This window comes from Epinephelus lanceolatus, chromosome 22 (genome assembly GCF_041903045.1).
Source record: "Epinephelus lanceolatus isolate andai-2023 chromosome 22, ASM4190304v1, whole genome shotgun sequence".
Classification (NCBI taxonomy): domain Eukaryota; kingdom Metazoa; phylum Chordata; class Actinopteri; order Perciformes; family Serranidae; genus Epinephelus; species Epinephelus lanceolatus.
Window position 1 is genome coordinate 35,124,621 of NC_135755.1, and position 125,260 is coordinate 35,249,880.

General features: G+C 43.2%; 4 protein-coding genes across 4 annotated transcripts; all 4 read right to left on the reverse strand.

The window, feature by feature from the left end:
- Nucleotides 1-1,825: 1,825 nt before the first annotated feature.
- On the reverse strand, nt 1,826-19,150 carry LOC117272748 (uncharacterized). Its single transcript, XM_033651792.2, has 12 exons — nt 17,267-19,150; nt 17,043-17,158; nt 13,637-13,701; nt 13,493-13,538; nt 13,348-13,403; nt 13,091-13,212; nt 11,527-11,589; nt 11,226-11,397; nt 8,234-8,398; nt 6,747-6,835; nt 2,972-3,254; nt 1,826-2,611 (listed from the first exon to the last, which is right to left on the reverse strand). The coding sequence occupies exons 1-12, from the start codon at nt 18,972-18,974 to the stop codon at nt 2,572-2,574; spliced, it is 2,925 nt and encodes a 974-aa protein (XP_033507683.2). The 5' UTR covers nt 18,975-19,150; the 3' UTR covers nt 1,826-2,571.
- Nucleotides 19,151-19,663: 513 nt separating this feature from the next.
- Nucleotides 19,664-62,059, reverse strand: LOC144459688 (uncharacterized). The gene is made up of 10 exons (XM_078164133.1): nt 57,984-62,059; nt 54,361-54,490; nt 52,713-53,962; nt 49,002-50,867; nt 44,356-44,485; nt 40,689-44,014; nt 31,662-36,104; nt 27,902-31,613; nt 22,101-25,153; nt 19,664-19,687 (listed from the first exon to the last, which is right to left on the reverse strand). The coding sequence occupies exons 1-10, from the start codon at nt 61,755-61,757 to the stop codon at nt 19,664-19,666; spliced, it is 21,708 nt and encodes a 7,235-aa protein (XP_078020259.1). The 5' UTR covers nt 61,758-62,059.
- A 3,629-nt stretch (nt 62,060-65,688) lies between these two features.
- LOC144459689 (uncharacterized) lies at nt 65,689-76,062 on the reverse strand. Its single transcript, XM_078164134.1, has 3 exons — nt 75,813-76,062; nt 67,042-69,109; nt 65,689-65,701 (listed from the first exon to the last, which is right to left on the reverse strand). Exons 1-3 carry the CDS (start codon nt 75,886-75,888, stop codon nt 65,689-65,691), a joined length of 2,157 nt encoding a protein of 718 aa, XP_078020260.1. The 5' UTR covers nt 75,889-76,062.
- Nucleotides 76,063-81,709: 5,647 nt separating this feature from the next.
- LOC144459816 (uncharacterized) lies at nt 81,710-103,336 on the reverse strand. The gene is made up of 12 exons (XM_078164501.1): nt 102,466-103,336; nt 102,222-102,337; nt 99,830-99,894; nt 99,631-99,676; nt 99,496-99,551; nt 98,528-98,649; nt 98,242-98,301; nt 94,495-94,666; nt 89,708-89,869; nt 88,221-88,315; nt 83,246-83,496; nt 81,710-83,139 (listed from the first exon to the last, which is right to left on the reverse strand). The coding sequence occupies exons 1-12, from the start codon at nt 103,223-103,225 to the stop codon at nt 83,095-83,097; spliced, it is 1,950 nt and encodes a 649-aa protein (XP_078020627.1). The 5' UTR covers nt 103,226-103,336; the 3' UTR covers nt 81,710-83,094.
- Nucleotides 103,337-125,260: the final 21,924 nt, after the last annotated feature.

Genomic DNA, 125,260 nt, shown 5'->3' on the forward strand with positions numbered 1-125,260 from the left:
CCCGGTTACTCAAGATAATCCACAGACCTTGTTGTTAGCAATTTCATGTGGGAACTATCATCTGTCTACTGAGCTACACCTGCTAACTGTGTCACTCAGTGGTGTGTGGTAGTTAGGACGGGCCCCAGTGCACGTTATTAATATGGGTTCTAGTTCAAAATTTTGCATCTAAACTAGCTATGTCTTGATATTGGACAACATTAATCAATTTAATCAATCAATCAATCAATCAATCAATCAATCAATTTTATTTATAAAGCCCAATATCACAAATCACAATTTGCCTCACAGGGCTTTACAGCATACGACATCCCTCTGTCCTTTGGACCCTCACAGCGGATAAGGAAAAACTCCCCCAAAAAAACCCTTTAACGGGGGAAAAAACCCCTTTAACGGGACATACATATTACCCAGCAATCATCAGTGCAAATCTGTGTATGACAAAAATACCAAATAAATAGTAGTACAGTATGAATTCAATGACATATTCATTTATATGTTGTTTGTGGTTTTATAGTTTCTGTAAACTAAAAATATAATTTTACTGTGGAATGGATTGCTACTGAATCTTTCACAAAAAAAAGAAAAAAGAAACCATGATGGAGATGAGCTTGCATTTATGATAGCATACATAGCGGTTAGCCCCAATTTTGCCAGTCTGACTCTCTATACTCATCCTCTCCCTATGGGCACCCCTGTCCCTGTCCCATGGGCCCCAGCACAACCACACTGCCTGCACTGTCCAAATTTATGCCACTGGTGTCACTGCACAGAAGGAAGTGTGCATCTATTGCTAGCTTACCTCGCACCACTGAGCCAGCTAATGTCACAGTTCAGCCAAAGAGGGTGCAACTCATAATGTGACTCAGTAGTGTGTATGGCCCCCAAGTGCCTGTATGCACCTGTATACTTTATTGTCCTGTTTGGGACAATAAAGTTTATCTTATCTTAACTTATCTGACAATTTCTGGGCATGCTCCTGATGATCATGTTCACCAATAGCCTGCTGAAGGTCATTTTATAGGGCTCTGGCAGTGCTCCTCCTGTTCCTCCTCACACAAAGGAGCAGATACTGGTCCTGCTGCTGGGTTGATGCCCTTCTACGGCCCTGTCCAGCTCTCCTCATGTGACAGCTGGTTTCTTGGTACCTCCTCCATGTCCTTGAGACTGTGCTGGGAGACACAGCAAACCTTGTGACCTCACGTATAAATGTGTCACCTTGGAAGAGATTGACTACCTGTGCAACCAGATTAGGCTGCAGGTATGCTACCAGTAGTGACAAGGACACTGGCAGAACACAAAACTAAAGAAGAATCAGTCAGGAAGGATAAGGAGAGAGCAACTGTGGCCACCACGTGTAAAACCATTCCTTTTTTGAGGGTTGTCTTGCCTTTGCTGCTCCATTGCACCTGTTGTCACTTAAATATGCACAACTGATACACAATCACCTGTGCTTCATAAATAGACAAAATGATATCAATGAAGTTTAAATGACTTGGTGTTAAACTGTGCCCATTAAGTGTTCCCTTAATTTGGTAGATTGATAAAAAAAACAGATTTGTTTGATTTGGGGTTGAACTGTGCCTTTAAGGAAAAGTCGAGCTTTTGAGTCATGCATATCTTTGCTTAACCATAATCAGACAAGCAAATTACCCTCAGTTTGATTCTGTGTGTCCAGTACAGAGGTGACTACAGACTGGAAGACAGTCAAAGGAACTTGTATTGCCTAAGATGCAAAACCATCATTAACATCAACAACTGTAAATTTTGTGACATGTCATTAAACATTATCATGTCATCTGAAGCAAAGAAATTCACAGAGCCATTTCAGTAATGAACTTTTTTTTTATTCAGGCTACGTGGTGCATAAAGCATTAAAGCTCAAACAATATTGATTTGCAAAATTATATAAATAAAACCAATTCCTAGTTCAGTAGTGCATTGTTCTGGCAGTCAGCCATTTTATAAAGTGACCCAGTGTCAAAATCAAATGTTTTTATACCAACAATTGGCCAAATAACTGTGTGTAGTGTGAAAGGAGTTGCTTGTAGCGACGAACCAACAGTGAATTATTACCAACTCTGCCATTCTGATTTTGTGATACTGTAGTTCCATTTACTCCTACATCCTTTAATCCACTGTGGTTCTGTCAAGACATGTCAACATGCACAGTACTACTCTCCCTGTTACTACAGTCAGTCAATAGTTACTGAACAGTCATTATCATACATTAAAACAACAATTTGTCACTGTATCAGGACAGCAGCATGGAGAACTTGAAATTCAAGTCCTTCCTTTATGTAAAAAGAGAAAGTATTTTCACTATATAATCACAAAATCATAAATATACTGTATGTAGTGCATTTTGATCACTAACACTTACCCTGCTGCCATTTTACAAAACAAACAAATAAATAAATAAATCAAACAGTGTTGTTGACACCTAAAAGCAGCTGGTATAAATAATTTAAATTATATCATAAAGAGAAAGCACCAAAAACAGGTTTGACAGAAGAGCTGAGACTTCATCCATAGTGATGCAGAGTCAAGGCTCAGCTTTCATTGCACATCTTAGGGGTCCCAGGATATCCTAATCTGGGGCCTGCTTATCCTGCTTAGACAGAAAAAGAGAGAAAGAAAGAAAAAGAGAAAAAAGAGAGAAGATGTAAAAAGAAAGAAAGAAAGAAAGAAAGAAAGAAAAAAAATAAAGAAGATAGAAAAAGAAAGAGTGATAGAAAGAAGAAAAATGAAAAAAGAAAAAGAAAAGAGAGAGAAAGAAAGAAAGAGTAGAAGAATGCAGGAAAAAATAAGAAAAGGGAAGTAAAAATAATAGAGAAAGAAAGACAGGGAGACAGAAAAAGAAAGAAAAAGAAAGTGAAAGAGACAAAAAAAAAGCAAACATGACATATCAGAACTAAAGAAAGAAAGCTAAGTTATCAGTTACAGAATAAGACTGTGGCTGTGTACTGACCGGCTGAGGTCTCTCAGAGGGGGAGACAGGCTGTCAGACTGTGGATGCTCAACAGTAGAAAATGAGAGAGTATTAGTAGTCAGAGTATTGTGTTGGCGTGGTGTTACTGGTAGGTGGTACTCTGTGTCCAGCCCATGAATATTTGCCGATGAGCTCAACTGTCTGTCATCAGTATCCAAATGTCCAGTGAGAATATCGACAGGTGCAGGTTGTCTGTAACCTTCTAGTTCCTCTCTGTGGACAGCTGCTTCTTCATGTGCGTAAGCAAGGTTGTTGAAATCTCCTAAAGAAGTACAAGAGTATGGGGTTATTGGACAATCACATGGGTTCACCAGTTCACATCGTCCACCAGTTGGAAGATCGGCAGTTCAATCCTTGGCTCCTCCAGTTTGCATGTCGAAGTATCCTTGGGCAAAATACTAAACCCCAAATTGTTCCTAATGGCTGCTGATGGTTACATTGGTGTGTCTGTGTGTGTGAATGGTTACCGAGTAGAGGGTGGCACCCTGCATGGTAGATGCGGCCACCAATGTGGGTGTGAAGATGACATGTAGTGTAAAAGTGCTTTCGAGTGGTCAGAAGACTAGAAAGGTACTATACAAGCCCAGTCTATTTACCATTAATCATTAATTGATTGACATTAGCTGCGTCACTATCCTGCCTCATGATGACTGCTCATTGCCCAGCTGACATATAAAATCTAATCACATTGGTAAAACACGTGCCAATGTATGCAATGTGACAGGTGGTGAGAATTACCACAGACTTTGCAGTTTGCCCTCAGCTTGATGAAGGGTTTTAAAATCATAAAACCAAACCAACACAAATAATAAAACACTCCACTCCTATCAGTGTTGTTTCAAGCAGCGGCAGGTTGCTGTTTCTCATAAAATGTTGTCATATACTCATTGTCCACTACCTGCTCAACAGCAGACAGATACAGTTAGAGACTAGCTGGTAAATACAGCAGAGCATTTAGTGGCTGAAGAGACATATTTTTCTCAGGGTAGATGGAGACCAAACCAGAGCTTAAAGAAGTTAAATACTGAACTTACATTCATCAGGTAGACACGAACAAGTGGAGGATAATATTGCTCTGTGTCTGCCCAAAGTGTAAATAAGTAGCTATTTGCTAACGCAATGACTTTAGAAGGCAATAGCATATGAATGTTGTGTTTACAGCATGTTCCACTGGCGCCATCTGACTGCAAAAAAAAAAAACCAAAAATCTATTGATGCAGCTTTACAATATCATACTGTGCCCACCCATGAAATGTTCGGAAATGTTCTCCCACTTAACTGCGTTTTCAATGACCAGCTGAAATGCTTTTTGGATAGTCTGTGCACCATATTTACTTTTTTCCAACCCTTAGCACCTGTAAAAATGCAAAAGGAAACCTTTTAAACCACTTTGTCGGCTTTTCTTTATAGTATGAGAGCTTTCCAAATGAACTTCAGAGCCTTAAGGAACAGGTCACCCTAAATACAAAAAAACAAATTGGTCCTCTTACCTATAGTGTTTTTTATCAGTTTAGATAGTTTTGGTGTGAGTTGCCAAGTGTTGGAGATAGCAGCCATAGAGATGTCTGCCTTCTCTCCAATATAATGGAACTAGATGGAACTCAGCTTGTGGTGCTCAAAGAAAAAAAAAAACGTTTGAAAAAGTCAGCAGCAATGTTTCTTTCCAGAAAACATGACCTGGTTACTCAAGATAATCCGCAGACCTTGTTGTGAGCAGTTTCATGAAGGAACTATTTTCTTCCAAGGAACTACATCCGCCAACTGTATCAACGCGCAGAAGGAAGTGTGCATCTATTCATGGACAAGGGGCTTGTGCTTGTGACAGCACAGTCCTATTTACTGAAGTAGTCAATAACATTTTTATTGCATAAGAATCTTCTGAGAAGTTGTTTTAAGTTCTAAAACCAGCTGCCGGCGATTTAACCAGTTGCAGATGACACCATCAGCTGGCTCGAATTCACACTGCTGCAACTTTTCTCTGAAATGTTCTGAAACAGTTTTGTCTCATTGCGAATCATTGGTCTTAAATTGGGCTTAAGGGGAGGAGTTGAAGTCTTTGTTTACAATTTATTTTCAACATTGAGTGTAGTCCTTAAGTGCCTCATCCACTGAACACCACAGGATGGAGACTAACACTGCAGGTACTACACTGCCCCTCTGGACTAAAGCAATCATTTCACAGCAGTAACATTACAAATTAGCATAGTTTGTTCATGAAAATTCAGTTATTGATTTGTGGACAGGATAGCTATTGTTGTTGTTAAACATAGTGTCAAATTACATTTACTGTTTGTCAACTGTCTGCAATGTTATTGGCTTTGAATCTTGCTAGCATAACCTTAGCTTTCTGGCTAATAGTTGAGCCAAAGGGTTTTATGAGCCAAGCAGACGAGAAATATCTCCTGTTGCTAAGTCGTATCTGAGCTTTGTCCTATTTAATGAAGTAGTCAGTAACATTTTCATTGGATGAGAGCCTTCTGAGAAGTTCATTTGTTTAAATTGTATTTTAAATGATTGTAGGTTGTCTTTAACCATTTAGTGCACAATGATTGTTCCAAGTAGTAGGTAAACCTTCAGGTGTTACCAGGGAAACTGAATTATTATTGTGAAATATTTTAGATTTTGACTGTGAAAAGTATGAAAATATAAACAAATATTCTTTTAATTTCTTTGGTAAGTGACCATAGTATAAGTGGGATAATGCCCTTCCAAGTGTCCATTATCAGTTTTTAGAGGACTTGCGAGTTCAGACAGTTCATGCCTCCACATCAGCCATTAAAAACTGATAATGGACACCTCATCGGGCTAAATCCCTTACTTACTTTGTCTCTCATTTTTCCTCGTACCTGTAGTGCTATTTATCTAGATTGTTTTGGTGTGAGTTGTTCAGTGTTGGAGAAATCGTCTATGAAGATGTCTGATTGCTCTCCAATATAATGGCACTAGATGGCATCCAGCTTGTGGTGCTCAAAGCGTAAAAAAAATACATTTGAAAAACTCAGCAGCAATGTTTATTTTCAGAAATCAATCTGATATTTGAGATAATCCACAGACCTTGTTGTGAGCTGTTTTATGTAGAAACTGTTTTCTTTCTACTGAACTACACCCACCAACTGTGTCACCACACAGAAGGAAGGGTGCATCTACTCAAGGATGAGGGGCTCATGACAGCGTGAGATGTAAACATCAATGGCGTCCTCCTCGGCTGAGCTGTAATGTTAGATAGCTCAGTGGTGCTAGGTGAGCCAGCAATAGATGCACACTTCCTTCTGCGCAGTGATTTGGTAGGTGGGTGTAGTGGTGGGCCTGTTGGAGTGAAGGCAGACACCTCTGTGGCTGATATCTCCAACACTCACCAGCTCACACTGAAACAATGTAAACTAAAAATAGCAGGTAAGAAGAAAAATATGTATATTTGATTTCGGGGTGAACTGTTCCTTTGAGTCCTTCCTCTGCACAGTCACAGAGGACAAGGAAGCATAAAACATATTCAAATCCAGAGCCAGCAGCAAGTCAGTGTGACATGATGTAAATTTTCTTATTTCAAACAAAACATTTTGTTTGTTATCATATTTTGCGTGTGTTGTATTTCTGAGTTTGCAACAGCTAAAGTGCCTAAAACAGACCCTGCCTCACTTAAGACATGAAATACACAACTGTAACACTGCAACATCCAGAACGCAGGAAAAAGAACTGGTTTGTGTGTGTGTGTGTGTGTGTGTGTGTGTGTGTGTGTGTGTGATAAATAAATTACCTGTACTGTCAATGTCACTGTTGGATCTGGACCACTCAAAGTCCTCATTCAGCCACTGGTTCACCAGTTGCTCTTGAATGTCCCTTCTCCTGTAGACACACCAAAGCAGGTTTCATCATATCTTTACAGAAGAAACATTCATAATGTGGTATTCAAAATATGAATAAAATTGAAAATACCTAAACAAATAAAAGCCAATACTCATATTACGAAATGTTTTTATCATATAAGTGACACAATGCCAAAAATACATGATACATGAAAGACACATGATTTTTCAACACATTTTCAATCCGACCTTGTCACATATCGACATTTGGTCATGGACTTTGCATGTCAAGAAAGAACGTGTAAGGTACCCTACACCGTTTGGACTAATCCGATGTTTGTAAAGTCTATAAACACAATGAACAAACATTACTATTTCTGTGTGCACGTTTAGCTGGGCTAAACGTTAGCTGTTAGCCGTTAGCAGTGTCTGCAGGTAATGACTCATTAAACGGTCCGTGAAAAAAAATATCTTTTCCAGCGGATATCTTAGTTACAACATGACTGAGCTAGCAAAGCAGTTTTGTGTTGCTATGTGTGTTATTTATTCAGTTTTAGGAAATGACGATGTCTAGAAAGCATCAGTGGCTGCAGCTGACAGGGACAGCTAACACTAGCAGCAAAGGTAACAGGACGTCATCTGGTAAAAGCCTCCCGTTGTCGGATACGACATGAAACTACTCCAGTTAGCTCAATCATGTTGTAAAAGACATCCGCTGGAAAAAATATTTTCTTCACGGATGAGCACACGTTTGATAAAACGGAGTTAAATCTCTCGGCATCCATTTTCAAGCTTTCTGTGTGTTTGTTTCCTTGCGGACGAGAAAAGGAGGAGCGCACATTTCCGAGAAGGCGTGTCCTTTTCAAAAATGCAAGAGGCGTTGCTTTGTTGCCGGCCGTTTTCGCTGGTGTGTTAAACACACTTTAGAAAGGAGTGTCCCCAGACTATCAGAAGGTGGAGATCTCTGATTGTCTGGTGGCGAGACTACAAAGCCATAGCAGACTGAGGAGGCTGATGATGACGACAGTTCTGCTAAACCTAGCATGACTTCCCAATAACCATTTTTTTTAATGTTCAGTGTTATTTATAACTTGATTATTTCTAAGAAATCTGCACATGTCAACTCCTACCATGGCACTAAAACTCTTGGTCATGGGCTGATGATGTAGGAAGTGAGAATGTCAAAGATGATGGCATTGGATGTACATAAACACTGCCATTAAACTTAATTTGGGGTTAAGCAAATATGTCCACACATTCTTGTCTAAGATATTGTTTGTATAAAGTTTAAATAATTTTGTTTAAAATGGACTACAATATATAATTATTTTTTATGTTTTAGTTTAGTTAACTGAGCTGAAGTAAACTAGAGTTCAGAAGCATTCTGTCACATCTTTGTATGCTGAAAAACTGCCAGTAATATCCATGTACATCTTACCTCTTGCTTTGCCTTTGTTTGTTCCTCAGTAAGAAAGCAGTCAAGACTCCCACTATCAGTAACAGACAAGCAAGGGTCACGCTTATCCCTGCATAGAAAGGAGTCCTGTGTATGGGGAGGCTGCAGTCATCATTCAAGTACCACGTCTCTTCCACATTTAGACACCTGAATCAGGAGGAAGAACAAGGTTAAATTACAGATACTATGAGACAGCAACAAGCAGTGCTTGTTTTCACTCACACTGAGCCTTGTTTGATCTGTCAGTCTAAGGGATCCATAAAACAGGGCCGTATGACAAATAAACCTGGAATTGGTGACACAGGATATGTTATGTATATGTATGTATGTCGCTTTTAGGAAATTTACAGAAATCTTTGGTGATTTAAAATGACGTCAATGTCCAAAAATGTTTAAGGTTTCAATAATGAGGCTAATTTAACCTTCAAATGTTTAATGGCACGGTGACTCTGATGTTTGACTTTTGCCCTTGTGTTTCAGAATTATGCTGTACATTGCCAAGCAGCAACCTTCAGGGCTGAAAAATGAGGCCAAAGCAGAAGTGCCAAAAACTGCATTTCCTCTAATGTCCACTTGAGACTGGCTAAAGAAGAGAGTCAATCCCCATAGACCCCCATGGTAAAATGTCCAACTTTACAGCAGAAATAAACATGTTTACAGCCTGGTACAAAAAATGGTTTTGGTCTCTACAGATAATTTCAGCATTGATTACAAATACGGGAGTTGAACCTGTTTAAATGTTATTAAGGCTTAAAGTTATGCATAATTAAGGGCGAGGCCACTTTGAGTCAGGTGGGTGCCATCGTCTTTTTCAGTCTGATTTCAGTCAGTGAAAGTTAGTTGTAATGTTTTGGTTGCCTAAAAAAGTTGTGTTCAGCATTTGGTTGTACTGAAAGACTCTCTAAGGGGCTGTACACATTTTACATTTTTTGCACCCTCAAATTCATTGTTTTCAATGGATACGCATGGCAGGCATGCTCAAATGCCAGAGCGATGCTGTAACAGCGCGCATGCGTTCACAAGCACTTACTTTTCAGAGCACAACAGCTGTGACCTGCGAGTTCAAATTTTGGAACACAGCGTGCACCACATGTCATGTGACGAGGACCTACCAATCACAACCGGTACATATCCTTCCCTTACTCTGTAAATATCAGTCTGTGGTAAATATGGAGAAGAAGTTGATCATTTTAGTGCAGTGCTACCCAGAGCTTTACATCTGTCCCACAGACAATAATTTTGGCCTAGTACACACCCACAAAACAACACCTGGAAGACGATCAGCTCTACACTCAGGATTTATAGTAAATCGGCTATGGTACTGTTCTGATTATGGTCGCTTAGCAGCCTCAGACGCAACCTGCCTCCATGCCCTTGAAAGTTGGAGTAGAGTTGGCACAGAGTAGCATCCAGTGCCTGACCTTGCGTTTTCCAGGCGGTCAAAGATGCAGCGTGGGCGATGCTCAGTTTTAGTGGTAAGTATTTTGTTTTGATGGTTTTAAGCCTGTTTTTTTTCCAGCGAAAATTAGTTAACATAGTTAACTATAGGTATTGTCTTATGTTAACTAATTTTATACAACAGTTATTTCTGACTGAGTAATTTGATTGGACGAGAGGCATTCCGTGAGTGCTGATATAGAGTACAACATCACTGGGACATGTAACAGTAAAATCACTCCGCTCACAGGTGTTATAAATAGCCTATAAATACAACCGTTAATTAACCAACTGTCACAATCGCTACACTGACGCAAACTGACACTATAACTATACACTATATATTGAATTATCAAAGATCATCTGATGAGGTACTGATGAGGTCGTGCCAACATCCAGGTTTGTCAACGTTTCATCAGCTGAACTGGACGAAGTTACACAGTGGCAGGTCAATGTAAATACAAAGCAGCTTGTGAGTTCAACAGACTGGGGGAACTGTTTTTTTCGTGGAGCTGCATAACATACTTAAATAATTTATTTCATCACCTTTTGTTAACATTTCCTTACTCAGCATTGCTGTTTAAGCTGTTGTTGAACTGTTGTATAAAAGCAATATCACATGAGAGGGAGTGATGTTGTACTGTATATCGTCACGGCTGTAATTGTCTTCGGTCGAATGACCGAATCACAGCTGTGACGATATACAGTACAACGTCACTCCCTCTCGTGTGATATTGCTTAAATATACTTAAAAAATGTTAACATACACTTCTATATGCCATATTAACTATGGCTACATGTCACAGATAACCATAACTTTATAGACCTATGCACCGGGCTCACCAAGCTAGCAGCTAGCGTTATGGTTAGCTCCACCCTCTCGTTCAAATATGGGGTGCGTTCAGAAATATTCACGCCGAGTGCTGGAGCACACTCTGGCACACACTGGATGGTTTGTAAATTCGGCGAGCTGTCGCAATGTACCGTTATCCAGACCACCACATGCTCGGAGTGGCAGAGCGCACTCTTGGCACTTTGTCTGGGGAAATGGAGCAGCAGAGCGCAGAGGGGCGTGAATGTGTGATTAACGTAACTTTTCGTTAATTCATGTAGAAATAGAATGCTCTTCGAACAACTACACTCTCATTAAAGTGTAGAGCATCAGATTGGATTTATGAACGCACCCATGGTCACTTCTGGCTCCAAAAATCCAGATGGCGATGGCTAAAATGCTGATCCCAAAGTCCACAAACCAAAAGGAGATGTCATGGTGGCTACACCCATCATTTTATGCAGTCTATGTACATTGAGGGCCATAATCTAAAGCATTACAGAAATTTTAGTAAGAATATCATGCAGAAACTATAAAAGTAAGGGGGACAGAAATGGAAATCTACATACAAACAAAGACTACAAGCAACTATGTGAACAATCCTGCTCACATCAATGCTGCCCATCTGAGTTCACACTGTTAAAAGCAAGTCTGTCATGATGTTCACCAGAAATACTTATCAAACTGACAGCATAGTCAACTTACTCGCACAGAGGTCCAATAGTTTTGTACACTAAGCAGATTCCCCTGTTGTAGCATCTTTTATGATGTGAATGTTGATTGTGGCATACAGTCACACATGTCAGTTTCCCATCAATAGGCACAAGTTGGTAGTATTTAGCAACTTCTGGATCTTTGACAAACTGCTCACAGACCGCTGGTGCATGACAGGAGAAGGAAGACAAAGACATGAAGAATTAAATCAGCATTATGTTAATTCCAGTTGGTCATTCATACACTCAGTGGTACATCTCAAAACAAAAACAAATAACGTGGTAATACTAACATCCCAAATCAGCCTCTGTTGTAGTCACTGTGGGTGGAGTGGTGGTGTTGAAATCCGGACACTCTGAAAGTTCACAGGATAAAATATTACATTGCCATATCCATAGTATAAACAGCATGTTGTTTGTTGTAAACATAAACATAAACTGACAATTTTTTATCCCGTTTCTTGATAATCAAATCTTTTTAGCCTATTGGATGGACTGCAATAAAAATTAGTTAGATTCATCCCCAGAGGATGAATCCTAAAGACTTTGGTTATCTCTTTACTTTTTATCTAGCACCACCAGAGGCCTGTACTATGAAACAGGATTTGGAATTAGTGAGGTAACTTCAAGGTTAACTCAGGGTTTTCAGTACTACAAAGCTGGTTCTCTTTTTACTGGAATAAATCACCATGGTAACAGCTAACTGGCTCTGGAGCATGTTATCTTCAGAATATCAGATCACAGCCTGTCAACAGCCTGATCACTGACCAATGAGATCACAGAAGAAAAGAGTATCCATGGACAGAAGTCCGGAATGTCAGGTAAAATAGAATAGCCTATACATTGTCAACAATAGAATCATTTCATTTTTCCGGGGCTCTGTTTCCACTGGTTTTGATAGAGCTTCTAGCAAACACAGAGATTGTTTACACACTAAGCACATGGTTTTAGCAGGATTTTAACTGATGCAATTTTTTTTTTAGTCAGCAATAATAGAGTTGCTATTTTACACTTTGATTCAATTACTGTAGCTCAAAATAACAGGAGACATCTACATGATGAGCACTAGGAAAAAAAGATAAATTTTTGTTGAAAAAAATGATCCACACACTGTCAGTTGGCTCCAATTATTATAAATGAAACATTTGGGTCAAATTGATCTCATCAGTCATTAACCATAGGCTACTTTTCCACCCTTTACTTTGGTAGCAGAAACAGCCTGGCATTACTTTAAGGTGTTTTATATGACATATTCAGAGTAGTTCCATTGTTATCAAACTAAAAAGCGAAAATACTCTAAACTAATGACACGTATAGCTAAGTGATACCTACACGTGATGTAAGTCTTGGCTGACGGTGAATTTTTGGATAGTATTTTCAATATTTCTACATTTTCCATTATAGGATTACAGAGTATCCAGAGTACCCAGAGTTGACTGCACTAACTGATAACCAGCTTTGTGGTACCGGTTATCCAGACAGCCAATGTGACAGTTTAGTCAAGGCCAGATAATGAAAAATGTCCTGGGTAAGTTGAACTGGTTTCATAGTACATGCCTCATGTCAAAGTCTTCACATGTGCAGTGAAATATCTCAACAACTTCTAAAAGGGTTGGCGCCAACTTTGATAGACATTCAGTTACCAGACGAGGTATCCTAATGATTTTGGTCACACCCTGACTTTTCCTTGAGTACCACTAGCATTTATGGTTTTTAGTGAAATATATAACAAATGACAACAATGGTTTACTATGACCATACATCTTCACAGACTGTTGTTATCTGAATGAAAATAGATCTGATCTTATTTCATATTTTGCTAACAATGCATAGATGATTATGAATTTTCTGTCTTACCTCCTGTGCAGCTGTCAAGGCCTTCAACAGCCTCGACAATTGCTTCAACATCTTCCCAATATAGTTTTTCAGCACTAGCATTATTTGGAATCCCCAGAACCACATCATGTGTGACATTAACACTAAGGCAGAAAGAATTTCATACATGTCAGTTTCAGTGAGGAAGTCTCAAGAAATTCTGACAATTTTAACAACATATTCATTTATTTATTTATTGCAAAAGAAAAATCTTACTCTCTTTACTCTTCTCAGATTACCTTTCTGTTCTTGGTGTGATACTGTGGAAAGCCATGGCTTTGTCCCATAACTGCCTCTGAAATATAGATAACGAAAATAATGAGCGCTTTGCACCTCTCATCTCTGACTTAATGCGCTGTTGGCAAAGTGTTTGAATTGCTTTACCTCATCCACAGGGTTACGTAAGAATCTGACCAAAGGGGCTCCACGGCTAAGAAAAAAAAGCAGGGAGTCACTCTTAAATTAAATTGCATCTGTGCCTTTAAGACACCTTCAATTATAAATATTTTGTTTACAAAAGTATATTACCTGACACTAATTACCACCACTTCTTTGAAGTTTGTGATCTTCTTTGCTAGGTAATATTTCTCCATCTGAAAAGAATGACAAAATAAAATTAAAAAAAAGTCTTCACAGTACTACCATGGGTAATATGAAAAATTGTTGTCAGGGTAATTAAATGTTTTTTAGAGATAAGATAGCTGAAAGCACAAAGAGTGATATATAGACACAGAATGTGAGGTGCCTCCTAAATGTGATGTTTTGCCCCCCCACAGTATAACCATCTGTTTTTGGCTGCTTGTGTTAAATAAATGTCAGGCTAGTGATAATTATTTTATAAGCAACAGATGGGTTGTGTCACAGCCTGTTCTGTGATTAGCATGATGGTATTTCTTCATCTGTTGACCCCAGGGCTGCCTCGTTGTTATGTGAGAGGCCTAGGGGGCGGCAGTAGCTCAGTCCATAGGGACTTGGGTTGGGAACCAGAGGGTCGTCTGTGCGAGTCCCCGTCCGGACCAAAATATGGAGCGTGGACTGGTGGCTGGAGAGGTGCCAGTTCACCTCTTGGGCATTGCCGAGGTGCCCTTGAGCAAGGCACCGAACCCCCCAACCGCTCGGGGCGCCTCACCAAGGGCAGCCCCCTCACTCTGACATCTCTCCAATTTGTGCATGTATGGGTCCTGTTTGTGCATGTGTGTGTCTTTCGGACCTGTGTGTAATTGATAAGCAAGAGTGAAAACATTGAATTTCTCCTCAGGGGGATTAATAAAGGAAATAAACTTAAACTTATAAACTTAAACTTAGGTTTGCAGCTCTGGGTGTTAGACATGCTTGATTGCAATAGTTTGGTATCAGTTTAAACTTCCTGATTGGGGTATTCAATAGGGACAGTACTTCACAGTGACACACATTGCTTGTACCTATTATTTAACATATACCCTCCAGCCGGTAAGAAAGGACTGGACTGTGGTATTAAATGAACTACCACTGTCAACTATAAGCTTAGTGCACTGGATTGGAGAGTGCTCTCTCCAGTCTTAACATAATGTGTGATCCTTTTTATTGTGCAAGGGGCAAAATGCAACATGTCGCAATATACAAAAGATGCACAGAGGTCATTGTCTCTTAAAAAATACAGACTAAACTTTGAGGCAAGGCTTGCTAAAAAAAAATAGTCTCTTAAAAAGATTTACAATGCACATATCCCCTATTCATATTGCTTTAAAGATTTGGTATGTAACTTAAACAAAATCCTTGTTATAAGGGGCACTGCTCTCTGATCGGAGCTGTGCGGTCTCAGCTACAGCACAGTATTGAATGCCCTTTGGCATTTGCCTCTCGATCCCTCACCTCAGCTGAACAAAAGCTCTTAGTGGGGGAGCAATATGCACTGATGTGTGTTTGGGCATGTGAGTGGTGGCACATGTATGTGTATGGACAGCACTTTACACTGTGGACGGACCACCAGGCCCTCACAGCCCTGCTTGCTACAACTGGGTCAGGGTACAAACTACTGCGGAGCCACTGCTGGTCAGAGAGGCTCCAGCAATACAATTTTACCACGCTGTTTACTCCTGGCCGAGAGACAGTAGGGGGGGACCTGCTCTCTCGAGCTACTCTTGAACCCCACACACAACCTTGGCCTGGACGGGACGGAACCAGAGCTTATCCATATGATCCACACTCCCCCACAGGCCATAGTCTCCACCAGGTCCTTCAGCTCAAGTCAGCACAGGACCCCATGCTCTTCCATCTCCACACTTTTATCCAGGAGGGATGGCCCTCAGAAGTCCAAGAGAAGCTGTAGCCTTTCCAATGAGTCAAGGATGATCTCTCTTGCTGGAATGATGTCTGTGTGTCCAAGGGACTCTGCACGGTCATCCCGAGCACCCTGAAAGTGCGCATTATGTCTATGGCACAGGAAAGTCACCTGGGCATCGTGAAGGTGATGCAATGCAGCAGAGACTAAGTGTGGTGGCCAGGCATTTATAGCTATATAGAGGCCATGGTAAAAGACTGCAAAACCTGTATTGTCAGTGGGAAGACTGGCCCACAGCTGCCCCCATGTCTGCCGGTGTGGGTGGCCACTGCAGGAACACATCCAGGTGGACATCTGTTGGGAGGTCCATGGCGCTCCACAGCATCAGTGTTTCCTGGTGGTAGCCTATGACCTCCATTCGATGTGGCCAGCGGTGGTTGCGACAGGGTCTGTTACAGTGGTCACAGACTTCCCTGCTACTCTGTTTGTTTGATGGGGCATCTCTGAAATCGTCACCATGGATAACGGTCCACAGTTTGTCTCTGCTGAGTTCGTGGCCCTTGTGGAGAAAAGGGGAAGTAACCACATCTGCATAGCCCTCTACCGCCTGGAGGCAAATTAGAGTGTAGAGAGGTTCGCGCAGACACTGAAAAATGGTGTCCTAACACACCTGGAGGATGGTCCTCCTTTTTCCAGCTGCATTGCTCTGCACCCTGCTGCAGTACCAGGCAACACCACACTCCACCACTGGCAGCTCCCCAGCCATTTTAATGAAGGAGCGTGAGCTGCAACTTATTCTGGATCAGCTGCATCCACCTGCAATTGTGGCAGCAGCACCCCAAAAAAGTAAGGTAAGGTCACAGAGCAAATGAATCAGCAGTTTCACTGAAGACGGAGGGCAAAACCACGCCGCTTTGCGGTGCTGAACCAGAGGTCTGGGTCAGGCCAAGGTACTGCAAAGACTATGTCACACTATCTCAGACTATGTCTGACTTTCTCAACCAGTGTTCAGAGCATAGTCTCTCATGTGGCACAATATTCCACATGGCTATGCTGGTAATTGGCTGCCTACTCAGATTACTTACTTAGGTTGCAAGTTTAAATGCAGGTATGACTTGTTGTCATGTTGTTTCCCATGAATAAATAAATTTAAAAAAGATAAAGTTAACGCTAAGCTGAAGCTGCGATCCAAAAGTTATAGAACATAACGGCTATGTTAGCTGGCAAGCAAGTTGTCCACGTTAGCAAACAATCTAAGGTCAGCTAGGTATTGCTCTGGCTGAAACCAAGGTAATACAGGGTGCTAAGTGAAGGCCTGTCTTTGCCCTACCACAGCGATAAAATGTATATAACAAAAACACAGCATGTGTGGACTCATGTTGTGGTGGGTGCTGGCAATTTGTTGATGTTGGCAGACTCCATTTCTTAGCTAACATTATCTACTGTTGCACACAATGAGCACTGTAATGGAGCTAAAGAGAGGCAAGGCATGGGAACAAGCATAAAATCACAACTGTAAGATTTTCTGAGAAAAATTCTGCCTGAGTCCTTTATAGGGATCAGCCCCTGAGCAGAGTTACATTACAACCTGTTCACCCATTGGCAATATAAAACAATTAATGCATAGTTATATTCAGTACCAGTGAAAAAACATGCTTTATCCATTTATCTTACCTGGTTGGTGAAGTTTCCAACAAATTCTTTGTATTCACGTGAAGTTTCATCGTCATATTTTACATTGTATTCCTGGTCAATGACCAAATTAACCACTACCTTTCGGTTGAAGGTAACTGTGAAGAGAAACAAGTGTTAATTTGACTATGAAAGGGCAAAAAAATAAATGAATAAATAAATGATCCAAGGTTTTCAAATGACACTTTGTTAGCAATCTGTTTTACCTGGCTCAACATCAACTTCAACGAACTGGCAAACAGTTCCAGTGAGCCCAGTAGGACATGTGCAGTTGTAGCCATTGTAAGTTCCTCCATTCTGACATTGTAATGGCTCTCGTGTGGAAATTGTTGGTCCACTGCTTGGCTGAGGTGAAGGAGTTGTAGGTGGTTTAGTTGTGGCTGTAGTTGGTGGCTGCGAAGTTGGGTTAGAAGACGGTGTGTTTGGTTGCACTGGTGTTACTACAGTTGATCCTGATTGAGGGGTTGAGTATGTGCCACCAGTTTGCTCAGAAGTTAACTGTGTTGTACCAGTCTGATCAGGGAAAGGGGTGGCATGACTTTGCCCAGTTGTTACCACAGTTGTACTAGATAGATAGCTTGTTGACGTGCCATCTGTGGGGTTACTTGATGTGGTTAATTCAGTGGTTGAGACAAAAGTCGCATTAGGAAACACAGTTGATAAGACTGACACTGTTGTTCCATTTTGAACAGAAGTTGCAGGGGGATTACTGGATGCAGTGGATAGAATTGCAGCCGTTGGATCAGTTTGGTCGGTTGTTGAAGAGGCATCACTGGACTCAGCTGTGGACAATCGATGTGTTGTATAAGTTTGATCAGTTGTAGAGGTGCAATCAGTTTGAAGAGTTGTCACCTCCGATTGAACAGATTGATCAGTTGTGTAGAGGCTTTCAGTTGACCCACTTGATACCTCAGTTGTTCCAGATTCATCGGAGGTGGAATCACTTTGCCCAGTTGTTAACTGAGTTGTGCCAGAAAGATGAGATGTGGATATGCTATGAGTGGGTTGACTTGTTACAGTTGACTCAGTTGTTGAGATGTAGTCAGTGGAAGACGTTGCATCAGTAAACGCAGTTGATAAAATTGACACTGTTGTTCCAGTTTGACCAGAACTTGCAGGAGGATTGCTGGATGTAGTCGTTAAAACTGCAGCAGTTGCGTAAGTTTGATCAGTTGTAGAGGTGCCATCAGTTTGCACAGTCGTTACCTTGGTTTTATCAGATTGGTGGGTTGTGTAGGTGAATTCAGTTGGCCCACTTGTCACCTCAGTTGTTCCAGATTTATCAGTTGTGTAGGTGCCTTCAGCTGGCCCACTTGTCACCTCAGTTGTTCCAGATTTATCAGTTGTGTTGGTGCCTTCAGTTGACCCACTTGTTACCTGAGTCGTGCCAGTCTCATCAGTGGTTGAGGTGCCATCAGTTTTCCCAGTTGTTACCTCAGTTGTACCAGATAGATCAGATGTGGATGTGCCATCAGTGGGTTGACTCGTTACAGTTGACTCAGTGGTTTTGATGGAGTCAGTGGAAGAAGTTGCATCAGTGTACTCAGTGGATAAGGTTGGGACTGTCGTGCCAGTTTGGTCAGATGTTGCAGTGGGATTAGTGGACTCAGTCGTTGACACTGCAGCAGTTGGATCAGGTTGGTCGGTTGTTGAAGAGGCATCAGTGGACCTAACTGTGGACGACTGATGTGTTGTATGAGTTTGATCAGTTGTAGAGGTGCCATCAGTTTGCACAGTCGTTACCTCTGTTTTATCGGTTGTGTAGGTGAATTCAGTTGGCCCACTTGTCACCTCAGTTGTTCCAGATTTATCAGTTGTGTCGGTGCTTTCAGTTCTCACACTTGTTAGCTGAGTCGTGCCAGATTTATCAGTTGTGTTGGTGCCTTCAGTTGACCCGCTTGTTACCTGAGTCATGCCAGTCTCATCAGTGGTTGCGGTGCCATCAGTTTTCCCAGTTGTTAGCTCAGTTGTACCAGATAGATCAGATGTGGATGTGCCATCAGTGGGTTGACTCGTTACAGTTGACTCAGTGGTTTTGATGGAGACCGTTGTGCCAGTTTGGTCAGATGTTGCAGTGGGATTAGTGGACTCAGTCGTTGACACTGCAGCGGTTTGAATAGTTTGGTCGGTTGTTGAAGAGGCATCAGTGGACTCAACTGTGGACGATTGATATGTTGTATAAGTTTGATCAGTTGTAGAGGTGCCATCAGTTTGCACAGTCGTTACCTCGGTTTTATCGGTTGTGTAGGTGAATTCAGTTGGCCCACTTGTCACCTCAGTTGTTCCAGATTTATCAGTTGTGTCGGTGCCTTCAGTTGACCCACTTGTTACCTGAGTCGTGCCAGTCTCATCAGTGGTTGAGGTGCCATCAGTTTTCCCAGTTGTTACCTCAGTTGTACCAGAAAGGTCAGATGTGGATGTGCCATCAGTGGGTTGACTCGTTACAGCTGACTCAGTGGTTTTGATGGAGTCAGTGGAAGAAGTTGCATCAGTGTACTCAGTGGATAAGGTTGGGACCGTCGTGCCAGTTTGGTCAGATGTTGCAGTGGGATTAGTGGACTCAGTCGTTGACACTGCAGCAGTTGGATCAGTTTGGTCAGTTGTTAAAGAGGCTCCAGTGGACCCAACTGTGGACGATTGATGTGTTGTATGAGTTTGATCAGTTGTAGAGGTGCCATCAGTTTGCACAGTCGTTACCTCGGTTTTATCAGTTGTGTAGGTGAATTCAGTTGACCCACTTGTTACCTGAGTCGTGCCAATCTCATCAGTGGTTGAGGTGCCATCAGTTTTTCCAGTTGTTACCTCAGTTGTTCCAGATAGATCAGATGTGGATGTGCCATCAGTGGGTTGACTCGTTACAGTTGACTCAGTGGTTTTGATGGAGTCAGTGGAAGAAGCTGCTTCAGTGTACTCAGTGGATAAGGTTGGGACTTTTGTGCCAGTTTGGTCAGATGTTGCAGTGGGATTAGTGGACTCAGTCGTTGACACTGCAGCGGTTTGAATAGTTTGGTCGGTTGTTGAAGAGGCATCAGTGGACTCAACTGTGGACGATTGATATGTTGTATAAGTTTGATCAGTTGTAGAGGTGCCATCAGTTTGCACAGTCGTTACCCCGGTTTTATCGGTTGTGTAGGTGAATTCAGTTGGCCCACTTGTCACCTCAGTTGTTCCAGATTTATCAGTTGTGTCGGTGCCTTCAGTTGACCCACTTGTTACCTGAGTCGTGCCAGTCTCATCAGTGGTTGAGGTGCCATCAGTTTTCCCAGTTGTTACCTCAGTTGTACCAGATAGATCAGATGTGGATGTGCCATCAGTGGGTTGACTCGTCACAGCTGACTCAGTGGTTTTGATGGAGTCAGTGGAAGAAGTTGCATCAGTGTACTCAGTGGATAAGGTTGGGACCGTCGTGCCAGTTTGGTCAGATGTTGCAGTGGGATTAGTGGACTCAGTCGGTGACACTGCAGCAGTTGGATCAGTTTGGTCGGTTGTTAAAGAGGCATCAGTGGACTCAACTGTGGACGACTGATGTGTTGTATAAATTTGATCAGTTGTAGAGGTGCCATCAGTTTGCACAGTCGTTACCTCGGTTTTACCAGTTGTGTAGGTGCCTTCAGTTGGCCCACTTGTCACCTCAGTTGTTCCAGATTTATCAGTTGTGTAGGTGCCTTCAGTTGGCCCACTTGTCACCTCAGTTGTTCCAGATTTATCAGTTGTGTCGGTGCTTTCAGTTCTCACACTTGTTACCTGAGTCGTGCCAGATTTATGAGTTGTGTCGGTGCCTTCAGTTGACCCACTTGTTACCTGAGTCGTGCCAGTCTCATCAGTGGTTGAGGTGCCATCAGTTTTCCCAGTTGTTACCTCAGTTGTACCAGATAGATCAGATGTGGATGTGCCATCAGTGGGTTGACTCGTTACAGTTGACTCAGTGGTTTTGATGGAGTCAGTGGAAGAAGCTGCTTCAGTGTACTCAGTGGATAAGGTTGGGACTGTTGTGCCAGTTTGGTCAGATGTTGCAGTGGGATTAGTGGACTCAGTCGTTGATACTGCAGCGGTTTGAATAGTTTGGTCGGTTGTTGAAGAGGCATCAGTGGACTCAACTGTGGACGATTGATGTGTCGTATAAGTTTGATCAGTTGTAGAGGTGCCATCAGTTTGCACAGTCGTTACCTCGGTTTTATCGGTTGTGTAGGTGAATTCAGTTGGCCCACTTGTCACCTCAGTTGTTCCAGATTTATCAGTTGTGTAGGTGCCTTCAGTTGGCCCACTTGTCACCTCAGTTGTTCCAGATTTATCAGTTGTGTCGGTGCCTTCAGTTGACCCACTTGTTACCTGAGTCATGCCAGTCTCATCAGTGGTTGAGGTGCCATCAGTTTTCCCAGTTGTTACCTCAGTTGTACCAGATAGATCAGATGTGGATGTGCCATCAGTGGGTTGACTCGTTACAGTTGACTCAGTGGTTTTGATGGAGTCAGTGGAAGAAGTTGCATCAGTGTACTCAGTGGATAAGGTTGGAACCGTCGTGCCAGGTTGGTCAGATGTTGCAGTGGGATTAGTGGACTCAGTCGTTGACACTGCAGCAGTTGGATCAGTTTGGTCGGTTGTTGAAGAGGCATCAGTGGACTCAACTGTGGACGATTGATATGTTGTATAAGTTTGATCAGTTGTAGAGATGCCATCAGTTTGCACAGTCGTTACCTCGGTTTTATCGGTTGTGTAGGTGAATTCAGTTGACCCACTTGTTACCTGAGTCGTGCCAATCTCATCAGTGGTTGAGGTGCCATCAGTTTTTCCAGTTGTTACCTCAGTTGTACCAGATAGATCAGATGTGGATGTGCCATCAGTGGGTTGACTCGTTACAGTTGACTCAGTGGTTTTGATGGAGTCAGTGGAAGAAGCTGCTTCAGTGTACTCAGTGGATAAGGTTGGGACTGTTGTGCCAGTTTGGTCAGATGTTGCAGTGGGATTAGTGGACTCAGTCGTTGACACTGCAGCGGTTTGAATAGTTTGGTCGGTTGTTGAAGAGGCATCAGTGGACTCAACTGTGGACGATTGATATGTTGTATAAGTTTGATCAGTTGTAGAGGTGCCATCAGTTTGCACAGTCGTTACCTCGGTTTTATCGGTTGTGTAGGTGAATTCAGTTGGCCCACTTGTCACCTCAGTTGTTCCAGATTTATCAGTTGTGTCGGTGCCTTCAGTTGACCCACTTGTTACCTGAGTCGTGCCAGTCTCATCAGTGGTTGAGGTGCCATCAGTTTTCCCAGTTGTTGCCTCAGTTGTACCAGATAGATCAGATGTGGATGTGCCATCAGTGGGTTGACTCGTTACAGCTGACTCAGTGGTTTTGATGGAGTCAGTGGAAGAAGTTGCATCAGTGTACTCAGTGGATAAGGTTGGGACCGTCGTGCCAGTTTGGTCAGATGTTGCAGTGGGATTAGTGGACTCAGTCGTTGACACTGCAGCAGTTGGATCAGTTTGGTCGGTTGTTGAAGAGGCATCAGTGGACCCAACTGTGGACGATTGATGTGTTGTATGAGTTTGATCAGTTGTAGAGGTGCCATCAGTTTGCACAGTCGTTACCTCGGTTTTATCGGTTGTGTAGGTGAATTCAGTTGGCCCACTTGTCACCTCAGTTGTTCCAGATTTATCAGTTGTGTAGGTGCCTTCAGTTGGCCCACTTGTCACCTCAGTTGTTCCAGATTTATCAGTTGTGTCGGTGCCTTCAGTTGACCCACTTGTTACCTGAGTCGTGCCAGTCTCATCAGTGGGTGAGGTGCCATCAGTTTTCCCAGTTGTTAGCTCAGTTGTACCAGATAGATCAGATGTGGATGTGCCATCAGTGGGTTGACTCGTTACAGTTGACTCAGTGGTTTTGATGGAGTCAGTGGAAGAAGTTGCATCAGTGTACTCAGTGGATAAGGTTGGGACTGTTGTGCCAGTTTGGTCAGATGTTGCAGTGGGATTAGTGGACTCAGTCGTTGACACTGCAGCGGTTTGAATACTTCGGTCGGTTGTTGAAGAGGCATCAGTGGACTCAACTGTGGACGATTGATGTGTTGTATAAGTTTGATCAGTTGTAGAGGTGCCATCAGTTTGCACAGTCGTTACCTCGGTTTTATCGGTTGTGTAGGTGAATTCAGTTGGCCCACTTGTCACCTCAGTTGTTCCAGATTTATCAGTTGTGTAGGTGCCTTCAGTTGGCCCACTTGTCACCTCAGTTGTTCCAGATTTATCAGTTGTGTCGGTGCCTTCAGTTGACCCACTTGTTACCTGAGTCGTGCCAGTCTCATCAGTGGTTGAGGTGCCATCAGTTTTCCCAGTTGTTACCTCAGTTGTACCAGATAGATCAGATGTGGATGTGCCATCAGTGGGTTGACTCGTTACAGTTGACTCAGTGGTTTTGATGGAGTCAGTGGAAGAAGTTGCATCAGTGTACTCAGTGGATAAGGTTGGGACCGTCGTGCCAGTTTGGTCAGATGTTGCAGTGGGATTAGTGGACTCAGTCGTTGACACTGCAGCAGTTGGATCAGTTTGGTCGGTTGTTGTAGAGGCATCAGTGGACTCAACTGTGGACGACTGATGTGTTGTATAAATTTGATCAGTTGTAGAGGTGCCATCAGTTTGCGCAGTCGTTACCTCGGTTTTACCAGTTGTGTAGGTGCCTTCAGTTGGCCCACTTGTCACCTCAGTTGTTCCAGATTTATCAGTTGTGTCGGTGCCTTCAGTTGACCCACTTGTTACCTGAGTCGTGCCAGTCTCATCAGTGGTTGAGGTGCCATCAGTTTTCCCAGTTGTTACCTCAGTTGTACCAGATAGATCAGATGTGGATGTGCCATCAGTGGGTTGACTCGTTACAGTTGACTCAGTGGTTTTGATGGAGTCAGTGGAAGAAGTTGCATCAGTGTACTCAGTGGATAAGGTTGGGACCGTCGTACCAGTTTGGTCAGATGTTGCAGTGGGATTAGTGGACTCAGTCGTTGACACTGCAGCGGTTTGAATAGTTTGGTCAGTTGTTGAAGAGGCATCAGTGGACTCAACTGTGGACGATTGATACGTTGTATAAGTTTGATCAGTTGTAGAGGTGCCATCAGTTTGCACAGTCGTTACCTCGGTGTTATCGGTTGTGTAGGTGAATTCAGTTGGCCCACTTGTCACCTCAGTTGTTCCAGATTTATCAGTTGTGTCGGTGCCTTCAGTTGACCCACTTGTTACCTGAGTCGTGCCAGTCTCATCAGTGGTTGAGGTGCCATGAGTTTTCCCAGTTGTTACCTCAGTTGTACCAGATAGATCAGATGTGGATGTGCCATCAGTGGGTTGACTCGTTACAGCTGACTCAGAGGTTCTGATGGAGTCAGTGGAAGAAGTTGCATCAGTGTACTCAGTGGATAAGGTTGGGACCGTCGTGCCAGTTTGGTCAGATTTTGCAGTTGGATTAGTGGACTCAGTCGTTGACACTGCAGCAGTTTGAATAGTTCGGTCGGTTGTTGAAGAGGCATCAGTGGACTCAACTGTGGACGATTGATGTGTTGTATAAGTTTGATCAGTTGTAGAGGTGCCATCAGTTTGCACAGTCGTTACCTCGGTTTTATCGGTTGTGTAGGTGAATTCAGTTGGCCCACTTGTCACCTCAGTTGTTCCAGATTTATCAGTTGTGTAGGTGCCTTCAGTTGGCCCACTTGTCACCTCAGTTGTTCCAGATTTATCAGTTGTGTAGGTGCCTTCAGTTGGCCCACTTGTCACCTCAGTTGTTCCAGATTTATCAGTTGTGTCGGGGCCTTCAGTTGACCCACTTGTTACCTGAGTCGTGCCAGTCTCATCAGTGGTTGAGGTGCCATCAGTTTTTCCAGTTGTTACCTCAGTTGTACCAGATAGATCAGATGTGGATGTGCCATCAGTGGGTTGACTCGTTACCGTTGACTCAGTGGTTTTGATGGAGTCAGTGGAAGAAGCTGCTTCAGTGTAGTCAGTGGATAAGGTTGGGACTGTTGTGCCAGTTTGGTCAGATGTTGCAGTGGGATTAGTGGACTCAGTCGTTGACACTGCAGCGGTTTGAATAGTTTGGTCGGTTGTTGAAGAGGCATCAGTGGACTCAACTGTGGACGATTGATATGTTGTATAAGTTTGATCAGTTGTAGAGGTGCCATCAGTTTGCACAGTCGTTACCTCGGTTTTATCGGTTGTGTAGGTGAATTCAGTTGACCCACTTGTTACCTGAGTCGTGCCAGTCTCATCAGTGGTTGAGGTGCCATCAGTTTTTCCAGTTGTTACCTCAGTTGTACCAGATAGATCAGATGTGGATGTGCCATCAGTGGGTTGACTCGTTACAGTTGACTCAGTGGTTTTGATGGAGTCAGTGGAAGAAGCTGCTTCAGTGTACTCAGTGGATAAGGTTGGGACTGTTGTGCCAGTTTGGTCAGATGTTGCAGTGGGATTAGTGGACTCAGTCGTTGACACTGCAGCGGTTTGAATAGTTTGGTCGGTTGTTGAAGAGGCATCAGTGGACTCAACTGTGGACGATTGATATGTTGTATAAGTTTGATCAGTTGTAGAGGTGCCATCAGTTTGCACAGTCGTTACCTCGGTTTTATCGGTTGTGTAGGTGAATTCAGTTGGCCCACTTGTCACCTCAGTTGTTCCAGATTTATCAGTTGTGTCGGTGCCTTCAGTTGACCCACTTGTTACCTGAGTCGTGCCAGTCTCATCAGTGGTTGAGGTGCCATCAGTTTTCCCAGTTGTTACCTCAGTTGTACCAGAAAGGTCAGATGTGGATGTGCCATCAGTGGGTTGACTCGTTACAGCTGACTCAGTGGTTTTGATGGAGTCAGTGGAAGAAGTTGCATCAGTGTACTCAGTGGATAAGGTTGGGACCGTCGTGCCAGTTTGGTCAGATGTTGCAGTGGGATTAGTGGACTCAGTCGTTGACACTGCAGCAGTTGGATCAGTTTGGTCGGTTGTTGAAGAGGCATCAGTGGACCCAACTGTGGACGATTGATGTGTTGTATGAGTTTGATCAGTTGTAGAGGTGCCATCAGTTTGCACAGTCGTTACCTCGGTTTTATCGGTTGTGTAGGTGAATTCAGTTGGCCCACTTGTCACCTCAGTTGTTCCAGATTTATCAGTTGTGTAGGTGCCTTCAGTTGGCCCACTTGTCACCTCAGTTGTTCCAGATTTATCAGTTGTGTCGGTGCCTTCAGTTGACCCACTTGTTACCTGAGTCGTGCCAGTATCATCAGTGGTTGCGGTGCCATCAGTTTTCCCAGTTGTTAGCTCAGTTGTACCAGATAGATCAGATGTGGATGTGCCATCAGTGGGTTGACTCGTTACAGTTGACTCAGTGGTTTTGATGGAGACCGTTGTGCCAGTTTGGTCAGATGTTGCAGTGGGATTAGTGGACTCAGTCGTTGACACTGCAGCGGTTTGAATAGTTTGGTCGGTTGTTGAAGAGGCATCAGTGGACTCAACTGTGGACGATTGATATGTTGTATAAGTTTGATCAGTTGTAGAGGTGCCATCAGTTTGCACAGTCGTTACCTCGGTTTTATCGGTTGTGTAGGTGAATTCAGTTGGCCCACTTGTCACCTCAGTTGTTCCAGATTTATCAGTTGTGTCGGTGCCTTCAGTTGACCCGCTTGTTACCTGAGTCGTGCCAGTCTCATCAGTGGTTGAGGTGCCATCAGTTTTCCCAGTTGTTACCTCAGTTGTACCAGAAAGGTCAGATGTGGATGTGCCATCAGTGGGTGGACTCGTTACAGCTGACTCAGTGGTTTTGATGGAGTCAGTGGAAGAAGTTGCATCAGTGTACTCAGTGGATAAGGTTGGGACCGTCGTGCCAGTTTGGTCAGATGTTGCAGTGGGATTAGTGGACTCAGTCGTTGACACTTCAGCAGTTGGATCAGTTTGGTCGGTTGTTGAAGAGGCATCAGTGGACCCAACTGTGGACGATTGATGTGTTGTATGAGTTTGATCAGTTGTAGAGGTGCCATCAGTTTGCACAGTCGTTACCTCGGTTTTATCGGTTGTGTAGGTGAATTCAGTTGGCCCACTTGTCACCTCAGTTGTTCCAGATTTATCAGTTGTGTAGGTGCCTTCAGTTGGCCCACTTGTCACCTCAGTTGTTCCAGATTTATCAGTTGTGTCGGTGCCTTCAGTTGACCCACTTGTTACCTGAGTCGTGCCAGTCTCATCAGTGGTTGGGGTGCCATCAGTTTTCCCAGTTGTTAGCTCAGTTGTACCAGATAGATCAGATGTGGATGTGCCATCAGTGGGTTGACTCGTTACAGTTGACTCAGTGGTTTTGATGGAGACCGTTGTGCCAGTTTGGTCAGATGTTGCAGTGGGATTAGTGGACTCAGTCGTTGACACTGCAGCGGTTTGAATAGTTTGGTCGGTTGTTGAAGAGGCATCAGTGGACTCAACTGTGGACGATTGATATGTTGTATAAGTTTGATCAGTTGTAGAGGTGCCATCAGTTTGCACAGTCGTTACCTCGGTTTTATCGGTTGTGTAGGTGAATTCCGTTGGCCCACTTGTCACCTCAGTTGTTCCAGATTTATCAGTTGTGTCGGTGCTTTCAGTTCTCACACTTGTTACCTGAGTCGTGCCAGATTTATGAGTTGTGTCGGTGCCTTCAGTTGACCCACTTGTTACCTGAGTCGTGCCAGTCTCATCAGTGGTTGAGGTGCCATCAGTTTTCCCAGTTGTTACCTCAGTTGTACCAGATAGATCAGATGTGGATGTGTCATCAGTGGGTTGACTCGTTACAGCTGACTCAGTGGTTTTGATGGAGTCAGTGGAAGAAGTTGCATCAGTGTACTCAGTGGATAAGGTTGGGACCGTCGTGCCAGTTTGGTCAGATGTTGCAGTGGGATTAGTGGACTCAGTCGTTGACACTGCAGCAGTTGGATCAATTTGGTCGGTTGTTGAAGAGGCATCAGTGGACCCAACTGTGGACGATTGATGTGTTGTATGAGTTTGATCAGTTGTAGAGGTGCCATCAGTTTGCACAGTCGTTACCTCGGTTTTATCGGTTGTGTAGGTGAATTCAGTTGGCCCACTTGTCACCTCAGTTGTTCCAGATTTATCAGTTGTGTAGGTGCCTTCAGTTGGCCCACTTGTCACCTCAGTTGTTCCAGATTTATCAGTTGTGTCGGTGCCTTCAGTTGACCCACTTGTTACCTGAGTCGTGCCAGTCTCATCAGTGGTTGCGGTACCATCAGTTTTCCCAGTTGTTAGCTCAGTTGTACCAGATAGATCAGATGTGGATGTGCCATCAGTGGGTTGACTCGTTACAGTTGACTCAGTGGTTTTGATGGAGACCGTTGTGCCAGTTTGGTCAGATGTTGCAGTGGGATTAGTGGACTCAGTCGTTGACACTGCAGCGGTTTGAATAGTTTGGTCGGTTGTTGAAGAGGCATCAGTGGACTCAACTGTGGACGATTGATATGTTGTATAAGTTTGATCAGTTGTAGAGGTGCCATCAGTTTGCACAGTCGTTACCTCGGTTTTATCGGTTGTGTAGGTGAATTCAGTTGGCCCACTTGTCACCTCAGTTGTTCCAGATTTATCAGTTGTGTCGGTGCCTTCAGTTGACCCGCTTGTTACCTGAGTCGTGCCAGTCTCATCAGTGGTTGAGGTGCCATCAGTTTTCCCAGTTGTTACCTCAGTTGTACCAGAAAGGTCAGATGTGGATGTGCCATCAGTGGGTTGACTCGTTACAGCTGACTCAGTGGTTTTGATGGAGTCAGTGGAAGAAGTTGCATCAGTGTACTCAGTGGATAAGGTTGGGACCGTCGTGCCAGTTTGGTCAGATGTTGCAGTGGGATTAGTGGACTCAGTCGTTGACACTGCAGCAGTTGGATCAGTTTGGTCGGTTGTTGAAGAGGCATCAGTGGACCCAACTGTGGACGATTGATGTGTTGTATGAGTTTGATCAGTTGTAGAGGTGCCATCAGTTTGCACAGTCGTTACCTCGGTTTTATCGGTTGTGTAGGTGAATTCAGTTGGCCCACTTGTCACCTCAGTTGTTCCAGATTTATCAGTTGTGTAGGTGCCTTCAGTTGGCCCACTTGTCACCTCAGTTGTTCCAGATTTATCAGTTGTGTCGGTGCCTTCAGTTGACCCACTTGTTACCTGAGTCGTGCCAGTCTCATCAGTGGTTGGGGTGCCATCAGTTTTCCCAGTTGTTAGCTCAGTTGTACCAGATAGATCAGATGTGGATGTGCCATCAGTGGGTTGACTCGTTACAGTTGACTCAGTGGTTTTGATGGAGACCGTTGTGCCAGTTTGGTCAGATGTTGCAGTGGGATTAGTGGACTCAGTCGTTGACACTGCAGCGGTTTGAATAGTTTGGTCGGTTGTTGAAGAGGCATCAGTGGACTCAACTGTGGACGATTGATATGTTGTATAAGTTTGATCAGTTGTAGAGGTGCCATCAGTTTGCACAGTCGTTACCTCGGTTTTATCGGTTGTGTAGGTGAATTCCGTTGGCCCACTTGTCACCTCAGTTGTTCCAGATTTATCAGTTGTGTCGGTGCTTTCAGTTCTCACACTTGTTACCTGAGTCGTGCCAGATTTATGAGTTGTGTCGGTGCCTTCAGTTGACCCACTTGTTACCTGAGTCGTGCCAGTCTCATCAGTGGTTGAGGTGCCATCAGTTTTCCCAGTTGTTACCTCAGTTGTACCAGATAGATCAGATGTGGATGTGCCATCAGTGGGTTGACTCGTTACAGTTGACTCAGTGGTTTTGATGGAATCAGTGGAAGAAGCTGCTTCAGTGTACTCACTGGATGAGGTTGGGACTGTTGTGCCAGTTTGGTCAGATGTTGCAGTGGGATTAGTGGACTCAGTCGTTGACACTGCAGCGGTTTGAATAGTTTGGTCGGTTGTTGAAGAGGCATCAGTGGACTTAACTGTGGACGATTGATATGTTTTATAAGTTTGATCAGTTGTAGAGGTGCCATCAGTTTGCACAGTCGTTACCTCGGTTTTATCGGTTGTGTAGGTGAATTCAGTTGGCCCACTTGTCACCTCAGTTGTTCCAGATTTATCAGTTGTGTCGGTGCCTTCAGTTGACCCACTTGTTACCTGAGTCGTGCCAGTCTCATCAGTGGTTGCGGTGCCATCAGTTTTCCCAGTTGTTACCTCAGTTGTACCAGATAGATCAGATGTGGATGTGTCATCAGTGGGTTGACTCGTTACAGCTGACTCAGTGGTTTTGATGGAGTCAGTGGAAGAAGTTGCATCAGTGTACTCAGTGGATAAGGTTGGGACCGTCGTGCCAGTTTGGTCAGATGTTGCAGTGGGATTAGTGGACTCAGTCGTTGACACTGCAGCAGTTGGATCAGTTTGGTCGGTTGTTGAAGAGGCATCAGTGGACCCAACTGTGGACGATTGATGTGTTGTATGAGTTTGATCAGTTGTAGAGGTGCCATCAGTTTGCACAGTCGTTACCTCGGTTTTATCGGTTGTGTAGGTGAATTCAGTTGGCCCACTTGTCACCTCAGTTGTTCCAGATTTATCAGTTGTGTAGGTGCCTTCAGTTGGCCCACTTGTCACCTCAGTTGTTCCAGATTTATCAGTTGTGTCGGTGCCTTCAGTTGACCCACTTGTTACCTGAGTCGTGCCAGTATCATCAGTGGTTGCGGTGCCATCAGTTTTCCCAGTTGTTAGCTCAGTTGTACCAGATAGATCAGATGTGGATGTGCCATCAGTGGGTTGACTCGTTACAGTTGACTCAGTGGTTTTGATGGAGTCAGTGGAAGAAGTTGCATCAGTGTACTCAGTGGATAAGGTTGGGACTGTTGTGCCAGTTTGGTCAGATGTTGCAGTGGGATTAGTGGACTCAGTCGTTGACACTGCAGCGGTTTGAATACTTCGGTCGGTTGTTGAAGAGGCATCAGTGGACTCAACTGTGGACGATTGATGTGTTGTATAAGTTTGATCAGTTGTAGAGGTGCCATCAGTTTGCACAGTCGTTACCTCGGTTTTATCGGTTGTGTAGGTGAATTCAGTTGGCCCACTTGTCACCTCAGTTGTTCCAGATTTATCAGTTGTGTAGGTGCCTTCAGTTGGCCCACTTGTCACCTCAGTTGTTCCAGATTTATCAGTTGTGTCGGTGCCTTCAGTTGACCCACTTGTTACCTGAGTCGTGCCAGTCTCATCAGTGGTTGAGGTGCCATCAGTTTTCCCAGTTGTTACCTCAGTTGTACCAGATAGATCAGATGTGGATGTGCCATCAGTGGGTTGACTCGTTACAGTTGACTCAGTGGTTTTGATGGAGTCAGTGGAAGAAGTTGCATCAGTGTACTCAGTGGATAAGGTTGGGACCGTCGTGCCAGTTTGGTCAGATGTTGCAGTGGGATTAGTGGACTCAGTCGTTGACACTGCAGCAGTTGGATCAGTTTGGTCGGTTGTTGTAGAGGCATCAGTGGACTCAACTGTGGACGACTGATGTGTTGTATAAATTTGATCAGTTGTAGAGGTGCCATCAGTTTGCGCAGTCGTTACCTCGGTTTTACCAGTTGTGTAGGTGCCTTCAGTTGGCCCACTTGTCACCTCAGTTGTTCCAGATTTATCAGTTGTGTCGGTGCCTTCAGTTGACCCACTTGTTACCTGAGTCGTGCCAGTCTCATCAGTGGTTGAGGTGCCATCAGTTTTCCCAGTTGTTACCTCAGTTGTACCAGATAGATCAGATGTGGATGTGCCATCAGTGGGTTGACTCGTTACAGTTGACTCAGTGGTTTTGATGGAGTCAGTGGAAGAAGTTGCATCAGTGTACTCAGTGGATAAGGTTGGGACCGTCGTACCAGTTTGGTCAGATGTTGCAGTGGGATTAGTGGACTCAGTCGTTGACAGTGCAGCGGTTTGAATAGTTTGGTCAGTTGTTGAAGAGGCATCAGTGGACTCAACTGTGGACGATTGATACGTTGTATAAGTTTGATCAGTTGTAGAGGTGCCATCAGTTTGCACAGTCGTTACCTCGGTGTTATCGGTTGTGTAGGTGAATTCAGTTGGCCCACTTGTCACCTCAGTTGTTCCAGATTTATCAGTTGTGTCGGTGCCTTCAGTTGACCCACTTGTTACCTGAGTCGTGCCAGTCTCATCAGTGGTTGAGGTGCCATCAGTTTTCCCAGTTGTTACCTCAGTTGTACCAGATAGATCAGATGTGGATGTGCCATCAGTGGGTTGACTCGTTACAGCTGACTCAGAGGTTCTGATGGAGTCAGTGGAAGAAGTTGCATCAGTGTACTCAGTGGATAAGGTTGGGACCGTCGTGCCAGTTTGGTCAGATTTTGCAGTTGGATTAGTGGACTCAGTCGTTGACACTGCAGCAGTTTGAATAGTTCGGTCGGTTGTTGAAGAGGCATCAGTGGACTCAACTGTGGACGATTGATGTGTTGTATAAGTTTGATCAGTTGTAGAGGTGCCATCAGTTTGCACAGTCGTTACCTCGGTTTTATCGGTTGTGTAGGTGAATTCAGTTGGCCCACTTGTCACCTCAGTTGTTCCAGATTTATCAGTTGTGTAGGTGCCTTCAGTTGGCCCACTTGTCACCTCAGTTGTTCCAGATTTATCAGTTGTGTAGGTGCCTTCAGTTGGCCCACTTGTCACCTCAGTTGTTCCAGATTTATCAGTTGTGTCGGGGCCTTCAGTTGACCCACTTGTTACCTGAGTCGTGCCAGTCTCATCAGTGGTTGAGGTGCCATCAGTTTTTCCAGTTGTTACCTCAGTTGTACCAGATAGATCAGATGTGGATGTGCCATCAGTGGGTTGACTCGTTACCGTTGACTCAGTGGTTTTGATGGAGTCAGTGGAAGAAGCTGCTTCAGTGTAGTCAGTGGATAAGGTTGGGACTGTTGTGCCAGTTTGGTCAGATGTTGCAGTGGGATTAGTGGACTCAGTCGTTGACACTGCAGCGGTTTGAATAGTTTGGTCGGTTGTTGAAGAGGCATCAGTGGACTCAACTGTGGACGATTGATATGTTGTATAAGTTTGATCAGTTGTAGAGGTGCCATCAGTTTGCACAGTCGTTACCTCGGTTTTATCGGTTGTGTAGGTGAATTCAGTTGACCCACTTGTTACCTGAGTCGTGCCAATCTCATCAGTGGTTGAGGTGCCATCAGTTTTTCCAGTTGTTACCTCAGTTGTACCAGATAGATCAGATGTGGATGTGCCATCAGTGGGTTGACTCGTTACAGTTGACTCAGTGGTTTTGATGGAGTCAGTGGAAGAAGCTGCTTCAGTGTACTCAGTGGATAAGGTTGGGACTGTTGTGCCAGTTTGGTCAGATGTTGCAGTGGGATTAGTGGACTCAGTCGTTGACACTGCAGCGGTTTGAATAGTTTGGTCGGTTGTTGAAGAGGCATCAGTGGACTCAACTGTGGACGATTGATATGTTGTATAAGTTTGATCAGTTGTAGAGGTGCCATCAGTTTGCACAGTCGTTACCTCGGTTTTATCGGTTGTGTAGGTGAATTCAGTTGGCCCACTTGTCACCTCAGTTGTTCCAGATTTATCAGTTGTGTCGGTGCCTTCAGTTGACCCACTTGTTACCTGAGTCGTGCCAGTCTCATCAGTGGTTGAGGTGCCATCAGTTTTCCCAGTTGTTACCTCAGTTGTACCAGAAAGGTCAGATGTGGATGTGCCATCAGTGGGTTGACTCGTTACAGCTGACTCAGTGGTTTTGATGGAGTCAGTGGAAGAAGTTGCATCAGTGTACTCAGTGGATAAGGTTGGGACCGTCGTGCCAGTTTGGTCAGATGTTGCAGTGGGATTAGTGGACTCAGTCGTTGACACTGCAGCAGTTGGATCAGTTTGGTCGGTTGTTGAAGAGGCATCAGTGGACCCAACTGTGGACGATTGATGTGTTGTATGAGTTTGATCAGTTGTAGAGGTGCCATCAGTTTGCACAGTCGTTACCTCGGTTTTATCGGTTGTGTAGGTGAATTCAGTTGGCCCACTTGTCACCTCAGTTGTTCCAGATTTATCAGTTGTGTAGGTGCCTTCAGTTGGCCCACTTGTCACCTCAGTTGTTCCAGATTTATCAGTTGTGTCGGTGCCTTCAGTTGACCCACTTGTTACCTGAGTCGTGCCAGTATCATCAGTGGTTGCGGTGCCATCAGTTTTCCCAGTTGTTAGCTCAGTTGTACCAGATAGATCAGATGTGGATGTGCCATCAGTGGGTTGACTCGTTACAGTTGACTCAGTGGTTTTGATGGAGACCGTTGTGCCAGTTTGGTCAGATGTTGCAGTGGGATTAGTGGACTCAGTCGTTGACACTGCAGCGGTTTGAATAGTTTGGTCGGTTGTTGAAGAGGCATCAGTGGACTCAACTGTGGACGATTGATATGTTGTATAAGTTTGATCAGTTGTAGAGGTGCCATCAGTTTGCACAGTCGTTACCTCGGTTTTATCGGTTGTGTAGGTGAATTCAGTTGGCCCACTTGTCACCTCAGTTGTTCCAGATTTATCAGTTGTGTCGGTGCCTTCAGTTGACCCGCTTGTTACCTGAGTCGTGCCAGTCTCATCAGTGGTTGAGGTGCCATCAGTTTTCCCAGTTGTTACCTCAGTTGTACCAGAAAGGTCAGATGTGGATGTGCCATCAGTGGGTTGACTCGTTACAGCTGACTCAGTGGTTTTGATGGAGTCAGTGGAAGAAGTTGCATCAGTGTACTCAGTGGATAAGGTTGGGACCGTCGTGCCAGTTTGGTCAGATGTTGCAGTGGGATTAGTGGACTCAGTCGTTGACACTTCAGCAGTTGGATCAGTTTGGTCGGTTGTTGAAGAGGCATCAGTGGACCCAACTGTGGACGATTGATGTGTTGTATGAGTTTGATCAGTTGTAGAGGTGCCATCAGTTTGCACAGTCGTTACCTCGGTTTTATCGGTTGTGTAGGTGAATTCAGTTGGCCCACTTGTCACCTCAGTTGTTCCAGATTTATCAGTTGTGTAGGTGCCTTCAGTTGGCCCACTTGTCACCTCAGTTGTTCCAGATTTATCAGTTGTGTCGGTGCCTTCAGTTGACCCACTTGTTACCTGAGTCGTGCCAGTCTCATCAGTGGTTGGGGTGCCATCAGTTTTCCCAGTTGTTAGCTCAGTTGTACCAGATAGATCAGATGTGGATGTGCCATCAGTGGGTTGACTCGTTACAGTTGACTCAGTGGTTTTGATGGAGACCGTTGTGCCAGTTTGGTCAGATGTTGCAGTGGGATTAGTGGACTCAGTCGTTGACACTGCAGCGGTTTGAATAGTTTGGTCGGTTGTTGAAGAGGCATCAGTGGACTCAACTGTGGACGATTGATATGTTGTATAAGTTTGATCAGTTGTAGAGGTGCCATCAGTTTGCACAGTCGTTACCTCGGTTTTATCGGTTGTGTAGGTGAATTCCGTTGGCCCACTTGTCACCTCAGTTGTTCCAGATTTATCAGTTGTGTCGGTGCTTTCAGTTCTCACACTTGTTACCTGAGTCGTGCCAGATTTATGAGTTGTGTCGGTGCCTTCAGTTGACCCACTTGTTACCTGAGTCGTGCCAGTCTCATCAGTGGTTGAGGTGCCATCAGTTTTCCCAGTTGTTACCTCAGTTGTACCAGATAGATCAGATGTGGATGTGTCATCAGTGGGTTGACTCGTTACAGCTGACTCAGTGGTTTTGATGGAGTCAGTGGAAGAAGTTGCATCAGTGTACTCAGTGGATAAGGTTGGGACCGTCGTGCCAGTTTGGTCAGATGTTGCAGTGGGATTAGTGGACTCAGTCGTTGACACTGCAGCAGTTGGATCAATTTGGTCGGTTGTTGAAGAGGCATCAGTGGACCCAACTGTGGACGATTGATGTGTTGTATGAGTTTGATCAGTTGTAGAGGTGCCATCAGTTTGCACAGTCGTTACCTCGGTTTTATCGGTTGTGTAGGTGAATTCAGTTTGCCCACTTGTCACCTCAGTTGTTCCAGATTTATCAGTTGTGTCGGTGCCTTCAGTTGACCCACTTGTTACCTGAGTCGTGCCAGTCTCATCAGTGGTTGAGGTGCCATCAGTTTTCCCAGTTGTTACCTCAGTTGTACCAGATAGATCAGATGTGGATGTGCCATCAGTGGGTTGACTCGTTACAGCTGACTCAGTGGTTTTGATGGAGTCAGTGGAAGAAGTTGCATCAGTGTACTCAGTGGATAAGGTTGGGACCGTCGTGCCAGTTTGGTCAGATGTTGCAGTGGGATTAGTGGACTCAGTCGTTGACACTGCAGCAGTTGGATCAGTTTGGTCGGTTGTTGAAGAGGCATCAGTGGACCCAACTGTGGACGATTGATGTGTTGTATGAGTTTGATCAGTTGTAGAGGTGCCATCAGTTTGCACAGTCGTTACCTCGGTTTTATCGGTTGTGTAGGTGAATTCAGTTGGCCCACTTGTCACCTCAGTTGTTCCAGATTTATCAGTTGTGTAGGTGCCTTCAGTTGGCCCACTTGTCACCTCAGTTGTTCCAGATTTATCAGTTGTGTCGGTGCCTTCAGTTGACCCACTTGTTATCTGAGTCGTGCCAGTCTCATCAGTGGTTGCGGTGCCATCAGTTTTCCCAGTTGTTAGCTCAGTTGTACCAGATAGATCAGATGTGGATGTGCCATCAGTGGGTTGACTCGTTACAGTTGACTCAGTGGTTTTGATGGAGACCGTTGTGCCAGTTTGGTCAGATGTTGCAGTGGGATTAGTGGACTCAGTCGTTGACACTGCAGCGGTTTGAATAGTTTGGTCGGTTGTTGAAGAGGCATCAGTGGACTCAACTGTGGACGATTGATATGTTGTATAAGTTTGATCAGTTGTAGAGGTGCCATCAGTTTGCACAGTCGTTACCTCGGTTTTATCGGTTGTGTAGGTGAATTCAGTTGGCCCACTTGTCACCTCAGTTGTTCCAGATTTATCAGTTGTGTCGGTGCCTTCAGTTGACCCACTTGTTACCTGAGTCGTGCCAGTCTCATCAGTGGTTGAGGTGCCATCAGTTTTCCCAGTTGTTACCTCAGTTGTACCAGAAAGGTCAGATGTGGATGTGCCATCAGTGGGTTGACTCGTTACAGCTGACTCAGTGGTTTTGATGGAGTCAGTGGAAGAAGTTGCATCAGTGTACTCAGTGGATAAGGTTGGGACCGTCGTGCCAGTTTGGTCAGATGTTGCAGTGGGATTAGTGGACTCAGTCGTTGACACTGCAGCAGTTGGATCAGTTTGGTCGGTTGTTGAAGAGGCATCAGTGGACCCAACTGTGGACGATTGATGTGTTGTATGAGTTTGATCAGTTGTAGAGGTGCCATCAGTTTGCACAGTCGTTACCTCGGTTTTATCGGTTGTGTAGGTGAATTCAGTTGGCCCACTTGTCACCTCAGTTGTTCCAGATTTATCAGTTGTGTAGGTGCCTTCAGTTGGCCCACTTGTCACCTCAGTTGTTCCAGATTTATCAGTTGTGTCGGTGCCTTCAGTTGACCCACTTGTTACCTGAGTCGTGCCAGTATCATCAGTGGTTGCGGTGCCATCAGTTTTCCCAGTTGTTAGCTCAGTTGTACCAGATAGATCAGATGTGGATGTGCCATCAGTGGGTTGACTCGTTACAGTTGACTCAGTGGTTTTGATGGAGACCGTTGTGCCAGTTTGGTCAGATGTTGCAGTGGGATTAGTGGACTCAGTCGTTGACACTGCAGCGGTTTGAATAGTTTGGTCGGTTGTTGAAGAGGCATCAGTGGACTCAACTGTGGACGATTGATATGTTGTATAAGTTTGATCAGTTGTAGAGGTGCCATCAGTTTGCACAGTCGTTACCTCGGTTTTATCGGTTGTGTAGGTGAATTCAGTTGGCCCACTTGTCACCTCAGTTGTTCCAGATTTATCAGTTGTGTCGGTGCCTTCAGTTGACCCGCTTGTTACCTGAGTCGTGCCAGTCTCATCAGTGGTTGAGGTGCCATCAGTTTTCCCAGTTGTTACCTCAGTTGTACCAGAAAGGTCAGATGTGGATGTGCCATCAGTGGGTTGACTCGTTACAGCTGACTCAGTGGTTTTGATGGAGTCAGTGGAAGAAGTTGCATCAGTGTACTCAGTGGATAAGGTTGGGACCGTCGTGCCAGTTTGGTCAGATGTTGCAGTGGGATTAGTGGACTCAGTCGTTGACACTTCAGCAGTTGGATCAGTTTGGTCGGTTGTTGAAGAGGCATCAGTGGACCCAACTGTGGACGATTGATGTGTTGTATGAGTTTGATCAGTTGTAGAGGTGCCATCAGTTTGCACAGTCGTTACCTCGGTTTTATCGGTTGTGTAGGTGAATTCAGTTGGCCCACTTGTCACCTCAGTTGTTCCAGATTTATCAGTTGTGTAGGTGCCTTCAGTTGGCCCACTTGTCACCTCAGTTGTTCCAGATTTATCAGTTGTGTCGGTGCCTTCAGTTGACCCACTTGTTACCTGAGTCGTGCCAGTCTCATCAGTGGTTGGGGTGCCATCAGTTTTCCCAGTTGTTAGCTCAGTTGTACCAGATAGATCAGATGTGGATGTGCCATCAGTGGGTTGACTCGTTACAGTTGACTCAGTGGTTTTGATGGAGACCGTTGTGCCAGTTTGGTCAGATGTTGCAGTGGGATTAGTGGACTCAGTCGTTGACACTGCAGCGGTTTGAATAGTTTGGTCGGTTGTTGAAGAGGCATCAGTGGACTCAACTGTGGACGATTGATATGTTGTATAAGTTTGATCAGTTGTAGAGGTGCCATCAGTTTGCACAGTCGTTACCTCGGTTTTATCGGTTGTGTAGGTGAATTCCGTTGGCCCACTTGTCACCTCAGTTGTTCCAGATTTATCAGTTGTGTCGGTGCTTTCAGTTCTCACACTTGTTACCTGAGTCGTGCCAGATTTATGAGTTGTGTCGGTGCCTTCAGTTGACCCACTTGTTACCTGAGTCGTGCCAGTCTCATCAGTGGTTGAGGTGCCATCAGTTTTCCCAGTTGTTACCTCAGTTGTACCAGATAGATCAGATGTGGATGTGTCATCAGTGGGTTGACTCGTTACAGCTGACTCAGTGGTTTTGATGGAGTCAGTGGAATAAGTTGCATCAGTGTACTCAGTGGATAAGGTTGGGACCGTCGTGCCAGTTTGGTCAGATGTTGCAGTGGGATTAGTGGACTCAGTCGTTGACACTGCAGCAGTTGGATCAATTTGGTCGGTTGTTGAAGAGGCATCAGTGGACCCAACTGTGGACGATTGATGTGTTGTATGAGTTTGATCAGTTGTAGAGGTGCCATCAGTTTGCACAGTCGTTACCTCGGTTTTATCGGTTGTGTAGGTGAATTCAGTTTGCCCACTTGTCACCTCAGTTGTTCCAGATTTATCAGTTGTGTCGGTGCCTTCAGTTGACCCACTTGTTACCTGAGTCGTGCCAGTCTCATCAGTGGTTGAGGTGCCATCAGTTTTCCCAGTTGTTACCTCAGTTGTACCAGATAGATCAGATGTGGATGTGCCATCAGTGGGTTGACTCGTTACAGCTGACTCAGTGGTTTTGATGGAGTCAGTGGAAGAAGTTGCATCAGTGTACTCAGTGGATAAGGTTGGGACCGTCGTGCCAGTTTGGTCAGATGTTGCAGTGGGATTAGTGGACTCAGTCGTTGACACTGCAGCAGTTGGATCAGTTTGGTCGGTTGTTGAAGAGGCATCAGTGGACCCAACTGTGGACGATTGATGTGTTGTATGAGTTTGATCAGTTGTAGAGGTGCCATCAGTTTGCACAGTCGTCACCTCGGTTTTATCGGTTGTGTAGGTGAATTCAGTTGGCCCACTTGTCACCTCAGTTGTTCCAGATTTATCAGTTGTGTAGGTGCCTTCAGTTGGCCCACTTGTCACCTCAGTTGTTCCAGATTTATCAGTTGTGTCGGTGCCTTCAGTTGACCCACTTGTTATCTGAGTCGTGCCAGTCTCATCAGTGGTTGCGGTGCCATCAGTTTTCCCAGTTGTTAGCTCAGTTGTACCAGATAGATCAGATGTGGATGTGCCATCAGTGGGTTGACTCGTTACAGTTGACTCAGTGGTTTTGATGGAGACCGTTGTGCCAGTTTGGTCAGATGTTGCAGTGGGATTAGTGGACTCAGTCGTTGACACTGCAGCGGTTTGAATAGTTTGGTCGGTTGTTGAAGAGGCATCAGTGGACTCAACTGTGGACGATTGATATGTTGTATAAGTTTGATCAGTTGTAGAGGTGCCATCAGTTTGCACAGTCGTTACCTCGGTTTTATCGGTTGTGTAGGTGAATTCAGTTGGCCCACTTGTCACCTCAGTTGTTCCAGATTTATCAGTTGTGTCGGTGCCTTCAGTTGACCCACTTGTTACCTGAGTCGTGCCAGTCTCATCAGTGGTTGAGGTGCCATCAGTTTTCCCAGTTGTTACCTCAGTTGTACCAGATAGATCAGATGTGGATGTGCCATCAGTGGGTTGACTCGTTACAGCTGACTCAGTGGTTTTGATGGAGTCAGTGGAAGAAGTTGCATCAGTGTACTCAGTGGATAAGGTTGGGACCGTCGTGCCAGTTTGGTCAGATGTTGCAGTGGGATTAGTGGACTCAGTCGTTGACACTGCAGCAGTTGGATCAGTTTGGTCCGTTGTTGAAGAGGCATCAGTGGACCCAACTGTGGACGATTGATGTGTTGTATGAGTTTGATCAGTTGTAGAGGTGCCATCAGTTTGCACAGTCGTTACCTCGGTTTTATCGGTTGTGTAGGTGAATTCAGTTGGCCCACTTGTCACCTCAGTTGTTCCAGATTTATCAGTTGTGTAGGTGCCTTCAGTTGGCCCACTTGTCACCTCAGTTGTTCCAGATTTATCAGTTGTGTCGGTGCCTTCAGTTGACCCACTTGTTACCTGAGTCGTGCCAGTCTCATCAGTGGTTGCGGTGCCATCAGTTTTCCCAGTTGTTAGCTCAGTTGTACCAGATAGATCAGATGTGGATGTGCCATCAGTGGGTTGACTCGTTACAGTTGACTCAGTGGTTTTGATGGAGACCGTTGTGCCAGTTTGGTCAGATGTTGCAGTGGGATTAGTGGACTCAACTGTGGACGATTGATATGTTGTATAAGTTTGATCAGTTGTAGAGGTGCCATCAGTTTGCACAGTCGTTACCTCGGTTTTATCGGTTGTGTAGGTGAATTCCGTTGGCCCACTTGTCACCTCAGTTGTTCCAGATTTATCAGTTGTGTCAGTGCTTTCAGTTCTCACACTTGTTACCTGAGTAGTGCCAGATTTATGAGTTGTGTCAGTGTCTTCAGTTGACCCACTTGTTACCTGAGTCGTGCCAGTCTCATCAGTGGTTGAGGTGCCATCAGTTTTCCCAGTTGTTACCTCAGTTGTACCAGATAGATCAGATGTGGATGTGCCATCAGTGGGTTGACTCGTTACAGTTGACTCAGTGGTTTTGATGGAGTCAGTGGAAGAAGCTGCTTCAGTGTACTCACTGGATGAGGTTGGGACTGTTGTGCCAGTTTGGTCAGATGTTGCAGTGGGATTAGTGGACTCAGTCGTTGACACTGCAGCGGTTTGAATATTTTGGTCGGTTGTTGAAGAGGCATCAGTGGACTTAACTGTGGACGATTGATATGTTTTATAAGTTTGATCAGTTGTAGAGGTGCCATCAGTTTGCACAGTCGTTACCTCGGTTTTATCGGTTGTGTAGGTGAATTCAGTTGGCCCACTTGTCACCTCAGTTGTTCCAGATTTATCAGTTGTGTCGGTGCCTTCAGTTGACCCACTTGTTACCTGAGTCGTGCCAGTCTCATCAGTGGTTGCGGTGCCATCAGTTTTCCCAGTTGTTACCTCAGTTGTACCAGATAGATCAGATGTGGATGTGTCATCAGTGGGTTGACTCGTTACAGCTGACTCAGTGGTTTTGATGGAGTCAGTGGAAGAAGTTGCATCAGTGTACTCAGTGGATAAGGTTGGGACCGTCGTGCCAGTTTGGTCAGATGTTGCAGTGGGATTAGTGGACTCAGTCGTTGACACTGCAGCAGTTGGATCAGTTTGGTCGGTTGTTGAAGAGGCATCAGTGGACCCAACTGTGGACGATTGATGTGTTGTATGAGTTTGATCAGTTGTAGAGGTGCCATCAGTTTGCACAGTCGTTACCTCGGTTTTATCGGTTGTGTAGGTGAATTCAGTTGGCCCACTTGTCACCTCAGTTGTTCCAGATTTATCAGTTGTGTCGGTGCCTTCAGTTGACCCACTTGTTACCTGAGTCGTGCCAGTCTCATCAGTGGTTGCGGTACCATCAGTTTTCCCAGTTGTTAGCTCAGTTGTACCAGATAGATCAGATGTGGATGTGCCATCAGTGGGTTGACTCGTTACAGTTGACTCAGTGGTTTTGATGGAGACCGTTGTGCCAGTTTGGTCAGATGTTGCGGTGGGATTAGTGGACTCAGTCGTTGACACTGCAGCGGTTTGAATAGTTTGGTCGGTTGTTGAAGAGGCATCAGTGGACTCAACTGTGGACGATCGATATGTTGTATAAGTTTGATCAGTTGTAGAGGTGCCATCAGTTTGCACAGTCGTTACCTCGGTTTTATCGGTTGTGTAGGTGAATTCCGTTGGCCCACTTGTCACCTCAGTTGTTCCAGATTTATCAGTTGTGTCGGTGCTTTCAGTTCTCACACTTGTTACCTGAGTCGTGCCAGATTTATGAGTTGTGTCGGTGCCTTCAGTTGACCCACTTGTTACCTGAGTCATGCCAGTCTCATCAGTGGTTGAGGTGCCATCAGTTTTCCCAGTTGTTACCTCAGTTGTACCAGATAGATCAGATGTGGATGTGCCATCAGTGGGTTGACTCGTTACAGTTGACTCAGTGGTTTTGATGGAGTCAGTGGAAGAAGCTGCTTCAGTGTACTCAGTGGATAAGGTTGGGACTGTTGTGCCAGTTTGGTCAGATGTTGCAGTGGGATTAGTGGACTCAGTCGTTGACACTGCAGTGGTTTGAATAGTTTGGTCGGTTGTTGAAGAGGCATCAGTGGACTCAACTGTGGACGATTGATATGTTGTATAAGTTTGATCAGTTGTAGAGGTGCCATCAGTTTGCACAGTCGTTACCTCGGTTTTATCGGTTGTGTAGGTGAATTCAGTTTGCCCACTTGTCACCTCAGTTGTTCCAGATTTATCAGTTGTGTCGGTGCCTTCAGTTGACCCACTTGTTACCTGAGTCGTGCCAGTCTCATCAGTGGTTGAGGTGCCATCAGTTTTCCCAGTTGTTACCTCAGTTGTACCAGATAGATCAGATGTGGATGTGCCATCAGTGGGTTGACTCGTTACAGCTGACTCAGTGGTTTTGATGGAGTCAGTGGAAGAAGTTGCATCAGTGTACTCAGTGGATAAGGTTGGGACCGTCGTGCCAGTTTGGTCAGATGTTGCAGTGGGATTAGTGGACTCAGTCGTTGACACTGCAGCAGTTGGATCAGTTTGGTCGGTTGTTGAAGAGGCATCAGTGGACCCAACTGTGGACGATTGATGTGTTGTATGAGTTTGATCAGTTGTAGAGGTGCCATCAGTTTGCACAGTCGTTACCTCGGTTTTATCGGTTGTGTAGGTGAATTCAGTTGGCCCACTTGTCACCTCAGTTGTTCCAGATTTATCAGTTGTGTAGGTGCCTTCAGTTGGCCCACTTGTCACCTCAGTTGTTCCAGATTTATCAGTTGTGTCGGTGCCTTCAGTTGACCCACTTGTTACCTGAGTCGTGCCAGTCTCATCAGTGGTTGCGGTGCCATCAGTTTTCCCAGTTGTTAGCTCAGTTGTACCAGATAGATCAGATGTGGATGTGCCATCAGTGGGTTGACTCGTTACAGTTGACTCAGTGGTTTTGATGGAGACCGTTGTGCCAGTTTGGTCAGATGTTGCAGTGGGATTAGTGGACTCAGTCGTTGACACTGCAGCGGTTTGAATAGTTTGGTCGGTTGTTGAAGAGGCATCAGTGGACTCAACTGTGGACGATTGATATGTTGTATAAGTTTGATCAGTTGTAGAGGTGCCATCAGTTTGCACAGTCGTTACCTCGGTTTTATCGGTTGTGTAGGTGAATTCAGTTGGCCCACTTGTCACCTCAGTTGTTCCAGATTTATCAGTTGTGTCGGTGCCTTCAGTTGACCCACTTGTTACCTGAGTCGTGCCAGTCTCATCAGTGGTTGAGGTGCCATCAGTTTTCCCAGTTGTTACCTCAGTTGTACCAGATAGATCAGATGTGGATGTGCCATCAGTGGGTTGACTCGTTACAGCTGACTCAGTGGTTTTGATGGAGTCAGTGGAAGAAGTTGCATCAGTGTACTCAGTGGATAAGGTTGGGACCGTCGTGCCAGTTTGGTCAGATGTTGCAGTGGGATTAGTGGACTCAGTCGTTGACACTGCAGCAGTTGGATCAGTTTGGTCGGTTGTTGAAGAGGCATCAGTGGACCCAACTGTGGACGATTGATGTGTTGTATGAGTTTGATCAGTTGTAGAGGTGCCATCAGTTTGCACAGTCGTTACCTCGGTTTTATCGGTTGTGTAGGTGAATTCAGTTGGCCCACTTGTCACCTCAGTTGTTCCAGATTTATCAGTTGTGTAGGTGCCTTCAGTTGGTCCACTTGTCACCTCAGTTGTTCCAGATTTATCAGTTGTGTCGGTGCCTTCAGTTGACCCACTTGTTACCTGAGTCGTGCCAGTCTCATCAGTGGTTGCGGTGCCATCAGTTTTCCCAGTTGTTAGCTCAGTTGTACCAGATAGATCAGATGTGGATGTGCCATCAGTGGGTTGACTCGTTACAGTTGACTCAGTGGTTTTGATGGAGACCGTTGTGCCAGTTTGGTCAGATGTTGCAGTGGGATTAGTGGACTCAGTCGTTGACACTGCAGCGGTTTGAATAGTTTGGTCGGTTGTTGAAGAGGCATCAGTGGACTCAACTGTGGACGATTGATATGTTGTATAAGTTTGATCAGTTGTAGAGGTGCCATCAGTTTGCACAGTCGTTACCTCGGTTTTATCGGTTGTGTAGGTGAATTCCGTTGGCCCACTTGTCACCTCAGTTGTTCCAGATTTATCAGTTGTGTCAGTGCTTTCAGTTCTCACACTTGTTACCTGAGTAGTGCCAGATTTATGAGTTGTGTCGGTGTCTTCAGTTGACCCACTTGTTACCTGAGTCGTGCCAGTCTCATCAGTGGTTGAGGTGCCATCAGTTTTCCCAGTTGTTACCTCAGTTGTACCAGATAGATCAGATGTGGATGTGCCATCAGTGGGTTGACTCGTTACAGTTGACTCAGTGGTTTTGATGGAGTCAGTGGAAGAAGCTGCTTCAGTGTACTCACTGGATGAGGTTGGGACTGTTGTGCCAGTTTGGTCAGATGTTGCAGTGGGATTAGTGGACTCAGTCGTTGACACTGCAGCGGTTTGAATAGTTTGGTCGGTTGTTGAAGAGGCATCAGTGGACTCAACTGTGGACGATTGATATGTTTTATAAGTTTGATCAGTTGTAGAGGTGCCATCAGTTTGCACAGTCGTTACCTCGGTTTTATCGGTTGTGTAGGTGAATTCAGTTGGCCCACTTGTCACCTCAGTTGTTCCAGATTTATCAGTTGTGTCGGTGCCTTCAGTTGACCCACTTGTTACCTGAGTCGTGCCAGTCTCATCAGTGGTTGCGGTGCCATCAGTTTTCCCAGTTGTTACCTCAGTTGTACCAGATAGATCAGATGTGGATGTGTCATCAGTGGGTTGACTCGTTACAGCTGACTCAGTGGTTTTGATGGAGTCAGTGGAAGAAGTTGCATCAGTGTACTCAGTGGATAAGGTTGGGACCGTCGTGCCAGTTTGGTCAGATGTTGCAGTGGGATTAGTGGACTCAGTCGTTGACACTGCAGCAGTTGGATCAGTTTGGTCGGTTGTTGAAGAGGCATCAGTGGACCCAACTGTGGACGATTGATGTGTTGTATGAGTTTGATCAGTTGTAGAGGTGCCATCAGTTTGCACAGTCGTTACCTCGGTTTTATCGGTTGTGTAGGTGAATTCAGTTGGCCCACTTGTCACCTCAGTTGTTCCAGATTTATCAGTTGTGTAGGTGCCTTCAGTTGGCCCACTTGTCACCTCAGTTGTTCCAGATTTATCAGTTGTGTCGGTGCCTTCAGTTGACCCACTTGTTACCTGAGTCGTGCCAGTCTCATCAGTGGTTGCGGTGCCATCAGTTTTCCCAGTTGTTAGCTCAGTTGTACCAGATAGATCAGATGTGGATGTGCCATCAGTGGGTTGACTCGTTACAGTTGACTCAGTGGTTTTGATGGAGACCGTTGTGCCAGTTTGGTCAGATGTTGCAGTGGGATTAGTGGACTCAGTCGTTGACACTGCAGCGGTTTGAATAGTTTGGTCGGTTGTTGAAGAGGCATCAGTGGACTCAACTGTGGACGATTGATATGTTGTATAAGTTTGATCAGTTGTAGAGGTGCCATCAGTTTGCACAGTCGTTACCTCGGTTTTATCGGTTGTGTAGGTGAATTCCGTTGGCCCACTTGTCACCTCAGTTGTTCCAGATTTATCAGTTGTGTCGGTGCTTTCAGTTCTCACACTTATTACCTGAGTCGTGCCAGATTTATGAGTTGTGTCGGTGCCTTCAGTTGACCCACTTGTTACCTGAGTCGTGCCAGTCTCATCAGTGGTTGAGGTGCCATCAGTTTTCCCAGTTGTTACCTCAGTTGTACCAGATAGATCAGATGTGGATGTGCCATCAGTGGGTTGACTCGTTACAGCTGACTCAGTGGTTTTGATGGAGTCAGTGGAAGAAGTTGCATCAGTGTACTCAGTGGATAAGGTTGGGACCGTCGTGCCAGGTTGGTCAGATGTTGCAGTGGGATTAGTGGACTCAGTCGTTGACACTGCAGCGGTTTGAATAGTTTGGTCGGTTGTTGAAGAGGCATCAGTGGACTCAACTGTGGACGATTGATATGTTGTATAAGTTTGATCAGTTGTAGAGGTGCCATCAGTTTGCACAGTCGTTACCACGGTTTTATCGGTTGTGTAGGTGAATTCAGTTGGCCCACTTGTCACCTCAGTTGTTCCAGATTTATCAGTTGTGTCGGTGCCTTCAGTTGACCCACTTGTTACCTGAGTCGTGCCAGTCTCATCAGTGGTTGAGGTGCCATCAGTTTTCCCAGTTGTTGCCTCAGTTGTACCAGATAGATCAGATGTGGATGTGCCATCAGTGGGTTGACTCGTTACAGCTGACTCAGTGGTTTTGATGGAGTCAGTGGAAGAAGTTGCATCAGTGTACTCAGTGGATAAGGTTGGGACCGTCGTGCCAGTTTGGTCAGATGTTGCAGTGGGATTAGTGGACTCAGTCGTTGACACTGCAGCAGTTGGATCAGTTTGGTCGGTTGTTGAAGAGGCATCAGTGGACCCAACTGTGGACGATTGATGTGTTGTATGAGTTTGATCAGTTGTAGAGGTGCCATCAGTTTGCACAGTCGTTACCTCGGTTTTATCGGTTGTGTAGGTGAATTCAGTTGGCCCACTTGTCACCTCAGTTGTTCCAGATTTATCAGTTGTGTAGGTGCCTTCAGTTGGCCCACTTGTCACCTCAGTTGTTCCAGATTTATCAGTTGTGTCGGTGCCTTCAGTTGACCCACTTGTTACCTGAGTCGTGGCAGTCTCATCAGTGGTTGCGGTGCCATCAGTTTTCCCAGTTGTTAGCTCAGTTGTACCAGATAGATCAGATGTGGATGTGCCATCAGTGGGTTGACTCGTTACAGTTGACTCAGTGGTTTTGATGGAGACCGTTGTGCCAGTTTGGTCAGATGTTGCAGTGGGATTAGTGGACTCAGTCGTTGACACTGCAGCGGTTTGAATAGTTTGGTCGGTTGTTGAAGAGGCATCAGTGGACTCAACTGTGGACGAATGATATGTTGTATAAGTTTGATCAGTTGTAGAGGTGCCATCAGTTTGCACAGTCGTTACCTCGGTTTTATCGGTTGTGTAGGTGAATTCAGTTGGCCCACTTGTCACCTCAGTTGTTCCAGATTTATCAGTTGTGTCGGTGCTTTCAGTTCTCACACTTGTTACCTGAGTCGTGCCAGTCTCATCAGTGGTTGAGGTGCCATCAGTTTTCCCAGTTGTTACCTCAGTTGTACCAGATAGATCAGATGTGGATGTGCCATCAGTGGGTTGACTCGTTACAGTTGACTCAGTGGTTTTGATGGAGTCAGTGGAAGAAGCTGCTTCAGTGTACTCAGTGGATAAGGTTGGGACTGTTGTGCCAGTTTGGTCAGATGTTGCAGTGGGATTAGTGGACTCAGTCGTTGATACTGCAGTGGTTTGAATAGTTTGGTCGGTTGTTGAAGAGGCATCAGTGGACTCAACTGTGGACGATTGATGTGTCGTATAAGTTTGATCAGTTGTAGAGGTGCCATCAGTTTGCACAGTCGTTACCTCGGTTTTATCGGTTGTGTAGGTGAATTCAGTTCGCCCACTTGTTACCTCAGTTGTTCCAGATTTATCAGTTGTGTAGGTGCCTTCAGTTGGCCCACTTGTCACCTCAGTTGTTCCAGATTTATCAGTTGTGTCGGTGCCTTCAGTTGACCCACTTGTTACCTGAGTCGTGCCAGTCTCATCAGTGGTTGAGGTGCCATCAGTTTTCCCAGTTGTTACCTCAGTTGTACCAGATAGATCAGATGTGGATGTGCCATCAGTGGGTTGACTCGTTACAGCTGACTCAGTGGTTTTGATGGAGTCAGTGGAAGAAGTTGCATCAGTGTACTCAGTGGATAAGGTTGGGACCGTCGTGCCAGTTTGGTCAGATGTTGCAGTGGGATTAGTGGACTCAGTCGTTGACACTGCAGCAGTTGGATCAGTTTGGTCGGTTGTTAAAGACGCATCAGTGGACCCAACTGTGGACGATTGATGTGTTGTATGAGTTTGATCAGTTGTAGAGGTGCCATCAGTTTGCACAGTCGTTACCTCGGTTTTATCGGTTGTGTAGGTGAATTCAGTTGGCCCACTTGTCACCTCAGTTGTTCCAGATTTATCAGTTGTGTAGGTGCCTTCAGTTGGTCCACTTGTCACCTCAGTTGTTCCAGATTTATCAGTTGTGTCGGTGCCTTCAGTTGACCCACTTGTTACCTGAGTCGTGCCAGTCTCATCAGTGGTTGAGGTGCCATCAGTTTTCCCAGTTGTTACCTCAGTTGTACCAGATAGATCAGATGTGGATGTGCCATCAGTGGGTTGACTTGTTACAGTTGACTCAGTGGTTTTGATGGAGTCAGTGGAAGAAGCTGCTTCAGTGTACTCAGTGGATAAGGTTGGGACTGTTGTGCCAGTTTGGTCAGATGTTGCAGTGGGATTAGTGGACTCAGTCGTTGATACTGCAGCGGTTTGAATAGTTTGGTCGGTTGTTGAAGAGGCATCAGTGGACTCAACTGTGGACGATTGATATGTTGTATAAGTTTGATCAGTTGTAGAGGTGCCATCAGTTTTCACAGTCGTTACCTCGGTTTTATCGGTTGTGTAGGTGAATTCAGTTGGCCCACTTGTCACCTCAGTTGTTCCAGATTTATCAGTTGTGTCGGTGCTTTCAGTTCTCACACTTGTTAGCTGAGTCGTGCCAGATTTATCAGTTGTGTTGGTGCCTTCAGTTGACCCGCTTGTTACCTGAGTCGTGCCAGTCTCATCAGTGGTTGAGGTGCCATCAGTTTTCCCAGTTGTTACCTCAGTTGTACCAGATAGATCAGATGTGGATGTGCCATCAGTGGGTTGACTCGTTACAGCTGACTCAGTGGTTTTGATGGAGTCAGTGGAAGAAGTTGCATCAGTGTACTCAGTGGATAAGGTTGGGACCGTCGTGCCAGTTTGGTCAGATGTTGCAGTGGGATTAGTGGACTCAGTCGTTGACACTGCAGCAGTTGGATCAGTTTGGTCGGTTGTTGAAGAGGCATCAGTGGACCCAACTGTGGACGATTGATGTGTTGTATGAGTTTGATCAGTTGTAGAGGTGCCATCAGTTTGCACAGTCGTTACCTCGGTTTTATCGGTTGTGTAGGTGAATTCAGTTGGCCCACTTGTCACCTCAGTTGTTCCAGATTTATCAGTTGTGTAGGTGCCTTCAGTTGGCCCACTTGTCACCTCAGTTGTTCCAGATTTATCAGTTGTGTCGGTGCCTTCAGTTGACCCACTTGTTACCTGAGTCGTGCCAGTCTCATCAGTGGTTGCGGTGCCATCAGTTTTCCCAGTTGTTAGCTCAGTTGTACCAGATAGATCAGATGTGGATGTGCCATCAGTGGGTTGACTCGTTACAGTTGACTCAGTGGTTTTGATGGAGACCGTTGTGCCAGTTTGGTCAGATGTTGCAGTGGGATTAGTGGACTCAGTCGTTGACACTGCAGCGGTTTGAATAGTTTGGTCGGTTGTTGAAGAGGCATCAGTGGACTCAACTGTGGACGATTGATATGTTGTATAAGTTTGATCAGTTGTAGAGGTGCCATCAGTTTGCACAGTCGTTACCTCGGTTTTATCGGTTGTGTAGGTGAATTCAGTTGGCCCACTTGTCACCTCAGTTGTTCCAGATTTATCAGTTGTGTCGGTGCTTTCAGTTCTCACACTTGTTACCTGAGTCGTGCCAGATTTATGAGTTGTGTCGGTGCCTTCAGTTGACCCACTTGTTACCTGAGTCGTGCCAGTCTCATCAGTGGTTGAGGTGCCATCAGTTTTCCCAGTTGTTACCTCAGTTGTACCAGATAGATCAGATGTGGATGTGCCATCAGTGGGTTGACTCGTTACAGCTGACTCAGTGGTTTTGATGGAGTCAGTGGAAGAAGTTGCATCAGTGTACTCAGTGGTTTTGATGGAGACCGTTGTGCCAGTTTGGTCAGATGTTGCAGTGGGATTAGTGGACTCAGTCGTTGACACTGCAGCGGTTTGAATAGTTTGGTCGGTTGTTGAAGAGGCATCAGTGGACTCAACTGTGGACGATTGATATGTTGTATAAGTTTGATCAGTTGTAGAGGTGCCATCAGTTTGCACAGTCGTTACCTCGGTTTTATCGGTTGTGTAGGTGAATTCCGTTGGCCCACTTGTCACCTCAGTTGTTCCAGATTTATCAGTTGTGTCAGTGCTTTCAGTTCTCACACTTGTTACCTGAGTAGTGCCAGATTTATGAGTTGTGTCGGTGTCTTCAGTTGACCCACTTGTTACCTGAGTCGTGCCAGTCTCATCAGTGGTTGAGGTGCCATCAGTTTTCCCAGTTGTTACCTCAGTTGTACCAGATAGATCAGATGTGGATGTGCCATCAGTGGGTTGACTCGTTACAGTTGACTCAGTGGTTTTGATGGAGTCAGTGGAAGAAGCTGCTTCAGTGTACTCACTGGATGAGGTTGGGACTGTTGTGCCAGTTTGGTCAGATGTTGCAGTGGGATTAGTGGACTCAGTCGTTGACACTGCAGCGGTTTGAATAGTTTGGTCGGTTGTTGAAGAGGCATCAGTGGACTCAACTGTGGACGATTGATATGTTTTATAAGTTTGATCAGTTGTAGAGGTGCCATCAGTTTGCACAGTCGTTACCTCGGTTTTATCGGTTGTGTAGGTGAATTCAGTTGGCCCACTTGTCACCTCAGTTGTTCCAGATTTATCAGTTGTGTCGGTGCCTTCAGTTGACCCACTTGTTACCTGAGTCGTGCCAGTCTCATCAGTGGTTGCGGTGCCATCAGTTTTCCCAGTTGTTACCTCAGTTGTACCAGATAGATCAGATGTGGATGTGTCATCAGTGGGTTGACTCGTTACAGCTGACTCAGTGGTTTTGATGGAGTCAGTGGAAGAAGTTGCATCAGTGTACTCAGTGGATAAGGTTGGGACCATCGTGCCAGTTTGGTCAGATGTTGCAGTGGGATTAGTGGACTCAGTCGTTGACACTGCAGCAGTTGGATCAGTTTGGTCAGTTGTTGAAGAGGCATCAGTGGACCCAACTGTGGACGATTGATGTGTTGTATGAGTTTGATCAGTTGTAGAGGTGCCATCAGTTTGCACAGTCGTTACCTCGGTTTTATCGGTTGTGTAGGTGAATTCAGTTGGCCCACTTGTCACCTCAGTTGTTCCAGATTTATCAGTTGTGTAGGTGCCTTCAGTTGGCCCACTTGTCACCTCAGTTGTTCCAGATTTATCAGTTGTGTCGGTGCCTTCAGTTGACCCACTTGTTACCTGAGTCGTGCCAGTCTCATCAGTGGTTGGGGTGCCATCAGTTTTCCCAGTTGTTAGCTCAGTTGTACCAGATAGATCAGATGTGGATGTGCCATCAGTGGGTTGACTCGTTACAGTTGACTCAGTGGTTTTGATGGAGACCGTTGTGCCAGTTTGGTCAGATGTTGCAGTGGGATTAGTGGACTCAGTCGTTGACACTGCAGCGGTTTGAATAGTTTGGTCGGTTGTTGAAGAGGCATCAGTGGACTCAACTGTGGACGATTGATATGTTGTATAAGTTTGATCAGTTGTAGAGGTGCCATCAGTTTGCACAGTCGTTACCTCGGTTTTATCGGTTGTGTAGGTGAATTCCGTTGGCCCACTTGTCACCTCAGTTGTTCCAGATTTATCAGTTGTGTCGGTGCTTTCAGTTCTCACACTTGTTACCTGAGTCGTGCCAGATTTATGAGTTGTGTCGGTGCCTTCAGTTGACCCAGTTGTTACCTGAGTCGTGCCAGTCTCATCAGTGGTTGAGGTGCCATCAGTTTTCCCAGTTGTTACCTCAGTTGTACCAGATAGATCAGATGTGGATGTGCCATCAGTGGGTTGACTCGTTACAGCTGACTCAGTGGTTTTGATGGAGTCAGTGGAAGAAGTTGCATCAGTGTACTCAGTGGATAAGGTTGGGACCGTCGTGCCAGGTTGGTCAGATGTTGCAGTGGGATTAGTGGACTCAGTCGTTGACACTGCAGCGGTTTGAATAGTTTGGTCGGTTGTTGAAGAGGCATCAGTGGACTCAACTGTGGACGATTGATATGTTGTATAAGTTTGATCAGTTGTAGAGGTGCCATCAGTTTGCACAGTCGTTACCACGGTTTTATCGGTTGTGTAGGTGAATTCAGTTGGCCCACTTGTCACCTCAGTTGTTCCAGATTTATCAGTTGTGTCGGTGCCTTCAGTTGACCCACTTGTTACCTGAGTCGTGCCAGTCTCATCAGTGGTTGAGGTGCCATCAGTTTTCCCAGTTGTTGCCTCAGTTGTACCAGATAGATCAGATGTGGATGTGCCATCAGTGGGTTGACTCGTTACAGCTGACTCAGTGGTTTTGATGGAGTCAGTGGAAGAAGTTGCATCAGTGTACTCAGTGGATAAGGTTGGGACCGTCGTGCCAGTTTGGTCAGATGTTGCAGTGGGATTAGTGGACTCAGTCGTTGACACTGCAGCAGTTGGATCAGTTTGGTCGGTTGTTGAAGAGGCATCAGTGGACCCAACTGTGGACGATTGATGTGTTGTATGAGTTTGATCAGTTGTAGAGGTGCCATCAGTTTGCACAGTCGTTACCTCGGTTTTATCGGTTGTGTAGGTGAATTCAGTTGGCCCACTTGTCACCTCAGTTGTTCCAGATTTATCAGTTGTGTAGGTGCCTTCAGTTGGCCCACTTGTCACCTCAGTTGTTCCAGATTTATCATTTGTTTCGGTGCCTTTAGTTGACCCACTTGTTACCTGAGTCGTGCCAGTCTCATCAGTGGTTGCGGTGCCATCAGTTTTCCCAGTTGTTAGCTCAGTTGTACCAGATAGATCAGATGTGGATGTGCCATCAGTGGGTTGACTCGTTACAGTTGACTCAGTGGTTTTGATGGAGACCGTTGTGCCAGTTTGGTCAGATGTTGCAGTGGGATTAGTGGACTCAGTCGTTGACACTGCAGCGGTTTGAATAGTTTGGTCGGTTGTTGAAGAGGCATCAGTGGACTCAACTGTGGACGATTGATATGTTGTATAAGTTTGATCAGTTGTAGAGGTGCCATCAGTTTGCACAGTCGTTACCTCGGTTTTATCGGTTGTGTAGGTGAATTCCGTTGGCCCACTTGTCACCTCAGTTGTTCCAGATTTATCAGTTGTGTCGGTGCTTTCAGTTCTCACACTTATTACCTGAGTCGTGCCAGATTTATGAGTTGTGTCGGTGCCTTCAGTTGACCCACTTGTTACCTGAGTCGTGCCAGTCTCATCAGTGGTTGAGGTGCCATCAGTTTTCCCAGTTGTTGCCTCAGTTGTACCAGATAGATCAGATGTGGATGTGCCATCAGTGGGTTGACTCGTTACAGCTGACTCAGTGGTTTTGATGGAGTCAGTGGAAGAAGTTGCATCAGTGTACTCAGTGGATAAGGTTGGGACCGTCGTGCCAGTTTGGTCAGATGTTGCAGTGGGATTAGTGGACTCAGTCGTTGACACTGCAGCAGTTGGATCAGTTTGGTCGGTTGTTGAAGAGGCATCAGTGGACCCAACTGTGGACGATTGATGTGTTGTATGAGTTTGATCAGTTGTAGAGGTGCCATCAGTTTGCACAGTCGTTACCTCGGTTTTATCGGTTGTGTAGGTGAATTCAGTTGGCCCACTTGTCACCTCAGTTGTTCCAGATTTATCAGTTGTGTAGGTGCCTTCAGTTGGCCCACTTGTCACCTCAGTTGTTCCAGATTTATCAGTTGTGTCGGTGCCTTCAGTTGACCCACTTGTTACCTGAGTCGTGCCAGTCTCATCAGTGGTTGCGGTGCCATCAGTTTTCCCAGTTGTTAGCTCAGTTGTACCAGATAGATCAGATGTGGATGTGCCATCAGTGGGTTGACTCGTTACAGTTGACTCAGTGGTTTTGATGGAGACCGTTGTGCCAGTTTGGTCAGATGTTGCAGTGGGATTAGTGGACTCAGTCGTTGACACTGCAGCGGTTTGAATAGTTTGGTCGGTTGTTGAAGAGGCATCAGTGGACTCAACTGTGGACGAATGATATGTTGTATAAGTTTGATCAGTTGTAGAGGTGCCATCAGTTTGCACAGTCGTTACCTCGGTTTTATCGGTTGTGTAGGTGAATTCAGTTGGCCCACTTGTCACCTCAGTTGTTCCAGATTTATCAGTTGTGTCGGTGCTTTCAGTTCTCACACTTGTTACCTGAGTCGTGCCAGTCTCATCAGTGGTTGAGGTGCCATCAGTTTTCCCAGTTGTTACCTCAGTTGTACCAGATAGATCAGATGTGGATGTGCCATCAGTGGGTTGACTCGTTACAGTTGACTCAGTGGTTTTGATGGAGTCAGTGGAAGAAGCTGCTTCAGTGTACTCAGTGGATAAGGTTGGGACTGTTGTGCCAGTTTGGTCAGATGTTGCAGTGGGATTAGTGGACTCAGTCGTTGATACTGCAGCGGTTTGAATAGTTTGGTCGGTTGTTGAAGAGGCATCAGTGGACTCAACTGTGGACGATTGATGTGTCGTATAAGTTTGATCAGTTGTAGAGGTGCCATCAGTTTGCACAGTCGTTACCTCGGTTTTATCGGTTGTGTAGGTGAATTCAGTTGGCCCACTTCTTACCTCAGTTGTTCCAGATTTATCAGTTGTGTAGGTGCCTTCAGTTGGCCCACTTGTCACCTCAGTTGTTCCAGATTTATCAGTTGTGTCGGTGCCTTCAGTTGACCCACTTGTTACCTGAGTCGTGCCAGTCTCATCAGTGGTTGAGGTGCCATCAGTTTTCCCAGTTGTTACCTCAGTTGTACCAGATAGATCAGATGTGGATGTGCCATCAGTGGGTTGACTCGTTACAGTTGACTCAGTGGTTTTGATGGAGTCAGTGGAAGAAGTTGCATCAGTGTACTCAGTGGATAAGTTTGGGACCGTCGTACCAGTTTGGTCAGATGTTGCAGTGGGATTAGTGGACTCAGTCGTTGACACTGCAGCGGTTTGAATAGTTTGGTCAGTTGTTGAAGAGGCATCAGTGGACTCAACTGTGGACGATTGATACGTTGTATAAGTTTGATCAGTTGTAGAGGTGCCATCAGTTTGCACAGTCGTTACCTCGGTGTTATCGGTTGTGTAGGTGAATTCAGTTGGCCCACTTGTCACCTCAGTTGTTCCAGATTTATCAGTTGTGTCGGTGCCTTCAGTTGACCCACTTGTTACCTGAGTCATGCCAGTCTCATCAGTGGTTGAGGTGCCATCAGTTTTCCCAGTTGTTACCTCAGTTGTACCAGATAGATCAGATGTGGATGTGCCATCAGTGGGTTGACTCGTTACAGCTGACTCAGTGGTTCTGATGGAGTCAGTGGAAGAAGTTGCATCAGTGTACTCAGTGGATAAGGTTGGGACCGTCGTGCCAGTTTGGTCAGATTTTGCAGTTGGATTAGTGGACTCAGTCGTTGACACTGCAGCAGTTTGAATAGTTCGGTCGGTTGTTGAAGAGGCATCAGTGGACTCAACTGTGGACGATTGATGTGTTGTATAAGTTTGATCAGTTGTAGAGGTGCCATCAGTTTGCACAGTCGTTACCTCGGTTTTATCGGTTGTGTAGGTGAATTCAGTTGGCCCACTTGTCACCTCAGTTGTTCCAGATTTATCAGTTGTGTAGGTGCCTTCAGTTGGCCCACTTGTCACCTCAGTTGTTCCAGATTTATCAGTTGTGTAGGTGCCTTCAGTTGGCCCACTTGTCACCTCAGTTGTTCCAGATTTATCAGTTGTGTCGGTGCCTTCAGTTGACCCACTTGTTACCTGAGTCGTGCCAATCTCATCAGTGGTTGAGGTGCCATCAGTTTTTCCAGTTGTTACCTCAGTTGTACCAGATAGATCAGATGTGGATGTGCCATCAGTGGGTTGACTCGTTACCGTTGACTCAGTGGTTTTGATGGAGTCAGTGGAAGAAGCTGCTTCAGTGTAGTCAGTGGATAAGGTTGGGACTGTTGTGCCAGTTTGGTCAGATGTTGCAGTGGGATTAGTGGACTCAGTCGTTGACACTGCAGCGGTTTGAATAGTTTGGTCGGTTGTTGAAGAGGCATCAGTGGACTCAACTGTGGACGATTGATATGTTTTATAAGTTTGATCAGTTGTAGAGGTGCCATCAGTTTGCACAGTCGTTACCTCGGTTTTATCGGTTGTGTAGGTGAATTCAGTTGGCCCACTTGTCACCTCAGTTGTTCCAGATTTATCAGTTGTGTCAGTGCCTTCAGTTGACCCACTTGTTACCTGAGTCGTGCCAGTCTCATCAGTGGTTGCGGTGCCATCAGTTTTCTCAGTTGTTACCTCAGTTGTACCAGATAGATCAGATGTGGATGTGTCATCAGTGGGTTGACTCGTTACAGCTGACTCAGTGGTTTTGATGGAGTCAGTGGAAGAAGTTGCATCAGTGTACTCAGTGGATAAGGTTGGGACCGTCGTGCCAGTTTGGTCAGATGTTGCAGTGGGATTAGTGGACTCAGTCGTTGACACTGCAGCAGTTGGATCAGTTTGGTCGGTTGTTGAAGAGGCATCAGTGGACCCAACTGTGGACGATTGATGTGTTGTATGAGTTTGATCAGTTGTAGAGGTGCCATCAGTTTGCACAGTCGTTACCTCGGTTTTATCGGTTGTGTAGGTGAATTCAGTTGGCCCACTTGTCACCTCAGTTGTTCCAGATTTATCAGTTGTGTAGGTGCCTTCAGTTGGCCCACTTGTCACCTCAGTTGTTCCAGATTTATCAGTTGTGTCGGTGCCTTCAGTTGACCCACTTGTTACCTGAGTCGTGCCAGTCTCATCAGTGGTTGCGGTGCCATCAGTTTTCCCAGTTGTTAGCTCAGTTGTACCAGATAGATCAGATGTGGATGTGCCATCAGTGGGTTGACTCGTTACAGTTGACTCAGTGGTTTTGATGGAGACCGTTGTGCCAGTTTGGTCAGATGTTGCAGTGGGATTAGTGGACTCAGTCGTTGACACTGCAGCGGTTTGAATAGTTTGGTCGGTTGTTGAAGAGGCATCAGTGGACTCAACTGTGGACGATTGATATGTTGTATAAGTTTGATCAGTTGTAGAGGTGCCATCAGTTTGCACAGTCGTTACCTCGGTTTTATCGGTTGTGTAGGTGAATTCCGTTGGCCCACTTGTCACCTCAGTTGTTCCAGATTTATCAGTTGTGTCGGTGCTTTCAGTTCTCACACTTGTTACCTGAGTCGTGCCAGATTTATGAGTTGTGTCGGTGCCTTCAGTTGACCCACTTGTTACCTGAGTCGTGCCAGTCTCATCAGTGGTTGAGGTGCCATCAGTTTTCCCAGTTGTTACCTCAGTTGTACCAGATAGATCAGATGTGGATGTGCCATCAGTGGGTTGACTCGTTACAGCTGACTCAGTGGTTTTGATGGAGTCAGTGGAAGAAGTTGCATCAGTGTACTCAGTGGATAAGGTTGGGACCGTCGTGCCAGGTTGGTCAGATGTTGCAGTGGGATTAGTGGACTCAGTCGTTGACACTGCAGCGGTTTGAATAGTTTGGTCGGTTGTTGAAGAGGCATCAGTGGACTCAACTGTGGACGATTGATATGTTGTATAAATTTGATCAGTTGTAGAGGTGCCATCAGTTTGCACAGTCGTTACCTCGGTTTTATCGGTTGTGTAGGTGAATTCAGTTGACCCACTTGTTACCTGAGTCGTGCCAATCTCATCAGTGGTTGAGGTGCCATCAGTTTTTCCAGTTGTTACCTCAGTTGTACCAGATAGATCAGATGTGGATGTGCCATCAGTGGGTTGACTCGTTACAGTTGACTCAGTGGTTTTGATGGAGTCAGTGGAAGAAGCTGCTTCAGTGTACTCAGTGGATAAGGTTGGGACTGTTGTGCCAGTTTGGTCAGATGTTGCAGTGGGATTAGTGGACTCAGTCGTTGACACTGCAGCGGTTTGAATAGTTTGGTCGGTTGTTGAAGAGGCATCAGTGGACTCAACTGTGGACGATTGATATGTTGTATAAGTTTGATCAGTTGTAGAGGTGCCATCAGTTTGCACAGTCGTTACCTCGGTTTTATCGGTTGTGTAGGTGAATTCAGTTGGCCCACTTGTCACCTCAGTTGTTCCAGATTTATCAGTTGTGTAGGTGCCTTCAGTTGGCCCACTTGTCACCTCAGTTGTTCCAGATTTATCAGTTGTGTCGGTGCCTTCAGTTGACCCACTTGTTACCTGAGTCGTGCCAGTCTCATCAGTGGTTGAGGTGCCATCAGTTTTCCCAGTTGTTACCTCAGTTGTACCAGATAGATCAGATGTGGATGTGCCATCAGTGGGTTGACTCGTTACAGCTGACTCAGTGGTTTTGATGGAGTCAGTGGAAGAAGTTGCATCAGTGTACTCAGTGGATAAGGTTGGGACCGTCGTGCCAGGTTGGTCAGATGTTGCAGTGGGATTAGTGGACTCAGTCATTGACACTGCAGCGGTTTGAATAGTTTGGTCGGTTGTTGAAGAGGCATCAGTGGACTCAACTGTGGACGATTGATATGTTGTATAAGTTTGATCAGTTGTAGAGGTGCCATCAGTTTGCACAGTCGTTACCTCGGTTTTATCGGTTGTGTAGGTGAATTCAGTTGACCCACTTGTTACCTGAGTCGTGCCAATCTCATCAGTGGTTGAGGTGCCATCAGTTTTTCCAGTTGTTACCTCAGTTGTACCAGATAGATCAGATGTGGATGTGCCATCAGTGGGTTGACTCGTTACAGTTGACTCAGTGGTTTTGATGGAGTCAGTGGAAGAAGCTGCTTCAGTGTACTCAGTGGATAAGGTTGAGACTGTTGTGCCAGTTTGGTCAGATGTTGCAGTGGGATTAGTGGACTCAGTCGTTGACACTGCAGCGGTTTGAATAGTTTGGTCGGTTATTGAAGAGGCATCAGTGGACTCAACTGTGGACGATTGATATGTTGTATAAGTTTGATCAGTTGTAGAGGTGCCATCAGTTTGCACAGTCGTTACCTCGGTTTTATCGGTTGTGTAGGTGAATTCAGTTGGCCCACTTGTCACCTCAGTTGTTCCAGATTTATCAGTTGTGTCGGTGCCTTCAGTTGACCCACTTGTTACCTGAGTCGTGCCAGTCTCATCAGTGGTTGCGGTGCCATCAGTTTTCCCAGTTGTTACCTCAGTTGTACCAGATAGATCAGATGTGGATGTGCCATCAGTGGGTTGACTCGTTACAGTTGACTCAGTGGTTTTGATGGAGTCAGTGGAAGAAGTTGCATCAGTGTACTCAGTGGATAAGGTTGGGACCGTTGTGCCAGTTTGGTCAGATGTTGCAGTGGGATTAGTGGACTCAGTCGTTGACACTGCAGCGGTTTGAATAGTTTGGTCGGTTGTTGAAGAGGCATCAGTGGACTCAACTGTGGACGATTGATATGTTGTATAAGTTTGATCAGTTGTAGAGGTGCCATCAGTTTGCACAGTCGTTACCTCGGTTTTATCGGTTGTGTAGGTGAATTCCGTTGGCCCACTTGTCACCTCAGTTGTTCCAGATTTATCAGTTGTGTCGGTGCTTTCAGTTCTCACACTTGTTACCTGAGTCGTGCCAGATTTATGAGTTGTGTCTGTGCCTTCAGTTGACCCACTTGTTACCTGAGTCGTGGCAGTCTCATCAGTGGTTGAGGTGCCATCAGTTTTCCCAGTTGTTACCTCAGTTGTACCAGATAGATCAGATGTGGATGTGCCATCAGTGGGTTGACTCGTTACAGTTGACTCAGTGGTTTTGATGGAGTCAGTGGAAGAAGCTGCTTCAGTGTACTCAGTGGATAAGGTTGGGACTGTTGTGCCAGTTTGGTCAGATGTTGCACTGGGATTAGTGGACTCAGTCGTTGATACTGCGGCGGTTTGAATAGTTTGGTCGGTTGTTGAAGAGGCATCAGTGGACTCAACTGTGGACGATTGATGTGTCGTATAAGTTTGATCAGTTGTAGAGGTGCCATCAGTTTGCACAGTCGTTACCTCGGTTTTATCGGTTGTGTAGGTGAATTCAGTTGGCCCACTTGTCACCTCAGTTGTTCCAGATTTATCAGTTGTGTCGGTGCCTTCAGTTGACCCACTTGTTACCTGAGTCGTGCCAGTCTTATCAGTGGTTGAGGTGTCATCAGTTTTCCCAGTTGTTACCTCAGTTGTACCAGATAGATCAGATGTGGATGTGCCATCAGTGGGTTGACTCGTTACAGTTGACTCAGTGGTTTTGATGGAGTCAGTGGAAGAAGTTGCATCAGTGTACTCAGTGGATAAGGTTGGGACTGTTGTGCCAGTTTGGTCAGATGTTGCAGTGGGATTAGTGGACTCAGTCGTTGACACTGCAGCGGTTTGAATAGTTCGGTCGGTTGTTGAAGAGGCATCAGTGGACTCAACTGTGGACGATTGATGTGTTGTATAAGTTTGATCAGTTGTAGAGGTGCCATCAGTTTGCACAGTCGTTACCTCGGTTTTATCGGTTGTGTAGGTGAATTCAGTTGGCCCACTTGTCACATCAGTTGTTCCAGATTTATCAGTTGTGTAGGTGCCTTCAGTTGGCCCACTTGTCACCTCAGTTGTTCCAGATTTATCAGTTGTGTCGGTGCCTTCAGTTGACCCACTTGTTACCTGAGTCGTGCCAGTCTCATCAGTGGTTGAGGTGCCATCAGTTTTCCCAGTTGTTACCTCAGTTGTACCAGATAGATCAGATGTGGATGTGCCATCAGTGGGTTGACTCGTTACAGTTGACTCAGTGGTTTTGATGGAGTCAGTGGAAGAATTTGCATCAGTGTACTCAGTGGATAAGGTTGGGACCATCGTGCCAGTTTGGTCAGATGTTGCAGTGGGATTAGTGGACTCAGTCGTTGACACTGCAGCAGTTGGATCAGTTTGGTCGGTTGTTAAAGAGGCATCAGTGGACTCAACTGTGGACGACTGATGTGTTGTATAAATTTGATCAGTTGTAGAGGTGCCATCAGTTTGCACAGTCGTTACCTCGGTTTTACCAGTTGTGTAGGTGCCTTCAGTTGGCCCACTTGTCACCTCAGTTGTTCCAGATTTATCAGTTGTGTCGGTGCCTTCAGTTGACCCACTTGTTACCTGAGTCGTGCCAGTCTCATCAGTGGTTGAGGTGCCATCAGTTTTCCCAGTTGTTACCTCAGTTGTACCAGATAGATCAGATGTGGATGTGCCATCAGTGGGTTGACTTGTTACAGTTGACTCAGTGGTTTTGATGGAGTCAGTGGAAGAAGCTGCTTCAGTGTACTCAGTGGATAAGGTTGGGACTGTTGTGCCAGTTTGGTCAGATGTTGCAGTGGGATTAGTGGACTCAGTCGTTGATACTGCAGCGGTTTGAATAGTTTGGTCGGTTGTTGAAGAGGCATCAGTGGACTCAACTGTGGACGATTGATGTGTCGTATAAGTTTGATCAGTTGTAGAGGTGCCATCAGTTTGCACAGTCGTTACCTCGGTTTTATCGGTTGTGTAGGTGAATTCAGTTGGCCCACTTGTTACCTCAGTTGTTCCAGATTTATCAGTTGTGTAGGTGCCTTCAGTTGGCCCACTTGTCACCTCAGTTGTTCCAGATTTATCAGTTGTGTCGGTGCCTTCAGTTGACCCACTTGTTACCTGAGTCGTGCCAGTCTCATCAGTGGTTGAGGTGCCATCAGTTTTCCCAGTTGTTACCTCAGTTGTACCAGATAGATCAGATGTGGATGTGCCATCAGTGGGTTGACTCGTTACAGCTGACTCAGTGGTTTTGATGGAGTCAGTGGAAGAAGTTGCATCAGTGTACTCAGTGGATAAGGTTGGGACCGTCGTGCCAGGTTGGTCAGATGTTGCAGTGGGATTAGTGGACTCAGTCATTGACACTGCAGCAGTTGGATCAGTTTGGTCGGTTGTTAAAGAGGCATCAGTGGACCCAACTGTGGACGATTGATGTGTTGTATGAGTTTGATCAGTTGTAGAGGTGCCATCAGTTTGCACAGTCGTTACCTCAGTTTTATCAGTTGTGTAGGTGAATTCAGTTGACCCACTTGTTACCTGAGTCGTGCCAATCTCATCAGTGGTTGAGGTGCCATCAGTTTTTCCAGTTGTTACCTCAGTTGTACCAGATAGATCAGATGTGGATGTGCCATCAGTGGGTTGACTCGTTACAGTTGACTCAGTGGTTTTGATGGAGTCAGTGGAAGAAGCTGCTTCAGTGTACTCACTGGATGAGGTTGGGACTGTTGTGCCAGTTTGGTCAGAAGTTGCAGTTGGATTAGTGGACTCAGTCGTTGACACTGCAGCAGTTGGATCAGTTTGGTCGGTTGTTGAAGAGGCATCAGTGGACCCAACTGTGGACGATTGATGTGTTGTATGAGTTTGATCAGTTGTAGAGGTGCCATCAGTTTGCACAGTCGTTACCTCGGTTTTATCGGTTGTGTAGGTGAATTCAGTTGGCCCACTTGTCACCTCAGTTGTTCCAGATTTATCAGTTGTGTAGGTGCCTTCAGTTGGCCCACTTGTCACCTCAGTTGTTCCAGATTTATCAGTTGTGTCGGTGCCTTCAGTTGACCCACTTGTTACCTGAGCCGTGCCAGTCTCATCAGTGGTTGCGGTGCCATCAGTTTTCCCAGTTGTTAGCTCAGTTGTACCAGATAGATCAGATGTGGATGTGCCATCAGTGGGTTGACTCGTTACAGTTGACTCAGTGGTTTTGATGGAGACCGTTGTGCCAGTTTGGTCAGATGTTGCAGTGGGATTAGTGGACTCAGTCGTTGACACTGCAGCGGTTTGAATAGTTTGGTCGGTTGTTGAAGAGGCATCAGTGGACTCAACTGTGGACGACTGATGTGTTGTATAAATTTGATCAGTTGTAGAGGTGCCATCAGTTTGCACAGTCGTTACCTCGGTTTTACCAGTTGTGTAGGTGCCTTCAGTTGGCCCACTTGTCACCTCAGTTGTTCCAGATTTATCAGTTGTGTCGGTGCCATCAGTTTTTCCAGTTGTTACCTCAGTTGTACCAGATAGATCAGATGTGGATGTGCCATCAGTGGGTTGACTCGTTACAGTTGACTCAGTGGTTTTGATGGAGTCAGTGGAAGAAGCTGTTTCAGTGTACTCAGTGGATAAGGTTGGGACTGTTGTGCCAGTTTGGTCAGATGTTGCAGTGGGATTAGTGGACTCAGTCGTTGACACTGCAGCGGTTTGAATAGTTCGGTCGGTTGTTGAAGAGGCATCAGTGGACTCAACTGTGGACGATTGATGTGTTGTATGAGTTTGATCAGTTGTAGAGGTGCCATCAGTTTGCACAGTCGTTACCTCGGTTTTATCGGTTGTGTAGGTGAATTCAGTTGGCCCACTTGTCACCTCAGTTGTTCCAGATTTATCAGTTGTGTAGGCGCCTTCAGTTGGCCCACTTGTCACCTCAGTTGTTCCAGATTTATCAGTTGTGTCGGTGCCTTCAGTTGACCCACTTGTTACCTGAGTCGTGCCAGTCTCATCAGTGGTTGAGGTGCCATCAGTTTTCCCAGTTTTTACCTCAGTTGTACCAGATAGATCAGATGTGGATGTGCCATCAGTGGGTTGACTCGTTACAGCTGACTCAGTGGTTTTGATGGAGTCAGTGGAAGAAGTTGCATCAGTGTACTCAGTGGATAAGGTTGGGACCGTCGTGCCAGTTTGGTCAGATGTTGCAGTGGGATTAGTGGACTCAGTCGTTGACACTGCAGCAGTTGGATCAGTTTGGTCGGTTGTTGAAGAGGCATCAGTGGACCCAACTGTGGACGATTGATGTGTTGTATGAGTTTGATCAGTTGTAGAGGTGCCATCAGTTTGCACAGTCGTTACCTCGGTTTTATCGGTTGTGTAGGTGAATTCCGTTGGCCCACTTGTCACCTCAGTTGTTCCAGATTTATCAGTTGTGTCGGTGCTTTCAGTTCTCACACTTGTTACCTGAGTCGTGCCAGATTTATGAGTTGTGTCGGTGCCTTCAGTTGACCCACTTGTTACCTGAGTCGTGCCAGTCTCATCAGTGGTTGAGGTGCCATCAGTTTTCCCAGTTTTTACCTCAGTTGTACCAGATAGATCAGATGTGGATGTGCCATCAGTGGGTTGACTCGTTACAGTTGACTCAGTGGTTTTGATGGAGTCAGTGGAAGAAGCTGCTTCAGTGTACTCAGTGGATAAGGTTGGGACTGTTGTGCCAGTTTGGTCAGATGTTGCAGTGGGATTAGTGGACTCAGTCGTTGACACTGCAGCGGTTTGAATAGTTTGGTCGGTTGTTGAAGAGGCATCAGTGGACTCAACTGTGGACGATTGATATGTTGTATAAGTTTGATCAGTTGTAGAGGTGCCATCAGTTTGCACAGTCGTTACCTCGGTTTTATCGGTTGTGTAGGTGAATTCAGTTGGCCCACTTGTCACCTCAGTTGTTCCAGATTTATCAGTTGTGTCGGTGCCTTCAGTTGACCCACTTGTTACCTGAGTCGTGCCAGTCTTATCAGTGGTTGAGGTGTCATCAGTTTTCCCAGTTGTTACCTCAGTTGTACCAGATAGATCAGATGTGGATGTGCCATCAGTGGGTTGACTCGTTACAGCTGACTCAGTGGTTTTGATGGAGTCAGTGGAAGAAGTTGCATCAGTGTACTCAGTGGATAAGGTTGGGACCGTCGTGCCAGTTTGGTCAGATGTTGCAGTGGGATTAGTGGACTCAGTCGTTGACACTGCAGCAGTTGGATCAGTTTGGTCGGTTGTTGAAGAGGCATCAGTGGACCCAACTGTGGACGATTGATGTGTTGTATGAGTTTGATCAGTTGTAGAGGTGCCATCAGTTTGCACAGTCGTTACCTCGGTTTTATCGGTTGTGTAGGTGAATTCCGTTGGCCCACTTGTCACCTCAGTTGTTCCAGATTTATCAGTTGTGTCGGTGCTTTCAGTTCTCACACTTGTTACCTGAGTCGTGCCAGATTTATGAGTTGTGTCGGTGCCTTCAGTTGACCCACTTGTTACCTGAGTCGTGCCAGTCTCATCAGTGGTTGAGGTGCCATCAGTTTTCCCAGTTGTTACCTCAGTTGTACCAGATAGATCAGATGTGGATGTGCCATCAGTGGGTTGACTCGTTACAGTTGACTCAGTGGTTTTGATGGAGTCAGTGGAAGAAGCTGCTTCAGTGTACTCAGTGGATAAGGTTGGGACTGTTGTGCCAGTTTGGTCAGATGTTGCAGTGGGATTAGTGGACTCAGTCGTTGATACTGCAGCGGTTTGAATAGTTTGGTCGGTTGTTGAAGAGGCATCAGTGGACTCAACTGTGGACGATTGATGTGTTGTATAAGTTTGATCAGTTGTAGAGGTGCCATCAGTTTGCACAGTCGTTACCTCGGTTTTATCGGTTGTGTAGGTGAATTCAGTTGGCCCACTTGTCACCTCAGTTGTTCCAGATTTATCAGTTGTGTAGGTGCCTTCAGTTGGCCCACTTGTCACCTCAGTTGTTCCAGATTTATCAGTTGTGTCGGTGCCTTCAGTTGACCCACTTGTTACCTGAGTCGTGCCAGTCTCATCAGTGGTTGAGGTGCCATCAGTTTTCCCAGTTGTTACCTCAGTTGTACCAGATAGATCAGATGTGGATGTGCCATCAGTGGGTTGACTCGTTACAGTTGACTCAGTGGTTTTGATGGAGTCAGTGGAAGAAGTTGCATCAGTGTACTCAGTGGATAAGGTTGGGACCGTCGTGCCAGTTTGGTCAGATGTTGCAGTGGGATTAGTGGACTCAGTCGTTGACACTGCAGCAGTTGGATCAGTTTGGTCGGTTGTTAAAGAGGCATCAGTGGACTCAACTGTGGACGACTGATGTGTTGTATAAATTTGATCAGTTGTAGAGGTGCCATCAGTTTGCACAGTCGTTACCTCGGTTTTACCAGTTGTGTAGGTGCCTTCAGTTGGCCCACTTGTCACCTCAGTTGTTCCAGATTTATCAGTTGTGTCGGTGCCATCAGTTTTTCCAGTTGTTACCTCAGTTGTACCAGATAGATCAGATGTGGATGTGCCATCAGTGGGTTGACTCGTTACAGTTGACTCAGTGGTTTTGATGGAGTCAGTGGAAGAAGCTGCTTCAGTGTACTCAGTGGATAAGGTTGGGACCGTCGTGCCAGTTTGGTCAGATGTTGCACTGGGATTAGTGGACTCAGTCGTTGACACTGCAGCAGTTGGATCAGTTTGGTCGGTTGTTGAAGAGGCATCAGTGGACCCAACTGTGGACGATTGATGTGTTGTATGAGTTTGATCAGTTGTAGAGGTGCCATCAGTTTGCACAGTCGTTACCTCGGTTTTATCGGTTGTGTAGGTGAATTCAGTTGGCCCACTTGTCACCTCAGTTGTTCCAGATTTATCAGTTGTGTAGGTGCCTTCAGTTGGCCCACTTGTCACCTCAGTTGTTCCAGATTTATCAGTTGTGTCGGTGCCTTCAGTTGACCCACTTGTTACCTGAGTCGTGCCAGTCTCATCAGTGGTTGAGGTGCCATCAGTTTTCCCAGTTGTTACCTCAGTTGTACCAGATAGATCAGATGTGGATGTGCCATCAGTGGGTTGACTCGTTACAGTTGACTCAGTGGTTTTGATGGAGTCAGTGGAAGAAGTTGCATCAGTGTACTCCGTGGATAAGGTTGGGACTGTTGTGCCAGTTTGGTCAGATGTTGCAGTGGGATTAGTGGACTCAGTCGTTGACACTGCAGCGGTTTGAATAGTTCGGTCGGTTGTTGAAGAGGCATCAGTGGACTCAACTGTGGACGATTGATGTGTTGTATAAGTTTGATCAGTTGTAGAGGTGCCATCAGTTTGCACAGTCGTTACCTCGGTTTTATCGGTTGTGTAGGTGAATTCAGTTGGCCCACTTGTCACCTCAGTTGTTCCAGATTTATCAGTTGTGTCGGTGCCTTCAGTTGGCCCACTTGTCACCTCAGTTGTTCCAGATTTATCAGTTGTGTCGGTGCCTTCAGTTGACCCACTTGTTACCTGAGTCGTGCCAGTCTCATCAGTGGTTGAGGTGCCATCAGTTTTCCCAGTTGTTACCTCAGTTGTACCAGATAGATCAGATGTGGATGTGCCATCAGTGGGTTGACTCGTTACAGTTGACTCAGTGGTTTTGATGGAGACAGTGGAAGAAGTTGCATCAGTGTACTCAGTGGATAAGGTTGGGACTGTTGTGCCAGTTTGGTCAGATGTTGCAGTGGGATTAGTGGACTCAGTCGTTGACACTGCAGCGGTTTGAATAGTTTGGTCGGTTGTTAAAGAGGCATCAGTGGACCCAACTGTGGACGATTGATATGTTGTATAAGTTTGATCAGTTGTAGAGGTGCCATCAGTTTGCACAGTCGTTACCTCGGTTTTATCGGTTGTGTAGGTGAATTCAGTTGGTCCACTTGTCACCTCAGTTGTTCCAGATTTATCAGTTGTGTCGGTGCCTTCAGTTGACCCACTTGTTACCTGAGTCGTGCCAGTCTCATCAGTGGTTGAGGTGCCATCAGTTTTCCCAGTTGTTACCTCAGTTGTACCAGATTTATCATTTGTGGATGTGCCATCAGTGGGTTGACTTGTTACAGCTGACTGAGTGGTTGTAATGGAGTCAGTGGAAGAAGTTGCATCAGTGTGCTCAGTGGATAAGGTTGGGACCTTCGTCCCATTTTGGTGAGACAGTGCTGTGGGATTAGTGGAATTAATTAGTGGACTTTTCATCTCGGTGTTATCGGATTGATGGGTTGTGTGGGCGAATTCAGTTGGCCCGTTTGTTACCTCACTTGTTCCAGTTTGATTAGTTGTGTGTCTTACATCATATTGCAAAAGTGTTACCCCGGTTTTAGGAGCTTTCAATAGTTCACGAGTCGTATCATTTTGGTATCTTGGTAAAGATGTGTGATTGGACTCATTTACTGATGATTTATTTAATGCAGTGTTATCTTTGTAGATAGTTGTTAACAATAAATTACTTATCTTTGTGATTGGGTTGAAATCAGAAATGGTATTAGTTAAAACTGTGAATATCGATGTTGTGTTTGGAATGATGCTAGTTTCTGAATTTGTATCATCTTGGATTTTCTTCGAGGCTTTCTGTAGAGATGGATCAGTTGGATCTTCTTTGTTGTGAGATACGTCAGTCAAAAATCTTGGATTAGCGTTTGGCCATTTATCTTCACCTGCAACATGATTTAACACACACACAAAAAATATATAAATAATATAAAATGGCATACATGCACAAAGAATGTACTTTTCCCAGAGTTCATGCATACATAATATATTGTTGAGTTTTTGATTTGTAATTCTGGTGTAAAGCAGTGTTGTATTTGTGTTTCACCGTATTTCTTCTCTATCTTCTATTAAAGTTGTATTTCACAAAAGTTGGAATGAAGTGCTTCCTATTTCTGAATCTGTAGTTGTAAGAATGTAGTGCTGATCGACATGTGGCTTAGATTATTCTGAATGTTTTCTTTGATTTATCCACTTTACTGCTTATTGCTGCTCATATTCAGACCTGGTAAAGAGGTACATTGATGTCCTCTGACACTGATGGAATCACCAGCTGCTTCTTTTACCTGCCTCATTAAGATATCCTGTGTATGAGACTTTTTTTATACAGTATTCTTAGTTCTTTTCTTTGATTTACCCTTCTTTAAAACAACAAAAGTCACAATAAATATAAAACCTACATAATTGTCATAGTTAACTGAAACTGATTTATTTGATTAATACACTTTCATTTTACTAACTACCGAACTCTTGCAAAAACTATGTAACATCTAAGACCTTCAGCATGCTAGCTTGGAACTATGCCTACCACTAACATTAGCTAATTAGAATATTTGCATTTTCTAAAGAAAATGTGTGTGAGAGCTGGTAGCCACTGCTTTTGCTTCCAGTTGGGGCTGATGTCAGCTCCAAGCTGCTGCTAACAGCATTTTTTAAAAATCTGTTAGAGCCACCGACAGATGATATTGTATGAAATGCTACAGACTTGTTCAGCATCCCCATCCGTACAACTTTGCTGAGTTTGGTCACTATCGAATATTATATTAAAACAAAGAGCAGTTATTAAGTAGTATGTTGGTGTTTTACTAATGGCCACAAGGTGAGGCTATTGATGCAATTGTTAAACGTGTCATGCATGAGGAGAATTTACAGAGTTTTATTTTATTTAAGTCAAGAGAATTGTAAAAGATGTGTTTCAATGTTACTGTAGTGGCCTTCAGTTTGTAGAACTGTATGAAATTTTACACAATTGTGCAATGTGGCTGTATAAATAACATCCCCAAATTTGGCTGCAATCCAATCAAGCATGGAAGAGTTGTGGCTTGTTTAGTGCATTAGGCCACACCTTCAAAGGTCTGGTAACCAATTGCGCACATACGATAAGTGATACCCAAATCAAACGTATGACTTTTGTTCGGGGTCACCTAATATGGTATGTATCAGGTTGATGAAGATTAGATGTAATATGTGCCAAATAATCAAAAAAGTCAAATTCCCATCACCTAAGGATCACAATATTCAATTTATGGTTCATCAGTTACTCTTATGAACATTAAACAATTAAGGATTCACCACATGGTGGCGCTATTGGTACCATGTTTAAATATGTTAAGCATTTCAAGTCCATGAAGTATGAATATGTAACCCTACATTCTTGTTCAGTAGTGTTCTGCAGTCCTTCTGACTTATGGGTGATGAGCAGGCTACAGTTTCTCTTGTTTTATCTTCTTTAATTTACACCAAAATACAGCAAGACTGCATTTCATCCAGCTTCTCTCTAACTAAACTGCAGAACATGTTACCCCGACTCTGCTACTCCAACACCTGTCCTCTGCAAACCAATGGTAGGTAGGCACTTACTCTCAGTTGAGGCTAAGGGTACATAAAATAGCAACTTAAATATATATATATAAAATAACGTTTCAAGTGCCATGAATGACAAAGGAATAATAACTGAATGTAATGATACAAATTTATTCTATGAGTCCAAAATAACATAAAATTATTCCTGCTAAAATATTCATATTCCCACAGGACTCTGTAACAACACAAATACTTTAGCAAATGCAGTTCTTAAGATTTCAGATTTCATACAACATGACAAATGGTACAGAATGATTGATTGAAACATCCAAAAACTAAATAAATAATAATGATATGATTATTGATATGGTGATGATATGATATGATTAATGGTATGATTCTTACTAACAGTTAATATATTCAGATTTGTAGACTGTTGTATGGAGGAGGAATATAGACCACATAAAATTCTGCTATGGTAAACATAGATACATGACTTATTATCTATTATGTTAACATGCATTTACAATGCATTGTGTATCTTAACTCTTCATATACCACTGCTTTCTCCGTGGACCTACACATCAATATATAACGCACTTGGTACCCTTTTGTGTCAGTTTTGGATGTTCTGGGACAGCATGTTAATTTTTGATTGTTACATGCATACAGTTTCTTCAAATAAACTTAAAATGTACGCAAAACACCTGGGGCTGTATTCACAAAGCTTTCTAGTGCTAAGAGTTGCTCCTAGTGACGACATAAGAAAATTCTTAGAATTGTGACGTTTTCTGAGAATTTCCCCTTAAAGTTAAGACTAGGTCCTTGTAAAGATAAAAGTTATTCACAAAGCATTTTAGACCTTAAAAGAGCTCCTAAGAGCTCCTGAAAAACTGTTCGGAGCAGGGAGGAGGACTTTTAAGAGGCTTAAAAGTTTCCTAAGCAGAGGAGAAAATGGTGGAAACACAAAGAGGTTGGACAAATGGTCTCTAAACACAAAATGACAGTTAGTAAATGAAATGCTACAGATGAGATTGTGCAGGGATAATGTTTGTGGTCGATCTCATTTGGGATTTGCACACATTTCCCACCTAACACAATAACTCTATAACGCCAGAAATAAGATTATCACAATACTAAGATATTTGAAAAAATGGAAAAATGCAACAGTGGTGACTTTTGTCTGTCTCAACCTTCCATCAGCAGAGTGATCACACTAACAATGATAACACTGTCAAACTCATATTGTGATGCAGCTCATTTCATTTCCACTGGGTGTCCACACCTTGCACGATCAGAAAAGGGCATGTCTGTGACAACCAGTCACATCTGTTAAAAGAAAGCACCCCACCTAGCAACAGGGTCAACCACACCTCCACAGTAAGGTAAAAGTTTCTGTCCCTTACTTTCTTAAATCACTCTTAAGTTAGGACTCCTTACTAAAAGTTTTTAGTTTAAATTAGGAGCTCTCTGAGAGTACTCTCAGAATGTTTGTGAATATGACCCCTGATTTTTAGGTTTAGTCCTAAAGGTTTAGTGGTCAGAGGTCAAAGGTCAAGGTCAGTATAACCTCACAAAATATGTTTTTGGCCATAACTCAAGAATTCATATCCCAATTATGACAAAACACACAAATGAATGAAGTAATGAAAAATTCTAGTTTTCTGTTAAATTTAGAATATAATTTGATTCAGTATACACCACACTGCTTCTGATTGTATTCATCCACATCATATTATTCAAGAGGACAAAAGTAAACAGAGGCAGTGCAACTGCAGACTGTTGATTGCTGATTCAAAAAACATACACCTCAACCTTACCCTCAGCCTGAAACCAACTTGGCAGCAAACTCTGAGACCAAAGTTTCTCCCACAAAGGTAATTATGTCCAATTTTAAATGTGCCATGGAAACAGGCAGCAGTAAACAGGCAGTGGTAAATTACCAGAGGGCTTGCTGAGATAAGATTGTTTTCCCCACTGATGACCAGGGATGCTGACTGTACAGTCTTGCCCAGCAGGTTCTAAACTCTCCAAAAACCTCTTTTCAAGTAGGCATAATTTGATTTTTGTACCACAAATGTAAATGGTTATTCTCTCACCTGACAAAATCTTAAAACTTTATTTGATGATTCAGGAACAGAAGTAAAGCAAAGTTGAAGTTACTAAGTTTTAAGTTAGGAAATGGACAATCTACACCCCAAGGATGAAGGTCAAAATAAATATTCTGTCATGGCACTACCAGCCACACAACCACCAATACGACATGCATATACTGTATGTACACAGACGCTCAATTAATAATTTAAGATTTATTCCAGTCTATTTTAATCATTTTAGTAAAAAATAATATAGGCCCATTCTGAGTCACTGAATGCAGTTATATGGACATGAGACACGTTAATAAGACTTATCCCGGTTCTGATCATATTTAGGATATGGTGTTCACGTGAGCACAAAGAAATCAGGTTATTCATATTCCCTGTATACATCCCAGTACTCCAGCTAGCATTTTTAGGTTTCTCAAAAATGGAATATGGTATTTACATGTTCAAACACATAAGACACTCCAAAATCCTGATCATAAATGGGTTATTTATGTCCATGTAGCTATACTCACTGTTACCCCTTTTCTACCAACATGGAACTGGTTTCGTTCAGGTTTCCACACCTAACTTTGAACCACTGAGAGCATTTCGACCAAAAATAAATTGGTCCAGAACCCAGTTAACAACAAGGAGTTAAAACTCTTCTGCAGCTTTAATCATGTTACTAATGTTAACCATTAACTTATTTACTGACTCCTCTTCATCCCCTGTGGGACAAAAGGCTCCAGTGAGATCTGTCTATCACATTTTGTCCCAGTAGCAACATGCTGCTCCTCTCCTCATGACAGTTGCATCTTGTGCAGTAGACATACCGGCTACCAGGGCCGTTTCTAGCTTTACTGGGGCCCTATGCAAAATCTTGTTTTGTACCCCCATCACTAATGAATACACAGCAAATCTGCATATTACGTATGCACATGAGACCATGAACAATGTATCTTAATTTAACTTAGCAGCATTATTAACATCAAAATCAAAACGAAGTCTGATGCTGGCCCCTGTCATAAAACACACTCGTCTGCTGGGCTGCACCAGGTCTCCACCCTGTCAACCCTGCAGTCCCTGACCATATCTAGTCACGCTTTTTATAGCTATTTCTAAAAAAAAAAAATCCTCATCAAAAAGGGGTTGTATTATTAATTAACTAAAAAACATTTTTATCAACAAGTGCTGTTTTTTCATTATTTTGCATTGGCCTGCACCCTAAAAAGTATTACAATGGAAAATCACTTGTACTTTGAGTAATTTGTTAACCAGGCACTTTTTTTTTTAACTTTTACTTCAGTAGGTTTCTCAAATGGTAATTTATACTTTAACTTAAGTTGATTTTTATGGGAATAATTGTACCTTTACTTGAGTATAGATTTTTAGTACTCTACCCACCACTGCTGATACTATATCTGATACACATACTCTTTAGACTTCATTTTTTAGTACACTCCGTCACTACTCAAACATATTGACATTTGCAGACTTAAAGCAAATCAATTCAAAATGGGGAAGAGATGACAAAACACTAACAACATATTATATAACAAAAAAAGACCAAAACTTACATACCAGCTCTTTTGAAACCACCCCAAATCTGTTGCTAATACTAATGAATGAACCTTTGCATCATCTTCTCATATCTCCCCTTCATTTATTTTAACCAAACTGCTTAGATGCGGAACAAAGAAATGCACTGAATGAGCCTTGCAAGTCAAAATAGATGCTGCTTTTCACATCAATTGTATTACTCTCAGAAGCATCAACTTTCTTATTATTTACATCCTCACATAAATTGTCAGAGGCAGGTTTATGTTGAGATTTACATGTCAAATTGAATTTTTAGGCATGGCCACGGGGCCATAGAGGTTATGTCATCTGTATGTTTTCTAGGAATTTTGGAAACTGAAGTTCACATGCAGTAATTTCAAGTTACACACAGGGTTCCCACGGTCATGAAATTCTTTAAAAAGTTATGAAATTAAAAAAGAAATTGTTTGGAATTTACAGAATGTTTTGAATAAGTTTGAATTGTTTTGGCTAATGTTAAAATGTGTTAAGAAAATCTGTAAATCTGTCAAGTAGCAAGTTAATCGAGGCTTTCACACTGAGATTTGAGGCAAGATATGTGAATATCTAGTGACAGTGTCTGCTGATAACATTAACGTGAGCTTGAGTGGGAAACGCTCGTTTAACGGGGGGGAATCATACAAACTTGTCAAAATTCTAATAAAAAATACATCTGTGGGCTCTTACATGACTGCATCACTAATTAGGTCACCTAATTTAAATTATAAAGTCATGGAAATGGAGTAAAATACAGTATAATGAAAGGTTATGGAAAAGTTTTGAAAATTCATTGGTAAAAATGTGAATGAACCCTGTACACATAGGCTACATTTTAAAAAGGACAGATATCAATCATAATTAGACTTTAGAACCCCTAAGCTGGCACTTCTAAGATCAAGAAAAATAAAGAAATACATGAACACACAGAAATTCGACTATTAGCAGAAGACACCCCTGGAAAAGTCATGTCATCTGTCTTTAAACAAATAAAGAATTGTTGAAAAAAGAACTTGAGTAGACTTGAGTATTTCTGAACTCTTGGATTTGGCCCTTCTTATGAGTGCAAGTCATTATCAGTTTTTAGAAACATATTTTGCTGTGAAAAATATAGAAGCTGATATAAAAAACGCTGAAAACCTGGAAATAATTATATCAATATTAAATTATTAAAAACTTGGCTCACTGTATATAATTTGGTTTTGTAACTGTATCTTTTTACCTACCTCATTAGTATTTGTGATTTCTGTCATTTCTTTGCTGTAACTCTGAAGTTTCCCTCTTTACTAAAATATAATAATTACTAAAATACTCTGTCTTACGTGAAAGTACAAATTCATGGATTCTACCACAAGGAACACAAGTAGGGGTAAAGCTAAATAATTTTAATAAAGTTTATATATCTTACCATTTGCAGTTCTGTCAGCAGAGCATGAGCAGGTGAGTGTAATAAAGATGATCATTAAACTTGAAGAAATCGCCATCACCACATTACATCCCAGTCAGCCAAATCTCACTAGTCTGTGTCAGTGCTGAATAACTGAAATTTTTCAAACACATAACAAATAATACACATATCGGCATACACTTAAAAAAAAGCCTGACGTTGGTGGATAAGCTCTGCCACCTGTTCGCTGCATGCAGGAGTGAAGAAAATATTACTGACAGAAGGACTGTCCAAGATAAGGACCAGCAGCACACTATTAAACCTTTTGACCTGGACTCAGGTTTATTACACATACACACCTTTCTCTCGAGCTCCTCCATCTCCCGATGATTGTTTTACACTCCTATTACCAGTGGCGGTGAATGCCATCAGCCTTTGACTCTGCTAGTTAACAGCTAAAGCAGTGGTTACCATAGTGGCTGTCAAGGCACCCTGGGGTGCATGGAAGGTGGGCCAAAGGGCCAGTTACATTGACCATGTCATTCTTCATTTTTGTGCATTTTTTAATTACATTTCACCACAGTAAAATAGACATTAAACTGACCTTAACTTCATATTATGTTATGAATTAAGCAACTAAACAATAAATATATGCTAAAAATGAAAACCCCACTAAGCCTGCATGTTAAGCAGTTAAGAAGTCCAATTTTGGGTAGGTCAGAGATATCTGTAATGGTGATTCAAGTTGACGGATGAGGAGTAGAAGTGTTTATCTTCCGTTCCCATTTCTTTAAACTCTCTTTTTCAAAGTCCATATTTACCTCTCTGACTTTTTTGGGCATCATTGCGAATCTCCGAGCTCCAAATGTCATCTAAACCTGCAAAGCAGAGCGAAAGGGACCCAGTGTCTGGGGAGGATGCAGCCACTAGCAGTGTTAGCATGGCTGCGCTAACCAGCTTGCTAGAGAGCCACAAGGCGTATGTATCCTCAGAATTTAAGAAGACCATCTCTGTCCTTGAGTCCAAGATTGACCTGGTGCAAGCGACCCCACGGGAAGTGCATCACATTGTTGGAGGCTAACACAGACTCGGTCAGTGAACAGCTGCATTCTCTATGAGCTATGTGTGTGGAGTTAGCCTCTAGCAGCGCTAAGCTCAAGGCCAAAGCAGCAGACCTGGAGGCCTGTAGCTGCCGCAACTATATCCTCATCACTGGACTCCCAAAGTCAATCGAGGGCCCTCAACCAACCACCTTCTTCTCCGCACTGCTACACCAGCTTCTGGGCAAACAATCTTACCCTCTTCCCCTGAAATGGACTGGGCTCACAGGTCGTTGACAGCAAGGTGAGAAACCGAGGCCTGTTATTGTCCGGTTCCACAACTTCCAAACTAAGGAAAAAGTAATCCACGAGGCTGAGAAGAGAAGAGTGGATTTACAGTACCAGGGTAAACCCATTGCTTTATATAAGAACTACATACCTGAAATTATGGAACAGTGGGCTCCATACCGGGAGGTCATGACGGGACTTAAAAGTCCCATTTTAATCATTATTTTAGTATGTTCATAGTGGCTGAGCAGGTCAAGTGATATCACAGTCTGAATAATGATTCAGTTATTGCTCCACAATAAAAAGCTCAAAGATGTATGTTTATCAGAGTTTTGCAATTGCTCTACATTTGATAAATCAGACTTACTGTATGATGACACACAGAGCCCAGGTTAAATATACTGTAAAAGATGCACAGGTATTACTATCAACCACTTCCTCACAAAGGTTCAAAAGTTTATAGGGGGGTTTTCTAAGTTAAGGTGAAACAACATGTTGACAAATGAAAGGTGCATTGCTCCTAGTTTTACAAGGTAGAGTTAAGTTTTATTAAATTATAAACCAAAGCCAGATAACATTATTTCAGTTAGGTTTCATTTTCTACTGTTGAATTGTAAAAAGTCTAAACATAAAAAAGGAAGTCTGATAAGGGAGACGATAAATGAGTTCCTTGAAAAAACCACTGATGTTGTACAGTAGTCATAATGAAAAAAAAGGTATAAACAAAACAATAAACCTATGTTGCTGACATCAACAATTCAGGGACATGGACACAGCAGGTAGGGGCTGTTAGTACACCAGCAAGAAACTGGAAAATGATAAAATCTTATTTTGTCTGGGAATCCTTATCTTTATAAACCTGTAACAGGCCTCTTCAATTGAGCACACTTGCCACCAAGGGTGGAGCTGAATCCAGTATTCGGCAAAGCATAGTGGGTTATTATCAATATTAATTTTGTAAAATGTGTTTTCAGGGAAGAAAAAAAATGTTAGTGTTCTTCGTGACTGTGAGGATGGTGGGTAGGCCAGGGCTTTTTAGTAGGAGTACTGTAGCAACTGAACTAAACATTTTAGGAGCACAAGTAGAAAATTTAGGGGCTAACCTTAAATCATCCTATTCACATTGTTGGCCATTTTAACTGTATCATTAACTGTATGTAGTCTGACTGGTAGTCAGTGGGATGTGGGGATTCTTAAAATAATATCTGTACAGATGTGAAGCCCTGACTATATCTGACTGATCTTTAATGAAAGCTCTTGTTTTTTTTTCCTCTGAAAATATTAAACTTATAGTCAGACACAATTTATTTAGCCTATGTAGTTGAGGGGACAGGAGAAGTTCATGTTAAATGGAGGTTAAACCATGAACATAAATTACAGATCGCCTGTAAAGCATTTAAATTAAATTATAAAATATATATCTATCATAATCAAAACAATTGGAGAGTGAGAACAAACTGATATAAGAGTTTGGATTCATTTGGATTCATCCCAAATGTCTGGACTTGCAGACCCGTGGATTTTGCGGGCGCATTAGGGAGTACTTAAGACTCCAAATCCATTTTGATTTATTCAGCCAGTCCACAAGGGGCCTCAAGTGGACTTTCTGCAGACTTCCAGAGAGTCCGCTTGGGGTGCAGACTTCATTTTTAATAACCAACATATCATTGCAATACACACGTGACGTTCTGGGTTTTTGAACTGCCAGAAAACAAACCCTATCAATGTGTAAAATAGTTATTGATGGTTAGGACTATTAAAATGCTACCTTAATTGTGTAGGCCAGAAATAATATTCAACCACATCATGATACAGGGATATGTATAAGTCTAGGCTGTAGAGCGACTGAAAATGCATTTTATTATTGGCTACACTGTGAAATATATATATATATATATGTATATATATTTTAGACCGAGATGCTCATTGCCACACATGTGGGCAGCACTTACACAGCATGTGTGCTGGCCTTAAAAATGACTGTGTAGATCTGAAATTAGACAGTTTCACTGTGTGCTGCACCAGGTATAGGTATATTGTCTTGTTTATGGCTTTGTACTGTCTGCAGCACAATATAGTTAATAGTTTAGTTAATATTTCTGTTAACATCCATAGGCGTCTTACTTATTTTATGACCTATGCATGCCGTGTAACGTGTGCATCTGTGTTACATTTTAATTAGTACCTTGCAATCAGATTTACTGGACCACAGAGGGTTTGTCATTTGTTAAGATCTAAACTGGACATGTGAAAGCTTTTCCTCTGGGTCTTGCCATCAGAAATGGTGGGCGAGACCACATGTTCTTTGCTGATTAAACAAAGGACAGTCATTTGGCACTCATCTCCACAGGATGCCTTATTTGTCACACCTCAGAGAGAGTCCAGCTCATGGACCCAATATTCAAACTTTATTGGGCAATACTGTCGCAGTGACATATGACACTGTGATGTCACCAGGCCAACAAATCTCAGCTTCTTGGGCTGAATCCAAATGTCCGCACTTCACTGCACTCACAGACTCGCAGACTTTGCAGGCGTGTTCACAGGAAGTCTGGGAGTGCTTAGGGCTGTCCAAATCTACAATTCATCCAGTCCACAAGGGGTCTCAAGTGGATTTTCTGCAGACCTCCAGAGAGTCTGCTTGGGGTGCTGACTTCAGTAGATGTCACTGATTTAATAACCCACAGTTCCTTGCAAAATGGATGTGACCTTGTGGGTTTTTGAACTGCCGAAAAGAAAAAAAAAACAAAAAGTATAATTGTGTAAAATAGTTATTGATAGTTAGGTCCATTACATTTTTTCTTGAATTTTGTAGGCAAGAAAAAATATTCAACCACATCATGATACAGAGATCAATCAATCAATCAATTTTATTTATAAAGCCCAATATCACAAATCACAATTTGCCTCACAGGGCTTTACAGCATACAACATCCCTCTGTCCTTATGACCCTCGCAGCGGATAAGGAAAAACTGTATGTATATGTATAGGCTGTAGAAGGACTGAAAAGGCATTTCATTATTATGGCTTATCAGGCTGTGCAGTGAAAAAGGCAAAAAAAAAAAACAACAAAAGAAGGTTTCTAATGTAAGTCTGACGTAAGTAAATACCCAATTTATTGAGTTATAGTCCTGTCCTTATTTACAAACATTTCTGTTTTTGAATGTGTGTAGCCTGTGATATAGAAATGAATGAATACATTTTTGCTCAGTCACAAAAAAGGCTTTACATATATCTTGTTATCTGCAGGAACAGATTAATAGGCACTATTCATCATTTTATACTCTATTTTTTTTGTCTCTTTCTCCTGTTTCTTTTTTGTTGCATTTTACTATTTATGCAACCTGGTTACGATCCACCATCGCAGAAGGCGAATACTTACGTAATTCTTCCCCTGGTCTTAAGATTTTGTTCAGAAGTGTAATTAACTGCCTAACATTTTCCCCCTTTCTGAAATAGTGCCCCGTGAGGTGATTTAATGTAAATTAAGTCACATTATTTAAAGCTATGGTCTATGTTTAGAAAGACGATGAGAAAGATTTGAAAAAAGCCTTCCCCCCCACACACACCCCTCCCTCTGTGCTCCATGATCCCTCCCCTTTGAGCTCGTGTCCCCCTCCCCTCGGAGCCTCCTAACGTCACATAAACACACTGATGTGACAATGTGTAAACATGATAGCAATTTTAGCTTACAATGCTAAAAATAAGGCTAACATCTCCGTCGAACAAGTAAATAAGTGTCGACAATATTGCAGACAAAAAATGTTTGATGCCGTCTAACCACACAAAAAACTAACGGCAGCTTTCATAGTCATAAGCCAGCACTGGCATACAGTTATCTATGTCACAATATCCACAATAAAAACATTGTTTTTCCTGTCCAACAAAAACTCCACTGTATTAGCATCACTTTTCAGGCCCAGATCTTGCTGGAGCTTTCTCCATCGGTCAAAGGATGACCCGATGTTTACTCTGCTTTGAGCCCTCAATTTGTCCCATTTCCTCTTCGTTTCTGCCTTTTCAGAGGCAGACTTGCGCTTCCTTTTGGCCTTTGCCGGTGGGGCAAGCAGAGGCCGCTTGTTGCTGTCGTTCTCTTTATTTTCCATATTGAAACTCGTGTAGCTGAATCGCTCAGGGCCTTACAAACCACTCGTACTTTCAAATGCGGAGGGGGGTTGGGATGAGGCGGGACATGGAGAAGAGGAGTGTCAAAATGGAGCGAGGGGATTGAACAGAAGGTAAGAGTGAGAGAGTGCAAATCTGAGCAAGGAGTAACTCCCATGCGGACTGGGTGGCTGTGATTGGTCAATTTCTTTGCAGGCCTGCAGCTGCCAGAGAGAATGGATTTTTCTGGTTCCTTTTGCTCTTCACATTGCGTAGCTAGCACTATTGGGCCATAACCACCATCTAAATGATGTTAATAATAATGATCAATCTTTCTAAACATAGACCATAGCTTTAACAACATCAGTCATTATTATTGATAAGTATCAATTATTTCTGACAGCCATTTTGGTATTTTGAACCATGAGCTCCCAATAATTTGGCACCTGTTACGAGGTCAAGTCCCAACACAATGTATGTCCTGTATATTCTTTGCTAACATCAATGTTCTCTTTTGTTATTTCTATGCACATATATAAACTGTATCAATAACTCTTTTGTTTTGAGCTTATATTTTTTTTTACATGACTATAGATAAAATATGAACCTTTTGGCTATTTCTGGTGCACTTAGCAGCAATATTAATGTGAAATGTGCCTGTTGAATAAACCAATAAATAAATAAATGAAACCAAAATGACTCACTCACACTCCTCACTGTTTTTCCTGATGTCTGTAACTTTATTTACATGAAGTGCTTTTAAAGCATTAAGGTTAAAACTTAAAAGTGCAAAATCACCATATTTTCAATTCTCTGTGCCTCACAGTGCACTTTCTTCTACCTCAGATCTTAATCGTTTCAAACAAAACTGATCCGTAGTTTAGTTGGTAGTGAACAGCCCATTTATAAATGCCGTCCCAAAGCCAGACTCTATGGGTAAAACAACACCCCCAACCACCAGTTCTCCAATCAGGACTTGTCTACCTAAATATGTGGTGGATCTACAATATATAAGAAGGCAAGCTACGGTGACTAACCTTTAGCTGGTCAGGATCACTGTGGCTTGGTCGATGTTATGTCATGACAGGGCATTCATTCATTGGGTTCCACCCACTAGAATTACAATATTGTAACCTTTGTTACAGCCACATACTGATGGTACAGTGTTTATATTGGTGATGTGTGTTGTTGATGTGACATCTTTAGAAACTGACGGTCACTGACATGTTTGTGGCCTAGTAATTTAATCCACCTTAATAATGGCCCACTAGCTATTGAACTAAAACACCCAATTAAAATGCCTCTGACAGGCAAACCTAAATTTGAAGTCTCCAGTGGGGTTTTGAAGTTGTGTTTTTTTTAAAGGGAGCAAGTGTCTCCTTAATTCTCTGCCTGGGGCACCGGTGGCTTAGTGGATAGAGAAGGCGCCCCATGTACAAGGCTGTTGCCGCAGAGGCCTGGGTTCAACTCCAGCCCGTGGCCCTTTGCTGCATGTCACTCCCTCTCTCTCTCTCCCCCTTTCACACTTGTCTGTCCTATCAATTAAAGGCTAAAATGCCTTATTGACGTAATGTCAACAAAGCTGATCCTTAGAAGCTTTATAAAGTTGCATTTATGACAGGACCATTCAATAGACTCATAAATAGTGATTGTACGTTGGCTTGCTATCAGTTTAAGAAATCAATAAATAAAGCATAAATAGCTTAAATGAAGGTGTACAAGACTAACGTATAATACCTGCTGGATTTTAGATGTTTATAAAGAAGTTTTTATTAGGCAGCAAAAAGACAAACAAGTAGTCGTCATTCATCAAGAATAAGTTTAGCAAGCAAGCTGAGCCTCAGTCAGTTTTCAGTTTTCAGTGCTCAGCTCAGGCATCCCAGGAGGTTTTGATCTGAGGTCTGTTGATTTGCATCTGTGGAAAGAAAGAGACAAATGAAGAACTAGCTAAATGGAAAAAAAACCCAACGTGTTTAAAACAACACCAATCAGCCTCTGTGTTTCAGTAGATGTGCACTGACCAGGTTGGATGAGAAGTCTTTGTGGGGTAGGCTGGAAGGCTGTGAGAATCCAGCATTAGAAAATGGATTATTGTGTGTTTGTGCCATTTGCGATGGTGGGTATATGCTCGCTGATGGGCTGGACTGTCTGCTGTCAGTATCCAAAGATGGTCCAGTGAGGTGGTAGACGGGTGCAGGAAGCCTATAAACACCTTGCTCCTCTCTGTGGACGGCTGATTCTTCATGTGTGAAAGAATGGTTCCTGTAATCTCCTTAAAATAGGACAAGGAGACATTGGAGGAAAAAGGAATTAAAGGTCCCATATTATCAGGTTCATACTTGTATTTCAGGCTCCTACTAGAACATGTTTACATGCTTAAATGTTAAAAAAAAAATCATTATTTTTCTCATACTGTCTGCCTGAGTATACCTGTATTCACCCTTTGTCTGGATGATCCGTTTTAGCCCCTGTCTCTTTAAAGCTATAGTTGGTAATGCTGGAGAGCTAGCAAGATTTGAAAGCGGCACCTCCTCTAAGCTCCACCCCCTCCTCCCCCTCCCGTCAGTGCTCCGTCCAAAGCCACGGCTCCACAAACTTGAACGCGCATCCTGCAGTAGAAGTCAGCAGGGCGGAGGAGAGCCGAGTAAAATAATAAATCCCCCCGAAGCAAACAAATAATTACCTGTCCAGCAGAAAGACAGCAACCTCTGCATCACCTTCAGCTCCACCATTCAAAAGCTGCACTGATGTTGACTCTGGTTTGTCCTCTCGCTTTATCCAAAGCCTTTTTCGTTGCAGCCTTTTCTGCCTCCGGCTTTCTTTTCTCAGCCTGTTTAGCGGGGCGAGCTGTTACAAGTAACGCTAGAAGTGGTACTTTTGGCTGCATTTTCTCTGCCATTGTTCAGCAAACTCCTGCTAACTCGGTATTTCTGCTGAGGAGTGTGCTGAATATTTCCGGCAACGGTGACACATGATGAGTGCATGCAGGGAGGAGGGAGGGAAGGACGGAGGGGGGCTAGGGCAGGACAAGACATGAAGGCATCTGATTGGTTCTTTCCATTCGCACCGAGAGGCAGGGATTGGGAGTTTTTACAGGCCTGCAGCTGCCACAGAGGTCGGATTTTTTTCGTTCCTTTTTCTGAACACATTATGTATTGACTACTCTCAGGATAGAAGGACCATTTCACCCAGTATAACAAGAAGTGTTTCTGAACAGGATTACCAACTATAGCTTTAAGTCCAATCTGGTCTGATTGGTCACTGTTTTAAGCCTAGTTCACATTACAAGATTTTCACCGCGATTTTGAGGTCGCAGAGGATCTTGAGAGCCACCTTGGGTTGGAGGTGAGTCGGCGGATAGTCTGCCACGACGAGTCCTCATGTGTGAACAAGCCTACGAGCAAGTTGCCCCCATCTGTGACTGGGACTGGATATCTGGCATGCTAGAAAACTGGAGAAGACTGACACTAACTCGGCTTCTTCTCCGGAGCCTTTGTGCTCCACTGTCTCTCAGATTAACTCATACCGCAGCGGTGCCTGGACAGCGTGACGTGTGTGGTTGTGCTGCTGCCGTGGTCCTGCCAGATGCCTCCTGCTGCTGCTGCCATCATTAGTCATTAGTCATACTTCTACTGTTATTATACACATATGACTATTGTCACACAAGTATACTGTCAGATATTAATATATACTTTCAACATATTGTACCACAGTAGCCAGAACTATAACTATAATATTATTACTTTCATTAATGTTGTTGTAAGCTACTGTCATTACCTGCATCTCTCTCTCTCTCTCTCTCTCTCTCTGTCTCATTGTGTCATATGGATTACTGTTAATTTATTATGCTGATCTGTTCTGTACGACATCTATTGCACGTCTGTCCGTCCTGGAAGAGGGATCCCTCCTCAGTTGCTCTTCCTGAGGTTTCTACCGTTTTTTTTCCCCGTTAAAGGGTTTTTTTGGGGAGTTTTTCCTTATCCGCTGTGAGGGTCTTAAGGACAGAGGGATGTCGTATGCTGTAAAGCCCTGTGAGGCAAATTGTGATTTGTGATATTGGGCTTTATAAATAAAATTGAATTGAATTGAATTGAATTGAATTGACACACAACTGACAAAGAGCATCAGCCAACGAGAGGCGGGATACGTCCCACATCAGCACGCAGGAGGACGGAAGAAATGTGAGGACAAGCCGCAGGGTTGCCACTTGCCAGGTCTGCTTATTAGCCACAACTTTGGGCTTGTTTCTAAAGTGGAGTTGCTTTTTTGGGCTTGCTCTCTAAATGTCACCTTTATCTATATATATATCCGTCTAATAAGTTATTTAAACGCATGATAGTCGCTTCTTTTGGGCTTGTTTCCATAGCCCTGGTTGCTTGTTTCTCTCCCAAGGCAACACTGGCAACACTGACAAGCCGGCAAGCAACAACAACAATGGAAGCATTCACAGGATCACAGGGAGTGCGTTGCGTTTGGACCCAGGATAATTAAGAATATCCATGCCTTTATGATGTATCCTCTCCAAGTTTGGTGAGGTCACTGCATTATCTGGGGCTCTGTCGGCGAGGGCTTGGTGGAGAAATCTTGTGGTGTGTACATACAGGTCGTAACGCAGCTGGTGAGACTCCCGCTGACAGAAACACACGTTGTCAGGTATGAACACTCAAAAGATTACGATAGTCTCAAAATCAGGGTGAAAATCGTGTAGTGAACTAGGCTTTAGGGTCTTCCACATTTGCGATCCTGGTGTCTCTGCAGCGTCATTGCAGCCGAAGAAATTACTGTAATGACACTGTAGCAGCACTTTTATCTTTATAAACTGAATCACCAAGATATCGTGCTAACACTTAGCAGTAGACAACTTGCAATTGTTTTGAATAGTGGAGATATGTTAAATCAGCAAACATGTTTATTTCTGTTGTTGTTTTAAGCTGTAACTGTAACGATTAAAGATATATAGTGAAACACAGTGGTCTGGTCTATCTTACATTTCTGCTGTGCTTTATGTACTATGTTGCTTTGCTAGTGTCTTTGACAAACCAAATCTACTGGTACGGACGCTAAGCAATGTACTGCTGTGGACAGAAGCCGCAGCAAAATGTATTTTAGCCACATAAAGAGACTCCACCGAAAAAAAATCTATATCAGTTTAAGTATATGCTATATTTGAAATATTTTCACTGCTTTACCTTACACAGTAACTGATCGAGGCAGCAGTAGACCAGCAACTCCTGTGTTCTAAAATGACTATTTTTGTCAGTGGAGCATGGTGGCTTTGAGATAAGTGCTTCAGTTCCCCATTGGAAATCGCTGATGGCCAGGTAAGTGGTGAAAATATTCTAAATATAGTGTACACTTAAACTGATACTGATTTTTTCAGTCTGGCCTTTTTATTTATTCATTTTCCCTAATGGCTTACCCTGTTGGGGGCGTCGGGGGGCTGAAGCCTATCCCAGCTGACACTGGGCAAGAGGCGGGGTACACTTTGAACTGGTTGCCAGACTATCATGGGGCTGACACATAGAGACAGAAAACCATTCACACCTATGGCCAATTTAGAGTCACCAGTTAACCTAACCTGCATGTCTTTGGACTGTGGGAGGAAGCCAGAGAGCCCAAAGAAAAACCCACGCTGACACAGGGAGAACATGTAAACTCAGCACAGAAGGACTCCCCTACCCCCAGGTTCAAACCTTCCACCCCAGGTAAGAATCAGGAACCCTTTTGCAGTGAGACGACAATGCTAACCACTTTACCACCGTGTTGTTGGCCTTTTTTAAGTGGCTATAAACTAACCAACTGAGGCAGTGTTTGCTCAGTGCCATTTCATTTTATTTTTTAAGTTACTGTAAAAAAAAAAAAACATTGTTTTTTAGTCTATAGAGGGTCTCTCCAAAATTGTGTTGCTAGGCAACAGTTTGGGTCTATATTGACTTCCTGTCAGCTGATGTCATTTACATACACTGCAGAAACAACAAAGGGACCTGTTTAAGATAAGATAAGATAAGATAAGATGAACTTTATTGTCCCACAAGTGGGAAATTTGCCCTGGGCTTGTTCACCCATGCTGCAGCCACAAAAAGCATTCTATTCCATAAGAACATACATAGAGACATCTTACAACAGACAATCAGAAGCTAGGAAAAGTGCCTCACACATGTGTGATCACAAAGGATCACAAAGAAATAAAATAGAAAAGAATGTAATGTAATTTAAGCATTTAAGTTTCAAGTTTGAAACAGTCTATATAACAAATTAATATAACAGTATAAACAACAGTCACTTTCTGGTAGAAAACTGGCAGTTGATTTCAGTTGTGGAGGTATGTAAAATTGGTGATCTTGTTGATTTTTGTTGTCATTTTCAGCTGTAACATTTAAAAGTATGTAAAAGTTTGTCATCTGGAGTTGAAGGCGACGGTGCATAGCCTTTCACCTAGGTGAGACACATGCCAAGCTGCAGACCACTGCAGACGACTGTTCGAAACCAATAAATAACAACACCAGTTGTCATTTGGCAACCCTTCGTGGTGTTTCCACCAGTGTTTCTTACCAAACCTGGGTGTTTTTTTTTATAGAGCCTCTGTTTTTGTATGGACACATCTTGGCACTTCCAAGCAGGATTTGTGGCATCAAATGTTGGTGTGTGTGTTTTTTTTAAAATCAAACCTGTAATGTTTCAACATATCTGCTACAAAAAAAAGTACAAATGTAAGATATTCATGCGATGCAGAGACATTCAATGGCAACATTTTTTCTAGCGATTGGGTTGCTCTTTTCAGAGGACAATGAGATGTGGCTGAAAGCACCAGAAAAGCTAGAAAGTATAAAATAATGTTAATAAGTACAGTAAATAACACTTGTAAAAATATGGGGAGTTAAGAAGGGCCTGGCAAATTTTACCTTGTAGACACAAACATGAAATACAAATACAAAATTTTACTACTGCAGCAAAATACAAAATGAAGCATGTGTGTTTAATGTATTACAAACTTACCAGCATTATATGTGTCATTGGACCGGTTGGATCTGGACCACTCAAAGTCCTCAGTCAGCCACTGATTCACCTGCTGCTCTTTAAGGTCTCTTCCCCTGCAAACACAGATGAAATGGTACCATTGCAGCTTTTATTACAAAAAATGTGCAGAAAATGTACTTAACCATTATCTTTTTTTCCAGCTGAGAAAGAGCTTTGGACTGTGGTTACAATACTGGCTACAGTATTCTGCACCATAAGATTTTCAGGCATGAAATTGAAACAAGTTTAATTTACTAATATACCAACACTGGGGTTGATATTTAAGTAATTGATTATAACCTTATGGCTCAGATGGAAATTTAATGTATGTACATATATTAAATTTTCTTTTATGTATGCTCATAGGAATTAAAATGTACAAACTATGTATGAATGTATCAGAAATTGGAACAATTTCACATATTGAGCCATTTGTATCTTAAAAATGAAAATGAAAAACATAAATAAGCATAGAATTTTTGTATATATGTTGTTCTCACAAACCTGCATATATAAATTAAATATATATTGTTAACATACAAAATATAGCCGCAATATATAATGCCATGTAAAAATTCATCATATTAATATTTTTTCATATTTACATATGTAACATATGCTTACATTGTAGACATATATGTTATGTACATATATATGTCCATCCTCAACCTATGTTGTTATTGTATACATAAATATAAAAGACAGACAAGTATTTTTTAATTAATTAAATTAAATTAAATTAAATTAAATAAAACATAAATAAGCACACAGAAGCTTATATGTTACTTAAAAAACTTAAATTTAAAAATTGTATATGTATTGTTAACATATAAGGTAGCAACATATGATACCATATTGAAATTCATCATATTTTTGATTTTTTATGTACATAAACAAATTTATTGTAGATATTTTATATATGTTACAAAGGTATAGCGTATTTATCTTCATATAGCCACAGGATGTATGTATATGATAATAATACGCCACTTTACAGATATATATATATATATATATATATATATATATATATATATATATATATATATATATATATATATAATTGAATTTCCCCTTGGGGATTAATAAAGTATATAAAATAAAGTATATAAAATTAAAAAAAAAAATGGCATCACTTGATATAGGGGCACATATGTCATATATTACATTTCTGTATGGGGCAACAAGAAATACAAGGTTCTAAAATTTATTTGTAGAACATTAGATAAAAAAAAATATGCATCGAAGAAGAAAAATATAAAGTATTATCACATTACGAAACATTATTCCTATTATTGCCTATTAGCATGTTCCTATTGTTTAAACACCATGCACAGTTCATACATTCATTTTAAGTACTAATGTTTGCCTGCTTTGAAAAACAGCATGCTCATGTAAAGCAGAATCATCAACCTCATGTGAAAAAATGTTTGACAAACAACCAGTAATGCCAGTGTACAGCTTACATTGTTTCCTTGTGTTTGTTAATTAGCAGGTATGCAGTTAAAGCTCCCACAGTGACCAACAGCCAAGCGAGGGTCAAACTTAACCCTACATAGAAAGCAGTCCTCTGTATAGGGAAGCTACAGTCATTGCCCAAGTACCAGGTGGAATCAACGTTTTGGCAGCTAAAACAGAGAAGGAAGAAGTTAAACAGTGAACAGCTGCTTTAGACAATTCAAATAAAGCAGCATAAAAAAACACCATTAACCCTTGTAATAACAAGCCTGTCAACATGTAGAATATAAAGCCCTGGAATTCTCTAAAGAATTAAAATGACCCTTTGTGTTGCATTACATATGCAACACAAAGTTACGTAGGTTAGGTTTAGGAGAGTAAAGTTACGTAAGTTACTAAGTTAAGTTAAGTTTCTTCGGTTAAGTTTAGGAAAAGAAATATGGTTTGGTGATGTCATGTTACATACTTAATGTTAAGTTACGTACTTAACGTAAAATCATGTAGGTTAGGTTTAGGCAAGTAAAGTTACTCAGGTTAGGTTCATGATAGTGAAGTTTCATAGGTTGGGTTTAGGAAAAGAAACATGGTTGCGTACACAACACAAAATTACGTAGGTTATGGTTAGCAAAGAAAAGATAGATTAGGTTTAGAAGGAGAAACATGGTTCAGAGTTGTCACATAAGTTACTTAATTTAAATTTACATAGGTTAGGTTTAGGCTAGAGCTTAGATTGGGCCCAAAAAATCCAGCCCGACCCGGCCCGAGCCCGTACACGTTATGTCCGGACCGACCCTGGCCCGTCCAATTAACTGTAATTATGGGCCCGAGCCCGATTTAAACCCGACATTTTTCAATAAGTTGGCTGTTATAATTTAGAGTATTAAACCACAATTCTTGTTATTTGAATGACAGAAATATAAGATCTTAATGAATGGCACAACACGGAAGCATGATTATGTAATAAAACAGGTGTTTATTTTAGGATCCAGGTGGTGAAGGGCTGTGCGCGGACAATGTTGCAACATTGTAACTAAGTTTGTTGTAACTTTATGTGTCATACAAAGTGTGGTTTAATTTTATTTTTTATAATACTGTAGCGCCTGCCAGGACGTGTGGAAAGGATGACGCAGTTATTCGGCAATTAAACCACCGTTTATTACTGAACAGTACAGGTTACTGTTGGCCGTAACCACGCCAAAACAACCAACAAACAACAACTTAGCTGTAACTCCATCTGTGCACTCCTGCTCTCTCCTCCAGCTCGCTCATACACACACCAGCACGCGCACTCACACAGCCCTCCTCATCCCCGTCACACTCGCACCCCGCACCTTATTCAATCCCGAACATGCCATTAACTCACAGAACATTGACATTATAACAGAACATTTACTGCAGGGTCACTACAATACATAGTCTATAACATTATCAAATCATAGCTTTAAAAAAAAAACAAAAAAAAAAAACGTCATATCTGACCGGGCCCGGACTGGACCCGTCAGAGGGAGGGGGGCCGAGCCCGCGGGCCCAAGCCGGGTCGGGCCGGGCTCGGGTTCAGGCAGAGAATCTAAGCTCTAGTTTAGACGAGTAAAGTTACAAAGGTCAGATTTAGGAAAGGTCTGTAGGTTAGGTTAAGGAAAAGAAACATGGTGACGATGTTCCTTAACTTGGTTTCCACCGCACCAACCTGCCTCCTAATGCAGACTTCTGTGCTCTGTACAGCCCCTTTCTTTACTCTTGTCAGTGCATTGTTTTTGTGATCGCAGTCTGATTATGTGTGTTATATACGAATTTTTGTGCATTACTTTAAATAGGTATATCTGCTAACAGTACGAGTAAAGCCTGCTTTATTATTTAAAAAAAAATGAAGAGCAAACGTAATAACAGCCCACAAACGTAATAAACCACAAACGTATTACAAATCTGCAGCTTTGAATGTAATAATCCCGCAAATGTAATAAATTTCCCACAAACGTAATAGCAGCTGTCTACTACAAATGTAACACACAATTTTCCGCAAATGTAATAGCTATTACATTAGCAGGAAATTATTACATATGTGGGAAGGTGAAAATCTAAACTGTAATAACTTCCCACAAATGTAACATGAGACTGAATAATGATCTTTGTGGTTGTTGTTGTTTGTTTGTTTACTTATACACCTGCCAATAGTGATGCGTGTGTTGACAAGCAACCCGCAGGTCGGGTGGGGCGGGTCAGAAAGTGACAGAGCAGCGTTCTGAGTGAGTTAGAAATAACTTACAGAAACACACACACACACACACACACACACACACACACACTGGTCATTCCTTGTCAGTTCACAGAATTACTCTGTGGCAGCAAATATGTCATTTAATTGGATTTATTTTATTTTCTTCTGCCTCTTGTTAATACGGATTTCTCTGCAGCATCTGGCCTACAGCGGGATGGGTTGGCTCTCATAGGGGGTCAGGTGCAGGTTGTAAGGTTTTAAAAACCATGGTTTACAATAACTTAATTCTCCTCCACTCAAAAATGTGTTTTCTTCTTGTTCCTACAGATGAATGTTTGAGCCTCACTGTGCAGAATGATGTATGTGCAGAGCTTGACATTCGAAGGCTGTTTTCACATTTATCTGATGAAAATGCTCATATGATTTTAAGGGCTAGGGCTACGAGCCTATGTTGGTGGCTTATGTAGCCTATGTTTGAACCATTTAATTAAAATATGTCTGCATATCAAAAGCCAAAAACTTGAATATGTCGTTCATTCTTTGAAGTAATGAAAACATTTTTCAAGATTTAAGACTGGTCCGTGTACTTTTTGATAGTAACATGGACCAAGACAGCTCTGTTTGTGGGCGTACATGTGTGTTCGAGTTATATTATTGTATGTGTGATTTTGTATATGTGTGTATATGGGGAAGAAATAATTAAAAGAAAAATAATAATAATAGTAATAATATTGATTAAAATAATTGTGATTATCATCACAATTAAGTTCACAATCTTTTTTTTGATGAAAATAAATGATAATTTAATCATTAAAGATTCCTTCAAGACATGTTTTAACGTATATAAATGTTTCTCTTTGAATAATAATGAATGTTATAGTTTTTCCACAAAAAATTCAATTATCTTGTTAAAATCTTTAAAATGACATCTACACCTTCTCTCTCAATAAAAATGCTAGAATCTATCAATATGCCAATTGTATTCTTCATCCCAAAGGTTTCACTGTTAAGTCCATTCCCAGTGTATGTGCACTGGAGGCTTCAAGTTTCCACATCACACTTGTGTAAGTTGAACATTGGACCATGACTGGCTTCTAAAATATTTGTGATGTCACAAATCATGCTTGTAGCCCTTCCAAAGAATGAACGACATATTCAAGTTTTTGGCTTTTGATATGCAGACATATTTTAATTAAATGGTTCAAACATAGGCTACATAAGCCACCACCATAGGCTCATAGCCCCATCCCTTAAGGGGATAGTTCGGGTTTTTGGACATGAAGTTGTGTGAAACGCTGACCATCTGTAGCTCTGATGTGACGGTGTCACTACTGTCAACGAGCCTCCTGCTCTGAGAAATCGCCCATAGCTTACTGGAGAAAAGTAGTTCTGAAGATGTACGGGGGACACATAACCAAAAGGTTTTAAGCTACAAAAAAGTATGCATGTGTTTTGTTAGACTATTTCAATAATTTTAAAACATCCCCACATTACGTCAGACCTTACTATCAATTGGGACTATTTTCTGGCCAGTATCACTCCGCCGTGCAGGCCCGCAAGACAGCACTGCAACAGAAATCAATTAGACAGTTCATCACCACACCGTGCAAGTGAGCAGGATAGCAACGGCTAACGCAAACTTCATCAGCTGTTTCCAACAGAGAACCAGTAGGCTATTATTAGTGAGGAAAAAGATGTACTAGCCCTATATATACCTACTACTACAGCGCAAACACCAGCTCAGGCTCACGACACACCCTCGTCAGCTGCTGTAGATAAACAGAGGAATACCAAAATGGTGCGAACTTGTGATTTCCCCAGCTGTGGGAATAAAAACATCACCGGCTCCCAATTCCATCGGTTTCCTGTTATAGATGTAACCCATAGGCAACTTTGGCTTGTGTCAATTGGGATGAACCTGAAGATTAAGTTATTGTAAACCTTACAACCTGCACCTGACCCCCTATGAGAGCCAACCCATCCCGCTGTAGGCCAGATGCTGCAGAGAAATCCGTATTAACAAGAGGCAGAAGAAAATAAAATAAATCCAATTAAACGACATATTTGCTGCCACAGAGTAATTCTGTGAACTGACAAGGAATGACCAGTGTGTGTGTGTGTGTGTGTGTGTGTGTGTGTGTGTGTGTGTTTCTGTAAGTTATTTCTAACTCACTCAGAACGCTGCTCTGTCACTTTCTGACCCGCCCCACCCGACCTGCGGGTTGCTTGTCAACACACGCATCACTATTGGCAGGTGTATAAGTAAACAAACAAACAACAACAACCACAAAGATCATTATTCAGTCTCATATTACATTTGTGGGAAGTTATTACAGTTTAGATTTTCACCTTCCCACATATGTAATAACTTCCTGCTACTGTAATAGCTATTACATTTGCGGAAAATTGTGTGTTACGTTTGTAGTAGACAGCTGCTATTACGTTTGTGGGAAATTTATTACATTTGCGGGATTATTACATTCAAAGCTGCAGATTTGTATTACGTTTGTGGTTTATTACATTTGTGGGCTGTTATTACGTTTGCTGGTGTAACAAGTACCAAACTGACAGCCCACTTACTGGCAAAGAGGTCCAGTGTTCCTGTACACTCTGCAGATTCCTTTATGGTAGCATTTTTTTGGATGTGGATGTAGACTGTTACATACAGTCGCACATGTGATAGTTCCACCAGCAGTCACAGGTTCATAGTATTCCACAACATCTTCATTGTCCACAAACCTTTCACATACAGCTGATGAGAGAACCAAGACATAAAGAGTCCAGTAAGTTCACTGTCAATGCTATCTTTGTCAAATATGCTTTTAACACTCAGTGGTTACAGCACAGTGGAACATCTGCCATCTAACAGGTTCCTTATGCCTTCAAAAACACCTCACATTTTTAACGGCATACAAAGCAGGGCATACATGGGTTATGGTCAGGTTTGGCCTATGACAGACCTGCTGTCTTTGTTAGGCTATGATGGAGGACGCAGGGTTGGTTTTAAAGCTACAGTGAAGACACAGATATATTAAACTGCAGGACCTAAAGCATCTATTGGTATCAACTGTGTTATGCTAACTTGTTGGAAAGGGGGCTCAATAATTCTCCACAGTTATGTTAAATTTTGGTGAGGGAAAAGGAGTATTGTCATTTTTCAAAACAGTGTATTTAAATATTTCTGCATACTGGAGTCCATACCTAAAGTCCTTGAAATTGCAGGAATTTGGTGTAACTAGAAAACTGAGAGTTGACAGACATATACTCTTTACACTATTTCAGGTCTGCACACAATTTGACCAATGTTTAACTAAAGTAGCCTCAAGACTGCATGAATAAATGTAGGAAGAAACGTATTTGCTGACTCCTGATTTGATCTTATCATTTAATACCTTCCAGTAATTTCCTCAATCAATGTTGATTGACTTTTCTGTAATTATTCATTGAAGGGCATTTCTTTCAGCCCCGGGACACAAATGTGACTACCCCTGTTTTTCAAAATAAGAAAACAAGGTCTTAACTGTAGCTACAAGTACAAGTAGATACAAAATATACGTGGTAATTTGATTAATATGATTATATTTGTAGGAAATATGAAAATGTATAATGTCATCATCATGTCATTAACATTTCATCATGTCATCCACATATCATCAACATGTCATCATCATGTCACCATCATGTTATCACCATGTCATGAACATGTAAGCATCATGCCATCGTCAACATGTCATCATCATGTCATTAACATTTCATCATCATGACAGTCATCCACATATCATCAACATGTCATCATCATGTCACCATCATGTTATCACCATGTCATGAACATGTAAGCATCATGCCATCGTCAACATGTCATCTTCATGTCATTATCAACATGTCATCATCATGTCATAATCATGTCATTGTCATGTCATCATCATGTCATCATTATCATGTCATCAAATGTCATATTAACTAACAGCTGGCCTGATTAACTCTGGATTAATGTCAGACAATGCAGTCTATGGTTCTAAAATAAAAATCAGAATGCATGACAGGCTTGGGGCAGGCTCAGTTACTACTGTCTCAGGCATGGGTCACACACCTGGCACATAGTCTGTATACAGACATGTACAAAACAATACGTGTATCCCTGCATTTTTAGTATCAACATTTTAATCAGCAGCTGCAGAGGCTGTGGCTTAAGAGGTATAAGGGATCGTCCACCAATTGGAAAATTGGCAGTTTGATACCTAGCTTCTCCAGTCCTCATGTTGACATATCCATTAGCACAATAATGGACCCCAAATTGCTCCTGATGTGTGAATGCGTATGAATGTTTAACTGAGTAGCAGGTGGCACCTTGTACTGTAGCCTTGGCCACCAGTGTATGAATGTGTGTGTGCCAATTTTCCCTCTTTTGTACATCAGGAGGATGCTACCCCCAGTAACCTCATGGCCATATATAAACAAAGTGTGTAGGTAATACAGTATGCCTTGCCAGTTAAATCAAATTTTACCACATCTCTTGTCTGATGATTTGAATATTAAATTGTAGCAACATTATTTGGAGTAGCTGCATGACTATTTACTGTATGTTAGTCAGCTAGCAGGTGTGCTTAAGGTGGACACTGACTGTATATGCTATTAAATAGCTACAGTTGGCGAATTTGATGAAAAATAACATTTTTGATATTTGCTGAAACTGTCACTATATTCACACAACACTAAATGAGAAAGATAATCAGTGAACAAAATCATATTCCTCTGCCTACTCTATTGTCTTGTAACACTTCCAATGGCCTTACTGCAAGTGAATGAATAGGATAGAATTACTGCCATGTGGGTGTAAACCTCTGTGAACCAGTCAAGTTGCAGTTACAGTTTGCATGCATGTCTGTCCACACTCATGCAGCTATGAGAGTTGATAATGCTTCAAATGTTGTTGCAAAAATGTGGATGAGTTTGAGGAAACTCCCTCAAGGCCCTCTTCAGATGTTGCGTTTATGAGAATGAGACAGACACAAGGTCATATTGACCTTGACTTTTAACCTATGACCACCAACATCTAAGCAGTTTATCTTTGAGTCCAAGTGGATGTTTTTGTCCAATTTGAAGATATTCTCTCAAGGTGTTACTAAGATATCAGGCTAATGAGAATGGGATGGACAAACAAAATGACCCGAAAACATAATGCTTCTGGCCACAGCTGTTTTATGGAGCATTTCTTAAGACTGGGTGACATCACCATGTGGGGAACAAGGGTTGTAGTTGAAAGAGGAATTGGACAGTGGGAGATAAGATCTGGCTACAGCCGACCAGAGTTTGACAATGAGTCATCGTCATAGCTACGAGGGATGTCCCGATCTGACCTCAAAGATTGGTATCTGGGCCGATCAAAGTATTTTTTTTAACTGATTGGGATCAGACATATATAGCTAGAGGGCCTGATCTGATCAAACACAGTTTTACTCCAAAGTTGCCTAATACCAGTGCTTGGTCAGTGACATATATGAAAAAAAGCTGTCCTTTCATGTCAGCATGAGACACGGCCAATCGCTGTTATTGTTTAATGGCAACCACCGGGGTCAGGGGGAAACATACTGGGACACTAACAAAAGTTAAAGGGTAGTGGATGGGTTAACAACCACCTGGGAGGTGAGTGTTTGCTTCCTGTAAGATTGTAAAGCCAAACCATGTCCTTTTTTCAAAAACCCAACATTGTGAATGTGTTGGCTAAACGGATCTGTGTGCGTTTGTTGGTGAAGGAAAAAAACATCAGTTTGCAGTGTTGTACTTACGTAGCACATTTATTTTGAAAGAGACTGTAGGCAAACTCAAAGTGTATTTTGAAAACAGATAATGCATGTAACAGGCTGAAGTTGACACAGTGTCCCAGAACATCAACAACCAACACACTCAGGGTACCTTGCACATCATATCTCAATGTGGAAAGTCCATGACCAATCAATATCTGACAAGGTTGGAGTGACAATGTGTTGTTTTTTACAGATTCTGTCTCATGTACTTCTTTCAGACTATCGTAACAGTTTCAGCAAATATGACACAAAGTTATTTTCATAAAAGTCACCAACTGTAGCTTTAATAAGGCACACACATACATACACAAACTAAAAACAGTTTTATACCTTTACCCCTAACTGGTCAGAAAAATCTATTAAAACAGTTAACAGAGCTTTTAAAGAATTTAACTAATTATTTTAGCAAATTGGAGCATGTCTGAAATTGTTTTAAATTTGATTAAATTGCCCCTGAAACACAAACACAGAGCACACTGATGACGCTGAGAAATTTCAGGAATTTCATGCATGCAATACTTACATCCAAAATCTGTCTCTGTTGCAGTCACTGTGGGCTCAGCTGTGATGTTGTAAGGACAATCTAAAAATTCAGAGGACAAAAATTTATTTTGCATTATGTATGCACACCACAGTGTGTTTGGAATACAAAACGTGTTTTTGATCAGAGAAATAAGTCTTAACATAAAGCTTGCAAATCAATGCTAATAAAACTGCCGTACTTGAATGAATATTGTTCTGATCTTGTGGTTTGCTAACAATGCGCACTGTATGTAAATATGTATATAAATACTGATTTTCAATCTTACCTGCTGTGCAGCCAAGAAGCTCGACAACAGCCTCCTTAACTGCTTTAAAGTCGCTTTCATATAATTGTTCAGAGCTGGCATTGTTTGGAATCCCCAAAACCACATCATGTGCGACACTAACCCTGAAGTAGAAGAATGTCATACAACATGTCAGTATGGTTTAAGTCTTTTTTATTTTTTTTATTTTAGTCTTTTCTGTACACACGAAATCTATTACAGGTCTGTCCATCTGAGAAGAGCAATCCCCTCTGTTGCCCTTACTGAAGTTTCTTCCATTTTGTCCCCGTTAAAGGGTTTTTGGGGGTATTTTTTGCCTACCCAAATGGAGGGTTAAAAGGAAAAAGGGTATTGTATGCTGCACACATTGTATAGCTGCCCGAGGCAAATGTGTGATTTGTAATAGAGGGCTATATAGATAAAATATATAAATAATATATATATATATAAATAAAATTGATTTAACTGAAATTTTGCAATTCAGAATATAAAATATTAGCAAGATTACTCTCCTTTTGTAAATATCCTTTATTATTATTGTTAGTAAATACACCTGTTTTATCAGCCTAAATCCCAATATGAAGAATTACAGTATAGCTTAACAAAACTTCAGAAAATCAGAAAAACACAGAAGCATGTCGTACATGACAAAACACAACTGAATTTCAAAAACAACAGAACTTTCTGGTAGGCAAAAATTAGACGTTTCTTTATTGGAAACCATTTTGCAAACATGCAAAGTTTCCTGGTGCCTATCTGTTAAATGACTTGGGCATTATTGGTGTAAGATGTGTACAACATCTATTGCACGTCTGTCTGTCCTGGAAGAGGAATCCCTCCTCAGTTGCTCTTCCTGGGGTTTCTACCCCCCCCCCCCCCCCCCCCCCCCAAGGCAAATTGTGATTTATCATATTGGGCTTTATAAATAAAATTGATTGATTGATTGTTGAAGATCTGTGTGCTCAAATTACCCTTCTGTTCTTGGTGTGATACTGTAGATAGACATGGCTTCATCTGATAATCTCATCTGAAATAAATATGGAACAATCATTAATAACTTATCACTTATTCAATATCATACTGATAAGGCATTTGAATAACTTTACCTGTTCAGCTGTGTTATCTGACAATCTGACCAAAGGGCCTCCACGACTAAGAGAAAAGAACAGGCAGAAAACTGTCATAAAGAACACTCAGCCTTGTAATAACACAGTTATATCAAAACGGATGTCTCTTCCCCTGTTTACATTACATAGCAAAATACATCAATGATAAAATGATTCTGGGAATTCATAAGTACATTACCTGACACTAGTTACCACCACTCCTTTAAAGTTTTTTATGTCCTTTCCCCTGTAATATGCTTCCATCTGAAAAAGTAACAGCATGTCATAAATAATGTTTCAAAAGCAGAATTCCTATAGAGGAAAACAAAACAACATCTGTACTATTTGGAGTGGTCTAAATCACCAATGTGTCCTTTTATTAACCATCATCATCATTTTGCTTTTTATGATCCTAAGATTTGTTTTTCTGCTATCTCAGTCAATTGTCAAAATCCTAAATTCAAATAATTTTGATCAATAATAACATCAATTAAAATTAGATTTTTTTTGGACTGGGAGTGAAAGAAGATTCCGTAAATTTTAATGCATCACTAGTCTTGCTATTGTTTCAACATGTTGCTATAATTGTGTAATTTGATTAGAATTCAGTCAGGGCAGTATTATAAGCAATATTATATTTAGTAGTATGGCTCTGTTCTGGGGCCTCTATGACTTTTGTCAGGCCTACGCAGAAAGAGCAAACTTCTCTGCCCTTCCAGGTGGTTACATGACAAGCCTAAAGCAGAGAGAGTACACCTCTCTGCCCTTCCAAGCACATACTGCCTGCGGCAGAGAGAGCAGCAGCAAAGACCAGTGTTGGGAACATTAAAAAAGTAATTAGTTGTAATTACTCGTTACTTTTCCCAAAAAGTAACTGAGTTAGTAACTGAGTTACTGCACTATAAAAGTAACTAATTACCTGGAAAAGTATATAGTGTTACTTTTTTATAAAATGCTCAAATATGTCAAATTGCTTGGACACCCCCCTTAATGGAACTGTACAGTATGTAATGAAACTCAACTGTATGTCATGAAACTCAACATTGAATATGTTAAATGAATGAAACTGCCACTTAATAGAATAAATCATTATTATAAAGCATTGTACACTTATCTACACTACACTGCATTGTTGTGTGGGACAACGTAACAGACAGACAAACAAGCAACCAGGGCTATGGAATATTTTACACAGAATCTGAATCTGCACACTGCCTTTGAATCGTCCCCTCTTGAAGTCAAATCTTTTAACCCTCTCTCTTTCTATAAATCTTTATTGTATTCTTTTCTTATTTTGCCCACTTGTTAGCGAAATAGTTAAAGAACTTCCATTAAACGCGCAATTTAAATGTGAAAAGTCTCACTGACTAACTGTCACCTGTGTGTATGTGGAGAAGGAGAGGGGCGGAGGGAGTGGAGCTGTGGAAACATCCTGCAGTTCGACATACTATCATGAGTTTTAATAACTTATTAGACGGATATATAGAGAAAGGCGACATTTAGACAGCAAGCCCAAATAAGCAACTCCATTTTAGAAACAAGCCCAAAATCGTGGTTGGTAAGCGGACCTGACAACCCTGCATGTGTGCTTGTGAATACCCGCCCTACTCTGCCTCTGATTGGTTTATGATGAAATTTTACTCTCCCTAAGCCAATCATCATCACTTATGCGGTTGTCTCTCCCTTCCTTCCCCCTCACCTGCCCTCACCAAAGTAGAAAAACTTTAGAGCTCCGCTGAGAAGGAGCTTTCTTGGGTGAAAGCTGCTTCAGTGAACTCAAGTAAAGCCGAGTAATGACACATTTTATTGTGAGTAACGGTAACGGCGTTATAACAGTGGAGACAATAACTTTTTTGATTACTCGTTACTGAAAAAAGTAGTGCTGTTATTCATCACATCACTGGCAAAGACCCCCTGGGAAAAGAACAGAACAAGCATGAACGACCAACAGAAATGATACTGATAAGTCAGACACAGTATGAAAAAGAGGGGTTGGGGTGAAGGTGGGTTGCAAAGCAGCTTGCAGAGGAAACAGCAACAGCAGACAGGCCAAAACAGTTTAAATAGGGTGCCCTGAATGGGATTTGCTAATGGTTACATAGAAAGGAATCATGTGATCTATCAGCTGACTCCCTTCCATCAATCAGCTGATCCATCAGTTGGGGCTGTTTGAGATCAGTTGATGTAGCTGGGATGTGAGCTGAGCTTGACATTGTGTACTGCCTGAATGAATGGTATGCTCAATGTATTCTGCCTGCATGTCATTTTGAGTTTTGATAGTCATTTAAGTTAAGCTGAACAACATATGTATCCAGAGCAAAGTATTATTTGAAATGTGATTGCTTGCTCAGTTTAGTGCATTTGATAAATGCAGATTTGCCTCTCCTTCTTTTTTTTCCCAGTCAGCACACAACTAGTTGTGTAAAGTCCCAAATGTTTCAACATGCTATAAAATCCTCAATATTACAACATACTGCGACATTCAAAAGATAGCAAAGAGGTTACAACAGTTTATTTTGGAATTACTGACTAAGTGTGTCTAGAACCTAAATGGCTGTAAACCAGTATAATGCATCCATCTTTCCATTTACCTGGTCGGTGAAGTTGCCAACAAACTCTATGTATTCAGACGATGTTTTGTCCTCATATTTGTCATTAAATTCCTGATTGATCACCACATTAACAGCAACTGACCTGTTAAACGTAACTGCAAAGAGAATCAAACAAATTGGACACCATTAATGAAAATTTAGGATAATAACTAATTAAAAAAATGTGATCTGTAACTTTTAGTTACATTTAAAAATGACAGGGCATGCAAGGACTTGACAGTACCTGGGTCAACGCTTTCAACAAATTCACAAAGTTTTCCACTGAATCCAGCAGAACATGTGCAGTTAAATCCATTGAAATATCCCCCATTTTGGCACTTTAAGGGATCTGCTGTTGTTACTGGTTGAGGGGTTGTTTGAGTTGTTGGCGTAGCAGATGGTGTTGTGGTTGGTGGATCAGTTGGTGGTTTGGTTGAAGGAATGGATGGCTGTGCAGTTGGTATAGTAGTGAGTGGTTGGTCTGTTGGTGTTACAGTTGATGTTCCGGTAGGTGGTTCTGTTGGAGGTGAGGATGGTGGTCCACTTGACTGGGTAGATTGTGGGCCTGTTGTAGTGGTTGCTTCAGCTGATGATGTGGTCCGAGCAGATTCAGATGTTACTGTGTTGGTCAGACTGGTTATGTCAATTGCTGACGTGGTCTTGACTGGACCGGTTGGTTCAGAAACCAAGGTGGGACCAGCGGGATGAGATGTCACTAAATCTGTTTGACTGGTTGGTGCAGATACGAAGGTGGTACCAACAGACTCAGAGGTAACTTTGTTAATGGGACTGGTATGGTCCACTGCCAATGTGGTCTCCCCAGTTTCAAATGTTACTGTGTCAGTTAGATCTGTTGATTCAGGTGATGTAGTCTTGGCAGGCTCTGATGTTTCTGTTTCAGTCTGAGTAGTTGATTCAAATGCAGTCGTTATCTTGGTAGTCTTGCTAGGCTCAGAAATTAATTTCTCAGTGAGACTTGTTGGTTCAGGTGCAGATGTTGTCATGGCTGGGACAGATTCAGAAATTGAGGTGGTGTCGGCAGGCTCAGAAGTTACTGTTTCTGTAGGACCTGTAGGTTCAGTTGGCAATGAGGTCTTTGCAGGCTGTGATGTTACTGAATCCGTTGGACCAACTGATTCAGATACCAAGGTGGTAAAAGCAGGTTCAGACATTGCTGTATCTGTTGAACCTGTAGGTTCAGGTGACATGGTTGTCTGGGCAGGTTCAGGGGTTACTGTGTCAGTGGGATTGGTTTGCTCAGATGCTGAGGTGGTCTCCCCATTTTCAGATGTTACTGTATCAGTGGGGCTGGTTGGTTCAGGTGCCAGTGTGGTCGTGGCCAGAACAGAAGTTACTGAATCAGTTGGACTGGCTGATTCAGATACTGAGGTGGTATCAGCAGGCTCAGAGGTTACTGTATCTGTAGGACCTGTAGGCTCAGTTGGCAAAGAGGTCTCTGCAGGCTGCGATGTTACTGAATTAGTGGGACCAGTTGATTCAGATAATGGGGTGGTACTGACAGGCTCAGACATTGCTGTATCCGTTGAACTTGTAGGTTCAAGTGACATGGTTGTCTGGGCAGGTTCAGGGGTTACTGTGTCAGTGGGATTGGTTTGCTCAGATGCTGAGGTTGTCTCCCCATTTTCAGATGTTACTGTTTCAGTTGGGCTGGTTGGTTCAGGTTCCGAAGTGGTCGTGGCCAGAACAGAAGTTACTGAATCAGTTGGACTGGCTGATTCAGATACTGAGGTGGTATCAGCAGGCTCAGAGGTTACTGTATCTGTAGGACCTGTAGGCTCAGTTGGCAAAGAGGTCTCTGCAGGCTGCGATGTTACTGAATTAGTGGGACCAGCTGATTCAGATAATGGGGTGGTACTGACAGGCTCAGACATTGCTGTATCCGTTGAACTTGTAGGTTCAAGTGATATGGTTGTCTGGGCAGGTTCAGGGGTTACTGTGTCAGTGGGATTGGTTTGCTCAGATGCTGAGGTGGTCTCCCCATTTTCAGATGTTACTGTATCAGTGGGGCTGGTTGGTTCAGGTTCCGAAGTGGTTGTGGCCAGAACAGATGTTACTGAATCAGTTGGACTGGCTGATTCAGATACTGAGGTGGTATCAGCAGGCTCAGAGGTTACTGTATCTGTAGGACCTGTAGGCTCAGTTGGCAAAGAGGTCTCTGCAGGCTGCAATGTTACTGAATTAGTGGGACCAGTTGATTCAGATAATGGGGTGGTACTGACAGGCTCAGACATTGCTGTATCCGTTGAACTTGTAGGTTCAAGTGACATGGTTGTCTGGGCAGGTTCAGGGGTTACTGTGTCAGTGGGATTGGTTTGCTCAGATGCTGAGGTGGTCTCCCCATTTTCAGATGTTACTGTATCAGTGGGGCTGGTTGGTTCAGGTTCCGAAGTGGTTGTGGCCAGAACAGATGTTACTGAATCAGTTGGACTGGCTGATTCAGATACTGAGGTGGTATCAGCAGGCTCAGAGGTTACTGTATCTGTAGGACCTGTAGGCTCAGTTGGCAAAGAGGTCTCTGCAGGCTGCGATGTTACTGAATTAGTGGGACCAGTTGATTCAGATAATGGGGTGGTACTGACAGGCTCAGACATTGCTGTATCCGTTGAACTTGTAGGTTCAAGTGACATGGTTGTCTGGGCAGGTTCAGGGGTTACTGTCTCACTGGGATTGGTTTGCTCAGATGCTGAGGTTGTCTCCCCATTTTCAGATGTTACTGTTTCAGTTGGGCTGGTTGGTTCAGGTTCCGAAGTGGTCGTGGCCAGAACAGAAGTTACTGAATCAGTTGGACTGGCTGATTCAGATACTGAGGTGGTATCAGCAGGCTCAGAGGTTACTGTATCTGTAGGACCTGTAGGCTCAGTTGGCAAAGAGGTCTCTGCAGGCTGCGATGTTACTGAATTAGTGGGACCAGTTGATTCAGATAATGGGGTGGTACTGACAGGCTCAGACATTGCTGTATCCGTTGAACTTGTAGGTTCAAGTGACATGGTTGTCTGGGCAGGTTCAGGGGTTACTGTGTCAGTGGGATTGGTTTGCTCAGATGCTGAGGTGGTCTCCCCATTTTCAGATGTTACTGTATCAGTGGGGCTGGTTGGTTCAGGTTCCGAAGTGGTCGTGGCCAGAACAGAAGTTACTGAATCAGTTGGACTGGCTGATTCAGATACTGAGGTGGTATCAGCAGGCTCAGAGGTTACTGTATCTGTAGGACCTGTAGGCTCAGTTGGCAAAGAGGTCTCTGCAGGCTGTGATGTTACTGAATTAGTGGGACCAGTTGATTCAGATAATGGGGTGGTACTGACAGGCTCAGACATTGCTGTATCCGTTGAACTTGTAGGTTCAAGTGACATGGTTGTCTGGGCAGGTTCAGGGGTTACTGTGTCAGTGGGATTGGTTTGCTCAGATGCTGAGGTGGTCTCCCCATTTTCAGATGTTACTGTATCAGTTGGGCTGGTTGGTTCAGGTTCCGAAGTGGTTGTGGCCAGAACAGATGTTACTGAGTCAGTTGGACTGGCTGATTCAGATACTGAGGTGGTATCAGCAGGCTCAGAGGTTACTGTATCTGTAGGACCTGTAGGCTCAGTTGGCAAAGAGGTCTCTGCAGGCTGTGATGTTACTGAATTAGTGGGACCAGTTGATTCAGATAATGGGGTGGTACTGACAGGCTCAGACATTGCTGTATCCGTTGAACTTGTAGGTTCAAGTGACATGGTTGTCTGGGCAGGTTCAGGGGTTACTGTGTCAGTGGGATTGGTTTGCTCAGATGCTGAGGTGGTCTCCCCATTTTCAGATGTTACTGTATCAGTGGGGCTGGTTGGTTCAGGTTCCGAAGTGGTTGTGGCCAGAACAGATGTTACTGAATCAGTTGGACTGGCTGATTCAGATACTGAGGTGGTATCAGCAGGCTCAGAGGTTACTGTATCTGTAGGACCTGTAGGCTCAGTTGGCAAAGAGGTCTCTGCAGGCTGCGATGTTACTGAATTAGTGGGACCAGTTGATTCAGATAATGGGGTGGTACTGACAGGCTCAGACATTGCTGTATCCGTTGAACTTGTAGGTTCAAGTGACATGGTTGTCTGGGCAGGTTCAGGGGTTACTGTGTCAGTGGGATTGGTTTGCTCAGATGCTGAGGTGGTCTCCCCATTTTCAGATGTTACTGTATCAGTTGGGCTGGTTGGTTCAGGTTCCGAAGTGGTCGTGGCCAGAACAGAAGTTACTGTATCAGTTGGACTGGCTGATTCAGATACTGAGGTGGTATCAGCAGGCTCAGAGGTTACTGTATCTGTAGGACCTGTAGGCTCAGTTGGCAAAGAGGTCTCTGCAGGCTGTGATGTTACTGAATTAGTGGGACCAGTTGATTCAGATAATGGGGTGGTACTGACAGGCTCAGACATTGCTGTATCCGTTGAACTTGTAGGTTCAAGTGACATGGTTGTCTGGGCAGGTTCAGGGGTTACTGTGTCAGTGGGATTGGTTTGCTCAGATGCTGAGGTGGTCTCCCCATTTTCAGATGTTACTGTATCAGTGGGGCTGGTTGGTTCAGGTTCCGAAGTGGTTGTGGCCAGAACAGATGTTACTGAATCAGTTGGACTGGCTGATTCAGATACTGAGGTGGTATCAGCAGGCTCAGAGGTTACTGTATCTGTAGGACCTGTAGGCTCAGTTGGCAAAGAGGTCTCTGCAGGCTGCGATGTTACTGAATTAGTGGGACCAGTTGATTCAGATAATGGGGTGGTACTGACAGGCTCAGACATTGCTGTATATGTTGAATTTGTAGGTTCAAGTGACATGGTTGTCTGGGCAGGTTCAGGGGTTACTGTGTCAGTGGGATTGGTTTGCTCAGATGCTGAGGTGGTCTCTCCATTTTCAGATGTTACTGTATGAGTGGGGCTGGTTGGTTCAGGTTCCGAAGTGGTTGTGGCCAGAACAGATGTTACTGAATCAGTTGGACTGGCTGATTCAGATATTGAGGTGGTATCAGCAGGCTCAGAGGTTACTGTATCTGTAGGACCTGTAGGCTCAGTTGGCAAAGAGGTCTCTGCAGGCTGCGATGTTACTGAATTAGTTGGACCAGTTGATTCAGATAATGGGGTGGTACTGACAGGCTCAGACATTGCTGTATCCGTTGAACTTGTAGGTTCAAGTGACATGGTTGTCTGGGCAGGTTCAGGGGTTACTGTGTCAGTGGGATTGGTTTGCTCAGATGCTGAGGTGGTCTCCCCATTTTCAGATGTTACTGTATCAGTTGGGCTGGTTGGTTCAGGTTCCGAAGTGGTCGTGGCCAGAACAGATGTTACTGAATCAGTTGGACTGGCTGATTCAGATACTGAGGTGGTATCAGCAGGCTCAGAGGTTACTGTATCTGTAGGACCTGTAGGCTCAGTTGGCAAAGAGGTCTCTGCAGGCTGCAATGTTACTGAATTAGTGGGACCAGTTGATTCAGATAATGGGGTGGTACTGACAGGCTCAGACATTGCTGTATCCGTTGAACTTGTAGGTTCAAGTGACATGGTTGTCTGGGCAGGTTCAGGGGTTACTGTGTCAGTGGGATTGGTTTGCTCAGATGCTGAGGTGGTCTCCCCATTTTCAGATGTTACTGTATCAGTGGGGCTGGTTGGTTCAGGTTCCGAAGTGGTTGTGGCCAGAACAGATGTTACTGAATCAGTTGGACTGGCTGATTCAGATACTGAGGTGGTATCAGCAGGCTCAGAGGTTACTGTATCTGTAGGACCTGTAGGCTCAGTTGGCAAAGAGGTCTCTGCAGGCTGCGATGTTACTGAATTAGTTGGACCAGTTGATTCAGATAATGGGGTGGTACTGACAGGCTCAGACATTGCTGTATATGTTGAATTTGTAGGTTCAAGTGACATGGTTGTCTGGGCAGGTTCAGGGGTTACTGTGTCAGTGGGATTGGTTTGCTCAGATGCTGAGGTGGTCTCCCCATTTTCAGATGTTACTGTATCAGTGGGGCTGGTTGGTTCAGGTTCCGAAGTGGTTGTGGCCAGAACAGATGTTACTGAATCAGTTGGACTGGCTGATTCAGATACTGAGGTGGTATCAGCAGGCTCAGAGGTTACTGTATCTGTAGGACCTGTAGGCTCAGTTGGCAAAGAGGTCTCTGCAGGCTGCGATGTTACTGAATTAGTGGGACCAGTTGATTCAGATAATGGGGTGGTACTGACAGGCTCAGACATTGCTGTATCCGTTGAACTTGTAGGTTCAAGTGACATGGTTGTCTGGGCAGGTTCAGGGGTTACTGTGTCACTGGGATTGGTTTGCTCAGATGCTGAGGTTGTCTCCCCATTTTCAGATGTTACTGTTTCAGTTGGGCTGGTTGGTTCAGGTTCCGAAGTGGTCGTGGCCAGAACAGAAGTTACTGAATCAGTTGGACTGGCTGATTCAGATACTGAGGTGGTATCAGCAGGCTCAGAGGTTACTGTATCTGTAGGACCTGTAGGCTCAGTTGGCAAAGAGGTCTCTGCAGGCTGCGATGTTACTGAATTAGTGGGACCAGTTGATTCAGATAATGGGGTGGTACTGACAGGCTCAGACATTGCTGTATCCGTTGAACTTGTAGGTTCAAGTGACATGGTTGTCTGGGCAGGTTCAGGGGTTACTGTGTCAGTGGGATTGGTTTGCTCAGATGCTGAGGTGGTCTCCCCATTTTCAGATGTTACTGTATCAGTGGGGCTGGTTGGTTCAGGTTCCGAAGTGGTCGTGGCCAGAACAGAAGTTACTGAATCAGTTGGACTGGCTGATTCAGATACTGAGGTGGTATCAGCAGGCTCAGAGGTTACTGTATCTGTAGGACCTGTAGGCTCAGTTGGCAAAGAGGTCTCTGCAGGCTGTGATGTTACTGAATTAGTGGGACCAGTTGATTCAGATAATGGGGTGGTACTGACAGGCTCAGACATTGCTGTATCCGTTGAACTTGTAGGTTCAAGTGACATGGTTGTCTGGGCAGGTTCAGGGGTTACTGTGTCAGTGGGATTGGTTTGCTCAGATGCTGAGGTGGTCTCTCCATTTTCAGATGTTACTGTATGAGTGGGGCTGGTTGGTTCAGGTTCCGAAGTGGTTGTGGCCAGAACAGATGTTACTGAATCAGTTGGACTGGCTGATTCAGATATTGAGGTGGTATCAGCAGGCTCAGAGGTTACTGTATCTGTAGGACCTGTAGGCTCAGTTGGCAAAGAGGTCTCTGCAGGCTGCGATGTTACTGAATTAGTGGGACCAGTTGATTCAGATAATGGGGTGGTACTGACAGGCTCAGACATTGCTGTATCCGTTGAACTTGTAGGTTCAAGTGACATGGTTGTCTGGGCAGGTTCAGGGGTTACTGTGTCAGTGGGATTGGTTTGCTCAGATGCTGAGGTGGTCTCCCCATTTTCAGATGTTACTGTATCAGTTGGGCTGGTTGGTTCAGGTTCCGAAGTGGTCGTGGCCAGAACAGATGTTACTGAATCAGTTGGACTGGCTGATTCAGATACTGAGGTGGTATCAGCAGGCTCAGAGGTTACTGTATCTGTAGGACCTGTAGGCTCAGTTGGCAAAGAGGTCTCTGCAGGCTGCGATGTTACTGAATTAGTGGGACCAGTTGATTCAGATAATGGGGTGGTACTGACAGGCTCAGACATTGCTGTATCCGTTGAACTTGTAGGTTCAAGTGACATGGTTGTCTGGGCAGGTTCAGGGGTTACTGTGTCACTGGGATTGGTTTGCTCAGATGCTGAGGTGGTCTCCCCATTTTCAGATGTTACTGTTTCAGTTGGGCTGGTTGGTTCAGGTTCCGAAGTGGTCGTGGCCAGAACAGAAGTTACTGAATCAGTTGGACTGGCTGATTCAGATACTGAGGTGGTATCAGCAGGCTCAGAGGTTACTGTATCTGTAGGACCTGTAGGCTCAGTTGGCAAAGAGGTCTCTGCAGGCTGCGATGTTACTGAATTAGTGGGACCAGTTGATTCAGATAATGGGGTGGTACTGACAGGCTCAGACATTGCTGTATCCGTTGAACTTGTAGGTTCAAGTGACATGGTTGTCTGGGCAGGTTCAGGGGTTACTGTGTCAGTGGGATTGGTTTGCTCAGATGCTGAGGTGGTCTCCCCATTTTCAGATGTTACTGTATCAGTGGGGCTGGTTGGTTCAGGTTCCGAAGTGGTCGTGGCCAGAACAGAAGTTACTGAATCAGTTGGACTGGCTGATTCAGATACTGAGGTGGTATCAGCAGGCTCAGAGGTTACTGTATCTGTAGGACCTGTAGGCTCAGTTGGCAAAGAGGTCTCTGCAGGCTGTGATGTTACTGAATTAGTGGGACCAGTTGATTCAGATAATGGGGTGGTACTGACAGGCTCAGACATTGCTGTATCCGTTGAACTTGTAGGTTCAAGTGACATGGTTGTCTGGGCAGGTTCAGGGGTTACTGTGTCAGTGGGATTGGTTTGCTCAGATGCTGAGGTGGTCTCCCCATTTTCAGATGTTACTGTATCAGTTGGGCTGGTTGGTTCAGGTTCCGAAGTGGTCGTGGCCAGAACAGAAGTTACTGAGTCAGTTGGACTGGCTGATTCAGATACTGAGGTGGTATCAGCAGGCTCAGAGGTTACTGTATCTGTAGGACCTGTAGGCTCAGTTGGTAAAGAGGTCTCTGCAGGCTGCGATGTTACTGAATTAGTGGGACCAGTTGATTCAGATAATGGGGTGGTACTGACAGGCTCAGACATTGCTGTATCCGTTGAACTTGTAGGTTCAAGTGACATGGTTGTCTGGGCAGGTTCAGGGGTTACTGTGTCACTGGGATTGGTTTGCTCAGATGCTGAGGTGGTCTCCCCATTTTCAGATGTTACTGTATCAGTGGGGCTGGTTGGTTCAGGTTCCGAAGTGGTCGTGGCCAGAACAGATGTTACTGAGTCAGTTGGACTGGCTGATTCATTTACTGAGGTGGTATCAGCAGGCTCAGAGGTTACTGTATCTGTAGGACCTGTAGGCTCAGTTGGCAAAGAGGTCTCTGCAGGCTGTGATGTTACTGAATTAGTGGGACCAGTTGATTCAGATAATGGGGTGGTACTGACAGGCTCAGACATTGCTGTATATGTTGAATTTGTAGGTTCAAGTGACATGGTTGTCTGGGCAGGTTCAGGGGTTACTGTGTCAGTGGGATTGGTTTGCTCAGATGCTGAGGTGGTCTCCCCATTTTCAGATGTTACTGTATCAGTTGGGCTGGTTGGTTCAGGTGCCAGTGTGGTCGTGGCCAGAACAGATGTTACTGAATCAGTTGGACTGGCTGATTCAGATACTGAGGTGGTATCAGCAGGCTCAGAGGTTACTGTATCTGTAGGACCTGTGACTGTGTCAGTGAGATTGGTTTGCTCAGGTGCTGATGTAGTCTCTGCAGACTCAGAAGTGTCTGTTTTGCTCTGAGTAGTTGGTGCAGATGTCATAGTTGTCTCAATAGGATCCGATGTTACTGTATCCGTTTGACTGGTTGGTGCAGATACCAAGGTGGTACCAACAGACTCAGAGGTAACTTTGTTAATGGGGCTGGTGTGGTCCGCTGCCAATGTGGTCTCTCCAGTTTTAAATGTTACTGTGTCAGTTGGATCTGTTGATTCAGGTTGTGATGTGGTCTTGGCAGGCTCTGACGTTTCTGTTTCAGTCTGAGTAGTTGGTTCAAATGCTGTAGTTGTCTTGCTAGGCTCAGAAGTTAATTTCTCAGTGGGGCTTGTTGGTTCAGGTGCAGATGTTGTCATGGTGGGAACAGATGTTTCTGAACCAGTTGAACCAGATGATTCAGATACAGAGGTAGTACCAGCAGGCTTAGACACTGCTGTCTCAGTAGAACCTGTAAGTTCAGGTGCCAATGTGGTCAAGGCCGAAACAGATGTTATTGAATCGATGGGACCCATTGATTCAGATACCAAGGTGGTACCAACAGGCTCAGATGTTGCTGAACTAGTTGAACCTGTAGGTTCAGGTGACATGGTTGTCTGGCCAAGATCAGAGGTTACTGTGTCAGTGGGACTGGTTTGCTCAAGTGCTGATGTGGTCTCTACCGGCTCAGATGTTATTGAATCTGTTTGGCTGGTCAGTATAGGTACCAAGGTGGTACCAGAAGATTCAGAGGTAACTGTATCAGCGGGACTAGAATGGCCTGAGGACGAGTTTGTCTCTCCAGTTTCACATGTTACTTTCTCAGTGGGACTGGTTGGTCCAGGTGCTGATGTTGTAATAGCTGGGACAGAAGTTATTGAATTAGTGGGACCAATTGATTCAGATACCAAGGTGGTACCAGCAGGCTCAAATGTAACTGTGTCTGTGGGACTGGTTTGGTCTGCTGCTGATGTGGTCTCCCCAGTGTCAGATGTTACTGTGTTAGTGGAACTGGTTGGTTCAAGTGCCAGTGTGGTCATGGCCGGAACAGATGATATCAAATCAGATGGACCAGTTGATTTAGATACTGATGTGGTATCAGCAGACTTAGAAGTTACTGTATCTGTAGAACCTGTAGATTCAGTTGGTAAGGTGGTCTCTACAGACTGTGATGTTACTGAATTAGTTGGACTCATTGTTTCAGATACCAAGGTGGTACCAACCAGCTCAGATGTTGCTGAATTAGTTGAACCCGTAGGTTCAGGTGACATGGTTGTCTGGCCAGGATCAGAGGTTAATGTGTCAGTGGGATTGGTTTGCTCAGATGCTGAGGTGGTCTCTGCAACCTCAGATGTGACTGAAACTGTTTCACTGGTTAGTAGAGATATCAAGGTGGTACTAGTAGACTCAGGGGTAATTGTATCAGTGGGACTGGTTTCGCCCGCTGCTGATGTGGTCTTCCCAGTTTCAGATGTTACTGTGTCAGTGGAACTGGCTGGTTCAGGTGCCGATGTTGTCATAGTTGGGTCAGATGTTACTGAATCAGTTGGAGTGGCTGATTCAGATAATGAGGTGGTACTGACAGGCTCAGATGTTGCTGTCTTAGTAGAACGTGTAGGTTCAGGTGACATTGTTGTCTGGCCAGGATCAGAGGTTTTTGTGTCAGTGGGACTGGTTTGCTCAGGTGCCAATGTGGTCTGTGCAGGGTCAGAAGTTTCTGTTTCAGTCTGAGTAGTTGGTTCAGAAGCCATAGTAACAGGTTCAGATGTTACTTTGTCAGTGGGAGTGGTTGGTTCAGGTGCAGATGTGGTCGTGGCTGGAACAGATGGACCCACTGATTCCGATACCGTTGTGGTATCAACAGGTTCAGAAGTTACTGTATGTGTAGATAATGTAGGTTCAGTTGGCAATGTGGTTTCCACAGGCTGTGAGGTTTCTGAATCAGTGGGTCTGGTTTGGTCACTTCCTGAATTGGCACCTGTCATCTGCCTCATTATGGACCACTGTCCATCATGAATTAAGAAATATTCTGAGGAAAAGAAAGGAAGAAAAAATGGGATCAAAGTTTTCTAACTGTTTGGGACAGACAATGATGAGTTCTATTGCATAAGACTTTGTTTTGTTTTGTTTTGTTTTTTTAATGTGAACGTGAAGGGGAAAACACATATGGGAATTCAGGTGGTAGACGAGACCCGACTTACAATGACCTTGGTCCTGTTTGCACCTGGTATAACCATGCTTCTTGGGTGAAAGGGCCACAGTTGCACAGCTCTAATTACAGGTGTGGATACACCTATTGTGTCTTAAGATCTGATCTTTCAGATTGTGACATTGCCACAAAGGTGAGGGGAGAGACATGCACAGGATTGTTATAGGGTTTTAAAACAGAATAGCTTTCAAATACAATCTCAATGGGTTTCATTCATGAAACGTGAGCAGAAGGAATTTGTGTGTAAACTGTTCGCAGACAGAAATTTACGTGCGTGCCTGCATTCATCAATATTTTAGCTCCGATCTTTTTGTAGCTACTAACAAAATCTACTCCTGCTCCTGACCACTTGTAGTGCTTGTGTAAATTTAGTAAAGCACATAAATATTGCTTGTCACTATTGGAAATTACAATTTTAACTCGTATTGCGCTCTGTTATGTACACAATACACAGATGCCTTTGAAACGCGTAATTTAAACATGACAAAATATTAAAAATATAACACATTTAGTTAAATTAGTTGGCAATTAGCAGGTTTAAGATCCAGATTAGGTTAATGATTGTGAATTATCTATGTAAATCGACTCAGTAGATTACACGTTCTTTCTACATGTTGAATGATGATAATAAAAATACCCGTAAGGACAGCCGGATCACAGCCTCTTCGGCCTCGGTGCCTGGGTTCAGCAGGGGCAGCTGAAAGAATTATTTGAGTGTTTTTGTTTTGTTTTGTTTTTTTGTGGCTTTTTGATCATTTGAATGAATAAATCTGATTTGAAAATGTTTAATTTACGTTGTATAAAACAAAGCTTTAGGCTATTAAGATTCAAATAATTTGAAGACGATGCATACAAAACTGCTGTAGGCTATATGTTATCCGTATCATTTGTTAAAATAAATCTTTAATAGCTCTACATTCCGACAGCCATCACTGATTTAGAATTTATCCATTACGCACAAAACATCTCTGGTTTCCCGTTGCCACTTCATTCAAAACCCCGCAAATGAATCTTCTGTTTGTTTGGTTACCACTACGCTATCAATGATGATTTTCAGAATGTATTAGGCTTGTCGCTGTCTCCATCAGGAATGAGGTCTCCCCAGTTATGCCAGCGATGCACTCGTCTGCAGCAGATAGTTGTGACTGTGAGCCTCCTCCTCCTGTGGCTACTGTATTTTTTTGTGTGTGTGCTTATGCGTTTCTTTGCCTCCAGTTTCATATCAAACCATTTACACTTCACCTCTGACATGGTTCTTTGTACCACGGAGACAACATTAACAGCATCTGTTACCTCCCTCCAGGCCTTCGCTTTGCCTGTCCCTGTCACACCACTACTAACTGAAGAAAATAAAATGTTTCTGTTCTTTCTTTTTTCTCAACACTGGACATTTCTTTCTCACTGGGTTTATCTTGAGTTGGATGAAGAAAATAATTATTAAAGGGGACATTCCGCCATTTACCTTTTCTAAACTTTTTTTCCCCTGTATTTTCATTTGGGAAGGGGCATAACGTATAAATAAATCATGTTTGAGTCTTCTGAAATTTTGTTTGCTACGTTTTTCTGCTGGTGTCAGTCGGGAGCCGGTCAGGCACCTTATATTGTCTACCCCCGCTAACCAAGATTAAGTAATAACTGTAGCTTTTGAATTTAACTCATAATTAGGCTTTAAAGGTAAGCTGATTGTCACATTTTGAGGTGGGATGCATTCATGTGGCCATATTATATTATTATTATTACCTCCGCCAAGGAGGTTATGTTTTCGCCGGCATTTGTCTGTTTGTTTGTTTGTCTGCAAAATAACTCAAAAAGTTCTGAACGGATTTTGATGAAATTTTCAGGAAAGGTTGATAATGGCACAAGGAAGGATCTTGGTGGAGATCGGTTGAAGCGAAGTGGATAAAATAATAAAATGGCAGGAAATCCGAGCTGCTTGGCGGAGGTCTACGCTCTCCAAGTGCTCTAGTTATATCTGTGGCCATATTATATGTATATATGTATATATATATATATATATATATATGTACACATATATAATATGAACTATAAAGCTTTGGAATTTTTTTAGAATATCACCAGATGAAAACACATTGCTTTATAAAAATAAAAGATGATTGATTAATGTAACAGGGGCTTAGTCTGAAATGAAACACTGGAGATGATTTAAGATCAGAAATGTACAGAAATCTGTTCTAGCTCCATGCCCAGTGTCCACTGTATTGGATATAATCAATCAATCAATCAATCAATCAGTTTTATTTATAAAGCCCAATATCACAAATCACAATTTGCCTCACAGGGCTTTACAGCATACGACATCCCTCTGTCCTTAGGACCCTCACAGCGGATAAGGAAAAACTCCCCCAAAAAAACCCTTTAACGGGGGAAAAAACGGTAGAAACCTCAGGAAGAGCAACTGAGGAGGGATCCCTCTTCCAGGACGGACAGACGTGCAATAGATGTCGTACAGAACAGATCAGCATAATAAATTAACAGTAATCCGTATGACACAATGAGACAGAGAGAGAGAGACAGAGAGAGAGAGAGAGAGAGAGAGAGAGAGAGATATGCAGGACAGACGGTAATGACAGTAGCTTACAACAACATTAATGAAAGCAATAATATAAGTATTTATTAGTTTCAGTCAGTATTTTTCAAATTCTGACTTCATGCCTAGATTCATCGCCTGGGTGTGACATTAACATACTAAATTAACCATATTAAAATTAATTAAAAGATATCAATACTTGAGCCATGTGATTTTCCAAATATCCATCCCTGTGGAGATCAGGTCAGTAACAAAATATTCATATTCCTTGTCATTGTAATTATGGGGTATACTAAATATTAGAAACACTGTTCTGTATTATACAGTACAGTCAACAGCAGCAGACCTCCAAAATGACCATAATGATGAATCAGCACCTTTCACAGTCTCAACATTCTGATGGTAGGATTTATTGCATGGCTGAAGTATTACTGCTTTAGTGTTAGCTAGGCATATCTAGTGACCTGGGCGGTAGCTGATTTCTTCAGAGAGTTCAGAGAGAGACAAAACAGTGGAAATGTTCCTTTGGTGCTTGAAGAATTTGAGGTAGCCTGCAAGTTGAGATTGCAAACCCCTGACTCCTGAAAATAACAACTGTACACTCAAACATGCCACCAGGATCAGATTTTTTTTATTAATATAATGAGACCTGAGCAACATGATTAATATTTTTAAGGTTTGTCGAAGCAACTCAAAGCTCTTGATTAAGGTAAGATTCCTTGCCATGCACAGACATTTTGTGGGGTAGATGCTCATGCTGGGGAAAAAAAGGCACATCTGCACACGTGGGGAAAAAAACAAAACAAAAAAAGTGTGCTAGCAAAGCACACCCTGCTGGAAGTTTCTATGTGTCAGCCAGCACCAAAAGGGGGCTTGGGGACTAAATACATACACTACATTTGTTTACAGTGATAAGTAGGGGAAGTGTCTGTCTCGCTTACATATGAGGTGTTCTAAGATCTGTACTATGCACCTCATAGCTGCTACACTTAAACATTCACTTTCTATTTTTATTCACTTTTCTATATTTATAACAGGCAACAGCAAAGAAAACAATGAATCATTGTGCACACTTTACTAGTCTATAAAATAACAATTCAAAATCAACAAGTCTCAACAAAATTGTAAAATGCTATACTCTGAATAAATAACACAATAAAGCAACCAATCTACCCTCCAAACTACACAGCAGGCCTGCGTTCAGTTGCAACAATCAGGCTAAGTGTGATCTGCTCTCCCTCATTTTGTTCTTTTCTCCTCTCCTCACTTTATTCTCCACTCCTTTCCTCTGGTTTCCTACTCTCAATTTGTTTTTCTCCTCTTTCTTTTTTTAAAAAGTCACATACTCAACCCTATAATTATCTTCTAAATAAGCTTTGAATATTCTTAAATCCACAGTGTGTAGGAATTTCTCCCATCTAATTTTGAAATCGTATATTGCATTCAAACAGCTAGCACACTCTAGCGCCTCACTTTTTCCAACGTGCATTGCAACTACGGTAGCCACTGTGTACCAAAAAGCTATGAAAACATTGATGAAACCATGTCATCTGATACTTCATGGAGTATTGATTCAGGCTCCTACACAGACACACGCAATGCGAGTTGACAAACCCCCTCCTCACCATGCTGGCTGTGTTTACAAGGTAGGACTGTTGGGTCGAGTGTAAATCGAAACAAACCAATCATGTCTTGTCTTTTGACAACTGACAAGTGGCTCAACCTCACACACCTCATCCCTCTCCTTGCATCACAGCGCCGCTGACAGCAGCCTGTGATTGCATTGGCGTGGCCTGCCTGTTGGGAAAAAAATGACAGGTAGGCCAGCAGCAGGCCAATCACAGCGTCCCTTTTAAAACCTTTCTCCTTCAGCAGGTTTTTCCACCTGGGAAAGGCTACCTCGATGTTGACCCTCGTTTTTTGAACTCGGTGGTCACGTTGCCTTTCTGATTCCCTTTTGTGCTTTCTTGGCAATGAGGATTCCGTCTCCCGTGATGCTGCATATGCATGATCCTGTATTATGCTCAAAGAGTGGGACTTTGTTACGCTGCAGTAGTGCAGGCTTTCAAATTTGCCAGGGTAGGGTAGTGGCTTCTCAGTCACGCATCTGGCCTGGCTCTCAGCGAAAACGCCGAAGGTAGGTCCCTGGTAGTGCTATATGTCCCTTGCTGGCAGGTGTATTTTCAAGATGGCAGAACGTTATGGAACCCCCCCAAACGACTTACCCGCCCAATGTACAAACAAATCCGAAATTCTCCTTTTATGAGAATAAGTCAGATTAGTGGTGGAGGTAATAATACACCAATGATGACATATTTATGAATGCATACGCCGATTTTTGCCAATAAACAACTGAAAATGTAAAACAATGTCCCTTTGAGGAATCCCTGAGAACAGACGCATGCAACAGCTGCAACTTTGCCCTCCTGCTCTCGTCCTCTGCATTTTTGTGCACAGCATGTTTGTGCAGCACCAAACCGAATGTTAGCTTTGTTTAAGTGAATTATCAGAGGCTTGGTGTGGGAGATGTAAACATTATTTCAATTTGACTTTGACTCAGTTTGACTCGGCATCTGTCTCCGCTCACACCAGGCAGTTGGTGAACCCCAATCTGCCAGAGCTGGAGGGACATGGTGTGATTTTACACCAGACTAGCTTACTTGTTGTTAAGTGTAATGGTGGGTTGTTGTCTATTCAGAATGGCAGTATTGAGATGTTTTAATTGTGGATTAATTTTACAACAATGACAAACAATGCACAGGCTTAGGGCAAACACTATCATTACCTGGTTGGTCATAAAGAAGAGAGACAAGGAAGTTGCTCTGCAGGGCGCTCAATTTGCGTGAGTAAGCTGTGGTGGCTGTGACAGAGCAAGTTGAAAAGGGAGGGCAAAGGGCCCAAACGTGGTAGTTGGGAATACAGCACACTTTAAATTGAGAAATGGGCCACATTTATAAACTAAACTGTAAAATTATTAAAAGAAATAGGAAAAATGCCTTGCCAAACAGGGCAGGGCACCTGGGGTTTATCTGTGCATGTGCCTGGTAAGATTAAATAGCACTGTTACTGTAAAGAGAAGATTAAATTGGGGTGTCGGTGGCTTAGTGGTAAAGCAGGCACCCCATGTACAAGGCTGTTGCCGCAGCAGCCCGGGTTCAACTCCAGCCTGTGGCCCTTTGCTTCATAGGCCATTTACAACCATAGGGCAATGTAAGACTACATTTAGGATGGCTCAAGATAAAATCCCATAACCTTTGACCACATAAGAGTGTGCCAGCTGAGATGTTTGATATGACATAACCAACTTATCTGCCCTAGGAGGTTTCAACAAACTCATTCATTCTGCTGGAGCCTATCCCAGCTGACACTGGACGAGAGGCGGGGTACACCTTGGACAGGTCACCAGACTATCACAGGGCTGACACACAGACAGACAATCATTCACACTCACATTCACATCTACAGCCAATTTTTAAAGTTACCAATTAACCTAACCTGCAAACTGAGCACAGAAGGGCCCCAGCCAGCCGTTGGGTTCAAAACCTTCTGCTCTGAGGCGTCAGTGCAAACCACTGCACCACTGTGTTGTCTGGTTTCTTTGATTGGAGAATATCAGAACTCTGATTAGCCTTACATCAGCTGTAAAACAAAATATGAATACATGGTCAATCCAGGTAAACCGACTTTGTCCAATAGTGCCCTTATTTTAAAGTTGCCAACTTTGAATATAACCAACAAAATATTTATCCTAACCATTAACACAAGCATGGCTGAAACAACCATTAACAGGGATATCCGTGTCAAAGATCAGTTGTGGTGACAAATGTTGATTTAGCTCTATTTCTTTATGGAAAAATGGTTTTACGAAAATTCTGACAAATCTTACCGTCAGCAGAACACAAGCAGATGAGTAGAGCAGAGATAATCAGGACACGTAAAGAGAACGCCATGACCAGCAGCAGTGTATGTCACTGATGAATGACACAAATCCAAATGCTGAAAATTGGAAATGACCACCTATGTATCTATCAAATTGCACGACATATACTCTGTAAAGTGGCCAATGTTAGTGGCTCAGCTCTATATAAAAGCATACACCCAGTGCCAAGGTGTATAGAAACATCACAGATAGCAGGATGGGCTAAGATAAGACACACAGTCATGATATAAAACCACTTGAAGATGGCATTTATTGCACATACAAAGCTTTTCTCATCTTTCTCATCTCATCATTTACAGTCTAGGTGCACTGTAGCAAAAAATTATACATAAACCAAGGGTGCCCACATTGCATCACTCTTCTGTCATAACCTCTTCCTTGAAAATGTTATTGACTGTGTATTTAGATATTTAAACCTGCAACTGAAGCTATCTCACTAGAGAAATGTAGCAAGATAAGCTATGAGAAAATGGCAAAAGTAGCTTGCTACTTGCAAAGCTACTTTTATTTTTTGACTTAATGTCAAATTAGTGTTATCTCAGTGATAAGAAATACTTTCAGCCAAACAAACAGACAGGCAAAAAAATGTTTTTATTATAAAATAACAGAATTAAAACCTTCTTGTTTTCTTGTTTGTTTGTTTTTTTAAGACTTTGTGACATTTCAAAATATCCTCGAATAACTTGACATCATCAGTTGACCTGTTGCTCTCTCTCTTTCTCTTTCCTCTTCCTACTTAATGCATTTCTCTGTCTTTGCCTCTTTCAATAGGGTATCTGGCTATGTCTGGCTATATGTATTTTCTCACTCAATAAAACCATAAAAATAAAAGACAGTAATATAAACAATAAAAATAACAGACCTAATTAAAAACATTTCTGTTTTTGGGACATTAGAACATGAACATGTCCTACAAATAACACGTGACATCAGTATATCATTCTTTCTCTCCTCTCTTCCTTCTTAATACTGTCCTGTCTCTCTAGCTCTTTTCTTGACCCTTGTTGTGTCTATTTATCTAGTGACCACTGCAAATCCACTAAATATATACAGTATATGGGCAAGACACATGAGAAACGTGTCAAGAATTGCAATGTACAGAAGACAGAGTAGTTGTGCGCACATCAATCAATCAATAAATCAATCAATTTTATTTATAAAGCCCAATATCACAAATCATAATTTGCCTCACAGGGCTTTACAGCATACAACATCCCTCTGTCCTTTGGACCCTCACAGCGGATAAGGAAAAACTCCCCCCAAAAAAACGGTAGGAACCTCAGGAAGAGCAACTGAGGAGGGATCCCTCTTCCAGGACGGACAGACGTGCAATAGATGTCGTACAGAACAGATCAGCATAATAAATTAACAGTAATCCGTAGGCTATGACACAATGAGACAGAAAGAGAGACAGGGAGGGAGAGAGAGAGAGAGAGAGAGAGAGAGAGAGAGAGAGATGCAGGTCAGACGGTAATAACAGTAGCTTACAACAACATTATTGAAAGTAATAATATTATAGTTATAGTTCTGGCTACTGTGGTACAATATGTTGAAAGTATATATTAATATCTGGCAGTATACATGTGTGACAATAATCATATGTGTATAATAACAGTAGAAGTATGACTAATGACTAATGATGGCAGCAGCAGCAGCAGCAGGAGGCATCTGGCAGGACCACAGCAGCAGCACAACCACACACGTCACGCTGTCCAGGCACCGCTGCGATATGAGTTAACCTGAGAGACAGTGGAGCACAAAGGCTCCGGAGAAGAAGCCGAGTTAGTGACATCCAGAATGGCCAAGTTAGCAAGATGCAGTAATAGAATACGAGAGAGAGAGAGAGAGAGAGAGAGAGAGAGAGAGAGAGAGAGAGAGAAGGAGAGAAGGTGCCCGGTGTATTATAGGGGGGTCCTCCGGCAGACTAGGCCTAAGTCAGCCTAACTAGGGGCTGGTACAGGGCAAGCCTGAGCCAGCCCTAACTATAAGCTTTATCAAAGAGGAAAGTCTTAAGTCTAGTCTTAAATGTGGAGACGGTGTCTGCCTCCCGGACCGTAACAGGAAGATGATTCCACAGGAGAAGAGCCTGATAGCTGAAGGCTCTGGCTCCTGATCTACTTTTGGAGACTTTAGGGACCACGAGTAACCCTGCGTTGTCAGAGCGCAGTGTTCTGGTGGGATAATAAGGCACTATGAGCTCTCTAAGATATGACGGAGCTTGACCATTTAGAGGTTTATAAGTTAACAGTAGGATTTTAAATTCAGTTCTGGATTTTACAGGGGGCCAGTGCAGAGAAGCTAAAACAGGAGAAATATGATCTCGTTTCTTAGTTCCTGTTAGTACAGGTGCTGCTGCATTCTGAATTAGCTGGAGAGTTTTTAAGGACTTACCCGAGCTACCTGATAATAGAGAGTTACAGCAATCCAGCCTTGAGGTAACAAAAGCGTGGATCAATTTTTCTGCATCTTTTCGGGTCAGGATAGGCCTAATTTTTGCAATATTACGCAGATGAAAAAATGCAGTCCGTGAGGTTTGTTTTAAATGAGAATTAAAAGACAAATCTTGATCAAATGTTACTCCGAGGTTTCTTACAGTAGTGCTAGAGGCCAGTGCAATGCCGTCTAGAGAAACTATGTCATCAGATAAAGACTCTCTGAGTTGTTTGGGGCCAAGAACAATAACTTCAGTTTTGTCTGAATTTAACATCAGGAAATTGGTGCTCATCCAGGTTTTTATGTCTTTAAGGCAGTTATGGAGTTTAGTTAATTGATTACTTTCTTCTGGCTTCATTGATAAATACAACTGTGTATCATCTGCATAACAATGGAAATTTATAGAGTGATTTCTAATGATGTTACCTAAAGGAAGCATATATAGAGTAAATAGGATTGGTCCGAGCACAGAACCTTGCTCCAAACTCCAAAACAAACTTTAGTACGTAAGGATGATTAATTATGAACGTCAACAAACTGAAAACGATCAGATAAATAAAATGTAAACCAGCTTAGTGCAGTCAATTAAATGTTCCAGTCTGCAGTAGAATTTGATGGTCAATAGTGTCAAACGCCGCACTTAGATCTAATAAAACTAGTACAGAGAAGCAATCAGAAGGTAATTTATAATTTTAACTAGTGCTGTCTCAGTGCTATGATACACTCTAAATCCTGACTGAAATTCCTCAAATAAATTATTATCATGGAGAAAATCACACAGCTGGTCTGCGACTACTTTCTCAAGGATCTTTGACATAAAGGGAAGATTAGATATTGGTCTATAGTTGGCTAACACCTCTGGATCCAGGGTGGGCTTTTTTAATAGAGGTTTAATTACAGCTACCTTAAAAGACTGTGGTACATAGCCTGTTAATAAGGATATATTGATCATATCTAATATATGAGTGTTAACTAAAGGTAAGACCTCCTTAAGTAGCCTAGTTGGGATGGGGTCTAAGAGACACGTTGATGATTTAGATGAAGAAATCACTGCGATCAATTCTTGAAGAGAAATTGGGGAGAAGCAATCTAAATATATATTAGGTCTTACAGCTGTGTTTGAGGTTAGATAGGTACTATCTGAGGACAGGAGGTCATGAATTTTGCCTCTAATAGTTAGAATTTTGTCATTAAAAAAGCTCATAAAATCATTACTGCTAAGGGCTAAAAGAATATAAGGCTCAATAGAGCTTTGACTCTCAGTCAGCCTGGCTACAGTGCTGAAAAGAAACCTGGGGTCATCCAATCCTGCTTTAGGTCAGGTGCTGGATAATAGGGGTCCATGCAGAAAGAAGAAGAAAATCCGCACACTGAATTAGAGCTCCCAGTAAGTTTTTAATGACTAAAAAAGCTTTTTTAGTGGTAAGACCTGCTATACTCTGCCTCTGATTGGCTACATTGCAATTCTTGCAGAAAGAAGAAGAAAATCCGCTCCCAGTAAGTTTTTAATGACTAAAAAAGCTTTTTTAGTCCGCTCCCAGTAAAAAATCCGCTCCCAGTAAGTTTTTAATGACTAAAAAAGTTTTTTTAGTCATTAAAAACTTACTGGGAGTGGATTTTCTTCTTCTTTCTGCAAGAATTGCAATGTAGCCAATCAGAGGCAGAGTATAGCAGGTCTTACCAAAAAAAAAGCCAATAGCGAAAGTAGAAAGCAGAATAAACTGAAGGATTAGTATGTCATGTCATGAAGAAGTGCGTCCCTCGTCTACATGCCTCGGTGTGGTGCTGGTGTCAGTCACATTACTTATTCTCAATTCAATTTTATTATTCTTTCTTTTATCTAGACCTCCACAAAAAAGTCTGCTGCACCAGAGTTTTTTCTGGGAAAAAGCTCATAATTTTTGTGGATGCTACTGCACTACTCGGTCAATGTTATAGGCAATTACAAATTTTATTGGCTGTAATGGAAAAGTAATGTAACAAGTAACGAATAGTGTAAGTATGTAATATAGTAATATAGTGTAAGTATGTATGTATGTAATAGTGTAACGAATTACTGTTGGCAGGGAGTAATAAGTAAAGTAATAGTATTACTTTTGAAAAGAGTAACAGGCAATTAGTGATAGGTTACATTTTTATAGTAACAAGCCCAACACTGGTCCAAGGTATCCAGAGGCATGCACTGTTCCTACGAAAAGTAATGCACCAAAATGAATGCATATCCCATGTAAGGAAGTACTTCATGCATAACCCATGATATTGGAAAGCTGCCATCATGTGACCAATGTGCTGACAGGAATAAAGAAGGAAACAATCTAGAGGTCCAGTTAGGAGGCAGGTTGGGGCAGTGGATGGGTCACAAAACACAGGACTTTTCCCCGGTTGTTTCTTTTCCTAAACCAGTGTTGGGCTGTTTGTAATATATTCATTACATGTAAGCCAGTAGTGCTACAGCCGACCACCATGACTGAGAGTTGTGTTGTTGGTCACAGCCGGTGTTTCAGACCGGAGGTTTGATGACGTATTTTTCC

Coding starts and splice junctions, on each gene's coding strand:
- LOC117272748 (XM_033651792.2), bottom strand. CDS start 18,974: ATGACTCAGGTAACAAGCGGGTCAACTGAAGGCACCAACACAACTGAT. Junction 17,159..17,266: donor TGAAGTTGATGTTGAGCCAG/GTAAAACAGATT, acceptor TTCTCTTCACAG/TTACCTTCAACCGAAAGGTA. Junction 8,399..11,225: donor ACTATTGGACCTCTGTGCGA/GTAAGTTGACTA, acceptor CTCCTGATTCAG/GTGTCTAAATGTGGAAGAGA.
- LOC144459688 (XM_078164133.1), bottom strand. CDS start 61,757: ATGGTCCCAACCTTATCCACTGAGTACACTGATGCAAATTCTTCCACT. Junction 44,015..44,355: donor GTCCCAACCTTATCCACTGA/GTACACTGATGC, acceptor AATCGTCCACAG/TTGAGTCCACTGATGCCTCT. Junction 31,614..31,661: donor GCACGACTCAGGTAACAAGT/GGGTCAACTGAA, acceptor GGAACAACTGAG/GTGACAAGTGGGCCAACTGA.
- LOC144459689 (XM_078164134.1), bottom strand. CDS start 75,888: ATGGCGATTTCTTCAAGTTTAATGATCATCTTTATTACACTCACCTGC. Junction 69,110..75,812: donor TGCTGACAGAACTGCAAATG/GTAAGATATATA, acceptor ATCATGTTGCAG/GTGAAGATAAATGGCCAAAC.
- LOC144459816 (XM_078164501.1), bottom strand. CDS start 103,225: ATGACAACATCTGCACCTGAACCAACAAGTCTCACTGAGAAATTAATT. Junction 102,338..102,465: donor TGTTGAAAGCGTTGACCCAG/GTACTGTCAAGT, acceptor TTCTCTTTGCAG/TTACGTTTAACAGGTCAGTT. Junction 99,552..99,630: donor CAGATAACACAGCTGAACAG/GTAAAGTTATTC, acceptor TATTTATTTCAG/ATGAGATTATCAGATGAAGC.